Below are 144,179 nucleotides of genomic sequence, written 5' to 3'. Positions count from 1 at the left end.
TGCGTGTCATTGATTTGAGTGTCACTGACCTGTGTCCCACCATTGAAAGACTCTGTAAACCTTATAAAGCAAACAGCTACCTTAAAATGTTGATGTGAAGGAGAACTTCAAATCTGATTCCCCCCACCATGCCTATTTCAGTCAATCAGTGGGTTCCCAACCCTGCATGCATAACACAGCACTCGCCCAAATCTTTCCAAATGATTCTCCAAAGCAGACACAAACATTTGGAGAGAAAATTGAAAAGAGGAATTTGCCATTAGATTATCACAGTACATCTGTTTTTTAAAGTCATTGCCACAGTGTTCCTATCAGGAAACTGGTGTGCTTCTCCTAAAATGCAATCAGCAAATCACGCCAAACGAGTTAACAGACACCCCTACTGGAAACTGGAGAGAATTTTGTTAAGTGAATCCTTTCTGCCCATGACTGTCACCCGTAAATCACTGACGAGTGCTCCGAAGTCCCCTGCAAGTGCATTTGAGTGTTGTCCCTGCAGGATGTCCGTTCCACAGGCGTTTGTGATTTGCTCTTTGCAAAACTTGCTTCTTACCATCTGTTCTGAATTCGTCACCCTTAGTTTACATTACCTAAAACTGTAAACTAGATTGACATTAAGCATGCAATTTAAGATTTTACTTCCATCAATAAATTCCCTTGTAACCACCAATCTAAACGTTATATAGCTTCTGTCTGCCCTCCATCACTGGCTTCCTTAAATAACGTTCTGGCCTCCCCTCACTTCTGTTTCCTAAGTGTTTAGGAAAGTCCTAATGAATGAAATCCCCTTCGTGTTCTGTTCCTGCCCTCTGTTCACCTGCTTTTACTTCCAGTTCATTTTCTGACCTTTTCCTTTACTGCTGCCATCTTGCTGCTTCTTCCTTCCGTGTTTAGGAGAATGAAATGCACGTCTCATTGTTTGATTTCCTCACTAAAATAACTCCCCAAATGCATGTATCTGGGCCCCTCACACCCTAGTAGTTCTCTAAAAATGGAAGATTATATCTTAAGAACAGAAGGAGTGTGAATGTTAGAATCCTGGCCCTATCATTTATCAGCTGAATACTCTTGGCCAAGTCACTAACTCTCTAAGCCTCAGTTTCCTCATCTATAAAATGGGAATAAGAAAAGCTACCTATGGTGTAGGATAAATTAAAGAATTAATTGAGATGCAAAGCAACTAGCATAATGTCAGATGCATAACTGGTGTCCAGTGGTATTTATTTTAAGTATGTAAAATCTAATCCATGTTCTAATTTAAATTATGACTTATTTACCACTTACAGAAAGGATTCTTGGTACTGCTATTCTCCCTACAGAATTATTCTGCTACTATTATCATATTATTTTATATCCACATGTGTGTTTTGAATATATGTTGAAAATCATAATAATTATAAGGCCAAGGGCAAAAAGAGAAGCAAGATCTTTACTGCGAAGAGGCAGCCCACAAGCTGGACCACAAACTGGGATCTTTTAGTAACCAACACTTGAAAGCTGATTTGGAAATATTGATGAATTATATCACATTTTGACTCTTCTTGGGGAACTTCAGCCAGAGTACAGAAGCTTCTGATTCAGCTGTAGATAAAGTGTGAATTTACACTCAGTTTGGAGAGTAGAAAGCATCACCATCCTTGGATTATTTGTGTAGTACGAAGCAAGGTGGAATCACTAGTATTTAATCTGGATTAGTTTATTCCTTTTGCCCTTTCCTTATAGGACAATGTCAGGTACTGCCCTAGGTAAAGACAAGTTATCTAAGGACCCACAGGTTCCCTTCACCGAAGGCAGCCTGCGCACAGCCTGTGAACACATGATCCATGAGTCCTCTTCTTCAGACTCAAAAGAGAAAATTTCTTTCTTTCTGTCCCAACGTCTACTGACTACCTAGATCCACTCAGGACTGAAACTTGGATTTTAAAGAAAATCACAGTCATTTGTTTTCTTTAAAAACTATGTTACAACACCAAGATTGAACCATAAGCCCCAGTGTAAATTATGGATTTTGAGAAAGAAATTAACCTCCAATTAAAATAAATAAATTAAAAAATAAATAAAATGCCAGAAAAAAAAGAGAGAGAATGATGTCCTGATAAATTTTATCAATTTTAACAAATGAGCCACTCTAGTGGGAGATATCAATAAGGAAGACTATAAATGAGCGAGCTCGGGGACATATAGGGAAGCTCTGTACCTTCCACTCAGTTTTCCTGTGAACCTAAAATGACTCAAAATCAACATATACATTTATATATATTTATTATATATTTGTATGGGCTTCCCTAACAGGTCAGCTGGTAAACAATCCACCTGTGATGTAGGAGACCCCAGTTCAATTCCTGGGTCCGGAAGATCCCTGGTGAAGGGATAGACCACCCAAGTCAGTATTCTTGGGCTTCCCTGGTGGCTGAGATGGTAAAGAATCATCTACAATGTGAGAAACCGGGATTCAATCCCTGGGTTGGGAAGATCCCCTGGAGGAGGGCATGGCAACCCACTCCAGGATTCTTGCCTGGAGAATCCCCATGGACAGAGGAGCCTGGTGGGCTATAGACCATGGGGTTACCAAGAGTCGGACATGACTGAGCAACTAAGCACAGCACAACACACACACACATATATACATACATATACACTTATATGAGCATCAGTCCATAGCAGAGTCCTAATGCAATCATTGATTCAATGGCCTATGATTCAATCAAAGACCATCAACAATGATCAATTCAAAAAAGAAATTAAGAAAACAACCCCATTACAATAGCATCAAAAAGAATAAAGTACTTAGAATAAACTTAACCAAGGTGAAACACTTGTACACTGAAAATGATAAAACATTGCTGAAAGAAATTAAAGAAGACACACATATAGGGAGATACCCCATATTTATGAATCAAAAGATTTAATATTGTTAAAATGTCCGTAATACCCTAAACAGTCTACAGACTCAAAGTAATTCCTGTCAAAAACCACAATGGCATCTTTTACAGTAATAGAAAAAACAATCCCAAAATTTATATAAATTCATACGGACTCACAAAGGACTTCTAATAGCCAAAACAATTTTGAGAAAGAACAAAGCTGGAAGCCTCACATTTCCTGACTTCAATACATATCACAAAGCTACAGTAATAAAAAGAGGATGGTACTGACATAAAGGTAGACATATAAGCCAGAGGTGGAGAAGGAAATGGCAACCCACTCCAGTGTTCTTGCCTGGAGAATCCCAGGGACGGGGGAGCCTGGTGGACTGACGTCTATGGGGTCACACAGAGTCAGACACGACTGAAGCAACTTAGCAGCAGCAGCAGCATAAGCCAGAGGAATAGAATGGAGAGCCAGAAATAAACCTAAACATATACAGTCAAATTATCTTCAACAACGGTGCCAGGACTGCACAGTGGGGATAGGGAAATCTCTTTAAAAAGACTGGACATTCACATGCAAAATCATTAAATTGGATCCTATCTTTAAAAAAAAATCCACTTAAAATAAATTAAAGCCTTAAGCATAAGACCTGAAACTATAAAACTCCTAGAAGGAAACAATGTTAGGTGAAACGCTTCCTAACATTGGTCTTGGCAATGGTTTCTGGGCTCTAACACTACAAGCCCAGGCAACAAACACAAAAGTAGACAAGCGACACTGCACGAAACCAAACAGCACAGCAAAGGACACGATCAATAGAGTGAAAAGGCAGCTGATGGAGCCGAGCATGTGCAAAGCGTACATGTGACAAGGAGTTAATATGCATAAAGGACTCCTACAGTTCAGTAGCAAAAAAACAAACAGCATGTTTTAAAAATGGGCAAAGGATGTGAATAGACATTTCTCTGAGGAAGAGTTACAAATAGCCAACAGGTATATGAAAAGACATTCGACAACTCTGATCACTAGAGAAATGCAAATCAAAACCACAATAATGAGATATCACCTCATACCTGTTAGGATGACCATTACCAAAAACAAAACAAAACAAAAACAGAAAATAACAAGGGTCTGTGAGACTATGAAGAAATTGGAACCTTTGTGCACTCTTGGTAGAAGTCTAAAGTGATGCAACTGCTGTGAAAAATGTACAGAAGCTCTTCAAAAAATCTTTTTAAAAAAGTACCTTATGATCCAGCAATTCCACTTGTGGGTATGTATCCAAAAGAATTGGAAATAATATCGAAGAGGTATTTGCACTACCGTGTTTATTGTAGCATTATTAAGAACAGCCATGATGTAGAAAGAAACCAACGTCAATCAGTAGGAAGTGAAAGTGAAAGTCAGTCAGTCATGCCCAACTCTTTACAACCCCATGGACTGTAGTCCATGGAATTCTCCAGGCAAGGACACTGGAATGGGTAGCCTTTCCCTTCTCAGGGGATTTTCCCAATCCAGGGATTGAACACAGGTCTCCCCCACTGCAAGCAAATTCTTTTACCAGCTGAGCCACAAGGGAAGCCCATGTTAATCAATAGATGAACAGATAAAGATAACATGGCATATACTTACAGTGGAATATTATTCAATCTTAAGTAAAGGAAATCCTTTTATATGCTACAACATGGGTAAACTTTGAGAAAATCATTTTAAGTGAAATAGGCTAAGCTTCAAAGACAGATACTGTGTGATTCCACTTATATGAAATACCTGAAGTAGTCTGACTCATAGAAGCAGAAAGTAGAAAGAATGGTGGTTGACAGGAGCTAGGGGAAGGGAGAAATGAGTTGCTGTTCAATGGGGACAGAGTTTCAGTTATGCAAGACCAAAAACTTCTAGAGATCTATTCAGCAATGTGAATGGTTAACAATACTGTTCAGTTCAGTTCAGTCACTCAGTCATGTCCGACTCTTTGCGACCCCGTGGACTGCAGAACGCCAGGCCTCCCTGTCCATCACCAACTCCCAGAGTTTACTCAAACTCATGATCATTGAGTCAGTGATGCCATCCAGCCATCTCATCCTCTGTCGTCCCCTTCTCCTCCTGCCCTCAATCTTTCCCAGCATCAGGGTCTTTTCAAATTAGTCAGCTCTTTGCATCAGGTGGCCAAAGTATTGGAGTTTCAGCTTCAACATCAGTCCTTCCAATGAATATGCAGAACTGATTTCCTTTAGGATGGACTGATTGGATCTCCTTGCAGTCTGTACTCTACACTTAAAAGTCTAAAGGGGTAAATCTCATGTCATGTGTCTTTTATCACATAGAAAAAAAAAAGGTAGGCACAATTGCTGTCTCACGTAATTCTTTTGTGTAACACTTAATCATAAAATCTCAGTGACAGGCAACAAATACACCTGTTGCTCACACATCTGTGATTGGCTGTGTTTCTGCTGATCTAGGCAACGCTTGGTCAGGTGATGGTTTCAATTCAGGTTAGATCTCTATGTCACTCAGTTTTCTGAGACCCCAAAAAGAGTCTTCTCATGCTAATGTCAGAAGCACCAGAGGAAAAGCCCAATTGCTCATATTTACTTACACCCCATTTCCTCAACAAATTACGGGGCTAAACTTTAGGACTGGGGTAGGAAATATACTTCATTAGCTAAGATATACTGGTAAGGGGGAGGAGAGGAGTAGTGAAACTTTTCTGGTTAATAAATTAATTTTCCACACTCATCTTTTTTTGCAATATTTCTGCCAAACAAAGATCTAAATTTATTCTAATTCATCAGTAAACAATCAGACGAATCCATAGTAAACAATCTTCTACAAGACATCTAGCTTGGGGTCTCAAAAAAAGAATCTTTGACATAGAAAACAAACAACATTTTAAAATGAGGGAAAGTTTTCCAAATTAAAAAAGGCAAAATGAAAAACGTGAAACTTAATTGGATCTTGGAATTAAGTTTCTTAAAAAACTATGAGTGGGGGGTCTTCTCTGGTGATCCAGTGGTTGAGATTCTGCTTGCCAATGCAGGTGTCACGGGTTCTATCCCTGGTCCAGGATGTTCACACATGGTGCCAATTGACTAAGCCCATGGACCACAAGTACTGAGCCGGTGCTCTAGACCCTGTGAGCCACAGTTCCTGAGCCCTCTCTCTGTAACTCCTGAAGCCCATGGACCTGAGCCTGTGTACCACCCCAAGAGAAGCCACTGCAATCAGAAGCCCTTGAACCGCAATGAAGAGTAGCCCGCATTCGCCACAGCTCGAGAAAGCCCCCAGGCAGCAGCGAAGACCCAGCACAACCAAAAATAAACAAAGCTTAAAAAAAAACAACTATGAATGCAATGTTTAGGATAACTCAGGAAATTTGAAACTGAACTAGATAGTAAATAATTGCACGCGATTCTTATTAACTTCTTTGAGTGTGATAATGATATGGTGGTTAATAGCAAAATATCTTTATCCTTAGGAGATTAATGGTAAATATTTATGAGTGAAATGTCATACCTGCAATTTATTTTAAAGAGTTCATCAAAAAATATATGTATTTATAGATAGAGAAAGGTAAACAAAGGTATGTTAACAACTGATTAATATTAGCAATTGATTAATCAAGAAAACATGCATATAATATTTGTCCTTTATTGTAGTTTACTAATATATATTTATATATTTTTCAATGTTAAAAACAAAGAAGTGGTGAACTACCTACTTCGATAACTCACAGAAAATTTAAGTCACATTGAGAAAAAACCAGGGCCATTGCACTGAATCAAACAGACTGGGGCAGTCCAGTGGTTAGGACTCAATGTTTCCAGTGCCAGGGGCCCAAGTTCAATCCCTGGTAAGGGAACCAAGATCCCACAAGCTGCATGACACAGCAAAAATAAAAAAAGATTAAACAGATTGGAGGCTGTAACAGTTCTATCTGCCAGAGGACTGCTTAGTGGAGAATTCACTTTGTCCCATGCTGGTTGTAAGGTGCTTGATAAACCTGAAAGCAGTGAAGCCTGACACAGAGCTGAGTCAATTAGAACACTTGCTTAGTGATGGGATTCGTTTGATTTTGAGAAATAATTACTAATGATGGAGATATCTGAATATTAGAGAAATAATCCTGGTTGGTAATATTTGAGAATTCCGACAAGGGAGAAAAAAAAACTTCTAGGCCTCAGGGTACCACAGTGATCTCACTCCTTCTGGTAATTCTGACACCTGGGAACCCCAGAGGAGTCACCTGTATATGGACACACCTCTGCCGTGTGTTGGCTTCCCAGGTGGTTCAGTGGTAAAGAATCCATCTGCCAGTGCAGGAGCCACAGGAGATGCAGGTTTGACCCCTGAGTCAGAAAGATCCCCTGGAGGAGGGCATGGCAACCCGCTCCAGTAGTCTTGCCTGGAGAATCCCGTGGACAGAGGAGCCTGGGGGCTACAGTCCGTGGGCTTGAAAACAGACATGACTGAGCGACTGAGCACACAGCACACCACCCTATATTACACTGTCTGGAAACAAAATCTGCTGATTTCTAGGAGTTAACTTCTCTTAGCAAAGGCACCCTTGAGTCAACTCGAGTTCATCACCAAGTCCCCAAGAACCACAGCACATGTTTCTTGCAAATAAGCTGGATAAGGTTCATTAAGAATTTGATCCTTTTCAAGCATCAAATTCACATTTTGCTTCTGATCCCAGAAGATCCATCTCATGGCCCTGGGTGCCTGTTCAGGGAGGAGCAGGTGAAAAACAAGAGAGAATCACAGCAAATGCAAGCTTGGCTGTTTGCACATGCACCACCCCCCACCCCGACTATTTTCTCATCTACATCCCAGAAATTCAGCCAGCGTTTTCTGTCCTGCATGCTCTTTGGGAACCTGCCGTCTGTCCTGATGAGACATCTGCTCATGAATAGAAAGGAGAGTTTAAAGATGTTGTATTGTTTCATTCTCATCTTTCTAAAAAAAAAAAGAGAGAGAACGCCAGGACTCTAAAGAAGGACAAGCAGAGAATACACATTACCTTAAGCCTGTTGGTTTGAAAACTCAGAGCTTCTAGGGTGAAACCTGAAACTGGTCTCCATACACTGAGAGCAAGCCGAGACAAAAAGGCAGGTCAGATTGGTAGGTGGCACTTTCCAAAAACAAGGGAGCTTACATACCTAGTTTGCTTTGGCTGCTGCAAGACAAGTTGATCTCTGCAACCACCTTCCAGCATCTCCCAAGTTTACACAGGGTCCTGAGTTCAGCCTTGTATGCCACCCAAGTATACAGTCTCAACAGCACTTAGCTATCTCAAGGCTGAGGTCTTCCTGGTGGCTCAGATGGTGAAGAATCCGCCTGCAATGCAGGAGACCTGGGTAGGATCCCTGAGTTGGGAAGATCCCCTGGAGGAGGGCATGGCAACCCACTCCAGTATTCTAGCCTGGAGAATTCCATGGACAGAGGAGCCTGGCGGGTTACAGTCCATGGGGTCACAAAGAGTTGGACACAACTTAGCGACTAATACACATCTCAAGGCTGTGTCCTTGAAACAGCTTCTACTGTGTGTATTGTGAGCAAAACATATATTCTAAGGACAGAGGAGGGGTGGGGAGCCCCCAAATGGCCAGTCCAGCTCTCAGGTCCATAGGTCATGTCCTGTGGATGACCTCCTGCAACACCCTCTCACCCTGCGGCCAGCTCTGACAATTTCACACGCCCCCTTCTTCTGAGTGCTCAGCAGGGTGTTCATTAGTGTGAAGGCGGCTGGTTTGGAGGCTCTTTGACTGCCCTGGAGGCAGACATCACAGCAACAATGTAAGCAAGTGCAAGAGAAAACACAGACTAAGATAGCCATTCCCAAAATAAATAGCAACCTTGTCCACCAAGAGCCCTGTGTTCCAAATGCCTGATTTATGAAGTTCTCCCGGGCTGCGGGTGAGACCCTCAGGGCATTGACTTGTGTCCTGTTCGCTCGTGCACAGACTGATCAGGTATGAACGCACAACATTGCCTGTGGATCATGGTCAGGTACCTTCTTGCGAGGCAGAAATAGCATACAAGGACCTCCTGTTTTGGAGGACACTTTTTCTCAATAGAGGTTTCCATGTTCGATAAGACAGGCTTTGGCGGTTATGGTTTTAGTCTTGCTGAGTGAGTGCTGTAAGGACTGCCAAAACGCCCTCCAGTCCAGTGGAGGGGACAGAGGCTGCAGCCCAGCAATCCTACCCACGGAAAAGAGGATGTGGCCATCTGACTGCTCGTGAAGGGAGGGAGGTTGGCAGCTTTCATTACGGTGGGGTGGAGTCTCTGCTCTGCCCAGGGTGCAGGGGCCCACCCACACAGATGGAAGCCATAGCCAAGGGCTGGTGCCACACAATCATGGTGTTCCACTTAGAGCCCCCCAGTAATACAGGTGGTGGGAACAGTCAGTGTCACCCCAGTCATTACCCTTTCATAGGACAGGATGATGGCACCCGGATCTGGGGACATCCATCCCACATCCTTGGTGCAATTGGTTTGGTTCTGTTAGAGTCATTTTCCTATTCCCAACACAGGCATGCCCAGGTTCTCAAATATTGATAAGCCAGAGTGAGCCACGTGAACCCATCCCAAATCCAAGCATAACCGCCCATGGTTCTGATGGTGTTTTTAGGACCCTCCTTGTCAGCAGTTTGATAGCTGCCCATGTAACTCAATTGACAGGAAAAGAATAACCATATCTAGTGTGATTGATAGTGTTTACTACAGGCCAGGCTTCCGGATCAGTGTTGGTAATGTCAGATGAATTAAGAGTGCTAGTCCTAGTTTGCTCTTCCCTAATTTGCTGTTTCAGAACCTTTGAATCCCCTCCTTGGAGCATACACACCCAGCGTGGCAGTTCTAATAAGCTAGAGAGGGATGGCTGCTAACATACCCAACAGCTGGACTGATTTCTTTGCTGGGAATCCAAGTGGACACCCCCACGTAGAAAGTATTCCTATCAGGTGCTTATCTCTGATAGATATACAAGAGCGGCAAAAATATAAGGTCAGAAGACAGATATTTGGTAGGAACATAGAGGAATGTCTCCCCCTTTTATAAGAATTACAATTGTGGTCTGCTCCTTAGATGTTAATGTGGCTACAGCTTTACGAACTTGATCTGGTTGCATATACTGCACATGTTGGCGGGGGAAGCTGCACTCAGACATGACGAGATGCTCTGGGGATGGGAGGTGCTCTGGGGTGATAGACGCCAGAACAGGACCCCCATCTCCTCCCCTCTGTCGATGGCACCGGTTGCATTGCAGGCACAGTACATTTCCACAGGGCTGGCTTGCAGCAGGACAACAGGATTCCAAAGGAAATTGATTAGTTCCTTCTATCCAGGGGTGCAGTGAAATAATTCACTCTTCCCAGTGAGACGCCCCATCACAAATCCCAGGCATGATGGATGCTCTCAGCAGCATAGCACTAACCCCTGGGGAGAGTCAGGGCAATGGCTGTCTTTACAGTGTTGGGTGTCTCAGTAGGGGTCCCCAGTCTGCCATGTGGGGCAACAGAGCCTACTGGTTGATCATCCACATGTGTTAAAGCCTGGAAGAATACCACCCAGACAAGACAGTTTTGCCTGTTAGTAATTTAACCAACTATTCAAAAAAATTAAAAGGTTCCAAGCAGCTCCATGGTGATGACTGCAGTGGGGGGCAGCAAGCGAAGCCCCCTCCCTGCCCACTCGCCAGCCCTTTGCCCGCCTTGACGGTGGCAGGAGCAGCCCCACGAGCTGGTTCCTCTGTCATGAGCGCTTCTTCCCACCTGCTGCTTTGATGTTTCATTTCTCCTTTCTACCAACTGTGCTGTTTGTAGGATACAGAGAATGGAACCTCCATCCGGCGTCGTGTTATTCTGCCCAGGCTTTGCAGTCATGACCTTTGAAATGTGACCTCACCATTGTGTATCTGATGTGGGTACCTGTACATGGTACTCAGCCTCTTTGGTTCCCAAGTGGTGGTTTGGTTTGTGTGGCGATGGGGGAAAGCTGGGGGCAGGCCAGATGTAGTGTCCACACAAACCAAGGGGTGTTTATCTCCTTCACATGCACACAGGGGCCCCATGTGATCAAACTCCAGTTCAGGGCACCAGACTCTTTTGGCAGTTGCCTTGGATGTTTAGAATACACAGGACAACTATGATCTTGTACCAATTCACTGCATTTCAAGGGAAACCCAGCATCCTTGGCAATAGGCCGTCTCATTCAGAGAACACGTGTGCGCTCTTTCCATGCACCCAGCCGGCTGTATCTACTGAAGGGTAAGTTATGGAGCCTGTATCTGAGTCAGGACATCAGCTTCCTGTTGCCAGAGAACATCAGTGCCTCATGCCCGGGGACATGGAAGAATATGCCTCAGGCTCCTGCAGATCAGCCCAAGGTCTGTCCACATATTCTGAACCCACAAGGGCTTCTTCATGATCATCCGCCCCTTGTCTTCCTTTGCCCAAGTCTCAGGGTTCATCCCTTCGGAACAGCCCAACTGTCAGTGCAGAGTTAATGATCCGAGCTCGTGAGTGATCACCAGGCGAACCTCTTTGACCTCAATGCACTGGCCGCTGGGGTTCATCCCTGTTTCCACACAGACGGTGTCAGTGCTGGGCTCAGAAGTGATGCAGTTCCTGGAGACCTGACCCATCTGTACAGCAGCCATCAGCAGGCTGCCACAGCAGTGGGGGTAAGGGTGTTTCCCAGGAGGCTCAGTGGGTAAAGAGTCCATATCAGCAAAGCAGGTGATGCAGGAGACCTGGGTTCGATCCCTGGGTCAGGAAGATCCCCCGCAGAAGGAAATGGCAACCCACTCCAGTATTCTTGCCAGGAGAATCCCATGGACAGAGGGGCCTGGTGGGCTATGGGGTCACAGTCTATAGGGTCACAAAGAGTCGGACACGACTGAAGTGACTAAGCATGCACACACATATTCTATAAGGCCTATCAGCACCAGCATTTCTGTGGTCAGTGGGTTAGTGGACAGGGTTCTCCTCTGCTTAGGTAGAGAGTCATTTCTTCAAAATGAGGGGCTGAGCCCCAACAGAGAGGGAGTTGACCAAACGTATTCTCAATCCACCCCTTGATGAGAAGTGAAGCTCGTGTTGTGACATGTTAGTCCTTTGTGAGGGAGACATTCTGCTCAAGGAGGACGGCTGGGTGCACTGCGGGGAATGGTTGCTCTGTGAGGGTACACCTGCCCCTTCCAGCACGGCACCAGGATCCTAGGGGTACACTCTCGTTTCTTTGTCTTTGCCACAGTGCCCATCACAAACCTCCCAGAGTCAGAGACACATGTGGGTCAAACGGCAGCTCTGCCTGGGGGATTCCAGAGTTTTAAACTGCTTCATGAGTATTTTTGCTTCTCAAAGACTGCTTGCTGTTCCAATGTCCAGTCTTCAAATGTTCACATTAGGTCATCAGTGTAATGGGTCCATTTCACTCATGTGGGGATGGGACAGATCTCAGACTCCCACCGCACATGGGACTCACTTGAAAGGTACACAGCTGCTTCTCCCATGTGAAGGCAAATTGATCCTGTGAGGGGTAAAATAAAAGCATTTGCTAAATCCAGTTTTGTTGTTGTTTAGTTGTTAAGTTGTGCCTGGCTCTTTGTGACCCCATGGACTGTAACCTGCCAGGCTCCTCTATCCATGGGATTTCCCAGGCAAGAATACTGGTGTGGGTTGCCAGGTCCTCCTCCAGGCGATCCTCCTGACCCAGGGATTGAAACTGCATCTTCTGCAATTTTCTGCATTAGCGAGTGGGTTCTTTACCACTGAGCCAACAGGGAAGCCTGGTAAGTCCAGTACATCTTGTCATATACCAAGGTGTCAAGTTGGGTAGAGTGTACGGGCAGAGGGCACCACCCTGTTCAGTTCTCCGTAGCCCATAGAACCATGAGCCATTTAGCTTTTTTTAAACCAGCCATACTGGGCTGTTGAAAGCACTTGAGCAGAGTGTACAATACCCACTCAGTGCAGTACTTAATAGTTTTTATTTCTTCACGCCTCCTAGGCAGTATTATTTGGTAGTTACCAGTCTTTGTGGGGGCTGTGGAGTTAATATTTCCCAGTTTGCATTGCCCCTCAACAGTGGTTTGAGTACCCTAACCCCAAGGTGGAACTCACCAACACAGGCTTGCAGAGCTTGACTTTGTAAGATATCAGGCCCAATAATGTTCTCTGATACTGGAGAAATAAAAACCTCAGTTTCTCATGGAGGAGAACGTTCAGTCTGCAGTCTCAAAGACAGCTTCAAGGCCATAACTGTTTGCCCTTCGTAACCATCAGTAATGCTTATGGCTACAGAGAACCTCTAAGGGTCACCATGTATTAAAGCTCCAATGTCAAGCAGAGGCATCACCTGTTGTTTATTGATGCGGGAAGTCAGCGACCAGTGGGCTCAACATGGGGCCCTCCATCACCCCTACGGCCCTCACCTGGAGGATTCTGGGCCTACATCTCATATCCAGAGGCTGGGAGGCACTCAGCCTGAATGGAACTGTATCCTTAAGGCCTCTGCTAGGGCAGAGGGCACTGGGAATGGTAGGTGCATGTGGGCCAGGTCCAAACTTCTGTTCGGGTTGTAAGGTTCTCCATGGGCTCACCAAGTGTTAGGTAGCAGGTCTGTCTTTGCAGGTGGAGTTCTGCCACAATGAGGTCAAACCATGTTTGCTTCCAGGTCACATCTACCAGACATCTTATAGCAGATTGGGATCACCTTTGGGCTCCTCGAGCTCCCTCTTTGTCTTGGGTCTTTCCCCATATCCATTCCCAGGATCCGTCAGTTTTCCCCAGACCAAAAATGGGTTGCCCAACATCACACATGTCTTGCCCACCACTGGGCTCAGCAAACCAGGTGAGTGTCCTGTATCAGCATCCCATAGCAGTGGCCGGCGCAGACTGGGGTGCCTTGGTTTTCATTCCTGCAGTGAATGGCTCGATCTCTTCAAAGACGAGGTTTAACATGGCCTGTCTCCTTCCCAGCTCCCTAAGATGTTGCTGCATCTCCTTGATGGATTTCCAAGGTCTCACATAACCCCTGAGCCCACGCAGGCGATGCTAGAGGGCAGGCTATGTGGTGATCTTGCTCTTTTTTGCTGCCTCCAGCCTGGTCAGCATCACTCTCAAATCCTGTATCCACACTAACCATGCCTGGCTACTTTCCCTGAACTTTTGCTAGAACCTGGCAGCTTTCTCAATAAGTTTGTGCGTGTGTGCTAAGTCACTTCAGTCCAACTCTTTGTGACCCTATGGGCCATAGCCCGCCAGGCTCCTTTGTCCATGGGGATTTTCCAGGCAAGAATACTGGAGTGGGAGGCTGGGCCCTCCTCCAGGGGATCTTCCTGACCCAGGGATCACACCCAAGTCTCTTACATCTCCTGCATTGGCAGGTGAGTCCTTTACCACTAGCACCACCTGGGAAGCCCCCACAATAAGGTCAGTGGGAGTATATTCTCTTATGAATGTTTCCTGAGCTGGGGCCCCCTCTGACTGGGCTTGCTGTTGCTGCCCTTTTGCTTTGCTTTGTGCAAGGTTTTGGCTAGACTGCACAAGACATTTTGTTTGTTTTGCTGCCAATCGCCACCGCGAGGTCCTCCTCATCCCTCTCCTCTGACAGCAGAGGCCTCAGGAAACTGTTTTATTTGCAAGGTGGGTGCCTAATCCAGGAATAGGATTCAAGCCAAGACTACCTCTAGGGGAGGGCTGTTGGAGGTGATGGGAGCCTCAGGTGGAGTTCACCATCTACTGGTCCCCCAGAAATAAGCAAAAGATGGTGTGACGGCTCTGATCAGCACTGGAGCCAAATGTGTCCTAGCGCACGGTGACCGTCAGAGGTTTTCTGATCCCCTCAGCTATCAGTGACATCCTCCAACAGTCACCATATTTTGGCTGATTTAAGTTCTGGTAGTAAAATCCCTTCAACTTATTCCTTAGCACTTACTTCACATAACCTTTGGTTTCAAAGGCACTTGAACTGTACATACAACATATGAGAAATACCCATACATAGGTCAGAGATGTCTTTATCTATAAAGTGAAATTGGACCACTTCTGGGCCTTTTCATTTCTTGATTCTTTTCATCCCTTATTCACCCCTCTGTCGCAAACGTTTTTATTACTTTCAAGTAGTCTCTAATGGTGATTCTAAAAACCATAGCTTTCAAAAAATCAAGTTTATCTCTCAAATGGGGCTAGAGGCAACAAAATCCTCCTTCCTCTCCCTCTTTTCTCCCAGCCCCCCGACCCCGATCCCACTTCTTCTTCGACTGGCAAGCCAGCCAAGTCTCACTATGCAATTCCCCCAGGGGCAAACACCATGTTTCTCCAGATCAGTGCCAGCACTTACCCCATACTGCATGGTTTTAGAGCCTTCGCCACTACTTCTGGTCGGTCCTAGGAGACAGGCCTAGAAAATCTTTCCTGGCATAAGAGACTCTTAACCTGGAAATATGTAACTTTAACAGAAAGATTTAAAGTCCTTTATGGAAGATCCAAGTGTCACTCCCCACCTTAGAGAAGTATATTGTGTCTGTTTTATGGACAGAATAAGTCTTACTTCTCAAGACCAGTAACAGACATAAAAGCTTGGTGGATCCAGAAGGGGCTTGGAAATAAAAATGAGCTTGCCTCCACCAAAGGCCCTCCCATGCTCCATCAAGAAGGGAGCGAAAGCCAGAGAGAACCTGATGAAGAAATCATGTATAAAACAACTGGAAGAAAGCTGTTCTGGGCTCAATCATTCTTAAGTTATAGAGAAGAAAGGCCAAAGGACTTAGGTTCATAAAACTGCCAGACCACAAAGTTAAGATTAGAATTGACAGCCCATGTTCCTAATCCACAGTTTTATACCCCCTGCTTTTCCTTGTTTCTATTCTTTACCCTCCATTTTAAGCTTATCTCTAGCAAAATCAAAAAGAAACCTAGCATCAATCAATATGTAAGGGTCTGACCTTCTGCCCACCATTCATCACTTTTGATTCTTTCACAACTGTTTCTTCAATTCTTGAACACTGTTCAATATCTATAGATAAAAGACTTGATCTGGATTACTCTGATTTCTATAATAAACCTCTATTGTCATCCCCTTCTAAATCAAATGTTCTTCAGACAAAATACTGATGGTTTTCCCCTTCTTTAATATTAAACACTGTTAATCATTTTTTTTATAAACAAAGGGCACAGTCAAAAAAGCTATTTTTCTTAAGTCTTCAATTTTAGAAATATCTAAGATTACACATGCTCGAACTGCCTTGTTACTATAATATTATTAAGAAATCTTCTTAATAAACATAATAAAAGAGAGAGAACTTTATATAGATGTCTGTGTTCATGTGGGAGGTGCATGTAGATACGTACTACATACGTATTACATACGTAGTCCGTGGGGTCGCTAAGAATCAGACACAACTGAACGACTTCCCTTTCACTTTTCACTTTCATGCATTGGAGAAGGAAATGGCAACCCACTCCAGTGTTCTTGCCTGGAGAATCCCAGGGACTGGGGAGCCTGGTGGGCTGCCATCTATGGGGTTGCACAGAGTCGGACATGACTGAAGCGACTTAGCAGCAGCAGCAGCAACATACAAAAAAGCATGCTGTGAAAAAAGCATACTTTACAAGATCTGTGGATAAAAATAAGCAATAATAAAAAGCAAAGAGGATATCATGGTATCATTATTTTCTTACAGTTTTTACCACTCAGGACACCAAAAATAAGGGGCTTCCCTGGTGCCTCAGTAGTAAAGAATCTCCCTACTAGTGCAGGAGATGCTGGTAGATGCAGTTTCAATCCCTGGGTCAGGAAGATCCCCTGGAGAAGGAAATGGCAATCCACTCCAGTATTCTTGCCTAGGAAATCCCATGCACAGAGGAGCCTGGCAGGTTACAGTCCATGGGGTCCCAAAAAGTTGGACATGACCTAGCAACTGAACAACAACAACAACTCCAAAAATAAATTGGATTAAATTATTAAGAGTCTTAAATTCTGCTAATTACTATTTAGTACCACATATTTTTAAAGTACCTGTGTATATAGGAAACTGTTTTTAATATACCAGATACACTTTAATTCATAAAGCTACAGCATAAACTCGACCTACCAAAGAAATATTATTCTGAGACTGAGATTTCTGATTAAAATTGCAGGTAGTTGAAGCTGTAGGTGCTTTGAGACTCCTGCAAAGTAACTATGTAAGTGGAAAGAGGACAAATGGGCGTTTCCAATGAAGAACCCCTGCAAAAATAACTCTTTAAAAATAAATGAAAAGCATTCCAAGCTTATGCATAGACAATGGAATGCTGATTTGGAAAATATAAGTGTGAGAAAGGACAATGGCAGATTAAAACTCATTAAAATTAAATTAGCTCACTGTGTATCCTTAGCTAAAAGGAAAATGATTCTTTTATAAATCCATGTATACTCCTTTTCCCACCCTTTACATGCAGTAGTCCAGCAAGACACTTCTATACTTCTCAGTTATATTAATGTCTACTTCTACATTGGTGCATTCTTTAGGGAAAAAAAAAAACCCCAAGGTATCCATCCAGTCATCCAGAACATACGAAAAACTTTGAGCCTTTGACCATCAGCCACTAGGCTGAAACAAAAGGCAGGCAATACTGCCATCATGGTCTCAGAGGGGGTTTTATGTGGAATTCTAATTAACCAACTCTCATTTTCTTTTCAGATATCAAAAAAAAAAAAATCTGACTAACGTTTCTAAGGAATGTGGAAGGAAAATATGAATTTATATGTGGCATACATGAGAAGGGCCTCCCTGCAGAATTTTCCGAAGACGATTTGAGCTTCTGTTTAAAACATTTCCGTAAGTCCTAAAATTGAAATGCCACTCATCAGAAATCAAACCCCCTGGAAGATATCGACTTACAAAACAGAAAAGGGTAGAATTTCAATGTCTTGGGGTGGATCAGAATAAATCCTAGATGATAATTTTTTGAAGCACAGATTTCCTTTGTAAATCTCTACTTCATGGCTTTCCCCTCATGAACTGCAAGCTCCAGGAAGGACCTGGTAATGTTGGTTTGGCTGTCGCTCTTTCCCACGAGTTACTGGGGTGGCTAGTACTCAGGAGGGAGCCAGTGTATATTTGTGAAGTTTCTCCTGGTAACTTCTTTCTAGACACAGCAAAAAATGGAGGAAATAAACAAGATAGGCAAATCTCAATGGAGGACTGGGAGGACTAAGAGAGCAGCAGTAAAGAAAAAGTAGAGAGGCAGATCTTCATTCCTCTGTTACTTCTCCTTAGGTTTGCTTTCTCCTCTTTCAGGAAAACAAAAGCAAAACCAAAAATTAAAAAAAAAAAAAAAAAGACCCTCATGATAATAAACGTAGTAAGAGTGTCCAGTTGAGAGAAAGCACAGAGCCATTTCCCAGGTTTCCTTTGATCTTTAATAAAGTATATTTGCATGATTTGGCTTAGGTGTCAACAATCTGCTGGGGTATCTGTGGATTTTGGAAAAATTCATAAGTGATCAAACACAATGATGAGTATCAGAATGCAGTGTTTATCACTGAGTTGTTTGTCAGGACCCATGCTTTAAAACTTATAACATCTGCTTAAAATTTGAAGCCTGTACAAATGTCCAGCCATAAGATAAGAAGGTAAATGTAAGTCCAACATAGCGTGTACGATGTTTCAATCTTAGGCACCTGTTCATTTGGAAAACATCTGTGGCAACCAACACGGGTAAAACACAGAAGCCCCAAAGCCTCCCAGAAAGGCTGGTGCCTGTTCCTGCCTGTGAATTATTCCGAGCCAGGATCTTGATGTTAACATGCTTTCTCTGGCTTTGGTAATTACTAGGCTGCGTAAAGCCTGTTTTCACACGGGAACACAATTACCATAGGTAATTGCATATAAGCAAATATCTACCCTTCCATTGGATAGTCACAGCATCATGTTCCCAAACACCAAATTCTCTTTGCTGGGATACACTTGACATGTCATCATTGATGTAATTAGCATGCTTAGGGCTTTTTAAAAAATGTGTAAATGCATCAAATTTTCACTAGAGACTTTTGTTCTTGTCAAAGTCTCCACCATAACAACCTGTGAGTTACAATGGAAGGTAATTGGAACACAGCGTTCAATAGGAAAATGTTGAAATGGAGCTATGTCTCTACAGCTTTAACTGGGGAGATGGATGCAGATTTCCAAGCTCTCGTGCATTTCCTGAGTTTCTGTTCTCACTGTAACTAAAGAAGTTCAAGTGCATGAGCCTGAACTCGTCACAGTGCAATGATGGCACAAGCACATAAAAAGCGAGGCGCGTTCCACATAATTCAGACAAAGCAATTCAAAGCACAATACAGGATTCAGAGGCTTTCAATGCTCACTTGTCTGCAATGAAAGCAGAAAGAGCAGTGTCGATGTTATTTATTTATTTGCATCAGGACCCAAACACTGCAAATGCACCTCCCCAAATACAATGATACAATAGTATCTTTTAAAAGCAACTTCAGAACTCCAGGACAAAAACAAGAAAAATCAAATGAGGTCAGATGTGAAATCAACACACAGAAGGCACACCATGGAATCTAACTAAGGCCTGAGCTTGGCCATAACACAAAGGCAGTGCAGAACACCCTTGTCCAGAAGCACAGCAGTTTCTGGGAAGCAGGTGGATGGCTACCAAATTGATTCTATCTGCTTTAGAAAGGCACCCTGTGATTTATGTTCTCCACTGGATTTACCTTCCCAGTAAAAGGAGACTAGTGTTATTCAAATTTTGGATTACCTAATATGTTATCAAATCGAGTTTGGGGTTGTGATCAACAACTGTTTTTAGAACAGAAATTATTAAAATGGATTACACATTGGATAATTATTGTTTCATGACATTTTTGTTTTAATTTATACATATATATGTACAGACAGGGTTGTAAAAGTTTTTAATTTCTTCCTTATTATGGGTTACTGTCAAAAAAATGTTGAAAGCCCCTGAGCTGCTCTGATGAAGTCTCTTCTCCTTTCACTGAGCAACAACAGGAAAACAGCAATGAAAAATGTGCAGAACTGAGATGAGGGCATGAGGTCTGTGCTTCTGAGTCTTACTCAGTGAGGGAGGCAGCTCTACGTAGAGGAGGCAGATTCTCTGGAGGGTTCTGAAGGAGGCTTCATAGCTGCAGTGAGTCCCAAAAGACAATTACCTTCAACTACTCTCTTGCTATTACTTTTGGTGAATTTTAATTAGTAGTATTGAGAAGATAATAGATATTAAAGTTATTTTTAAATCACAAGTCAGTGATAATACTGATACCTCAGAAGCCAGGTCAGGAGAACCTGGAACTGGTTAACTGCTCACCTCCAACCCTCCCAGCTCCCTCAACCATTCCCCACACTTCCACTGGGACCCTGAAAACATCCTTTTATGCACATCCATCTCCCTCACTAGACTGAGAACCTTCAAAGACAGGCACTGTGCTTTTCCAGTAGCAGTCATACTGCCTGGCACCTTGTCAACACTCAAAGCATATTTGTGGAGGGTATGAAGGCTTGAATGAGTCATTGGATAGAAGCAACAGTTAGAACAGGACATGGAACAACAGAATAGTTCCAAATAGGAAAAGGAATATGTCAAGGCTGTATATAGACACCCTGCTTATTTAACTTATATGCAGAGTACATCATGCGAAATGCAGGGCTGGATGACACACAAGCTGGAATCAAGATGGTCAGGAGAAATATCAATAACCTCAGATACACAGATGACACCACCCTTATGGCAGAAAGTGAAGAGGAACTAAAGAGCCTCTTGATGAAAGTGAAAGAGGAGAGTGAAAAAGCTGGCTTAAAACTCAACATTCAGAAAACTAAGATCATGGCATCTGGTCCTATCACTTCACGGCAAATAGATGGGGAAACAGTGAGAGACTTTATTTTTGGGCTCCAAAATCACTGCAGATGGTGACTGCAGCCATGAAATTAAAAGACACTTGCTCCTTGGAAGAAAAGTTATGACCAGCCTAGACAGCATATTAAAAAGCAGGAACATTACTTTGCCAACAAAGGTCCGTCTAGTCAAAGCTATGGTTTTTCCAGTAGTCATATATGGATGTGAGAGTTGGAATATAAAGAAAGCTGAGAGCCAAAGAATCAACTGTGGTGTTGGGGAAGATTTTTGAGAGTCCTTTGGACTGCAAGGAGATCCAGCCAGTCCATCCTAAAGGAGATCAGTCCTGAATATTCATTGGAAGGACTGATGCTGAAGCTGAAACTCCAATACTTTGGCCACCTGATGGGAAGAACCAACTCATTTGAAAAGACCCTGATGCTAGGAAAGATTGAAGGCAGGAGGAGAAGGGGACGACAGAGGATGAGATGGTTGGATGGCATCACCGACTCAATGGACATGAGTTTGAGCAAGCTCTGGGAGCTGGTGATGGACAGGGAAGCCTGGCGTGCTGCAGTTCATGGGGTTGCAGAGAGTCGGACATGACAAAGCAACTGATCAGTACCTGTTACAGATGAAGACTTGGGTCTTCTGAGTGTGTATTTGGAAATGGCAAATATGTGACACGTGGGCAGTTGTCCTCACTTCACTTCCTCCAGCTTGGTCCTGGGCCAACCAACCTTGGAATCCTTTCTCTCTTGGCACTCCAGGGAGCTGCTGCAAGTCGCCAAATGTTAGCAAGGATGTACTATAAAGCACAGGGAACTCTGATCAATATTGTGTAACAACCTAAGTGGGAGACAAATTTGAAAAAGAACAGTTACATGTATAAGAATAACTGAATCACTTTGCTGTACACCTGAACCTAACACAATGTTGGTCATTAACCATCACCTCCAAGGTAAAATAAAAAAACTGTTAAAAAGATGAGAAATCCCTGATATTCTAAGATTCTGTAATACTCTCAGAATTGAATGAGAAAGGGAGCTTTCATATTAATTTTGTCTCTCCTAATTTTTAAAATTTATTATTTACACTAATCAAGGATGGCAAATGAGTTTCAAGTCACATGCTAACATTTGGGGACTTGCAGCAGCTCCCTGGAGTGCCAAGAGAGAAAGGATTCCAAAGTTGGTTGGCCCAGGACCAAGCTGGAGGAAGTGAAGTGGTGACAACTGCCCACATGCCACATATTTGCCATTTCCAAATACCCACTCAGAAGACCCAAGTATTCATCTGTAACAGCTACTGAAAACTGGTTTTGTTTAAAGTAGCACTCCTAATATTCCAAGTTCCTCCCAGGAAACAGTTGATTAAAAGGAGTTTGGGAATAAGCAGATGGCACAGTGGTAAAGAATCCGCCCGCCAATGAAGGAGACACAGGAGACTCAAATTCGATCCACAGGTCAAGAAGATTCCCCTCGAGGAGGACATGGCAACCCACTCCAATGTTCTTGCCTGGAGAATCCCATAGACAGAAGCGCCTGGCAGGCCACAGTCCAGGGGGTCACAAAGAGTTGGACACAACTGAGCATGCGCACGCGTGCAACGGTAAAGTCGTTACTGTTTCATTCCAGTTTCAGTATTGACGCTAATAGATGGGACAAGCCCAAGGCGGGAGAGACGAGTGTGGAATCTGTTAAATACGCAACCTCTTCTCCTTGGCGTGGGACAGAGGAACAGAAAGAGCAGCTATATGTAACCCCTGAAACAGGAATTTCATAATTGCTACTTAACAGCACTTTTTAAAAATGAAATGAGCAGCTGGGATAGTTTCTAAGAGACTTGGCAAACTTTTCAGTGTTTGTTATTTCTTGATGGGCAGCCACCCCTCTGTCTCCTCCAGCATCTACAGGGTTGAAACAGGGTAACAGGCGGTCTTAAATGCTCCACGAGATATACATTTCAAAGAGGGTCTTTTGTTTTGCTCCATTTTCCTTAGATCCATGTTTATATCCAAGATCTCTGTGAAGTAGAAAGCAATGCACTCTAGAGGAAATTGTTTGCAAACCAAAGAGAGAATTCAGAATTACGGGTCAGAGGCATTTGCTTGCAGTTATAATGAAAATTCATGGTTAGATTTCAGAACACTGCTTGATCATTAAAGCACCGTTTGTGGTGTGTTAGCTGAGCATGGACTCTTCATCTCATGCGTACCTCCAAGAAGTTTTGAACAAAGGTAAGTTGGCAACATTCGAAGGAGTCCTGCTAGTGTCCTCCAGGGTGCAGAGAAGCTTCCAGATAGAAAACAGGCAACAGAAGAAACCCCACCACCCAACTAGGGGACCGAGCTACGTTATGGAGAAACCACTTCAGAGCATCATCGTTTCCAAGAAACACATTGAAGCCCACACAATGGGAAGAGTCCTGCTCTGCAGAGAGGGGACTCTGTGCAGAAAATTTAATGCAATCTTAAAAAAAAGAGTTAAAAGCCCATTTGGGGTTTCACTTAGTCCTACAAGAACTCTCTACCTGTCTGCATCCTCAGACGGCAAAGCCTGTGTAGAGTGGCTTGCCATTGCCTTCTCCGAAAAGCAACACACAGGCAGCAAACTGGAGCTGATGGAAGGTAACTGGTTCTGGGAAGGAGATGATGGATAAATCAAAGATCTGGGTAAAGCCCATCAGGTAAACGCAGGTAGGGTGGACAGGAAGAGCTGGTAACAATGCAAGCATACTAGAGTCAAAAGGACAGAAAGAAGAAGAGATTATAAAGTCAAAGGCAAAATCAGAAGTGAGACTGGCAATCCCGAAGGAAAAAAATTGCACTAAAAACAGGAGCTGCTGGAAAAAGGCATTATTTTAAAAGTATTAAAACATTTGTAAAATGAGAGCCCAAACTAAAGTGATAAACAGCAACCACAAAATGAAATTAAAAGGACCACAGTAAATAAATTTAAAACAGGGAGAAAAAGAAGTGTTGATAATTAAAAATCAAATAAATCGCTCAGAGTTGGGGTCTTCAGACTTTTCTGTTAAAGGTCTGGTAGTAAGTATGTTAAGCTTTGCAGGCCAGTTTCTGTCACAGCTATTCATCTCTGTTGTAAAAGATTATATATGTAATATATTAACACTCACAAAGTGTATAGAATACGGCCTGGACACACTAATTGGCAGTTATCAGCAATATCAAGACACACCCCAATTAAGTCATGGAACTTCAAAGATAAAGAGAAAAAAACATCATTCAGGTATGAAGCAGAAAAAGCTACCCAGAGTGGGGGAAATCGGGCTGTCTTCATTCTTTTTCACAGTAATATTTAATTCTAGAAGTCGACAAAACAGTGCCTGTACCACAGGAAGAAGGAGCGTGTATAACCAAGAGCAGTACACCCGGCCAGCTACTCAGGCATGAAAGCAGTAGGCAGCATGCTCGAACATGAAAGAACTCCGAGAAGGAGGAATTTATAATCCCTTTGCTAAAAAATAAAGTAAATAAAAATTTTAAAACTAAATGACAATAAAATCCAACCAACCAAGTGATAAATTAAAAAGCAAACTCAGTAATGGAAAAGTCATGGTAAAAGTACTAGTCCGGAGCCTTGCTTCCATTTAAATAGAGAACTCAGAATGATTAACAGAGGGAATCATATTTGCAGAACAAAATGCAATGCTACAACGCTGACAAAGAAAAGTAATTTGAAACAAAAATCAGGAGGTAGAGGGAACGATGGAAAAGTGAAAACAAGAAGAATCCTTATTACTTCATTTTTCCCCTATCAAATACTATTTAAAGTTGAAATACATAATTTAAGATTATGATTCCAATATTACAAAAGCTTTCCTACCATTAGTGGTTGACATCAGACTTATTATTTCTTATTGATTAGGAGCATTGGCAATTCCTTAAGTTTCACTTTAGCTTCTCTTTCTTCTAAAATGAAAATACATTTAAATAAAATTATATGTAGCATTTTATACACAGGAAGATTGCATTATTTAAATTTTTTTTTGTTTATCCATTCACCTATTTGTCTGACTACATTGTACATGTCCAGAAAAAGATGTACAGAATGATATTCACCAAATTAGTTTTAGGTGGTTCAATTTAGGGTGATTCTTGATTTCCTCTTTGTATTTTATTCAGTCATATTTTTTAACAAGCAATACGTAGAACTCCTAGGTGCCCATCAAAATGTTTTCATATTTCCTGTCCGTAGCCACAGCTAAACCACATTTGCCAAACTCTCTTGCAACTACGTGTAAACATGTACCTAAGTTCTCTTCATGGGAAATAGATGGAAAAACAGTGGAAACAGTGTCAGACTTTATTTTTTTGGGCTCCAAAATCACTGCAGATGCTGATTGCAGCCATGAAATTAAAAGACGCTTATTCCTTGGAAGGAAAGTTATGACCAACCTTGATAGTATTTTAAAAAGCAGAGACATTACTTTGCCAACCAAGGTCCGTCTAGTCAGTTCAGTTCAGTTCAGTTCAGTCGCTCAGTCGTGTCCGACTCTCCGCGACCCCATGAATCACAGCACACCAGGCCTCCCTGTCCAACACCAACTCCCGGAGTACACTCAAACTCATGTCCACAGAATCGGTGACGCCAGCCAGCCATCTCATTCTCCGTCGTCCCCTTCTCCTCCCGCCCCCAACCTTTCCCAGGCAATGGTTTTTCCCGTGGTCATGTATGGATGTGAGAGTTGGACTGTGAAGAAAGCTGATCGCCGAAGAATCGATGCTTTTGAACTGTGGTGCTGGAGAAGACTCTTGAGAGTCCCTTATACTGCAAGGAGATCCAACCAGTCCATTCTAGAGGAGATCAATCCTGGATGTTCATTGGAGGGACTGATGCTAAAGCTGAAGCTGCAATACTTTGGCCACCTCATGCGACGAGTTGACTCACTGGAAAAGACTCTGATGCTGGGAAAGGTTGGGGGCGGGAGGAGAAGGGGACGACAGAGAATGAGATGGCTGGATGGCATCACCGACTCTGTGGACATGAGTTTGAGTGTACTCCGGGAGTTGGTGATGGACAGGGAGGCCTGGCATGCTGTGATTCATGGGGTCGCGGAGAGTCGGACACGACTGAGCGACTGAACTGAACTGAAGTTCTCTTAGGTAGAATGTGAGCAGAAGTAACATTCAACTTCCACCCGGTATGACCTTAGATTTCTTTCTTCTCTCTCCTGCCTGGTGATCACAGCCAACTTAGAAAGCATGTAATGTAGATGGCAGACACGTCAGGCCATATCTCTGAAAAAGTATGTGGAACAGAGGCACTGAACAGCCAGAAACAGTCACCACAGTTGTGTTACATGAGAGAACAAAAAAGTTGTATTCTTTCAGCCATGCTATTATACATCCCATTACAGACCATTTGACTTTTTTGCCTATAGTCAACATAAGCATGCACTATTTTATTCGAAAAATAAATAATAAGCTCATAATCTAAAAATGCAATAAAACTGATCTAATAATAAATAAAATCCAGATGAAACTCCCAGCACAGAGTCACAGATTCCAGTTAGCCTGGCAGCAGTGTGAGAAACGTGGGAGCTGCCATCATGAGGGACGTTTGGGGGCAGACATTTTCCCAGCTGGGAGACCTGTGGTCATGGCACTCAGTAGTCTCATGGATCTTCTGAACTGAATTCATCTTTGAGACTTGTTTTGTTTCATTTTTTAAAATAAGTAGTCTGGGTTTATGGTGTTTCAGATTATGTGAGACTGTGTTTCCTCTAAATTCAGAAGGATACTGGTTTCTAATATGATGTTGCTTGCTACTCAATCAGATATTTCACTTGGTTCTATGTGAGCAGTTGGATCCAGACAAACCTATATTCTTTAACAATGTTTCGCAATATTTTGAAAATTAATTTTGATGTAGACCCTTTTTGCCTCGATTAACTAAACACTTATGTCCAATTTGCAGGGCAGCCGTGGAGATGCAGACATAGATAACAGGCCTGTGGACGAGAACAGGGGCACGGGGTGAAGAGAGGCTGAGACGAACGGAGAGTGGCGGGCAGCATGGAAGCATATATACCACGTGTGTGCTAAGTCACCGCAGGACTGTCTGACTCTGCGACTCCGCACACTGCAGTCCACCAGGCTCCTCTGTCCATGGGTTTCTCCAGGCAAGAATACTGGAGTGAATTGCCATGCCCTCCTCCAAGGATCTTCCCTACCCAGGGAGTGAACCCAGGTCTCTTATGTCTCCTGCACTGCCAGGCAGGTTCTTCACCACTGGTGCCACCTGGGAAGCCCAAGCATCTATACCACCATATGTAAACCACGCAGCCGATGGAAATTTGCTGTATGACTCAGGGCTCTGGAACAACCCAGAGAGGTGGGAAAGCATGGCAGGTGGGAGGGAGGTTTAAGAGGTAGGAGACATCTGTACAACTATGGCAAATTCATGTTGATGTACAGCAGAAATCAAACCAATATTGTAAAGCAATTATTCTTCAATTAAAAAAAAAACAAACTCCTATGTCCAGGACATAATCTGAGAAACATCACCAATATACCATCCATTGTGTTTTTGACATGTAATAAAAAACGACAACTCCATGTCAGTGTTCATGGCTGTTGAAAGCCAGTGAAATTGTTTAAATCATTTGGATATTAGTCCTGGAATCAAAGTATTTATAGAAAAACAACCGAAAATTGGAAGGGGCCTCAAGAGGCCATTTGGTCTAGACTCTTCCAAGTAAGGTATCAAATATTTTTTGTAAACTTTTTAATTAAGCTGCAAGATGACAGCTTTCCAGCTTTTATTTATCACCAGACATAAATGGGTTTCAAAGAATCACTGAGGAGTAAAACGTGGGAGGTTAAAATAAAAACTCTCATTTAGTTTTCTTCACACATCTGCCCCTGAAAAATCTTTTTTGAACTCCAAAAAAAATTTTTTTTAATTTTATGAAAGAACAACTTGGAATATGAAAAGCATGAAAATCCTGAATGTCTGGCTCATTTCCTCTCAAGAAATAAAAATCTTTCAACTACATGTTTATAAGTTACAAGCCAGACACAAATACTAATTTCTCAGTCCAGAGATATCCAATTTCCATTACAATGCATTTAAATCTCTGCAAACTAGATCGTTTTTGGAAACCATGCCAATTTAAGATGTCTGAAACAATGTCGCCTGATTCTTTTCCGAAGTTAGCTTTCTACCAATTAGCTATTATTTCTAGGGAGTACTTAGCCCCTGCAAAGATAACCATTCCACTCCCTTTATTCCTGACTATCTTATTAATTTTGACATTTTTCCTTTTATACATTAAGGTAGCAATAGCAGCATAATCAAATTCATCAAGTAGGGAGAGATATTTCCAACTTGAAATCTAATTAATTTTTCATGTTCATTATCTTTTAAGAATGTTTCTTGCAAAAGGACATTATCTGCTCCTCTTTCCATGATAATTGATGCAGTTCTTCCATCACCTTTTTATTTTTTCTAGTAGGTGAGGAAAGACCTTTAATACTTATACTTACAATCTTGCCAATAACTTTTTAAAGGATAGGTATTAAATATGTCATTCAAGATGCATAATGTTTTACAAAAATCAGATTCATTAGAATAAGAAACTCATTAAGGTGTGAGTCTAAAGACTTTACAGAAGCACACCATCACTTTCTGAAGCACTGAACTGTTAGCATGAAACATGTTGACATCTATTACCCTTGCACTTTTAAGAACTCACATAAGCAAGAAAACTATTTTAGTGAAAATATAACAAACAATACACTGAATATTTCTAAACACTTGTTCCCACTTAAGAAGCTAATTTAAAGAAAAAATGAATGTTAGAAGAAAAAGTGTGAGTGCGTGTATCCATGTTTTAGCTAGGAAAAGGGATAGTCTGAACAGTCAAAGCTACTTCATGTACTTAAAGAACTAGCAGTACAGTAAACAGAAATAAACAGTAAACAAATACAAGTCTTCCTCGACCCACAATATGGTTCTTCTTTTTTTACACCGAGTCGTGTCCAACTCTTTCTGACCCCATGGACAGTAGCCCACCAGGCTCCCCCATCCATGAGATTCTCCAGGCAAGAATAGTGGAGTGGGTTGCCGTTTCCTTCTCCAGGGGATCTTCCTGACCCAGGGATCAAACCCAGGTCTCCTGCCTTTTTAGCATGTTCTTTACCATCTGAGCCACCAGGGAAGCCACATCTCAATAATCTGTACTAAACTGAAATAATCATAAACTGAAAATGCACTGAATACATCTAATCTCCCAGATATCATAGCCTTGCCTTCTAAACACGCTCAGAACACTTACATTAGCCTACAGTTGGCAAAAATATCTAACACCAAGTTCTTATAAGAAAGTGGTGAATGTCTCACATACTTTATTGAATGCTGCACTAAAAGTGGAAGACAGAATTGGCTGTATGGGTGCAGAATGGTGGTAATTGTGTCAGCTGTTCACCGTCAAGATCGTGTGGCTGACCAGGAGAGGTTACCGCTTCCCAGCACCATGAATAAGTCTCAGATCACTTACCACTGCACTGGGGAAGGATCGAAATTCAAAGTTTGGTTTCTACTGAACGCACATCATTTTCATACTGTCATAAGGTGGAAAAATCATAAGTTGGACGGGTCCTATCTGTATTTTATATAACATTTTAACAATTTTTAATGGCATAAAAAAGTAGAAGTGAGGGAAAGTTTGCCATATGTTGCTGGAAGACAATTCTTTATAATATACATACCTACTAGCGTGTCTGCTAAAGGTATGTCTGAGACTGTTAGAGAGGCCCACATTCCTCCTCAGGTGACTTATTCTGATGGGCCAGGAAGCTTCGGGTCACTAATAGTGAGAAGACTGTCATATGTTGTCAATGAAAAGGAAAAAGACCTTTGGGGATTTCCCTGGAGGTCCACTTGTTAAAACTTTGCCTTCTAATGCAGAAGATGCTGGTTTGATCCCTGGTCCGGGAGCTAAGATCCACGATGTTTTGGCCCCAAATCCAAAATATTAAACAGAAATAATATTGTAATAAATTCAATAATGACTTAAAAAATGGTCCACATCAAAATATATATATATATTTTTAAAGAAAGAAAAGAGACTTTTCTATATCCAGAGAGAAAGGAGTAAAGTAGGGGTAAGTCAGCTGAAATGCAGGGAATTCCGACTATGGGGTCAGCAGACCCCTTCAACACTGCCTGGGCTTAAAAAAGATGGGGATGGGGTGGGGGAAGCGAGAGCACCCACCAGAGGAATAATCTGCTTTCAAACCAACCTGAATTCATCACAGCGACTGTCCTTTTCAGGGTACTGGATACAGTGAGTCCCAGAGAAATGATTAGTCTAAGTCAATCCAGACTGCCTCCCAAGTCAGAAATGAAGAGAAGGTCCAGATGGAAGCTTGGTGAGATGGACTAAAGCCCAGACTCTGGTTTTCTTCACTTCTCATGCTCACTCTTCTCTAATTAACAGTGATATTGTCGACACTAATCCTTTCCTTCCTTCAGTAGAAGTCGTTGCTGTGAGTTGTCTCCTCAGTGATGGAAACACACTCACTCACTCTTGGGAATCAACAGAACATCCTAGCAAATTGAAACCACAACGCTCATCTAATGAGTGGAATTCTTCTCGGTGAAAATCCAGCTACTTCATTAACTAGGATCGAACCATACACTCAGCTTCATTAGGTTCATGTCTATTCAACTGAAATATCCAGCCCCAAAGACACTGAAATGCAAGTAATATGGGCAGAACATTCTGAGGATTCATGGAAACATATACCTTGGCTTCTCTGCTCAGGAATAGATGTTAAAATCGGTAAAAGGTTATCATAGGAGAAAAAAGATTACTGCTAACAAGAACAAGGAAAAAAAACGGCAAAGGAAATTAGAGGATTTGAAACTTTTACCTAAATTCATCCAAGTCTCACCACTGAAGAACAGGCTGTTGACAACTTTCTAGAGAGTTTACATGGCAAAGCCCCTGCTGGATAATCCACCATCCCACGCCTAAGCATTCATATCAAAAACAAAACAGACTCTCAGCAGGCATAACTACCTTTTGAAACTGATTTAGGACATAATTTAAATGCTTTCTGAAATTACAGGGTTTTTTTAATGCATTCATCCTATCTCTACCTCCTTACCTCTCATTTCTTTTTCTTATTGTAGAAAAAAAAAAAAAAGAAGGTTAGCAAAATTTGAAGAAGAAGGTTAAAAGGTGAGCTGTATTGCGGAGATAAATAAGTTCACATTCCGCTGGCCATGACTCCCTGGGCTGTACAATTTGAAGAGAGAATAAAATGAGTCTCATCTTTTGCAGATGAGTCTTCAATTGCGCTCTGAATAAACCCAATCATGACACCATCATCTTCTCCATTTAGTCTTCAATTAGATGCTCAGGGTTTAAATGATCACCTTTCTAAAGATGCATACTCTCTCCCTGAAAGGAATACTATTTCCTGTCTGTTTTGTTGTTACCTTCTTCAGGGGAGCTCATTTCTGTGTCCTACAAAAGTGGTTCTGCTTGCCTGATCGTTATCATCGTTAAGCATTTATGAAGCACTTTCGACTTATTTACTAGAGCTCATGATATCCCTATAAGTTAGCTTGGTATAATGGTTTTCTTATAAATGAGAAAATAGAAGTTAAGTAACTTAGCCAAGGTCACACAGATAATTTATATAAAAGACTCCAAGTCCCTGACTCACTGTTTAGTGCATAAGGGAAATCTTAAATGGTATAAAAGTTGTCTATCTCAAAACATAACACCTCAAATGATACTAAACATAAGTAACAAGAAAGATGGTGTTTTGTTTTTTCTCAAACCTGTTGGATGATGACATTATTTTGGTGGATCTCTGATGCCAGTGCCAGTAACTCTGTACTTCTCTTGGTCTTTCCTTCCTGGTGCCAAGATTACAGCTCCAGCTCCAGGCAGCATGTCTGAATTCAAGGTAGTAGGAAGAGGATAGTGTATTTTTCACCAGCCCTGTCTATCCACAGCAGGAAAGCAACAGCTTTCTCAGAAAATCCCTGGTGCAATTTCACTTATAAGACTTTGTCAGGGGGAAGTTGATATAAACATTTAGTGTTCTATTGTCTTTCACTGTTGTTTAATCTCTAAGTTGTGTCTGACTCTTGAACTGCAGCATGCCAGGCCTCCCTGTCCATCATCAACTCCCAGAGTTTGCTCAAACGCATGTCCATCGAGTTGGTGATGCCATGCAACCATCTCATCCTTTGTCATCCCCTTCTCCTTCTGCCTTCAATCTTTTCTAGCATCAGGGTCTTTTCCAATGAGTCAGTTCTTTGCATCAGGGGGCCAAAGTATTGGAGTTTCAGCATCAGTCCTTCAAATGAATATTCAGGACTGATTTCCTTTAGGATGGAGTAGTTTGGTCACCTTGCTGTCCAAGGGACTCTCAAGAGTATTCTCCAACACCACAGTTTGAAAGAATCAGTTCTTTGGTGCTCAGCCTTCTTTATGATCCAACTCTCACATCCATACATGACTACTGAAAAAACCATAGCTTTGTCTATATGGACTTTTGTTGGCAAAGTGATGCCTCTGCTTTTTAATATGCTGCCTAGGTTTGTCATAGCTTTTCTTCCAAGGAGCAATTGTCTTTTAATTTGTCTTTCATGAAAGACAATAAAAAAGCAGCACAATTTTGCCAGCCAAATAACAGGATCTGCTACAGTTTGCACAATTTTCTGTTGAAAATTCATTGGTTAAGCATCGTTTGGTTTCATTACATGCTAGGATTTGTTAACAGAGCCCTGGGGACCAGTCTTTATTTTAAAAAATTTAAAACTGGCATAAAAAAAACGTGTAAGCTGAGAAAATTTTAACCATGGACTTAATTTGGTCCATGGACATTTTAGCAAAAAATGGTTACTTTACAAAATAAGCAAAAGTTGATTTGGTGGCTTCAGTCTATGGTCCAGTTTATTATGTTCTAAGGAAATGGTCTGAAGATTGCTGTTGTGATGGGCATGCATCTTCTGGTAGAATCCATGCCTCTATGTCTGTGAGACAATCTCCAATGGAGCTGTCTCCTTCATTCTCCTGTTTATCTAAATCCTATCACTGAAAGCATTATCCAGTCACTTGTTTGGCATATTATGGAACTTAGCCTTACTGGGACATTCACCACGGGAGTATTTGCTGTCAATGGAGAGTCAGAATGTAATTTTTCTCTTATTTTTGTCTCGCATGCCCAAGGAGTGTGGCCTCTCTTCTGTGTTGCATCTATACAGCAAAATAGATAGAACAGCAGCCAACATTATTGAGCCCTCAATATGAATCAGTTAAATAATTTACATATATTATATGACTTAATTCTTACAACAATCCCACAGGGTCAGTACTAACATTATCCCCATTTCACAGATGAGATCATTGAGTTTAAAGAGGTTAAGAATGTTACTCAAAGACACACAGGTAGTAAATGGTGCAGCTGAGATGCAAATCCAGAAAAGCACGCTTCATCATCCTGTTTTTGTTTCATTCCCTCAGCTTTACGGAGATATTACTGACATATAAAATGTGTAAGTTTAAAGTGTACAATGTGATGATTAGATACACATTTATACTGCAAAATGATCACCACAATAAGGTTAGACAACACCTCCATCACCTCATATACTTACTATGTATGCGTGTGTGTGCATGCATTCATGCAAGCGGTGATAACATTTAAGATCTATTTTATTAACAACTTTTAAGTTTATAATATATAATGATTGAGTGGAAAAATTTATTCATGAAGTAGGACTCCTGGGTAAGCCAGACCCCAGGAGCTACCACTGACTTTCCAGTAGAAGGCAGGGCAGAAGGCAATGTCTGCTGAATTTTACTACATTGTCCAAATGATAAGAATATTAATTGCTTATGCTGACTGAGTGTGTGCCATGGGCCAGATGTTCAGCTAAGCACCTTACCAATATAATTGGATTTAATGTTCACAGAACGTTGAAGTAGGTATAAACAATATTTCCATTTTACAAGTTGAGAAAATTCAGGCCCAGAAAAGTTAAGAAATATGCCGAAGGTCATGGATATGGTTATTGGAAGAATTTTTAGGGTAGACTTTCTGGAAACAAAATACATTGTAGAACCAACTATTTAAAAAAAAATACTCAACTCTGACTCACATTAGAAGCAAATAATCTCCATTTGGAGTTTTGCTCACTTTCAGCTGCAGATAGAATGTCATTCCATCTCTTTGTTTCTCTGCCTTTTGCACTCATTCACGTACATCTGTGTTTGCAGGGAAAGCGTTTCACTGCCTTACTTCCTCAAGTAGAAAACATTGTAATAGTCTATTCTCATTCCTTTCTTTCTTTCAGGCTTATTGCTATAAAGGAACATCCAGATTGTGGTACCAATCTCCTAAATTAATGCTCCAGCCAAAATCTAGAGTCAGCTCTTGACCGTATTTTGTATCCCATCCTCAGAGGGCAAGGAGCTTGGGTTCCATCAACAAGCAGCTGGTGAGTCTCAGCATCCCCTAGAATTCCTGTATCAAGTAATTCATTGTAAACAATGCCTCTGGACACAGACTGCAGATAACTGAACCATTGTTTAAGTCTCAGCATCTTACCAGTTTGCACTTTTACAAAACGACGGCCAGAGTCCTAATGTCCATTAGGAGCTAGGCGAGCATAAAGTCGCTCAGTCCTGTCCTACTTTTTGCGACCCCATGAACTGTAGCCCACTAGGCTCCTCTGTCCATGGAATTTTTAAGGCAAGAGTACTGGAGTGGGTTGCCATTTCCTTCTCCAAGAGATCTTCCCGAACTAGGGATCGAACCTGGGCCTCCCGCATTGTAGGCAGATGTTTTACCATCTGAGCCACCATAATGGCCCACAACATTTCTTGTCTCGGCTTGAAACTGCTTGAGTTAGAAGCCACTAGATTTGTCTTTGCTCTTTTATAATTTAATTATACAATTATACAAAATTGACATTATATCATTTTTGCCATGTAATATGTGGATTATCTTCCAAGCAGAAAATAGGAACAAATTTTAACTTTAAAAGAATTTTAACAAACCTTGCCAAATGAAACACTCTTGAAGCGGAGAGTTCCCCAAGATTCTGGTGAATTCTAACCTAATTATTATGGCCATTTAGAATACATCTAAGTTTGTGTTAAATGATGAGTGTATTTCCTAATGGATGACTAACAAGTAGCGCCCCCGGGCTCCTGTGTTATTTCAAATATTCACACCATGTTAAAGGCATAATGTGCAGAGGTTCCAGATCTGAAAGGAAGCAAGTCAAAGCAGAGAATGTGTGTCCTGAGAGCCAAGCAGTGGTCCCCAGGCTGTGTTTGTCTTGCATCTTTGAGAAAGTGACTGGAACCATTTTTGGTCTGTCTACTTGGAACTGAATAGTTCTTACATTGACCTTGAGTGGAGTACTTAACTGCTGGGAATTTCAGTTCCTTATCTATAAAATGGAGGTCATAATGTCTGCTTGCACTGTCAGTTAAGCACTAAACATGCTGTGTTTAAAGCACAGAGCCATGGATTATCCCATAGGGCATCGTTTCCTTGAACGCTCCTCAGGCATTGAAGACCCAACACGTGTGCAAAGCGAGCCCATAGCCTCTTCCTCCTTCAACACTCCAGCCCTGTTCCACTTACTCAAATGGAAATCCCAGGTGCCATCCCTGACTCTCCCTTCTCCCTCAGTTTCCATATTTAACTGGACCTGGAAATGCTGTCAAAACGGTCTTTTTGACATATCTAGTCTCATACCAAGATGGAGTAGGTTTTTATATGATGCCAAAGACGCTTACTCCTTGGAAGGAAAGTTATGACCAACCTAGATAGTATATTAAAAAGCAGAGACATTACTTTGCTAACCAAGGTCCATCTAGTCAAGGCTATGGTTTTTCCCGTGGTCATGTATGGATGTGACAGTTGGACTGTGAAGAAAGCTGATCGCCGAAGAATTGATGCTTTTGAACTGTGGTGTTGGAGAAGACTCTTGAGAGTCCCTTATACCACAAGGAGATCCAACCAGTCCATTCTAAGGGAGATCGATCCTGGGTGTTCATTGGAAGGACTGATGCTAAGGCTGAAACTGCAATACTTTGGCCACCTCATGAGACGAGTTGACTCACTGGAAAAGACTCTGATGCTGGGAAGGGTTGGGGGCAGGAGGAGAAGGGGACGACCGAGAATGAGATGGCTGGATGGCATCACCGACTCGATGGACATGAGTTTGAGTGAACTCCGGGAGTTGGTGATGGACAGGGAGGCCTGGCATGCTGTGATTCACGGGGTCGCGGAGAGTCGGAGACGACTGAGCGACTGAACTGAACTGAACTGAACTGAAGGGCTTCCAAGGAAAAGTAAAATCTGCTTCTCTTTTATTCCCTTTTCCTTATCCTCTAAAAGCAGGAATCTCTACAGTCCAAGATCTGCCACTTCTGTTGATATCCCAGTACAAAATTTTACTGATTATTACTGTAAAATACACCTTGACAATGAAAGAAACTATAAAGCAACTTGCAAGTTCATTTAAAGCCATAAAAAAAGAGTCATCCACAGAGCACAGACAGCCTTCTCACTCCATCTAGTGCACTGATATAAAGTGGTGGGGGTAACAGGAATATTTTGAAAAGATTATCAATGTATTTTCCCTCCTTGGTAATTGTTTTGGGTTGAATTCATTTGTTGACACCTTAATCCCTAGAATCTCAGAATGTGAACTTATCTGGAGACTGGGTCTTTACAGAGGTAATCAAGTTGGAATGAGGTCATTTGGGTGGGCCTCAATCCAATAGGACAGGCATCCCAATAAGAAGAGGAAATTGGGACACAGACACACAGGCTGTATATTGTCACCTTGCTTATTTAACTTATATGCAGAGTACATCATGAGGAATGCTGGGCTGGAAGAAGCAGAAGCTGGAATCAAGATTGCTGGGAGAGATATCAATAATCTCAGATATGCAGATGACACTAACCTTATGGCAGAAAGTGAAGAGGAACTCAAAAGCCTCTTGATGAAAGTAAAAGAGGAGAGTGAAAAGGTTGGCTTGAAGCTCAACATTCAGAAAACAAAGATCATGGCATCTGGTCCCATCACTTCATGGGAAATAGATGGGAAAACAGTGGAAACAGTGTCAGACTTTATTTTTTGGGGCTCCAAAATCACTGCAGATGCTGATTGCAGCAATGAAATTAAAAGACGCTTATTCCTTGGAAGGAAAGTTATGATCAACCTTGATAATATATTAAAAAGCAGAGACATTACTTTGCCAACAAAGGTCCGTCTAGTCAAGGCTATGGTTTCTCCCGTGGTCATGTATGGATGTGAGAGTTGGACTGTGAAGAAAGCTGATCACCGAAGAATTGATGCTTTTGAACTGTGGTGTTGGAGAAGACTCTTGAGAGTCCCTTGTACCACAAGGAGATCCAACCAGTCCATTCTAAGGGAGATGATCCTGGGTGTTCATTGGAAGGACTGATGCTAAGGCTGAAACTGCAATACTTTGGCCACCTCATGCGACGAGTTGACTCACTGGAAAAGACTCTAATGCTGGGAAGGGTTGGGGGTGGGAGGAGAAGGGGACGATGGAGAATGAGATGGCTGGATGGCATCACCGACTCGATGGACATGAGTTTGAGTGAACTCCGGGAGTTGGTGATGGACAGGGAGGCCTGGCGTACTGTGATTCATGGGGTCGCGGAGAGTTGGACACGACTGAGCGACTGAACTGAACTGACACACACCAGAGGGAAGATGATATGAAGTTACAGGGAGAAAATGGCCATCTGTAAGCCAAGGAAAGAGGCCTGGGGTAGATTCTCCCTCTCATCCCTCAAAGGGTATCAGCCCAGCCAACACCTCAATTTCAGACTTCTGCCTCTAGAATTGTGTGACCACACATCTCTATTATTTAAGCCTCTTAGCCTGTGGTACTTCGCTCCAGCAGCCCTAGCAACCTACACAGTCATCCAGGTTCCTTCCGGACAGCCCTTTCCCCATGTCTCTTGCCAGGCTGAAAACAGGGGGAGAACCCCGCAAGAGTCTTGGGAACAAGCTGAGTTGCTGTAGAGAGACAGGGAGAAAGAAAGAAGAGAAGAGAAAACGAGAAAGGAGAAGAGAATCAGAATGGTCTTACATTCCACCATCCCAAACTCGAAACTGAACCTCAGCAGAAGGAACGCAGTGAAGACTCCCCTTTAAAAGTGCTGCTCGCCACATCTCTGGAAACTTGAAAGCTGCCGAGAGAAGTCCTGAGTTGCTTATGAGCCCAGGGGACTACGGTCCCAATGGCACAGGAGTAGAAGTGGAAATGACTAGGGCAGCTGTCTAGGTGGATGGATGGGGCTGGCACTCCTGATTCTGCACAGTCCAGCATTCGGAACACCCCATGTGCTCCCAGGGGCCATATGTGAGTGCGGGGCAAAGTCATGGATCAGGAGAGGCCTGGGTCAGGGCAGAAACTAGAGGCCAGGAGACTCATGACCAGTGGGGATTGCCCCTAACTTGAGCAGCAACTGCCAGCACAAAACACACACCCCATGAGATAATGAGTTAGGGGTGAGATGCAGGTAACTTAAATTTTAAAAAAATAAATAAATTTTAAAAAAGTTCACCTTAGAATGAGTGACTCCATTCATTCATTCCATGTAGTGCTACGAGGCAGCAAGGAGATGTCACACTGGGCTCTACAAGGGGTGAAAAGAAGCCTAAAGGAGCAGACCTGGAAGGCTGGCCAAGCCCCAAGGTCACTGCTGTTCAATGGGTCCCAGAGTGAAGGTTCCTGCTGCAGAGGGTGGCATTTTTCTTCATCCTCCACCCAGCAGATCCACCATCCACCACCATCCATCCACCACCCCTGAGGCAGAGCTCCTTTCAGAGTGCACAATCCCTCATCCATGCCTTCCATAATAGGCTGGAGAAAGAAGTCTCATGTCCTGGGGTGTGGGTGGAGGGCAGGAGGGTGGGATAAATCTTACATGGGATAATCTCTGCTTTCAGAATCGATGAAGCTTATGGTTTACAGAGCTGTCTGAGCTCTCTGTGCAGCAAGCCTGCATCTCCTAATCTATATTCAGCTAGTGATTTTGAGTATTATGTAGCTTGAAAACTTGAAGTGAATTTTCTGGGTGGTTAATAAGCTATCTGTACGAGTATTAATGAACAGTGACCTTGCACTGAAACAAATGCTCCCTAAGTGTTTGTCTCTTCATTACTCCTCTAATATCAGAGCGCTTTGCCTCCTTAGTTTCCTAGCTGATTCTTTTAGCCAATTTTTCTACCTTACAAACTGAGGCAGGCTCAGTGGGTATACCTACATATCCTTCAGAAGCCATCCCTGAAGGGTGGGAACAGACTTCTGTGAGGTTCTCTTTAACTTTCATCACTGCCCAACACTTGCGAGGTCTGAAATAATATTTGTGTAGATGTGGAGACTTTTCAGTAGATGGATCTGATTGCTTTGTGGAGCAGTCGGTATGTGCCATGATATCCTCAAGGTCACCATCATGAAAAATGATGGAGAATGATGTAACACCCACCCTTCAATGTTATTTACAGTACCATTTTTCTAGATTTCATATGTATGCGTGAATATACACCATGTATAAACTAGTAGATAGCTAGTGGAAGCTGCTGTGTAACACACAGAGCCCAGCCTGGGGCTCTGTGATGGCCTAGAGGGGTGGGATGCAGGCTGCGTGGGACGGAGGCTCAAGAGGAAGGGGACATATGTATACTTACGGCTGATTCACACTGTTGTACAGCAGAAGTTAACGCAACATTGTAAAGCAATTATCCTTCAGTTAGATTTCTTTAAAAGTAATTTACAGAAAATTTTGAATATGCTATGCTTGTAAGAGATTGACATTTAATAAAAAATTTTAGACTACACAATGCAAATATAGAACATGAACACAAACATTCGTTCGAACACTATTTATAATAACTTTTATTAAGTGTCCTATTCTTTGATGTGATGGGACTGCATTCGTTTTAACAACTGAGCTCCACAGCCATTCCATTCCTTACCTAGTAGTATTAACTCCATCTTAGAGATGAGGCTGTAAGAAATAGTCTAAAAGTCATGCTGCAGCTCAAATGTGGGGAAACTGCTATTCAAACCCAGAACTATCTAACCAGCATCATAAAGAACATGCTTATCCCTCATACATTTCCAGCTTTGGAAATACTGCACAAGAGATTCTGTAATAGAGTATAATACAGACTTTAAGCCAGTTAATTATGAGAACTATCTGAGAAGATTTGTAAAAACATACATACCTGAGCTTGACTCCTTAGAGAGATCCTTACTTGATAGACCTGGGCTGGGCTTGCAAATCTATATTTTTATAAAGTCACCCACCCAGTTATACTGGTCATTCAAGTTCAGAAGTCATTGCTTTAAGAACTGTAGAGACAGAGTCTCCACAGACCAATGAGAAGAAGTGCTAGAAAATATCCTCATTATTTAGGATCTTTTAAACACTTAATAGTAGAAGGAAATGACAACCCACTCCAGCATTCTTGTCTGGAGAATCCCATGGACTGAGAAGCCTGATGGGCTACAGTCCATGGGGTCACAAAAAAGTCAGACATGACTGAGTGACTAACACACAAACACTTAATTGAAAACACACACACACACACACACACACACACACAAAAGTCTAGAATCCTAAAATATCTCGACTAATCAAAGTATTTAAGATAGAAAATAAGTCCCCCTAGACAATATGGTAGTAAGAATATTATTGAAAATAATAGCTTTTCAGCTATGAAGATAGTTGACCTATTTTTTTTGTTGTTATAAAAATTAAAAGGTATAGGCTCATTGCATGGGACTTTTCCTAAATGGGTTTCCCCTGAGATTCTCCTGCTGGGTTTGGGTGTCCGAGACTGAAATTAACTTTAAGACAGTCACCGACTCTATGGACACGAGTTTGAGTGAACACTGGGAGTTGGTGATGGACAGGGAGGCCTGGTGTGCTATGATTCATGGGGTCGCAAAGAGTCGTACACGACTGAGTGACTGAACTGAACTGAACTGATAAGGGCAAGATTCTGCCTTGAGTTATACTCACACCGGTACCCACGCTAATGTGTCAGCCGACAAGAAGAGCAAGGTGCCTTTTACATCTTTTTACTTCCTTCCCAGTGTCACCAGTCTTGCCCTGACTATAACAAGCACTAAAAAAAATACCTCTGCATTTAGAACTTCACCTTCTCTTGCTTCCCTTGGAATTCATCCTCCTGAATCCACAATTTCTCCCATCAAAGACTAGAGTTACTGTCCATGAAGACGGATGATTGGATATACAAGATTAAGACAACATGATACTTTCTCGATCTCTGGTTTATTAACTATGTCCAGTCCCCACCCACACTCTCGCCCTTACATCCTAAGCATGAGTTCAAATCATTTCAGGAGTGGGAGGAAGCCTTCAGAAGCTTAATTATGTAAGTAGAAAAGATATCAAAAGTCCCTCAGGGTTGTCTATCATGTACATAGAAGTAAGAAAGTGAAATGAGTTTGTTGTCATAGGCACTGCCACAAGAAACAGATTTCTCTTTGCCTGTCTCGAGAAGACAAGAGAAAAACAAAAAGCTATAAAGGTATTTTGAGTCTTTGGTTGAACTTAACTTGAAAGCTATTGTTTCTCCACTCAAACATCTCATTAACGAAAGCACCATAAAATTCACATGCCAACTTTGAAGACTGTTACATAATCACCAGTCATCATTGTTTTAACTTTGCCTTGGCTTGTCAAACTCAGAAACTCTCACTTATGCACTTGCTATTTTCTCTCTGCTTCACTTGTAACGTCTCGGTTAGGAGAGATGATTGGCTATGTAAAAGGAAACTCCCAAGTGTCAGAAGGCGATGAGAAAGAAAGCTATCATGCACATTTGCATCATTTTTATGCAGTGTAACTTGTCACAGTAAAGTCCCTCTCCTCCTTTTATAGGAAGCCTCCATCCCTCTCTTCCCTCTGCTTACTTCCTTGACTTTCAGTGGATGCCCCTTCTCCTCTTCCCGTTGAATTGGTGATGCCATCCAAACATCTCATCCCCCGTCACCCTCTTCTCCTTCTTCCTTCAGTCTTTAGGACAAGGACATGAACTTGGGCAAACTCCGGAAGATGGTGGGGGACAGGGAAGCCTGGCAGGCTGCAGTCCATGGGTTCATGAACATGACTTGGCAACTGAACAGCAACGACGTCTCTTCCCAGTGAGACTGCAGAGGTCAAGAAGAGAGAACACGGTGCCTCAACTCTAACAGACAGTGAATTTCTGGGACTTCCCTGGTGGCTCAGTGGTTAAGACTCCACATGTCAACACAAGGGACACGAGTTTGATCCCTAGTCCAGGACGATCCACGTGCTGCAGAGTAGCTAAACCCGTGTGCCACAACTACTGAGCTCTATACACCATGAGCTTGTGCTCTGCAAAACAGAAGCCACCAGCGTGAGAAGCCTGGGCACCACAATGAAGAGTGGTCCCTGTTTGCCACAATGAGAGAAAGCCCACGTGCAGCAATAAAGACCCAGTGCAGTCAAAAATAGAATAAATAAATAATTTTTTTAAAAAAGAATTTCTGAGACTAGGCAGCACAGAAGATAGGTAAGAAGTTACCGAGTAACTGCCTCAAAGTCAGTCACTGGATCCATTCAGAAAGGGCTGGTAAAGGTCCAGGCAGCATCACCTGGTGTGAAGCCAGGGGTTGAAGTAACGTTATGGATAATGCAATTGCCCTTTGGAGGTAAAAAAAAAAAAAAAAAATTTATATTAGAGAAAAATATTACATTTGCGTTATATGGATTATTATCCCAATTGTCTATGTTACAAGGCAAGACTCTACTGAAAGCATTCCCTTTGGGTGACTCTATGCTGATTGCCCTTGCTCAGATATGTTGTGCATCCACGTAAAAATGGACCAATGCCCTCACCTGGCATTATGTGTCAGGGTGGGAAGAAGTCACCCGCCTCAACAGGTAGAATTGACTGCAAAAGGAAAGATCTAGAACTATCGTCTTGGGCCCTAAGAATCCTCTAAGACTCACACCAGAGTTTGTAATTCAACAAACGTTTACTGAGAGCCTAATATGGCTAGAAAGTGTGCTGGGTCCTTGGCTACAGCAGCTATTAATGTGGAATAAAGACCGTCTTCATCTTCCTGGGCACACAGTCTAGCAGTGGAGAAAGACAAGACGACCTCATAAATGACAAGACCAAGTGTGATGTGTGTTGTGACGGAGAGGCTTGCCAGGTGGTGCTAGTGCTAAAGAATAAGAGATGCGGGTTCAATCTCTGGGTCAGGAAGACTCCCCTGGAGGAGCACCGGCAACCTCCTCCAGTATTCTTGCCTGGAGAGTCCCAGGGGCAGAGGAGCCTGGCGGGCTGCCCATCGGGTCACACAGAGTCAGACACGACTGAAGCGACTTAGCAGGCACACACACGTGTGTTGCGATGGGGAGTGGAGGGGGTTCCAGGTGCAAATGGCAGGGAGTTAGCTAAGGCCTGAGGTGGGCGGAGTGTCCCAGCAGAAACGACTTGACAGAAGAGTGTGCTGGGCACAAGGGAAAGAGCTGTGAAGGTTCGCTCGGCCGGGCCTCCTCGTCTGCAAAGCGGGGAGGAGAGCCGGTGGCGCGCGCAGCAAGCCGTGCCCGCGTGTCCGCAGGGTCCCCGCCTGCCCGCGGAGCTGAGCGCGCGCGGCCCGGGAGAGCCGCCCGCCGGCAGCTCTGCGCCCGGGGCACCAGCGGCTCAGCCGGAGGCCCAGCAGCAAGGGGCGTGCGGGGAAGACGCGCCTGGAGCGCGCGGCGCCCTGGATCCCGGGCTGCGGGCCTCTTGGCCACACACACCCCACCCGTTTCACGCTTTCCCATCCCCTCTTCGCTCCCGTCCTGAAGCAGCAGCTGACCGGGGAGTGAGACAGAACACTAATGTGCAAACGGGGCTGGGTTTTCGGTCTGGAAACCGATAAGACAGAAAAACAGGAGTGAGGCCTGGGACAGGGTGCTGAAGGCCTAACCTCCTCTCGCGCGGCCGGCCGGCAGCGAGTGGACTCGGTGGTCCCTCCCGCCCATCACTGAAGTGGGGGAGTCCAGGGGCCGAAAACAGGGAGACAAGCCAGGTGGCTTGCTTGGCGCTTGCAGCCATTGTGACATAATAAGGGAAATGACTGGTCTGATCTCCTTGCTGTCCAAGGGACTCCCCAGAGTCTTCTCCAGCACCCCAGTTTGAAAGCATCAATTATTCACTTAAACTAATCCATCCTAAAGGAAATCGACCCTGAATATTCTTTGGAAGGACTGACGTTGACGCTGAAGCTACTTTGGCCACCTGATGTGAAGAGCCGACTCATTGGAAAAGACCCTGATGCTGGGAAAGATTGAGGGCAGGAGGAGAAGGGGACGACAGAGGATGAGATGGCTGGATGGCATCACCAACTAGATGGAAATGAGTTTGAGTGAGCTCCGGGAGACAGTGAAGGACAGGGAGGCCTGGCGCGCTGTGGTCCGTGGGGTCGCAAGAGTCAGACCTGAGTTAGCAACTGAACAACAAGCCATAACAGAGAAATGGCATAGACGCGGCATTGACCTGAAGCAAAGACGTAAGAGGCACTCCGGACTGAGCAGGGGCATTACCAGAAGGTGTGCTATGAATCTTTCACTACAGCCAACTGAGGCAGTGACTCAGATTTGCTGAAAATGATCAGAGCTATCGCTTAGTCAGTGTCTCTCCATCTGCCCCTCTCCTCAGGTGGCTTTATTCTCAGATTCCAAATGGCAGCAAGGTGGCCATCAACAGGTCCAAGGCTACAGCATCTTGGCTCCAATTTCAACAGGAAAGAGTGCTTCTCTTTCCTCACTAGATGATGACAACTGACAAAGTTACTCCAAGCCAGACACTGATCAAAGGCCTCTCCTTATGTTAACTCACTGATTATACCACCATTTCTCATTATTTCAAACACAGAGGAGTGAGGTAACTTGCCCAGGCCATTCATCTAGTTAGTGACAGAGGCAGCATTTGGATGCAGAAGTCAGGACCCAGAGTCTGGGCCCCTGATCACTACGCTGGGCTGACTTCAGCCTGACATCTGCAGATGGAAGTGGATCAGGTGTTCTATTCCTGCACCAGCCTTGAACTTGATGCCATGGCTAGCTAGACCCGAGTCACATCCCACACAGACTGGGAGCAGACTGAAGGGTGCTTGAACCGTGGGCTAACAGTGGATAGGGTGGTGGCCCAGGGTTAAATCACTAGACAATTTTTAACTTAAATGGGAGTTTTCAAGGAGCCATTAGGTCTCTCAGTTAAACCAGCTTCCCGAGTCTATCGGAAGGTAGACATTCCACTGAACTTTTTCCATAGCACTGAAGTGAAATAATTGCCCTGGTCACTCTCAATAACTTCTGGAACTACTCCCAAGAGGACAAGGAGTGTCTGGTGAAGCCTTATGTTGTGGTTTTAGCATGGGTAGGGACATCTGTTATCTTGATGTATATTTTGGGGGTCTATTAGGCAAGAGATTCTCAGAATGGGGAAACCCTTGGGCAACAGCCTAAGAGTGTGTAAAAGGTGCCATCTTTTGTCTTAGGCATCCACTGCTGAGACGACTGCCAGAAATTTGGACGGTTGTGCTGAGTCTTGGATCCCAGCCTGTATCAGGGACATCCTGGTTAAGAAGTGGAAAACAGTAATAATCCACTGACTTCCATCATATAGATGGTGTGATTTCATCTGTAAAGTCCATAAAATCCTATTGCTACTAACTCCATTAATCCCAAGGGGCCCTCAGGTAGGCAAGGAAGCTGGGAAATTGCTGTCTTCCTCCAGGACCCTGGAATAGGGCAAGGAATTGATGACAGGGGAGGCCACGTCCTCTTACAAGGGGCATGTGCTAGAGGGTCCACATTTGGCTTCGTCTTCCAGGAAGGCTGCCTCGGTAGCAGTGCTAAACTTGTGGGCTGCTGCTTTCATGACCCAAGCACAAGCAACTGGTATATGAGCCCAGAGGGTCCTGGGCTCAGGGTTTGATGGAGCTTCTATTTCCAAGACAGCCCAATGAGTGGAGAGTGAATTCCACCCTGATGGTGTACAGCACAGGGCCAAGGAAAGGCAGTTTCTCGCATGAGAGCCCATGGACAACTCATGGCCCACGATGACAGGCAGTCCAGAGACCCCCGGAAAGGAGCTTTCTAAAACCTCTGCAGTGAAAGACTTTCTGAGGGCACTGACAGGAATTCCTGCTGATTTTAACTTGAACAGATTCTCCAGCCTTTGGTTGGAGGGGGCACATTCAATGGGGACAGGTTTGCATGTAACAGCATAAATGGGTTAAGTAACATGTTTGAAAGTGAATTCTGTGACCTTCAAAGGCCCCAGATGACTACAGGATGTTGGGCTTCTGCTAACATTTGGCTGCTAAAAAGGTGAGTAGCTGTTTCTTGATCGTCTTAAGAATGGATCATTTCTTGATTTACTGAATTTTTTAAAAATTTCACCAAGGTGACAACATCTTACACTGTATGTATAAGGCAATTGCCCATCCCCTTTTTGTACATTATTTTGTGTGTATGCTCTTAATTAATGTGTCAAATGAGTGTCTTCAGAGGAGAATGTCATCAACATAATGTCAAATCCATGTTTCTACAGATGGTAGATGCAACTAAGACCTTCCTATACTCTTAAAAATCCTAATTCAAAAAGACACATACTCCTACCTTCACTGTTATACTATTTACAATAGCCAGCGCATGGAAGCAACCTGAATGTCCACTGACAGATGAGTGGATAAAGATGTAGTACATATACACAGCGGAATATTACTCAGTCATAAAAAAGAACAAGAATGTATCATTTGCAGAGATGTGGATGGGCCTAGAGACTGTCATATGGAGTGAAGTAAGTCAGAGGAAGAAAAACATATATACATTAATGAGTACATGTAGAACTAGAAAAACTGTACCGATGACCTTATCTGCAAAGCAGAAATAGAGACACAGACGGAGAGAACAAACGTATGGACACCAAGGGAAGAAGCAAGGAGAGTGCTGGGATGATTTGGGAGACTGGGACTGACATATGAACACCCAGTTCAGTTCAGTCGCTCAGTCGTGTTTGACTCTCCGCGACCCCATGAATCACAGCACGCCAGGCCTCCCTGTCCATCACCAACTCCCGGAGTTCACTCAAACTCATGTCCACAGAATCAGTGATGCCATCCAGCCATCTCATTCTCTGTCGTCCCCTTCTTCCTCCGCCCCCAAATGGGGGCTTCCCAGGTGGTGCTGGTGGTAAAGAACCCGCCTGCCAATGCAGGAGACGTAAGAGAGGTGGGTTCGATCCCTGGATCGGGAAGACCCCTGGAGGAGGGCATGGCAACCCACTGCAGTCTTCTTGCCTGGAGAATCCCATGGACAGAGGAGCCTGGCGGGCTATGGTCCACGGGATCACAGAGAGTCAGGCGTGACTGAAGCGGCTTAGCGCACACACATGCATGTATAAAATAGACAGCTGAAGGCAAACATATTGCAGAGCACAGGGAACTCAGTGCTCTGTGGTGACCGAAATGGGAAGGAGATCCAAAAAGGAGGAAATGTATGTGTATGCAGGGCTGATGCACTCTGCTGTACAGCAGAAACTGACACAGCAGTGTCAAGCAACTATATTAAGAAAAAGAACAAGAGGGCTTCCCTGCAAAGATGGCACAGTGAAGGCAGCTGAAGGGCTCCATGGGCAGCCTGGTAAAGGTGACCGTATTCCTTCAGAGGTGAAGACAAACTACCAGTCGGAGTTCACTGACAAAAGCACTGAACAGAACATGTTAACCAAATCCATAGTTGTAAAGATTTTGCTATTATATTATAATCTATAATACTTACCGGTGGCCGATGGGACAAAGTCAGTAATCTGAATGATATTGGGTGTTGGGTATGGAAACCTAAGTGCATGGAACCGCGGCTTTAAGGTTACAGTGATGTGTGTATAAATACAAACCCATTTAAATGTTTATATGTAATTGCAATTAGATATGTTTATTGGAAAAGGGGAAAAAAAATTAAAAACTGTTATAAAAACGTCTCAACTTCTCACCTTCCAGAAGTGGCTCCTGTTGCCATCTCAGCCTGAGAAGACCCAGGCAGAAGACGGGCCAGACAGCCGTCCCCCATTCCCCACCCCATGGCAGCCTGCTTCAAGGAGCTGGCAGGACTGGGGATAGCACATGAGCCTCCTCTCAGCCTCTTTCTTGGCCAGCATGAGGGCCCTCCTCCAGGATGAGGGCATTAAAGGCCCTCCCTTAATGCCCAAACCATTAAGGCAATGGTTTCCTTAACTGTGGCCTTTCCTGGTGGCTCAGCTGGTAAAGAATCCACCTGTGATGCAGGAGACCTGGGTTCGTTCCCTGGGTTGGGAAGATCCCCTGGAGAAGGGAAAGGCTACCCATTCCAGTATTCTGGCCTGGAGAAGTCCGTGGACTGTATGGTCCATGGGGTTGCAAAGTCGGAGACGACTGAGCGACTTTCACTTTCACTTTCCTTAACTGTACAGCCCTGAGTTTGAGTCAGGTTTGAAGGAAGCCCTCTGCCATGCCACAGGGTGTCACGGGTGTCTTTGTGTTTCTGTTTCCGTTGTATAACCCTGAGAATTAGGCCCTCTGCAGAGGCAGCCGAGTGGTGCAGCGGAAGATACCTGAGCCCACAACCCAGAAGCCGGTGGATGGCCACAATCTTCTGTTACAGCCCTGCCTTTCCCTGCAGCGCTTGCCTCCCTTTTATTTCTCTCTCTCTGTACAAATTCCCACAGAGCATTTGAGCTCTCTGGCTGCACAGAGTCACAGCTTTCAGGTTCCATCTCAATCCAATCACTCAAAACGCAGACCTTCTGGCCGCGTCAGGAGCCAGTCGGCTGGCAGAGAGCAGTTTTGCAAGTTGACGGAGGCCCTTGGCCGCGGTTGGGCAGTTCCGTTTCTGACATCAGTTGTTCCGATCATCTCCTCTTCACTCCATTGGCGAGGTTGGACCCTTTGCCTTAAACAGAAGAGACGGCCCAGCACAGGACACCCAAGTGGACAGAGGAAGTGAGCAGCAGGTTCTTAGCCACAGATACTTAACTACCCAGGGCAGGACAACGCCTGCCATGCAGGGCCACAGGGGGTCACGCTCAGGGATGGAATGAACAAGCAGCGGGGAGCGCAGGGGACAGGCTGGCAGTACCAAGGGAGTGCAGTGGCCCTTCCCCTAAGTGACTGGCTGTTTGAATAATCACAGGCTGGCAGGACAGTGAAACCTACTCGGTGGAGGACTGGATGGACTGGTCTGACTGCTACAGGAACTGGCCAGATGGGGAGCCTGTGCTGCTGGGTTGGGGTCATATCTGGAGAAGGAAATGGCAGCCCCATATTCTTGCCTGGAGAATCCTGTGGACAGAGGAGCCTGGTGGGCTGCTGACCATAGGGTCGCACAGAGTCAGACACGACTGAAGCAAGTTAGCATGCATGCATGCACTGGAGAAGAAAGCGACAACCCAGTCCAGTGTTCTTGCCTGGAGAATCCCAGGGATGGAGGAGCCTGGTGGGCTGCCTTCTGTGGGGTCGCACAGAGTCAGACGTGACTGAGCGACTTAGCAGCAGCAGCAGCAGCTGGGGGCGTATCTGGCAGCAGTGAGGGAACTCAGACATAGGCCTCCGGGGCTCTGTGAAGCTTAGAGATGGCAAGACAGCAACGGCAGCTTCATTCAGGCCCAAACCCGTCCCAAATACCATCCCCTTGTGACCTCCTGTCTCCCACCTGAGTAACCGCCAGCATCACCCCCACCTGTTCTGCTCTGCTGGCCGCACATGCAGTCTCCCTGCTGCACTCGCCCCGAGCCCCACTCCACCACAGCCCACGCTTCGCCCGGCACTGACAGTAAATGACTGCCTTCCCTACTCCAAACGCAGCAATGTATTCCCATCACACTTATAAAAGTCACATGACTTGACATTGCCCACAGGCCCTATAAGATGCAGGCTCTAATTCCCTTGCCTCCTTCATTTGCTTCCTTCTCTCCCCGCTGTTCCCTTTGCTGTGGCCACAAGGGTCTTCTTTATTTTCCCCCAGTGTGTCAAGATTATTCTCATCTAATGGCCCTTCCACTTGCTCCCTTAAAGTCATCTTCCCCAAGATATCTGCAAAAGCTGCCGCTCCTTATGATTCGGGTCTCAGGTTAAAGGTTCCCAGACGCCCCCGCAGCGTGCTTACTATGCTTCGTCTTTCTTCATAGAACTTACCCATACTCAATTGCATTATTAATATATATTTGTTTACTTATGTAGTATGTGTAGTTTTTACTAGAACATATATTACAAGGAGGGAGGGACCACTTGTATCTAATTTTTACTATATCCTTAGCATCTGGAATTCTGTCTATACTGATATCTAACCTTTGAGGAGGAAATGGCAGCTGGCTCCAGTATTCCTGCCTGGAGAATCTCATGGGCAGAGGAGCCTGGCGGGCTACGGTCCATGGGGTCACAAAGAGTTGGGCACAACTAGAGCACGCCCATCATCACGGCTGAACTGTGATAGGAGCCCAGTGAATGATTGTTAGATGAAATAACAAATGGATAAAGGAAAATGAAGAAAACAAAAGAAACTGTACCATCCTTAGCAGAAAACCAACGAAACTGTACCATCCTTAGCACACAGTAGATGAATACTGTCTACCTTCATTATTATTAGCATTATACGCCGACCTATCCCCAATCAGGACTGCGTGCTAGGGTTACACTCCGGCTAATTGTACTTATGATTCTGCCTTATCACCCTCTGAGGAATGGCATGCTTCTTAATCTCAGGCCTATCATCTTCCGTATTCTTATGTCTCCCCAGCGAGACCATAAGCAAACAGTAGGTGCTCAATAATTAAGAATCATGCTTAGCATGTGTCGGTCCCCAGTCGAAGGACCTTGCCTTTGTTCACTCACCTGGTCCTCTCCACAGGCACGTGAGATGGGCACTATTTGTATCCTTAGTTTAGAGATGAAGAAACTGAGACACAGGGTAAGGCAACTTTCCCAAGGTTGGCACAGATACTAGGTGAACCAGCCAGGGCTCTACTAGAGCACTGGAGCTAATAAACTTTGTATACAGATATACATACGTTCAAGTTTATATAGAAACCTACCAGTGTGTGTAGGGGCTTCCCAGGTGGTGCTAGTGGTAAAGAACCCGCCTGCCAATGCAGGAGATATAAGAGATGCGGGTTTAATCCCTGGGTCAGGAAGATCCCCTGGAAGAGGGCATAGCACCCCAGTCTAGTATTCTTGCTGGAGAATCCCATGGACAGAGGATCCTGGCGGGCTGCAATCCATGGGGTCACAAAGAGTCAGAGAAGACGGAGGTGACTTGGCACGCACACACCAGTGTGTGTATATAAAGACATATACACACATGTATATCTATGCGTGCATGCTAAGTCACCTCAGTTATGTCCAGTTTAACTCTGCAATCCCATGGACTGTAGCCCGCCAGGCTCCTCTGTCCATGGAATTCTCCAGGCAAGAATACTGGCGTGGGGAGCCTTTCCCTTCTCCAGGGAATCTTCTCAACCCAGGGATCAAAGGCAGGTCTCCTGAATTGCAGGTGGATTCTTTACCAACTGGGGCACCAGAGAAGCCCCATTTACATGTATATGTGTCTATATATACAGATATAGATATAGTTATGGGAGAGAGAGCTCTAGGAACTGGCTTATGAAATTATGGAGTCTGGCTGAGAAGTCTGTAATCTGTAAGGCAGGCTGGCACCAGGCCGGGAGCCCTTGGGCAGGAGGTTATGGTGAGGGATTCCACAGGTGGAATTCCTTTTTCCTTAGGGAAACCATAGTTTTGCTCTTAAGGCCTTCCACTGACTAGCTAGGCCCACCCAGGTTATCAAGGATAATCTCCTTTATGCAAAGTCGACTGACTGTAAAAATTATCCACATATATGAAATACCTTCACTGCAACACCTGGTTTCACGTGTGATTGCATAACCTGGCCTAGCCCACGGGACACAAAGAATGAACTATCCCAATAGACAAGATGGCCAGGATTTAAACTAAGCCTTCTGACTCCAAGCCTAAATCCTAAAGCATTGTGATCCACTGCCTTGCCACCAATATTTGTGAAATGAATATAAACGGAAGAACGACTCTGCTCTGAAAGCATGACTGATGTTCTTCCTGCAATCACCGCCTACCTTTCCTCTCACCTGTCCGCACCCTTGTTGAATACCTCAATTTGTAACTTGTTTCCAGGATCTTTTGAGCAGAGCTGTTTAAATATATTTGAAGAGATTTGATGTGTGAAGCTTACTCGTTTTCTAGCCAGAGGTCTCTTTAGATGTTAGGGATTTGTGGCAGAAAACCCCCAAATGGAATTTCAGCACATCTGAATTCAAATGTCCGAGTTGCCTGACAATAGGATTGGCAGCCTAACAACTTGCAAGCTGACATGCCTTGCTTTCCTGGGGAGAGTGACTAAAAGCAATTTACACATTCCAGAGGGTTGAGAGTGCCTTTTCTTTACCTGCTATGGAGAGCACAGTCACCAGTGCCACTGCAGATATTTAGGGAGTCTTTTCTATATCCTCCCTGTGCTGTGCTGCACTTAGCTGCTCAGTCATGTTTGACTGTTTGTGACCCCATGGATTACAGCCCGCCAGGCTCCTCTGTCCATGGGATTCTCCAGGCAAGAATACTGGACTGGGTTGCCATGCCCTCCTCCAGGGGATATTCCCAACCAGGGATCGGACCCAGGTCTCTCACATTGCAGGAGGATTCTTTACCATCTGAGCCACCAGGGAAGTCCAAGAATACTGGAGTGGGTAGTCTATCCCTTCTCCAGGGGATCTGCCCAACCCAGGAATCGAACTGGAGTCTCCCATATTGCAGGTGGATTCTTTACCAGCTGAGCTACCTGGGAAGCCCATATCCTCCCTGCTGCTGCTGCTAAGTCACTTCAGTCGTGTCCGACTCTGTGCAACCCCATAGACGGCAGCCAACCAGGCTCCACCGTCCCTGGGATTCTCCAGGCAAGAACACGGGAGTGGGTTGCCATTTCCTTCTCCAATGTGTGAAATTGAAAAGTGAAAGTGAAGTCGCTCAGTCGTGTCCGACTAGTAGCGACCCCACGGACTGCAGCCTACCAGGCTCCTCCATCCATGGGATTTTCTAGGCAAGAGTATTGGAGTGGCTTGCCATTGCCTTCTCCGATATCCTCTCTGCCGCTAGTCTGACTCAAAAGTTGAATGATATCCTCCCTAGTCTGACTCAAAAGTTGAATTCTGAACTGCAGTCTTCTTTTTATCATTCCTTTTTTCTGCTTGTTTCTCTTACCTCTGCTTATAGACAGTTATCTGTCTTCCATTCCAAGATTGTCTCCAATCCATGCCCCTGCCTACACACGGTCAGAAATTCAGGGCACACAGTAAGTACTGGTGAAACCTTTGAAAACACAAGCATTTCCCTTTGCTTATCTCTTTACCAGTCTTGCTTCCTCCCCTTTAGAACCAATCAACTGTTAGCAGGTTCTGTAGTGAGAGCTCTTGTATAGGAAAATCTGAAATAAGGCATCAGTTCAGTTCAGTTCAGTCGCTCAGTCGTGTCCGACTCTTTGCGACCCCATGAATCACAGCACACCAGGCCTCCCTGTCCATCACCAACTCCCAGAGTTCACTCAAACTCATGTCCATCAAGTCAGTGATGCCATCCAGCCATCTCATTCTCTGTCGTCCCCATCTCCTCCTGCCCCCAATCCCTCCCAGCATCTGAGTCTTTTCCAGTGAGTCAACTCGTCACATGAGGTGGCCAAAGTACTGGTGTTTCAGCTTTAGCATCAGTCCTTCCAATGAACACCCAGGATTGATCTTCTTTAGAAATAAGGCATACTGGAGAATTAATATCTGAAAATGAGCACACTGTGTAGCAACTGTTGGAGGCTGTTGCTAATTGTTTCCTATTTCCCTGAGACACTACAAAGTGCTACTTAAATTTTTAACTCAATTTCCTTTAACAACAAAAAGAGTATAATTGAATCCAGGGAATATATATTAAAGGTCTACCACACAAAAAGCACTCTGGAGGAGAAGAAGTCACCTCAGTTGTGTCTGACTCTTTGCAACCCCATGGACTCTAGCCTGCCTGGCTCCTCTGTCCATGGAATTTTCCAGGCAAGAATACTGGAGTGGGTTGCCACCCCTTCCTCCAGGGCATATTCCTGATCCAGGGATTGAACCTGTGGCTCTTACATCTCCTGCATTGGCAGGCAGGTTCTTTACCAGCTGAGCCAGCTGGAAAGCCTGAATAGAGCCCAGGCCTTTGAAAAGCTTCAACTGTAACAGGAAAAACAAGTACAGAAATGCAGGGCAGATGCTCGCAGAGGAGCAAAGACCCTGGGCACTCTTGAAGGAAGTAGCATTTCAGAAGTCTCTCAGACAGCCAATATTTATTGGCTGGCCTTGATCTGGGCACAAGGGATCCACTGAGTAGTCAATAGGAGTAATATCCCTCTTTGTGTGTAGGGGAGCTTGACAATAAGCAAATGATTATAGATAAGAATGTCAGTGAAAAGAAAACTCACTAATAGGATACAGAGAGACTAGGCAGGAGGGATTCTTTTCTGCATGGTGACTCAGGACATCCTCTCTGAGGTGGTGACATTTGAGCTTAGGCTTGAATTTTAAGAAGCAAAGATGTGGGGCTAAGATTCCAGGCAGATGGAACCACAAATGCCAAGTCCTGGAGGAGATGATGTTTTCGTTGTTACGGAACAGAAGGCCTGTGAAGCAGGAACATAATAAACCAGAGAAGCAGGTAGGGAGGTTGCTGCTGCTGCTGCTGCTAAGTCACTTCAGTCGTGTCCGACTCTGTGCGACCCCATGGACTGCAGCCTACCAGGCTCCTCCGTCCATGGGATTTTCTAGGCAAGAGTACTGGAGTGGCTTGCCATTGCCTTCTCCGGGTACGGAGGTTAGGAGGTACCTAAGACCAGCTAACCAGAGCCATTGGGAGCCACCAGGGAGGTTTCAGCAGGAGATGATAATAGCATGATCCGATTTATACTTTACAAAGATCATGTTGGCTGCTAACTGGAAAATGTTTCCTGTGAGTCATTCATGGAAATAGGGAGACCGCTTCAGGATCTTCTGCGGTCATTCAGGGCAGGTGGTAACTTGGAGAGAGTCATCGCTGGTAGACGGTAGGAGTCCTCAGAAGGTGGGGAATGTGTTTGGTAATAGACTTGACAGAGTTGCTGGCGGACAGGCGGTGGAAGGAGGGAAAAGAAGCAATAAGACTGTCCCCTCCTGTATTTTTGTCTCAGGCAACATGGCGGAGGTGATGCCATTCCCTGGGCTGGGAAGCCTCTCAGGATGTCCTGACGATCACAGGTGTAGAGGGAGCTGGAAGCACATTCCAGACCAGGGAGGAGCGCAGACAAGGCCCAACTCAAGGCTGGAAGCAAAAGCCTCAGGAAACGCTGGGCTGGAAGGCCATGAACACATCAGAGAGGCCCTGAGGCCATAAAAGTCAATCTTCTTTGAGGGCCTTAAAATAGCAAGTGACAGGAATGCTGTGTGGGAGGGAGAAAGGTGTATTAGATAAGGGAGGCAGGAATAATTCAAATATTAAGAAAAAAAGAAACACTGAAGGGACTTCCCTGGTGGCTCAGTGGTTAAGATTTTGCCTTCCAACACAGGGAGTACCAATTTGATTCCTGGTTGGGGATTTAAGATCCCAAATGCCTCACAGACAAAAAAATCATAAACATAAAACAGAAGCAATACTGTAACAAATTCAATCAAGACTTTAAAAAAAAAAGGTACATATCAAAAGAAAAATCCCTAAAAAAATAACAAAAAAACTGGAAAATGCTCATGCACAGACTTAGCTGTTACTTTAGTAAATCCAGAAACCAAAGGGACCAAGTGAGCAACTGGTAAACTGCACAGACCCAGCACACAGGGTATGGAGACCATCAGGAGCTGCCACAGCCTTATCAGAACCCTTGGAGGCCGCTTTTCTGTTGCCATTTCCTCAGAAGTTGCTCTGCACAGCAGGAGGATGGGGGCCCACTTATTTAAGATTGACAGAGTAAAGGGTCCCTTCCTGACGCTCATATTTGTGATCCAGAAGTTTTAGATGGCTATAAAAAATAAGTTATTTGAAATTCTCAATAACTTGACAAAATGCACCTAAAATATTTCAGTTTAAGGAGAACTTAGGGGTTTAGCTAATTTCCTCCTGCACACATGACATTTTCTCCATCAAAACCAGAACAAGGATATTCAAGGGGAGAAGACCCCCCCTGCCACATGCTTTTCATCAGGAGGCTATGTCAAAATGACCTCTGGAGCTGTTCAAACCACACATCTACCTCCTAGAATTGCTGACATGCTGGCTGGCCCCAACACACACTTCTGGGGTGGGACTCTCCAGCCTGAGATGGATGTATCCATAAAGGAAGAAAGAAAGCATAGAACCTCTGAACTCCCCTTTCCTGGAGACATTTGCTTTTTGTCCATTTCAGTCACCAATACTCAATTCTGTATCAGTTGGCAGAGTCTAAGGAAAAGAAAAAGGATCAGACAGCTTTCTGAAACCAAATTATTGCTTTTCTGACAGATACCACTGTGCTGCTTACAAGTATTTTTCCTATTAAGTTTTAGCGAGTGCAAGGGCTATAATAAATAACCTTTCATCTGCAGAAGCTTTTCAAGGAACAAATAAGGAGTAATGCAAAGTAATCCTGGGAGAAGTTTAAAGAGAGATTGTATCACCTGAATTTAAAGTAATAGAATGAAGGAAGGTAGGAAACTATACCCAATTGCTTTCTGGGGCATCTTTCATTCTGATATATAATTTATATGCAAATGTTTATGTCATTGTAGTAATAATTAAGCCTACTTGTGTTGGGAAAAAATAGATGAGATTATGTTTAAGGAAGAAAAAAAAATCTAAGATTAAACAAAAATACCTCGAGACATTTGGAAAGGTTTTGATATCAAATAGTTAATGCATAATTCAGTTTTCAGTTTCTAATTTTGCATGTTTTCTTTTTTCCTGGGCTAAATAAGAGACATAGATAATTTCTTGGGCATTCGGTGGTAGGTTTGTTGTGGGGTGGTATTTACATTCTTTGGGCTTCCCTGGTGGCTCAGAGGTTAAAGCGTCTGCCTCCAATGCGGGAGACCCGGGTTCGATCCCTGGGTCGGGAAGATCCCCTAGAGAAGGAAATGGTAACCCACTCCAGTATTCTTGCCTGGAGAATCCATGGACGGAGAAGCCTAGTAGGCTACAGTCCATGGGGTCGCAAAGAGTCGGATGCGACTGAGCAACGGAACGGAACGGAAAGGCTCTGTAACCATGCAGGATCCTATGGGGACAGATCCCTCCCCATACCCCTCCCCTGCTTTAGCACCTCTCTGAAGTACCTAGTGGTGCTTTAATCGATAAGTCGTGTCCAACTCTTGCAACTCCATGGACTATATCCTGCCAGCCTTCTCTGTTTATGGGATTTTCCAGGCAAGAATACTGGAGTAGGTTGCCATTTCCTTCTCCAAGGGATCATCCTGACCCAGGGATCAAACCCTGATAATAGTATCTGATGCACATTTTCTGAGGTGCTTTGCAGGTGCTAAAACCACCACCAAAGACAAGAAATTAACTACCTGATGACCATATGCAGGTAGTCCCCAAACCTCCTATTGCCTAAGGACGGGTAATGTTAACCCCTGCGATGCTGTCCTGTTATCATTAACCAATCAGAGAATTGTGCACAAGCTAATCACACACCCTAGGATGCCCTTCCTTCACTTGGCTTTTAAAAACTGCTTTCCTGAAACCCGTCAGGGATTTTGCGTGTTTTGAACACTAGCTTCCCTGGACTCCTTGCTGGCTGCCCTGCTATAGACACTGCACTCTCCTCCACCACAACCTGGTGTCAGAGATTGGCTTTACTGTTCGCCAGCAGGTAGACCCAAGTTTGGTTTTGGAACAGCTCAACTAGAGGTTTTTCAAACAATAGCCATCGCATTTCCAGAAGAAGTTAAGAAATCTCCCACTATCACACATAAAAAAGGCAAGAAGACCAGGAGAAGGTGGGAGTTTGCACTGGTTTGAAACAAACTGTGCATAGCTGATCAGGGAGAAAACCTTGGATTACCACCGAAGCATAACAGAAGAATATAAATGAACACAGGGCATGTGAGTGATTCTTGCTGGGGGGAGAAAAAGAAACTTGAATTATCAACTAGTTTTCTGAAAATTGAAAAATAGAAGACATTCAATTATTGGCATTCCACGTCCTTGATTAGGCAAATCTGTGTGTCAGTCAAGCAGCACATACAATAGAATGATTTAGGTTCATTCTCTCTCAATCTACAAACATAATCATTTTCCCATGGAAACGTGGCAATGTCACACCTCATTTCTCAGCAGACTTAAGAACAGTGTGCAGTCTGGAGGTGTTTTGGATCACCTTTCTCCAATGAATCCCAGAACATTTCCACTCCCCTCATGAACTGTTATCACTTACAATTAAAGCTAAACTGTACTTGTCAAAACAAGATAACAAATCGTTCTTTCTGGTACAGGAGCCCTGGATTTCTTTTTAATCATCCTCTGTCACCTGCTCACAAAATATACCAATTGAATCATCGGCAATGCAACCCCAAATCCTTATTAGTGTGTTAGTCATGGTTATTCTGATAATTATAACTTTAAAACTTTAACAAATAATTAGTACTTAACAGTTTTATATGGTGATATTTAATGAAGCAATGAAAATGTACCAGACATAAAAACTTGAAAATCTTACAATTTTTTTGTCTTTCTGTTTGGGGGAATCTTTGCGATGACAACATAAAACCAATACAATAATTTAGAATTTGCCGTGCTTGGGGAAAGAATATAGATTCATGTATACTTCTGCAGACTGAATGACTTTGCTGTTTTCTGGTATGCCAGTCAGGAAAGGGCAGGCTCACAGATCTCAGTGGTTTACACTGCAAAGTTTATTTTTCACTTGTGCTTGTGCCTGATGTAAGCCAGCAGTGAAGGTTCTGCCCAATGCCTCCAGTCAGGCACCCAAGGGAGCAGAGTCCCCACCTCACCAAAGCAGAAAGAAGGAAGCCACACATTTCACTTCTATCCACAGTCCATTGCAAAAGCAAGTCACAGGTCAAAGCCTGCTGTTGGAAAAAGAGTGGAAAAGTGCAATTCTGCCATGTGCCTGGAACGTGGGGGAGCAGAAAATTCAGGAGCACCCCATTCAAGTAGGTAGAAAGACAGCTAAGCAGCCACTGGAGGGCAGGTGCCTCTGAAGTTGGCTGTAGTCTAGTGTGGGTGATAGAACTGTACAGTCCACAGTTACAACCCATAACCATCACACTTCCAAAAGAAGGCAGCCCAGGTTGCAGTATGATGCTGATGGAATCGTCCATTATTCTGCATCTTACCTCCACACAGAGGCCACCTATTTTCACTACTGGGGTGACAGCTTTAGAAAAGTCCAGTATTCCCATACAGAGGAAAACTGCCAATCAGAGGGCAGGTTGCGGCCGCATGCTTGTAGAACAAACTGCCTTCTCAGTTCATGGACCTGGGGGAATGCTCGACTCTGCTAGGGAGACACCGGGTAGTTAATGCTTCACTTGCATTGCCAGGCATGTTCCTTTTTGCTGGGGTTCCCTTGTTTGTCACTGTCTGAAATATAAACTTGATCAGCATATGCTGCATAAAATACAGGTAAGTTATGGGAAGAAGGCCTGTCAAGAAGGTCCCATAAGCAGTTTTCTGCATACAGCTACAAAGATTCACTGCATAATTAAGAGCGTGTGTTCATCACCTGTTAAGAACTCAGTGTAATATTTAAGTGTGTTGAAGTCAACCATTTGAATCCTCGGAGTACCTCTTTCAATATGTGTGTCAATAAAGTTCTTCAAAACATCCTAATTCTAAGCAAAATTGTAAAGAAGTTCCATGTTTTATCTTTCTGCCCTAAATCCTCTTTCTCTATTAGTTTCTGAAGTTCTGGGTTCCTGCTCCAGAGGGATAACTGATCCTCCCTGAGGCTCCACCCCTCTGGTCACAGAAGAAAGCTGCTGTGATACATCCGAACCCTCCATGGAGCATATTTTAAATGTCTAGCCTGCCCTAAGCATGGGAACACAAAGGATTGTTCCTCTCAAGTTGCCTGCAGTCTAGCAAGGGTGATGGAAAGGTACCCCTGGCAGTTGTAACCCCTAGCCATCAGTCTTCCAGTAGAAGGAAGTCTGGGTTGCAGTACAAAGCACATGGGATGTCAGTTACCCAACTGTGTGGAAAGTTGCCTGAAGTTGGTGACAATCGGACTTAGTCTGGAAGGAAAAATCAGTGATCTCAAAACAAAAATGGCACAAGGGCACGTGCACATCGCAGAGATGAGAAAGTTGATGGCCATTGAGTGTATCACCCCCTCCCAAGGTAAGTGAGTTCTCCCAAAGCCTGGCAGGAAGGGCAATCCCAGGGCCTGGATTCTAGCCTGGGAGTCTGCGGTCCACACACCACAGACAGACCAGATGCCCAGGCCTGACTTCAGTCACCCGGACATCCCAGTGGGTCACCTGTCCTTCTGGAGATGCCCCAGTCTTTCCGTGCTGTACCCCCACAGAGTAAAGTACAGGGGAGCCCACTTTAGAGTCATTTGAGTTTTTTGAATGAGCCGCATACAAGAGACAGAAAACAGAATAATGAAAAATTAATAGCATCCCTGAATACTGTGTCAGACACTGCTAACAGAACATACATGTTTTATCTCTGAATCCTCACAGTTACTAGGTAGGTGGTGGTTCAGCGGTAGAGAATCCGCCAGCAATGCAGGAGAGGTGGGTTCGATCCCGGGGTCGGCAAGATCCCCTGGAGGAGGGCATGTCAACCCAGTCCACTATTCTTGCCTGGGGAATCCTACGACAGAGCAGCCTGGCGGGCTACAGTCCACAGGGTCGCAAAGTCGGGCACGGCTGAAGACTGAGAAGAAGCCTCAGCAGTGCTGGGGATGCCCATTCCGTGACTCACAGAGAGATGGCGCTAGTGAGAGGGGTAATTATTAGCACCGAGTTCCGGGTCAGCCTTCCACTCCAAGGGCACGCAGCCTTTTCCCTGTTTTGAGCTGAGATCGGATGCATCACGAATTCAATGGACACGAACTTGGACAAACTCCAGGAGATGGTGAGGGACAGGGAAGCCTGGCAGGCTACAGTCCTTGGGGTCTCGAAGAGTCAGGCACGACTTGGCGACTGAACAATTCCAGAATCATATGCTTGTGTCTGTTAGTCACTCAGTCATGTCCAACTCTTTGTGATGCCAAGGACTGTAGCCTGCCAGGCTCCTCTGTCCATGGAGTTCTCCAGGCAAGAATACTGGACTGGGTTGCCATTCCCTTCTCCAGGGGATCTTCCTGACACACTGATCAAACCCAGGTCTCCTGCACTGCAGGCAGACTCTCTACATTCTGAGCCATCAGGGACGCCCCATCACATGCTTAGACTACACTCACTGCCTGACTACAAGATCCCAGCTCCAGACTTCCTGATGGCAACAGAAGTAGGAGGTATGGACTTTAGGTGCAATTTTTTTTTTAATCTCTACTTTTTAGGAATTGGCTACACACTTCTTTCCCTAGTGGCTCAGAGTGTAAAGCGTCTGCCTGCAATTCAGGAGAACTGGGTTCAATCCCTGGGTCAGGAAGATCCTCTGGAGAAGGAAATGGCAACCCACTCTAGTACCTTTGCCCGGAAAATCCCATGGACGGAGGAGCCCGGTAGGCTACAGTCCATGGGGTCACAAAGAGTTGGACACAACTGAGCCACTTCACTTTCTTTCCCTTTCCACACACTTCTCACTATGTCCCTAGAGAAATATGCATTCTTTTCCCATTTTGGAAATGGAGCAGCTGATTCTGATGCACATTAAAGAACCCCTGAACTAGGGGAACTAGGAGTGGTAAAGGTGAGGGGAATAGATGTTAAGGGTGACAGAATGTGCAAAGGCACTGAGGCAGGGAGCCACGTGATCACATATTCAGGAAACGGGCAGAAGCGCTTGGGTGGCTGGAGTCCAGAAAGGCAGGAGGGAGGGCTCAGCTCTCCTTCCACAGGCAGCAGCTGGGGCCTGGCTGGCGCAGGCATCAGTCAGGGGAAGGTGTGTTCTTCTCCCCATGAGCATCAGGCAGCCGCCACAGGTGTCTAAGCTGGAGGGGAGCAACACCAAGTCTGTGCTGTGCGGGGATCGCTCTGACTGCAGCATGGAGAGTAGATTAAACACAGGAAGGCTGGACTGGAGAGGCTAGTCGAGAGGCTGTTGGGTTGGCGAGGTGAGAGGTGACCTTGGCCGTGGAGAGCAGAGAGCGCGTGTAAGAGCTCCTCAAGAGGCGGAAACCTTGGCCCATCCTCCGCGAAGCAGCAAGATGTGAAGACAGGGTCAGCTTGTGATAGCCCTCCACTTCGAGCTCTTCAGAGGCTTCCGCTGCCCTTGGGATGATCCCAGAATCCTTTGCAGCAAGCTGGCTGCTCTCAGATGCCCTACCCTCCAGCCCCAGGCCCTCTTTGTTCTGGCCTCAGGCTTTCTCACAGGCTCTTTCTCCTGCCTGAGTCACTTTTCCAGCAACTTCCACAGGGAGAATCCTCTCTGGTTTTTAAATGTCAGCTTAAATATCCCCCTCCTTGGAGCAGATATCCTAGGAAGAAGAGACGCACCATTATCTCCCTCAACACCTCATGGTCTCTTTCCCTGGCCTTAGGGTAGCCAGCCATTTTCTTTGTTTTTCATTTTACTGCATTTTGTTGGTCTCCTCATGAGGAATCTGAGACCTGTGAGAGTGAGGGTCCTGTCTATCTGTTTCTACAGTCCTGTGCCTGCCCTGGCAGGTGGTCACCCCTCCACGAGCACTCGCCACATCAGCAAATCAGTCCACCCAGATAGCTCGGGAAGTGCCAAGTTTCAGGCAAGCACTGGGGCTGGGTGGCAGTGACCTTCTCCAAGCACCAGATTTGGTCAAAAGAAAAAAAAAATCACTTTTTTTAGATCAAGAAGCTACATGTCAGCTTTCTCTTTATTTCTCCTTTCTCCCTTATTGTTGTTGTTGTTGAGTTGCTAGGTTGTGTCTGACTTTTTGTGACCTCATGGGCTGCAGCACACCAGGCTCCCCTGTCCCTCACTGTCTCCTGGAGTTTGCTCAGATTCAAGTCCATTGAGTCAGTGATGCCATCTAACCATCTCATCATCTGCTGCCCACTTCTCCTATTGGCTTCAATCTTTCCAAGCCTCAGGGTCTTTTCCAATGGGTTGGCTCTTCTAATCGGGTGGCCAAATTTATTTTCAGAAGGTAACAATTTAGGGCCATTGGCCTAAAAACTCCCAGACAAGGCAAAGAGTTTGCGAGATTTTCTTCTTCCAGCATCATTTGTTAGATCCATATTTTGTTTCATTTTCTTAAAAGTTGCCAGGACAGTGAAAAGTCGACCTCATTTAACCAGGTGACCAAAACAGCAAAAGGTCAAATTCAGCTGCATTTGTATTATCGAGGAGATTTGCAGATTACTAGAAAATAGACCCTCTTCTGTATATATGGTTTTAATTAGTGTTACTTTCTTTCGTGTTCTGGTTGCAAACTTTCTAATTGCAACCTCACTTCCAATGAGTAATTATTGTCATTCCCCATAGAAGCTAAACTTTAGAAAATTGTATAATCCCTATATTCTAACTTAGGATATTGAAACAGAGAGAGATTACCTTTGCCACGAAAGAGAGGGTTTGATGGCTGAGTTGGCTTCAATTTTGAGGCATATCCCAGGCTTTCAGCACTCTGCTAATGCTGTGCACTATTTTCACTTGTTTGCTTCCATGAGTATTTACCAAGCCACCAGCATCATATAAGATCAGTATCCGAGCTACAAAGGCTTTTCAAATTGCTAACTCCAGACATGGTTCAGGCTCTAAGTACCAGGACTGCACTGGGAACAGCTGCTTCTGAATTAGACATAAATCTAAGCAAGGCTCCAATATAGCAAACGGGGGGCGGGGGGGAGGAGAAGACCTTGTCTCATTAAAAAGCTAACAGGAGAGGGTATCTGATAGTAAAACCTTGGCAGAACATAAAATACCTGTTTACTGCCAATGCTAGTCACACAACATTAAGGTTACCTATTTAAGCACAGAGCCCTGGCTGCTCGTCATATATAATTCTATCAAGGAATCTCCCTCGTGAATCTTAGTTGCCTTTGGAGTGAGTAGAAACGCTATTGCCAAGATAACCAGGGCCCAACCTTACAGGGATTTGTAGATAAAAATTAATCCCTGAATTATGCCCAGAAGCAAATCAGTGACTAATGGAGACCAGCGAGCAGAGGCATAACTAACCTCTTGGCGCCTGTAACAGCCAAAGTTCTTGAATAATTTTCCAGGGTAGCTCTTTAGTGGAGCAGAGAGACTAAATCCCAGCTGAGTGTTAGAGACAGGAGCTAAGCAGGCAGGGTCTGTTTAATTTTCCCTTATCCTCTGTCCTGGCCCTCTTCCATGGCTATGTTCAAGGGTCTTGAGTTTGTTACAGGGTGACCAGCTCACACCACATAAAAAGGTAATTTTTTGAGTTTTATGCAGCCAGAAGGTAACTTCAAGAAAAATCCTGGGGAAAAAAATATCCCATGGGGATATTTTTAATCAAACAGCATGCATTTCCCATATAAATGTTGCATAGGAACTGTCAGGAAAATAAACCCATTAAGTAAAATATTCCAGAGTTGAATCTAATAAAGCTGGTTAGGAAAATCCATCCTTCTCCTTTGGAACAGAACATACAATAAAGCTAGGAAAATGTTCAGCATGGTGTTAAACTCTACAAAACAAATCCAGAGCCTTCTCAGAAAAGCAGAGTAAGAAACAGAAAAATAAAAGGGTGACAGCATTCTAGCATAGTCACAATTCATAGATCTAACTTCAAATGAAAGAAAAAGAAAATCAATTCAGATGTCAGGACGGAACAATTATTCATGGCTAATCACTTTTTAAAAGATGGTGACGATGGGTTAGTTTTCCCTGATATTGATGAAGGAAAACCTTTGGGGAAATCATTTGCAAAGGTTAGCAAAGATATGAATTATTCTCTGATATGTTGGAAGGCAAAGAAGAGGAAAGAATAAGTAAAATACTAGTACAGTCTAGAGAAGGTCATCAAGACAACGGAGCTGATCCTATAAATTACCATTTTCTAAAATCCAAACCTGTCATCAATATGTCTCCCAATGAATTATTTTCTAGAAAGGATGATTTGTTATGAAATGTTCAGTAATTTACCAGACAAATGACTTTAAATAATTTTGTTCAGGAGTACATTGTGCAAGGCAAGATTATATGCCATTGTTCTACCTATAAATTAAGAACCCTTGCAGAACAATTACTGGAGTACTATTTTAATATGTGCACTTGACTTTGGTCTTAGAAAAGTTGGTGATGTGTAGTGACACCTGCTCACAGAGTTCACCGGAAAAAAACAACAGAGGAGAAAAAAAAGAAAACAAACCTGGGTGGTTTTCACAGTCTCTGAATATAGGTTAATTATAGATTATAGCCTAGAGCTGTGATCAAAGACCATGCACGTTTGTAAGAAATGAACAGACTGCAGAATGGTTGGTCCGTTTATTTTCATCATCAAAGATGCCTGTAAATAACAGGAGTAGATGCAGATCAAAGCAAACCCTTCCCCTGGGTCTGGTTAAGCCAGGACTATTTACCATACACTGGCTGTTCAGCAATCCCTATGTAAACTCTCTCCAAAATCACATAGATACAGGGTAGAAGGGATCCATACAAAGGGATCTGCACATGTGTGGGTGTGCATGGAGGGGCTCGCATGTAAGGCCATGTGCTCCCGCTCCACTGAGGGGTCCCTCTGAGAACCTTGTCACTGGCTGATAGATAGACACACCTTGAAAAGAAAATATGCATTTCCATGTGTGTCAAAAGCATGGCGAACAAAATAAAGCCCATTAGCTGTGACTGTTTAGCCATCCAGTCTTGATACAGAAATTTGAAGCAATTACTGAGACAACAGGGTTAATTCTACTTGCACAGGAATTTATTTTTTCTGACTTGCTAAAGTCACAGCTGAAAATCCTCATTTGAATAACATTTAAATAAATTCATCGGGTGTTTTTTCGTGGTCTCCTGTCTGGTCTCTCTCTCCTCCAGGTTGACTGACCTGTTCACTACCCTTCCCACTCAACCCAGATACTCTTTGCAACATTCTGCATATGAAGTTTTTAATTGTGTGCTGCTCTCCGCCTGCAGCATGAACCCTCCCTTCTACCCTGTATGGATCTCTTACAGACCTGTACATACCTCTACTCAGAGATACCGTAGTTTATTTGTACCTCATTTATCAAGTGCAACCGAGGAAGCCTTCTCTGAACAAAGCTCCACCGTGAGCTCTCTGTCCTCTGGCAGTTCACACTGTCAGAACTGACATCTTCTTACTGCCTCTTGTAATCACTTGTCTTTAATAATTGCTACAAATTGCTTAAAAGCAGAACAGAGCCGAATGTATCTTCATGTCCCTAAAAAGGATAGCATCCTATCTTCTTTATTGTAGGTGCTTAAACAACATTTTGATTCATGGATTGAGTTTAAATGGCCCTAAATGTTTTTTCTAGATTTTATGCAGGTGAACTTGCCTATAAGCAGATGGCATTACTATAAGCAAACTTGATGAATTTATGTTGATGGTAGCATCTATGCCAAAATTCTACATCATGCCTTCACTAGGTGAAAGAATTCATCTTCATTGCATGAACCGTGTGAAAAACAAAATGTAGGAAACCATTTTCAACATGATAGTTAAGAATTACCTTAACTATCTCTTACCTATTAAGAAATGCCCTTATTAGGGTAATTATTTTAAATTTGGAAATTTCATGATCAAGAAAACAGTAAGTGCAGATGAACTTTCCCTTCATTGTTACAAATTTTCAGTCATTGCTTTCTAGAAAAGCTGTTGAGAAAGCGGAGAAGTTGAAGACGGAAGCTGAACAAAGTATTTCAATGAAATATAACTACAGAGAAACCATTCTTGCCTTTGTTTTAAAAACATATCTGGAAATGAGAAGGAAGAAATGAAGGAACAAGAGGATGATGTATCAGGCTTTAAGATTCCCAAACATGACCAAAGAGCTTAAAGAAACAAACGACTTCAGCTGCTCCGTGTCCGCAAGCATTTCTGGAAACAAACATTAGTGTCTTCCCTCCTTCAATCTGTGACTGGACTCCCAGAGTGTTGCTTCATGAAAGGACATCTCAAGTCAGCAAAGACAAAGAAAGCCTTCCTTTTACCACCCTAACAGAATCAAGGCATTTTGTTGCTGTTCAGTCACTAAGTCGTGTCCAAGTCTTTGCAACCCCATGGGCTGCAACACGCCAGGCTTCCCTGTCCTTCACTGTCTCCCAGAGTTTGCTCAAACTCCTGTCCATTGCGTCGGTGATGCCATCCAACCATTTCATCATCTGTCGTCCCCTTCTCTTACCTTCAACCTTTCCCAGCATCAAGATCTTTTCCAATGAGTCAGTTTTTCACATCAGGTGGCCAAAGTATTGGAGCTTCAGCTTCAGCATCAGTCCTTCCAATGAATATTCAGGGTTGATTTCCGTTAGGGTTGACTGGTTGGATCTCCTTGCAGTCCAAGGGACTCTCAATAGTCTTCTCCAGCACCACAGTTTGAAGGTATCAGTTCTTCAGCACTCAACCTTTTATACTGTCCAGCTCTCACATATGTACGTGACTACTAGAAAAACCATAGCTTTGACCATATGGACATTTGGAGGCAAAGTAATGTCTCTGCTTTATAATATACTGTCTAGGTTTGTCATGGCTTTTCTTCCAAGGAGCAAGCGTCTTTTAATTTCATGGCTCCAGTCAGCATTCACAGTGATTTTGGAGCCCAAGAAAATAAAGTCTGTCACTGTTTCCATTGTCTTCCAGTTTAAATTTCCCAGACTGATTTAAAAAACTGATGTTCTATTGTCAACATCATAGAAAATTCACCATGTCTATTTGTTAATGCATATTATAAACGCTTGCAATGACTTTTGTTGAAACACCATGTAACAAGCTAAGGGCATTTTCCCCCCAAACCTTTAGAGGTATTGAGAAGAGCCTGGGCTGCCTCTCTTCTGAACAAAGGAATGATTACTCCTATTATTCTTTGAAAAGAATATGTTAAGGTTATGAATGCATTGTAGCATGTGTATCTTAACTCGACTCTCTCTATGGGCATCTAGAGGGCTCTTAAAAATACAATAAAACTTGAACTAAAATTCCATGAAAACTCAGATAAGAGAAAATTACCTATCTCTGAATCCTCTTTGGAGAGTGTTTTAGAGAGTTTGAAAAAGGACATTGATGGATTCCTGCAGACAAAAGTTTAAAAAGTAATAATATCTGAGCTGGGTGGAAAAAAAGAAGATGCTGAAGTGTTCCCGCTGTATTCTGCTGATGCTTTAAGTTCTGCACGGTAGTAATTGGAATGGGATTTCACTACAAGAAGTTTTTACCCACTCACACCAACTGCATCCTTGTGAGAGCGACGAAGACTAAGCACACGTGTTCTGACCATTACCTCCGTGGTCGCCAGGGAAACAGCCCCAGGAAGCCATCAACGCTGGAAAAGCAGAGGCGGCGATCATAAGACACTGCCAACAAGCTCACCACTTCAAATGCTTGGAGCTGTAAAATAAATAACAAACTCATACAATTTGGCTTAAATAATCATGAGCAAAAAAGTCTTCATTTCCTTTTCTACTTATTTATTTTATTTAAAAGCAGCCCATTTCCCTTGAAAAGTATTATTCATATTCCTACTTTCTTCAGAGAATATAGTCTCCATAATATTGTCAAGAACGGTGCATTTTAAGGTGTAGGTAAAGTTAAAATGGTTGGCTGGCATCACCGACTCAATGGACATGGGTTTGGGTGGACTCTGGGAGTTGGAGATGGACAGGGAGGCCTGGCGTGCTGCGGTTCATGGGGTCGCAAAGAGTCAGACACTACTGAGTGACTGAACTGAACTGAAAGTTAAAATTAGCCATGAGCACAAATAATTCTTCTATCAGAAGTTCTTTAAATATAATAATTATTTGTGTCTCTTTCTTGGTTCTGGTTTAGCTTTCAAAAGTGTGTGGCTAAATCATACAGTGTCATTTTGTGGCTAAATCACATAGTGTCATGATATTTTATAGAAAACCTTTATGTATGATGCAAAACCTCCATTCCCAATCTCTACACCTGGAATGTACATTTTCCTTCTGGTCCAGAGCTGTCATATGCTCCAAAATCACTGTGGATGGTGACTGCTGCTGCTGCTGCTACTGCTGCTGCTAAGTTGCTTCAGTCATGTCTGACTCTGTGCGACCCCATAGACCATGAAATTAAATGACACTTGCTCCTTGAAAGAAAAGCTATGATCAACCTAGACAGTGTATTAAAAAGCAGAGACATTACTCTGCCCACAGGTCCATCCATATAGTCAAACCTATGGTTTTTCCAGTAGTCACATTGGATGTGAGAGTTGGACCATGAAAAGGCTGACTGCCAAAGAATCGATGCTTTCGAACTGTGGTGTTGGAGAAGACTCTTGAGAGTCTCCTCCAGCTCTCCTTGGACTGAAAAGAGATCAAACCAGTCAATTGTAAAGGAAATCAACCCTGAAAATTCATTGGAAAGACTGATGCTGAAGCTGAAGCTCCAAGACTTTGGCCACCTGATGTGAAAAACTGACTCTTTGGAAAAGACCCTGATGCTGGCAAAGACTGAAGGTAGGAGGAGAAGGGGACGACAGAGGATGAGATGGTTGGATGGCATCAATGACTCGATGGACATGAGTTTGAGCAAACTCCGGGAAAAGTGAAGGACAGGGAAGCCTGGTGTGCTGCACTCCATGGGGTCACAAAGAGTCGGACACGACTGAGCGACTGAACAACAGCAGCGTGATGAGTAGTTCCATCTGGGAGACGTTTCTCCAGACTTCCTGGTCCTCAGTCTAGCTTCATTTGCCAGAGTCAGTCTCCTGCTTTATAATCCCTGTTCAGTGAGGAGAGGGAGCACTCTCTAACTATTGATGTCTAGTGGTTGCCAGGGGAAGTGTAGCAGGCCCCAGCCTATGTTCTCCAGATCCAGCATTTCCCAATATGTGCTGTGTTGCCCTCTGTATTTCACAGAGTTGGCCAAGCCTGTGCAATTCCAGATCTAGTCACAGTTAACTAATTGCACCTGGTTTATACATCCTTACTTGGCTTTCTGAGTGAGGTAAGAAAACCAAGCTTAACAAACATTGTTCAGTCACTCAGTCTTGTCTGACTCTTTGCAACCCCATGGACTGCAGCATGCCAGGTTTCCCTGTCCTTCACTATCGCATAGTAAGAGACACAAGACTATGGAGTGAAACAAGATGGGGGCTGTTTGCAAAACTCTTTGTCGCATGTGGTTCTGAGTATCTATTCCCAAACCAGTACAAATTGAGACATGATTCATTTGACTCCCATTTTCTGCTCTTCCCCCATGAGATCCAGGCAGGTGAAGCTCTGATCTTTTGTGAGGGGAAGGGAAGGTGGAGACTCTCTTGCCTCCTAGGAGAGGAGAACTCTGCAGAGGGAAGAGCGACAGGGAGGATGAGAAGAAGTGTTGCATCCTTGGCGCTCTCTGAAGCCAAATTTCATTCCTTCGGTGTTTCACAGCGCCTTCTTCCTCTCTAAACATTCATGTTCTCAGATCCTATCTCAGTCTACTCTCTTCTCCCTCCAGCAACCCTCCTTGGTAACCCTCTTGGCTCAAACTTCCAGGGAAAACTCAAATATTGTGAGGGCAGAAATTTATGCAGTTAAGAAAAAGAATACAAAACTTCAGATACAAAATCAGATATGAAAGTGAATGCTTAAAAATAAGGGAAATTCCCAACGTATTAGGTGCTACCTTCTAACTGATCTTAGGTGCTATCCATCAGATCCCTTCTGCAGCTGTCACCTCAAACAAATGGCCACTCCTCTCCTTACTCCACTTCAGTTTCCATTTTCATGTAACAGTGCTTTGGAAAATTTCCTGTTTCACAAATAAGACCCTTTGTTGAGAGATGTCACTGATGCTTATGAATCTTTGTGCAATATTTTTGTTAAGCATTTGTATATTCCGGTTGATAACTAAAAGGGGAAATGAACCCAGTTATGTATTGCATTAAAATTGAAAATAATGATTAAAGAACAAAAATCTTTTAGCCAAATCTCATTTCTTTTTTCTAAGGGTTTTGTTTTATTTGTTTTATATGCATTTCTTAACCAAAACCATATGTAAAAAAAAAAAGAATTCTATTTTAATAACCCCAATACTGCTTTTTTAAATGCACAGAAATTTACAAGACAGACAAACCAGAGACGAGAAATCACCCTCGTAGTGAAAATTCAATAGCACTAATGAAGTTATGGGGAAAGGTTCATCCTCTGGTGCTATCTTTAGGTTTTTTTGGATTCCTGTTTGTTGGCTTTCTCACCAATTTGGCAATTTGCAATAGGTTTCCCAGTTATTAACTTAAATTAGTGAGCTTTAGCTCTAATGTGAGTATTAATATTTTCATTGAGAACCATTCCATGTACCCTCTCCTAGTTTCTCAGGAAAAGTTTAGTTTTTGAAACCTTGGAGAAAGGCTATATGAGATGCATGGATATGTTTATGAAAAAGCATTTGAAAACCAATGCATTATTTTTCATCTTCTATAAATAAAGTGTCAGCGACTTTGGTAATATTGGATTAAAAAAAACCCCAAACACTGGCAGACATGCACATTGTGCTATATTACAGGAATACTGGTCCTTGGCTAGAAAGGATTTTCTAGCCCAGTCTGAACAATAACCACTCGATCACGCATCTCGCCTGCGTCTAAGCTTCTCAACGGCAGAATGTGTGCCTCTCACTCGTTGGCTCCGAGCCCTCTGCTCAGCGTCCCACGCAGTCACTGGGGCTGTGTGCCTTCAGCTGCGTGACCTCTGGGCACACTGCGGAAATGGTGCCCTCTGCCCATGGCCCTTTTAAGACCCTTTCATGTCTTCCAAAGTTGTCACCATGGCACTCCCTTGCTTTCATAATTCTCCCTGACAACCACTCCTCCTCAACACCCGGCCTCACCACGGTGCTCTAATTTAAGTGTGGAGACGGCTTCTGTCAGCGCCCTTCTTCCTAACAGGAGGTACACTGCCATTTTTCCTGTGAATACATCGAAACTCCCAACTTCCTTGTTCCTTAAGGATAGCCCTCTAAGCCTGGCATCTAGTTTACTGCTTCTCCTGACTCAGGCCTTGGTGAATTCTGAAAATCCCTCTCCCTTTCTTTCCTAAATGTGGCATTATTTAAATGTAACTCTTGTCATCAATCAAGTTGGAGGCAAGAATAATCTCATGAACTGGTATTCCAATGGAAAAGAAAGATAAATTTACCAGCTGAGACTTCAAAACAAGACAGCAGACGGAATGGGGGGAAGGATGAGAAATCAGAATTCCTTATTTTTCTGAATTATATCATCTTTCACTGATGGTTCTAATGTTCCTGAAAGAATCTCGAACTTTGCTTTTAAATATGTGCTCTGACACATCTTAGGGACTCAGTTCCAATATTGATAAGGTGTGCATAATAATACTACCTCACAAAGCTGTAGTACACATTAAACAATAATTGGTTCAGTCGCTCTGTCGTGTCCGACTCTTTGTGACCCCATGGACTGCAGCACACCAGGCCTCCCTGTCCATCACCAATTCCCAGAGTTTACTCAAACTCACGTCCATAGAGTCACTGATGTCATCCAACCATCTCATCCTCTGTCGTCCCCTTCTCCTGCCTTCAATCTTTCCCACCATCAGGGTCTTTTCAAATGAGTTAGCTCTTCGCATCAGGTGGCCAAAGAACTGGAGTTTCAGCTTCAACATCAGTCCTTCCAATGAACACTCAGGACTGATTTCCTTTAGGATGGACTGGTTGGATCTCCTTGCAGTCCTAAGGACTCTCGAGAGTCTTCTCCAAAACCACAGTTCAAAAGGATCAGTTCTTCGGCACTCACCGTTCTTTACAGTCCAACTCTCACATCCATACGTGACTACTGGAAAAACCATAGCCTTGACTAGATAGACCTTTGTTGGCAAAGTAATGTCTCTGCTTTTTAATATGCTGTCTAGGTTGGTCATAACTTTTCTTCCAAGGAGTAAATGTCTTTTTATTTCATGACTGCCATCACCATCTGCAGTGATTTTGGAGCCCAAAATCTGCCTAGCTCAGAGTCTGGCCTAAATAAGCAGTGATGTTACTATAATTGAAATCATTATTAAAATAGCAAGTGTCTATCAGCACTGTGTTAGCCACATTGGAGGAAAAAAAGGAAATTGCGGTCCAAATTAATACATGCACAAAAACTGGATTCATTAAACATTGAAAATTGGAAAATCAAAAATTTTTTAATTTTAAAAGAAAATATATATCTTTATGATTTATGTCAGGAAGGAATTTTAAGCTAGTACCCTCCCAAAATTATTAACTATAAAAAATTATGTTTTGTTGTCATAAAAATAAATTTTAAAGCTTCATTTTTCATTTTTAGGAAAGCAAAATTTTACTTTCCTAAAAATACTGGCATGTGTCTGAACATCAACCCGGGTCCTTGCTGGGGCCCTGGGGTTGCTCACCAGTGAAGCAGCCACTGGTGCAGTCTGAGGCTGGAACTCCAGAGGGGCTCTGAGCAGAAGCAGCTCCATCTGTGAAGAAGCGAGGAGTAAGCCAACTCCGAGTTCCTTCAGAAAAGGCAGGGCAGAGCAGGGAATCATTCGGTACGGAGTCCCAGAGTCCAGGCTCAGGGAATTCTAGGTCCAGGATGCCCAAGTTGAGATGCGAAGTTGGTCAGATCAAGAATAGGTGGGCAGCAGATGGCCGCCAACCCGCACCTCAAACACAGGTGTGTTCAGTCAGAGGTCACGTGGTTCTTGGGAAGGGGTGTGTGTGTGTGTGTGTGTGTGTGTGTTAGTCGCTCAGTCGTATCCGACTCTTTGCAACCCCATGGACTGTAGCTCTCCAGGCTCCTCTGTCCGTGGAATTCTCAGGCAAGAATACTGGAGCGGGTTGCCGTTTCCTTCTCCAGCGGATCTTCTCAACCCTGGGATTGAACCCAGGTCTTCCACAATGCAGGCAGATTCTTTACCATCTGAGCCACCAGGGAAGCCCTCTTGGGAAGTTGAAGTGGGTGGAAAGGGTCTGAACCAGGACAGAGAGCCTAGGATGTAAGGGAAAGGAATGCTTTGGGCCCATCTGAGCTGTTGTGAAGATACTGCATAAACATTATTCAGGGAACACCACCTTTGGAAGACACCTGTGTTCAACGCCGGTCTATCTGAAAGACCACATTTTCCAAGCAGTGGTTATACTTCCTGAAAACCAGGCAACTGCTACTTGAAGTCACATGCCCTGCTGTGCAGGGACAGCCAGCAGATGCGACAGCTATGCCCACGTGACCTACGCGGTGAACTGGCCCTGTGGGTGCAGAGGGGCTCCGCAGAGCACCCCTCTGGGTGGGGTCGGTGGCCCTCTCCAGCTGAAGTCAGTCTGTCAGCAGCCTTTACTGGGCACCTGTCCCTCGGGATGCAGGCAGCGCCAGGCATGGATGCTCTGACACTCGACACTTCCCAGGAAGAAATGAGATATCTCCCCTCCAGAGTGTGCATCAGCCACTCCCCTCTCAGACTTAAAGGCCCTTCTCTCCACCCAGTGTCTTTTGATCACACTTCACAACTTCCCTGCAGCATCCTGGTGCGTCTGTGAATCTGTAATGTTACACGCCTTCTCTTTAGACTCCTCTTGCCTGTTCTTGTGATCCATTGAAACCTATCCCCTGAAGTTAACACACACTTTCAGGTGGTCAATGTGTACCCACTTCAAAACTTCCTTTCCAGGGGAGGGTTTGAGAGCTTAGTCTAAGGAAGGAAAAAAAGAATAGAAAAAGACAGAAGCAAAAGTGGGAACCTCGTGCAAAGGGGAAATCAGAACAGATTGCAATGAAGCTAAACTGTCTATTTGCTTGAATCAAATGCTATAAATTTCTAAGCATAATGTTTGACAGTAAACTGTCATCAAAGCAACAGACTCATTATAAAAATGCTAAGGGTATATAAATCTCATTGACTGCTTATCATTAACTGTGCGGGGTGCTGATAGGAAAAGCCTGCTTATAATTTATGTTTCACTAATAAGGTCCATTTTAGAGTACAGCTGTCAAATCTATTACTCACCTTTCCCCAGTCTTATAGTTGCTTTGGACAGTGCTGAAATTAAATGTTAAAAGTGTGGTTTCAGGCATTATCTTGTGCTCTAATATCTTGCCTCAGCATTTAAAGCATGCCTCACCTCTAATCAAAGCTCTACAGCCAGATTGTTTTTCAGAAAGTAAATCAAAATAAGTGAGAGAGATATTTTTTTTAAAAAAAAGGATGCAACAGAGTATTGTTTGCCTCCTTTCAAAATATAAATGGCAAAATGCAATTAAAATATTGGCAATTCCAATTATTCCAGTCTTCTAACATATTATCAGCATTAATGATGTTCTGTTCTGTTTTGTTTTGGATTATAATGAAGAAGCCTGCCCATAAGCTCCTATGACACAGTCAGGGAAAGACTAGGCTCTTCTACCTGCGTGAGTGCTCACTCATGTCCGGCTCTTTGTGACTTCATGGACTGTAGCCTGCCAGGCTCCTCTGTCCATGGGACTTCCCAGGCAAGAATACTGGAGGGGTTTGTTTGCCATTTCCTCCTCCAGAGGATCTTCCCAACCCAGGGATCAAACCTGTGTCTTCTGCGGCTCCTGCATTGCAGGTGGATTCTTGACCACTGAGCAACCTGGGAAGCCCAGGCTCTTCCACTTAGGTTGTCACATTTATCTTTAGGCAAAGATTTCAAGCACTCAGGGCAGTTTAGCCAAGCATTAGGCCATGTCTTCGTGATTTCAAAGGTCAAGTAAAAAGATGTTAGTTCTTCACAGATGCTGTCGAAGGCAGAGAACATGTCCAAGGAAAATACTAATATAAACACCAAACAAAGAAGTGCATGTTTTAACCTCCAGGGCACTTCAGGGCCCATATTCTTAATATGCCAAACACTAAAAAAACTCATTAAACTGTGTGAAAGAAAATGTTTTCCTCTTTTAGCAAGTGATAAATGGAGTGATATGCTGTATCTCCTAGTACCGGTTCTTGTGCATTGGAGGCTTCAAGAATATCAAGGAATAGAAAGGAGAAGTTTCTTGAGTGTGTCAGGCTGAAGTGTGGGGCAAGGATTAAAAGCTGAAGGCCACAGTAAGAGCCAGCTCTGTCAAAATATTAGAGCAATGAAGAGTAAGTTCATTGACGAAGGGGTTACGGGGTACCTATGGCTGATTCTTGTTGACGTTTGACAGAAAAACCACAAAATTCTGTAAAGCAATTATCCTTCAATTAAGCAAAGAAAGTGGCAAAAAAAGATCACAAATCTCCTGGGTCAGAGTCATTTCTGAATTAAGGAATCCATGTGAGAAAGGGCTAAGATAAAGCCCAGGAGACAAGAAGTTGCAGTCCTCCTCAGACAGGTTTGGTTTTTTTTAACTGTGAAATAGTTCTTCTTTTGTGGCCATATCCTCTATGTATTTTATTTATTTGTATTGCAATACAGTTTATTTACAGTGTTGTATTAGTTTAAGGTATAAAGTGATTCAGTTATACTTTAAAATATTGACAATCCCAACTACTCCATTCTTTTAACATGTTCAGTGTTAATGCTGTTCCATTTTGCTTGGTTTCAGTCATGAAGAAACTTGTTCATAAGCTCCTATGACATGAAAGGTCAAAGACTAGACATGCATATATAATTTTTTTCAGATTCTTTTCCATTACAGGTTTTTATAAGATGTGGAATATAGTTCCCTGTGCTATGCAGTAGGTCCTTACTGTTTATCTATTTCACAAATGGCAGTGTGCACCTTTCTCTGTATATTTTATAGCAGCATCACTTAGGAATTACGAAGGACTGTGCATCCAAGTGAGTGAGATGACTGAGTTGCGACCTGTCTACACAGCAGCACCCTGTACCCTTGAGACTTCTCAAGTTTCTAATAACTGATGCCATTGTTTGGAGAAAAAGCAAGAACTATGGTACACTGAATTCCCCCACAATAGGTCTGGGTTCCCAATCCCCCAACTAGATCACTCAGTTTAAAATCCACAGGTGCAGGAGAGGGTGGGGTGAATTGAGAGAGTACATTGAAACATATATGTTATCATACGTAAAACTGGATAACCAGAGGAAATTTACTGTATGACACAGGGAGCTCAAATCTGCTCTACGGTAGCCTAGAGGGGTGAGATCGTGTGGGAGGTGGGAGAGAGGTTCAAGAGGGAGAGGATGAATGTATACCTTTGGCCGATGCGTGGGCTTCCCTGGTGGCTCAGGTGGTAAAGAATCCACCTGCAATACGGGAGACCTGGGTTCGATCCCTGGGTTGGGAAGATCCCCTGGAGGAGGGCATGGCAACCACGGCAGTATTCTTGCCTGGAGAATCCCCATGAATGAAGGAGCCTAGCGGGCTGCAGTCCTCAGTGTTGCAAAGAGTCGGACACGACCGAGAGACTAAGAACAGCAAATGGCTGATTCACGTTGATATACAAAGGAGAAAAATCCACAGGCTAGGGTAGAGTCATTGCCGAGCTATGTTACAGCCCCATCACCACGACCTTCTGAACTTTGCAGTAAGTCGCTAGAAACTTCCTTGGGTTCTTTAACCAGGAATCTGAGGCCTCCTACCATCTTTTATTTTCTCTGGCCTTTTGGGAGTCCTTTGCCTTCCCTTCAAACTTGCCAGTTTCTCTCTTTCCAACCACCCAGCGCTCAGCTTCTCATTCTTGGGTCTGCACTCAACTCCTTCTCCACCCTGTCCCTCTTCTCTGTCTTCTGTTTTAGTGACAGAGAAAAAGCAACACCAGAGATTTAGTCAATCTGAATAGATCCTGCCTCCAACATCAATAGATCTTTACCCTGGGAGGAAGCCGCTTAACCTCTCTGAGCCTAGTTAGTAAAATGAGCATGTAAATCTGATCCAGGTCCCTGCTCAGTTAATGTTCAGTTCACAGCTGCTGACGTGCTCATGTCATCTAAGCACTCTTCCACTCCTATCTGATGTATTCTCAGGGGCACACTGGGCTTTGATAGTCACTCAGGGGAGGTGCGTGCATGCTAGGTCACTCAGTCATGTCCAACTCTGCAACCCCAGGGACTATAGCCCACCAGGCCCATCTGTCCACGGGATTCTCCAGGGAAGAATACTGAAGTGGGTTGCCATGCCCTTCTCCAGGGGATCTTGCCGACCCAGGGATCGAACCGGCGTCTCTTATATCTCCTGCATTGGCAAGTGGGTTCTTTACTTTCAGCACCACCTGGAAAGCCCACGCATTTAGACTGCCAGCTAGACTGCTGGAGATACACAGTTGCTACCCTCCCTACTCATGCTTGTTGCAACCTCTGCACTGATTTAGAAAAAGGCTCTTGTATAAGCTAAGTTCCATTGGTTAGTATTCAAGGCCCTTTGCGATCAGCCTGACTCTGACTCCCACTGTCCCACCTAGCCCACAGCCTCCCCCAACACAATCCTTCCATACACACACACACACACACTCTTTAATCCCCAGCAGTACAGAACTAACCAAGCTCTCTTTTGCCTGCAGATTTTGGTCCATTTTTCCCCAAACACACCCTTGCAGTATTTTTATTTTATTGTTTGTCTTAACTTTTCATCAACCTTCAAGTCTCAACTCAAATTCTATCCTCATTAAAAAACTCCCCCGACAACCCCAGGCAAACTACAGTTCTCCGGCAGCCATGGTGTCTCCACAGTTTAGACACTCAATTAGGGCAGTTGTCTCGGTGTTTAATTGCAAGTCTAGCACCCCTTAGATATTAAACTCCTTCAGGTACTGTGTCTCCTGATCTCATCTCCAGGATGTACATAGTACCCACCACACTGTAGATGCTCAATAAACGCTAGAAGAATAAATGGATATTAACAAACTCTTCTATAGAGCCTCTGCAAAAACTTCAAACAGAATCAGCAAGTGTTCAGTATTGTGGCTCTCTCAACATGGTGTTGTCTTCCCAGGTGTCTCAGACGGTAAAGAATCTGCCTGCAATGCAGGAGACATGCGTTCCATTCCTGGGTCAGGAAGATCCCGTGGAGATGGAAATGGCAACTCACTCCAGTATTCTTGCCTGGAGAATTCCATAAACAGAGGAGGGCACAAGGAAGTATGCTCAATATTTTGTAATAACCTATTAGGGAAAATAATCAGAAAATATATATGTATATATATTATATATATATATATATATATATATGATACCGAATCACTTTGCTATACCCTTGAAACTAACACAACTTTATAAATCAGCTACACTTCAATTTTTTAAAATGTACCATTGGTCTCATACACTCTTCAGGCACTATGTCTATTATGAGGGCTGAATAACAATTTGCTCAAATCGTCCTACACTAAATGCAACTTCATCTAGAAACTTATCAAAACTGACCACGCATGTGAGGTCCACATAACCTTGATAGAGTTGTAGAGGATCAAACTGTGCAGCCATCTAATTCACATTCACTGCAGTAACTAAACTCCACGAGCAGGGAATAGAAGTAAAAGGATGAAGATAGCAGCTCAGAGGCCTTCGGAATTAATGCGCTTTAGACAGGGAAAACCTCTGCTGCTTAGTGTCTGGCCACATTCTGAATTTTAGCCAAGTATTTCACTAAGGTAAGAAAGCGCACACCATACATTCATCTCCATGGTTGGAAAAAGAATTAAACGCCTATATATCAGGGTGGAGGAAGGATGATATGATTTTGTTCATAGAAGTAAATACATAAATAAACATTACAACTGAATGCTCAGAGATGATCTAGTCTAGCCAATGCAATCAGAATCACCCTTCGATGTGACAAGTGGTGCAAGTAGAATAAGACAATCTTCCTCCTAGTTTAAGCTTGCCTCCATATTATCGTAAACTAGTAATAGTATGCAGTTCACCGACAAATGCTGAGACAACAATAACGCCACAAAGTACTCCTGAATCTCCAGACATGCTAAGCAAAGGAAGGCAATTTTTATTTTTTGCTGATAAATGGTTTAATCAAACCTAACAGATGAGGCAATATATTTTGAGAACATTTTGTTGTTTGGATCGTGGGGTCAGTAATTTTCTTTGGTGCAAACACATTACAGTGTAACCGAGTGTTTGCTGGGGGAGGAAGTAGTGGGAAGGCATGACATAGATTTTCTGCAAAAGGTAGTATATTATATTCTTTCCAAAAATTATTTTGTATTCTTAGATTTCAAAAGGCTATAAGAGTAGAAAGGTATCAGAACTGAGAGTTTTCCTGTGATTTTGCAGAAAGAGGACAAAATAGAAATGCAACATCATGCTCCTCAAACAAACAAAAACACCAAAAAAAAAAAAAAAAATTAAAGTGGCAAAAAGGTGGATGTTAAATTCCGGTACAGTTTTCAAAATTCAACTCATGCTGTCTGTGGTCTGAGGCTGACTTGGACAAATGTCACAAAAAATAATGATCAGGTTGCTCCTGTGTAATTCACACAACTCAGCTCTATACAAGAGATGGTCCCCGGCTGTATCACAGGAAGACATTGCTTGTAATGACCAGTCGGCTTTTCATCACATTCAGGAGTGTCTAAGAATTGCAGCCATGCACCATGCACTTGCAGATTTGCTTTGTTGTTTCTTCACAGGTCATTTTTATATGCTTGAGAGCAGCCACTTCTAGAACTTACCAACTATAACCATTATTGGAAAACTATTGCGGGTATTCACAGCACATTGCTACCGGATAATGGAAGTCAGTCACATTTGCAGACCATTCCTGGGTTTCAAATGAGTCTCACACACTGGCCTACTGAGTGTCCAACAACACTGACATGTGTATAGGAAAGGCACTGATTCGTTTTTACAGATAAAGACACTGCAGCTCAGAGAGGGTAAACAGCCAGCCCAAGTCATTTCTAGGGGGTAGTAGGTCTTCCAGCCACCCATCCCGTATTCCTGGACCCCGGCGCCAGGACTCCACGCCTAACAGTTGCCAGAAGAGGGAGCTCTGCAGATGCTCAGTCCTGCGTTTGCATTTCTGTTCCATCTGTTACCTCTCTGGGCTCCTGCGAAGATACTGCCAAGACTTCTACATCCTCAGGGCTCCCCAGATGGTGCTAGAGGTTAAGAACCCACCAGCCAATGTAGGAGACAAAAGAGATGCAAGTTTGATCCCTGGGTCAGGACGTTCCCCCGGAGGAGGGCAATGGCACCCCACTCCAGTATTCTTGCCTGGAGAATCCCATGGACGGAGGAGGCTGGCGGGCTACAGCCCATGGGTTGCAGAGTCGGACACGCCTGAAGCGACTTAGCAGGCTCACACTGCCTTCCCGTTTCACAGAAAGCTGCTGTGACCTCAGAGGCCCTCCCCACACTTCACCTTTTGTAATGCTCCACACACTTGCTGTACTGCTGGAGGTTCCATAACTAATAGGGCAGGAGTCCTAGAAAGACAGCTTCCAAGGCATGAGACTTCTTGTTCCAGTGGGCCCAGTTAGCACTGGGGCTGAGGGGGTTCCCCAGGCATGCAGCACTTTCTGGGCTGAGGCCAGGAACAGAAGTTCTCTGAAGAACTCGGTCTTTAAGTATAAAAACCAGGACACAGGTGCGTGCTAAGTCGCGTCAGTCATGTTCCACTCTGTGCGATCCCATGGACTGTAGCCGGCCAGGCTCCTCCGTCCATGGGATTCTCCAGGTAAGAATACTGGAGTGGGTTCCCATGCCCTCCTCTGATCTTCCCAACCCAGGGATCAAACCCAGGACAGTCCCAGGCAAACCAGGGCAACTGGTCATCCTAGTTTGCAAACTTTTGACGCAGTATCAGAAGCAAGGACTTAGTTCACCGAAGATGTTTGGAATGTTGTGTTGTTTATTTCCCATTTGCCCTTCAATGACAATGTACCAAAAATTCACAGGAAATGAAGCCGAATTATGAAAAACCTAGTTTGGGCAAAAATTGGAACTGAACGGATCCTTCATGGGAGAGCACATGAAGCCGCGGAAGAACGTTGGTCCGTGAGGGCTTCTGGAAGAGACGATGCCCACTGACCCTCTACAGACTTCTCTTAGAACATGCTCCGATTTTGAGTTCACACCATGTCCTTCTAATGAGGGAGACAGAGAAGGACTATGTCTTATTTATCACAAAACTTTGCATAATAGACATAGTAAAATGGATCCAGGAGCCTAAGGAAACATGACAACAAAATGTAATGCCTTCTGGATAGGATCCTGGAACAGAAAAATGAATGTAGGTTAAAAACTAAGGGACTTCTCTGGCCGTCCTGTGGTTAAGGCTCTGTGCTTCCAGTGCAGGGGACACCATTCTGATCCCTGGTTAGGAAACCAAGATCTCATATGCTCCCTGGTATGGCCAAAAAAAAAAAAAAACTAGGGAAACCTGAATACAATGTGGACTTTAGTTAATAGCAATGTATTGATATTTGATCATTAGTTGTGACAAATGTACCATGTAAGAGTACAGTGTTAATTATAGGGAAATTACTAGGTATGGAGTATATGGAAGTCCTGTACTATTTTCACATTTCTGTAAATCTAAATCTATTCTGAAATTAAAAGTCTCTCTTGAAAGCAAAACTAAATAAAGGAACCTTTTAAAAATAAAATTTAAAAAATGTGAGAGCAAAGAAAAAAGAGATGGCTAAATGGATGGGGGCTGGATGAATGGATTAATGGCGAACGAAATGAGTGAAGGGAATGAATGAATACTGACCAGCCTCAAAGGAGTGAGGAAGAATGGTCATCAGTTCATGGAAATTGCCAGCCAATAGCACTTTTATGTTGAAAAAAGATTTATTGAAAACGTGCTGGATTAAATGGGCCTCTAGTTCAATTTTGTTTTGTGGAGTTTGACCCTTATCAGTTGATTCTTGTTGTTTAGTATTTATTGAGAGAGATTTGTTCTGCACTTAAGCTACTCCCGGGGAGAAGGTTAGACACTTCTGGAAACTGCATTAACTCTTTCAAGCCACTTGGGTGCTATTCAGTGAATTACTTCTCAGTAATTAAAGATGCTGCAACCCAAAAACACAACATGCTGAGAAATGGGAGGTAATCTCTCTGCCCGCCTTCTCCAGCTGCCTCCTTCTGATTAGCGAAGAGATAGGGCGCGAATATGTAGGGATTACACAGTGACAGTCAATCCTGCTTTCATAGAAGAACCTAGGTAGTCTCTTCCTAAAGCCCGAGAATTTTTCACATTAGAGAACAAAGATTAGCAGGATCAAGTGACTAAAGCACTTAAAGGCTCTAATCCCCATTCCTGCACAAATTCACTCTGTGGTTTTGTACTTATCGCCCTCAAACTCTTTACCTTCTTTACCCCTCTCTGTGCATCTGGAGAATGATAAGGGCCATTGTGGGCTCTGGACAACCAACATCTCTCATCTTTCTCCCCCTAATATAAAAAGATAGTGCTAGGCTTGAATGACTGCCTGTCTTTGTTCGTACCCACACACATGCCTGAAATCTATTCATTAAACAGAAACTGTCTGCCCTTCCTATCCTCATCAGCTCGCCCCTTTAAAGCCAGTGATAGTCACTTTCCATTTTCAAACATCTTGAGCTGCTCTTTTGCATCTTTAATTATCCAGGGCACCGGTCTTGTTTTGTATGACTTACAACATGCAGTTTTGCCCTTAGTTCATTTAAGCAAAATCCTCTCGTTTGAGCCAAGACATATTCAATATACAATTACCTGGTAGGTCAGGGCTCTGTCGTTTTGTCATTTTTACTGGCATTTTCTCCATTATTGCTAAGCACTGAGCAGTTGAAGCTGTCAAAGCCACATGGCTGGTCTGAAACTTAATTTTCCTAAATTGCGCAATTCTTCAGGAACAGCTTCCCCCTCCCCCCAACCACCGCCAAGTGCAGTTCCCTTGAAAAGGGGCAAATAGGGTTAAACTTCAAACTGAGTTATACAGAACTTACTAAAAGCAGTGGCAGGAGGAAGCAATTAAGCAGAAGTTGGGTTTGCAAGACTGCATGAGATTTTTAGAGACAATACAGAACTGTCAAAAAGGCTGCTCAAAAACCTTTGAGTAGCAAGAGATCTCAGAACACGACATGCTGGGGTCAAAAGAAGCAAAGCGTCAAGGCAAAGATGCTTACTGAACACCCACCATTTAGAAACTGCGTGCTCGACATTTGATATGCATGGGTTCATTCATTCTAATAGTAACCAAGTAAGGCAGATAGGTTTATTCCCATTTTAGAGATGAGGGAAAGGAGTTAGAAAAGTTAGTGGATTGACTCAGGATACCCAGCTGGGAAGTGAGACAGTCTTCTGAATGGCTATTCTGAATCCATGCAAAGTGTTTATTGTGTTAAACTATCCCAGAGACGGTTTAAAAGCAGTTCCTTATTAACTGAAGACTGATCATCTAGTATTATAGTCTCTCTGGCTATAAGTCCTGAGAAGAAACAGGGGACATACAATGCCCAGAGCTTCCTGGCCTTACCCTACTACGCTCAGCACTACGCATCTGGGTCCTACCTTGCCTCCAGGTGATCTGAGGGAAGTGGCGCCTACTCGTTTTCCTATTCAGGGTGACTGTGAGCTCCCCACACTGACTTCTCATGAAGAAAAGCTCTTTGAAACCCCTAAATCACTCAGTCCCCATCACCAGGTAGGGTAATGAGGCTAAAGCAAGCTTAGCCTCTTGCTTTGCATTAGTCCCAAAGACAAACTGCCTGTTCCCACTTGTAAAGAAAAACAGAACAAAATTGCTAACCATTCCCTAAATCAGAGTGTCTCAGTGAGCAAATGCAAGCCTCAGAGCACATCAAAACACAAATGCTATTATTTGGAGATAACCTGACAAGTTTTCCAAACCCATCCTCTCTCAACCTTACTATAAAGCACTGAGAGTTTGAGAGTTAGTTTTGACAATGTTTCTTACTCAGACACCATTAGGTATTTCTGTTTTCATCTGCATGGGGATGAAAACTTGGATTATGGGTTCCCAGCCACTGGTGACCTACTTGATCATAAAAACTAGGAGAAGCCCACAGATTGGACCATTTTGACCAAATATGCTTAACACTTTCATTCCCACTCAAATGGCATCTCCACCAGGGTTCATGTTGAGCACAGCTCAGCACACGCAGGTCTGGGTCATGGCAGGTGAATAAAAGAATCCCTTGACAGTGATGTGGTCCCACCACCCACCCCTTCCCTCTGTGCCCTCCCCTTTCACAACCTGACAGGTTTACACATGTAGGAACCTTGGGTCAACCACCACTGCCAAGCTGCACTGTGAAGAATTAACTTTACTCAGGGAGAGGTCTGGCCTCGACTCAACTGTGGGGAGGCAGCCTCTAAACTCTTGGAATTTCCTGAGTGACAAGGGTGTCTTTGCTGTTGGTGATGGATCCCTTAGACATATAATCGTGCATGCTAACTAGGTGACCAGTGATGGGCACCCAATAGTTTATGCTAAAATGATGTCACGTGAGACCACAAATTGAGGGATAGGCTTGGAGTGGGGGCTGCTGCACCAGAGAGACCAGCCCTGTGATTAGAGTGGGAGGTTTGGGTCACATGAAATCAGCTGACCCCTGGGGAAGAACTCAGTTCAGTCACATGGACAATTGCTCAGTCAGTCACGCCTATGTAGTGAATTTCAGTAAAAAACTCTGGACACCAGAGCTAACTGACCTTGCTGGGTGGAAAATTCTCTGCATATTGCCACACACTGATATCAGGGAAATGCTGTATTGCTGAGGACCTTGGAGCTTCATATTTGGAACCCTACCAGTCTCAGATTTTACCCTAGGCATCTTTTCCTTTGGCTGGTTCTGATTTGTATCCCCCTACTCTAATAAAACTGCAACTGTGAGTACAGTTCTCCCTTGGTATCTCAGGGGAATTGGATATAGGACCTGCCATAAATATCAAAACCTATGGATGCTCAAGTCTCATAGTTGACCCTCCATATCCTTGGATTTCACATTTATGGATTCAACCAACCGCAGATCATAAACATAGTAGAAGATATGCTTGGTTAATTGATGCAGAACCCATAGACACAGAGGGCCAACCATATATTTATTGAAAAAATATCTGCGTATACACAAATCTGTGTAGTTCATGGGTAAAATGTACAGCACTTCCCTGAGTTCTGGGAGTTGTCCGAGTGAAGGATCAAACTTCAGTAATTCTCTAAGAACCCCAAATTTTGTAGCCAGCTGGTCTGAAGTGAGGGTATCCCAGGGGACTCCCAGACTCGAGGCATACCTGGAAGCAGACAGGACTGTGTCTTCATTTTGAGTCTGACTGACTCTGGGTACAAACCCAGTTTCTGAAAGTAGTTGCTTCAATCTAGTTTCCCTTGGTTCTTCTCCTGGCTCTGAATCACACCTCCTGTCTTTCTCACTTTCTAACAGCCTCCTTGTAACACTTTGTATAGTGTCCTGAGATGTGTCTTTCCCAGGCTCACCCTAAAAGTCAAAGACGAAAACCTTTAATTTAAGATCACTACTCCCTCTGTCAAAAGACATGACTCAAATAGAGATTAATGGCTTTTTTCATTCCATGCACATCAGGACACAGCCAAAGACCAGAGAATCGCTGAATGGAAGAAAAGCGGGATTGGAGTTTTACAAAGGGAGGAGGAGAAGAGAAGAGTGGTCTCACTCAGGTAGCTGTTTTCACCTTTAAATGACCTGAAACTCACACTTGGAATGTGGCTCAGGATCACCGGTACAATCCCACCCCAACAACTGTTAGAACAGAGCTTGTAAGTCTGTGGGGCACTTAGGGTTTGGAGGCGGGAAAGGTAGCAAAAAGGAGGAAAGAGAAAAGGGAAGGAGACAGGTTCAATGGCAAGAGAAGCGGTGTCCCCTTCTATCGAGCCTGGTTCAGTCTCAAACTCCCCACTTAGAGAGCCCAGCATCTGGACACTTAGAAGTGAGGTAGTCCCCCCAGGAAGCTGCACACCACCTGCCTCCTCCAAGCAGGCATACAGGCAGCAGCCTCACTGTGTGAACGAGACCTGCCACCATGAGACCCAGGACCAGAGCCCCACTCCCCGTGGGTCTGCATGCAACAAAAAGACGCATGGATTGTCTTCTGGAATCTTTGCTGAGACATGCAGGGTCTTGTTGACATTTTACTTGGAGACTTAGAAATAAGTCTTGTGGAGACAACCTTCTGAAAGGAAAAATTGTTTGCAAATGAAGCAGCTGACAAAGGATTAATCTCCAAAATATACAAGTGGTTCATGCAGCTCAATATCAAACAAACAAACAACATAAGCAAAAAATGGGTGGAAGATCTAAACAGACGTTTCTCCAAAGACATCTTGATAGCCAACATACACATGAAAAGATGCTCAATATTGCTCAAAGTCATTTCATTCTATGAGAGAAATGAAAATCCAAACTACCACGAGGTACTACCTCACACTGGTCAGAATGGCCATCAGAAAAAATCTACAAGCAATAAATTTTGGGCAGGGTATGGAGAAAAGGGAACCCCCTTCCATTGTTGATAGGAATGTAAATTGATGCAATCAGTATGAAGAATAATATAATAATAATATTCCTTAAGAATCTAGGAATAAAACTACCATATGACCTAGCAATCCTACTGGGCTATACCCTGAGAAAATGATAACTCAAAAAAGCACATGTGCCCCAATGCTACTGGGGTACATTTTACACTATTTACAATAGCCAGGACATGGAAGCAACCTAGATGTCCATCAACAGATGAATATCTAAAGAAAATGTAGTACATATATACAATGGAATATTACTTGGTCATAAAAGGAACAAAACTGGGTCATTTGTAGTGGTGTGGATGAACCTAGAGTCCGTCATATGGAGTGAAGTAAATCAGGAGAAAAACAAATATCATACATTAGCACACATATATGAGCTGATTCACACTGTTGTATGGCAGAAATTAACACAACACTGTAAGGCAAGTATCCTCCAATTAAAAAAAAAAAAAAACTGAAAAGTAAAAAGGAAGAGAGACGAGTCTTGCTGGCTGCCTGGCTCTCAGAGCGTCGGGGACGGTGATTCTGCGTTTTTCCACTCCAGGGAAATAAGCCTAGCGCAGCAGCAAGCCTCACTCGCGGGCTCTCTGCAACGTTGCTCCTCCTCCGGCCCCAGGTCCCGCCCCTTATCTCCCTCTCCCTCGGCAGCCGGGACAAGCGTGTTGAACGCTTGATACGCAAAGGGCCCTTGAATGTCCCCAAATACTTGAGCTGCTTGCTTTTACACTGCTTATTTTGTCGAAAATACTTTGTCAGTTTTCTGCACAAGGTATCGGGTTAGCCTTCCATGTATAAAAGTGGGAGAACTGGGAAAATTTAAACAAGCACCTTTTTAAAACGAGAGAAAAAAAAGGAACGTCTTGCTATTGTAAAATGCAACGTGGACTGTCCAATGCTTCTACTGCCCCTTCCTAAGCCGGGCAGAACAGAAAAGTCCCGGGTGTGAAAGTCAGAAGACCTGGTCCAGTTCAAGTCTTGTCCTGCCCCTAACTGGCTATGTGACCTCAGGCAGGTCGCGTGACCTCTCCAGGCCTTAGCTTCCTCATCCATCAGCTTACAAATGATCTTTTTTTCTTAATTTATTTATTTTTTAATGGAAGGATAATTGCTTTACTGAATTTTGCTGTTTTCTGTCAAGCCTCAGCATGAATCAGCCATCGGTATACATATGTCCCCTCCCTCTTGAACCTCCCTCCCACTTACAGATGATCTTTGAGGTCCCTTTCGGCTCCACATTTTTATAATAAAGAGCAGGCAGAGGAATACTTGCTCCTCCAAGGACTGCAAGTGGGTCAGAAGAAGAAGAGCAAGAGAAAGGGAGCCCTTGGCCACATGACTGGTGTGAGGAAGGGTCTGAGCCCCCTTTTTTAATACGGGGCTGCCTTGCCTGGAGGGGCACTGAACACCTCAATGCTGAGGGATGTATTAAATATCTGAGAACTGCTATTATCTAAGTGATGAGAGGAAGCCTCAAGATTGCAGTGGAGGTTCAACTGAGGCCAGTGAATTGTGTGACATCCTTAAGAGCCGACTGTCAGACAACTCCCTGAGAAGGCACGATGGGCCCTGAGAAAGAAGAAATGGTGTCTACCTAACAATGAAATAAACTACCATGAACCTACAGGGATCATTTTAACAGTGGGGTGGAAGGTAATTTGAGATGGTTCTCTGAAATATCCTTATTTACATTTCAGATGCAGTGGTCACTGATGGCCCAGTTGTACATGTTTTATTACTCAGACCTGAGAAGACAAGGTGATGCTTGCAAGTTTTGTCTGCAGTGTCCTGGTTGGAATTTAAACCTGCTGTAAGTTTCATAGCACTAACGCCCTTCTAGTTTCAATCCATGTTGTTGAGCTTCTGAAGAGCAAAAACATCAGCACTCTGAAATATAAAGAATAAAGCAAAATAAATGAATATGCCAAAGGTTCAAGGGTTATTGAGATCCATGTAGCTTCCTCATCGATAAAGCAAAAGTCATAGCAAGCAGGTGTTTATACTGTGGGAACAGAAAATAAACTTTTAATCAGTGATGAGTCTCTTTCTTATTAGGGATGGAAGTAAAGTTTGCTTCACTTTTTTTTTATTAAAATAAATACCATTTGTGAATTCCTTTCAATCTGAGCTTAGACAGACTCATCTGAGTTCTGTGTTCATATTAGCAGATATTCCATGTTTGAGATTTTATCAGATTTTGCCATATTTTAATCCTCAGCTCCAAGGTGCATGGGTTGAGAGGTATTTAACAAGCAAAACCACTTATTATGTGCCAAATTCTATGCTAGAAACTAGGAGGAAAACAAAGATGGCAGAGATTCCTGTTACAGTCAGGGAAACAAACATGCAAACAAATATCAGAGGATTGTTGAAAGGACAACAGGGAGACAGAGTCAGAAATGACTAAGTTTGCTTAAAGCCCCTGGAGAAGGCTTCTTTCCACAGAGCTCTGTTTTCACACAGCAGTCCACTCCTTCAGTTCCTAAACCCTGCAGACAGTGAAAGTCCTCTTAGAAGAGACACAAGGGCACACGACCCATTGGAGAGGGTGAAGATGGTGCGTTATCAATCACGACTGCGTGCGCTCAGTCGCTAAGTTCTGTCCAAGTCTTTTGCGACCACGTGGACTGTAGCCCACCAGGCTCCACTGTCCGTGGGATTCCCCAGGCAAGAACACTCGAGTGGGTTGCCATTCCCTTCTCCAGGGGGTCTTCCTGACCTAGAGATCTAACCACATCTCTTGCATCTCCTGCATTAGCAAGTGGATTCTTTAGCACTGGGCCACCTGGAAAGCCACTACCAATCACATCCTCCATCGTCTTTCTGCCAGGTAATCCTCACACAGAGCAAAATACACCAAGAACCTCCATTCAGGGAATGTATTTCTCCTCACCTCCCAGGGGCGCTAACTGCGGGGTCCCAAAGACCCTGCCTGCTCCTCTGACTGTCCTGCCAGTAACACTGGCACCTCAGAAAGAAAACAAGGCTATACATGAAACATGACTATCTCTTCATGAATCCACACAACCCCTGAGAAGTACCAGAGAAAGAAAAATCAAGCTGTACGTACATGCTCAGTCACTTCAGTCATGTTCCGACTCTTTGTGACACTAAGGACTGTAGCCCAACAGGCTCCTCTGTCCATGGGATTCACCAGGCAAGAATACTGGAGTGGATTGCCATGTCCTCCTCCAGGAGATCTTCCTGGCCTAGGGATTGAACCTGGATTTCCTGCATTGGCAGGTGGATTCTTCACTGCTGAGACACCAGGGAAGCCGTAAAAATTAAGCTGACACCTGCTATTTAGCTTTGCTGTAGAAAGTCTATTATGGTAGTTGTTAGCATTCCGAATAATACTTAAAAACGGTCATCTATTTATAATTTATCTTCTAACATAACACTATTACTTCTGGAAAGCTTGCAGCAAGAGGAAAATGGCCTTATTCCAACCACCAAAATCAATTCTTCTGTACAAATTTGATATAGGCAGCCTGTGTACCATTTGAAAAAGTTCACTGACCTGTGAAGCCTGGCATTTGCACCATAAAATTTATACCTGACTTGATGAAGTTATTGAACACTGTGCTTACTTCATCTAAGGCTTAAAAGCAATCATACATACTTTCACTTTTTCTCTTTAGGAAGAAGTTTGGGCTAAAGTGGCAAATCAAGTTGTTTGTGCTTTGGATTGGGGTAAAGACAGACAGTCTAGACTGCACTTAATGAAAACTATAAGTTAATTTTTAGTGTGATGCTGGAGGTTCATTGCCAAGTAAAAATGATGGAGATTATTTTTAAAAGGCAATAGAAGAGGGAGAAAAAAGACATAATGCAATATTTGAATATGAGTCTATTTTCTTCACTAGATTGCTAATTAAAAGTTTATTTTCATATAGTCTAATCTTAGGATTCAGGGGACATGAATGATGCACAAAATCTATCTGGCCTGCTAAATAGGGATAATTAAGAATAAAAATATTCACCCTCCTTAATATTTGGCTCTGCAGCAATCCAGACACAAATGAATCTCCTGAATTTTCACTGCCACATAGCAGCCAATCATGGATATTGACTTTTAATATTAAATAGCAAAACAATCCCAGGGACGGGGGAGCCTGGTGGGCTGCCGTCTATGGGGTCACACAGAGTCGGACACGACTGAAGTGACTTAGCAGCAGCAGCAGCAGCAAAACAAAAGCAATCCCAGCTTTTCCACTTTATTTATAAAAAGAGCAGCTTAGTTGTAGCTGCTGCTGCTGCTGCTGCTGCTAAGTCACTTCAGTCGTGTCCGACTCTGTGTGACCCCATAGACAGCAGCCCACCAGGCTGCCCTGTCCCTGGGATTCTCCAGGCAAGAACACTAGAGTGGGTTGCCATTTCCTTCCCCGATGTGTGAAAGCGAAAAGTGAAAGTGAAGTCGCTCAGTCGTGTCTGACCCTTAGCGACCCCAAGGACTGCAGCCTACCAGGCTCCTCCATCCATGGGATTTTCTAAGCAAGAGTACTGGAGTGGCTTGCCATAGCTCTTCCACATCATTTAATGAGATCATAAAACATCACTGTTTAACAGGCTGAACCATGAGTGAGAATCGTTGTGCACAGTTCTTATCTCACACAGGTTCACATCACTGACAAGGGCTCCTAGCATCCCATTCCAGGAGACTGACACTCGATAATTGGCTGGAGTGGGACAGAAGACCCAAACTATTCAGGACTGTTCTGAAAGTGCTTGTTTGGTGGGCATGAATTTGTTCTTTCTCAATCCATTTCTTTAGAAATGTAACCAAATTGAGAAAGCAGACACTTGATCATTTGGATAAATCCTAAGGTTTTGATTTAATAGGCAACAGCAGGAATTTAATGCACTCAATGAAATCTATAAATCTGTTCTGAAATTGTCACTTTATTTCTTCAAATTTCCAAGTGATCTGAGTGATTCTTTTAAGCACAGGCTGTTTTGCTAAAAAAAACAAAAACAAAAAAAACACACTTCTTAGTCTTTACTGTTCAATTCACAGACACAGGTTGAGTCTGGATACATGAGTATCTCATAGGTATGTGTGGGAGGGCAACCGTAAAATGATCTGTGTAAGCATGGAAATAAGGTTGTCCTCTGAGCTGTGCACTCTCAAATTAGCAAATAGGGGGTCAAAACATAAGTATATACAGGCACCATAAGGAACTTATCTCTCAGGACAGTGACTCTTGTCCATAACCTATCGGAAGTAAATAGCCAGCTGCGTTGTGAACTTGACAAGGACTGTCTCTGCTTCCTGAGTCTAAGGGCACTGAAATGGATGCATCATGTGGTCATCGGCTCTACAGTGCTACGTAGGCTATATAGTGCTATAAAGCACACAGACAGAAAGAACTCTTTCCAAGGCCATAATGACTAAGCAGTTGCTGATAATTTGGCTTCTTATGTAGTTTGTCTACAGGGTGAAATAAGCTAATCAAGCCAATTTAAATACATAATCCACTTGACATTGAATTTATCAATGCAAATCATAACAGCTAACCCTGATCCATGGCTTACTGGATGCCAAACAATGTTCTAAGCACTTTACATCTATCATGTTGTTCAGTCCTCTCAACAGGACTAAGAGCTATGTCACTTCACCAAGGCCACACAGCTTGTTAGTAGAGAAGCCAGGATGTGAGCCAAGGAAACCTGCATCTCGAGTGTGTAGCCTTCACCCTTGTTCTACCAATAATCTGAGTGTAGTCAACAGGGTTGCTGCAAGCTTTGACATCACTAATTAGTATCTTAACATCTGTCATTTGTGAAGCACCAATAATAAAACCATGTTTCCAATACCAAAGGGCTACAGCTAACCCAGGACCATAGACAATTCCCCAATGACACAGCACCCTATTGGGTGAGCTGCCAACCCATGGTTCCCAGAAAACATTTCCACACACCACTATCCAATGCACCTTGATTTTAAATTCCTCACTTGGAGAAATTAACTATGTTCTTGTTTTCCATGTTGCAGTTTTGATTTGACTGTGTTTGGATTATTTGTTGCTTTAGTAAAATAGTATCATCCGCTCTGTCACTGGGAAAGCGAGAAATTGGATTTCTTGTATGGGTTAGTTCAGAAGTCAGTAACCTAGCTTCCTGTCTGTGTAACCCAAACCTGCAGACTCTGCTTTGAGGTTTTCCAAATACCATCCAAACTGTAAAGAGTTAAAGACACGGACAGGAACATCCTGGGAATTCACAGTGTGATCACTGGCTCCAACCAGGAAACCAGGCATGGAAACTGCGTTCAGTGTCCCTCTGCTTTTGATACGAATAAACAGTCAAAATCTCCCTCCCCCATCACTTTCACTTCTTATTCCTAGTCGAAATAAAATTAGTTTATCCCTACATGGATTAACTCTCAAATATCCTGTAGGTACATGAGTAGGTGCTACCAGTTTTCATGTCCCAATTAAATCATTAAAACATACATTTGTGAATATGGAATATGTGGTCACATTAAAGTATGATATTTGCCTACTGATTCCATTTTAAATATGCTTTTGATAAGGTAATATATTATTGTCCTTTTTAAAATATAAAGTGCTTTACAAACACTGTTCATCATAATTCAACATTTTCCACAATGTGTTCTGTAGAACATTCATTACATAACATATTAATAGAAGTGACCCCAGAAGGGAAAAAATGCAGTTTCTAAGGCCTAGTAAATATTAGAAAAATTGAGTGCAGTGGGTCTCTCTCCTGCAGGGTTTCTTAGAGTTTTCAACTTATTATATATTACATACATTGTGAAGGAGCTTCCTAGGTGGCACACTTGTAAAAAACTTGCCTGCTAGTGCAGGAGAGGCAAGAGACATGGGTTCGATCCCTGGGTGGGAAAGATCCCCTGGAGTAGGAAATGGCAACCCACTCCAGTATTCTTGTCTGGAGAATTCCATGGACAGAGGAGTCTGGCGGGCTACACTACAGTCCATGGGGTCACAAAGAGTCAGACAGGACTGAGAACACACACACACACATATATTGTGAGTTTCTAAGGAAGGGCAACAGTATGTTGACATTTCTCTCCTTGTGGTGAAGGATCGGTTTTCAGGTTTTTCCCCAATTCACAGAGGAGTTCTACTTTACTAAAATATAATAAAAGTGATTTTTTAGAAAAACAGAAATAAAAAATAAACAATACAAGATACGACCTATTTTTATGAATAGATTTAACAGATGTAAAATCATGAAGTCAAATTTCTCCTCAAGTTTCTAAAAGTTTAGTCTTGGTTTTTGTATGTGTCCCACAATGGATGGACAGGAAACAAGTCGTAAACAGCCATCGTTTGACGGATCACAGTTTGAGCCACAGTGCCTACAGCATTTGCCACCTGTATTTGATCACCAGTATTTGATGCAGATAATCTAATGAGTCTAATGTTTAAGGAAATATGTGTTGAAAAATGTTGCTTTGTTTTCCAAATCCATTTGATCACGTATCCTAGTTTAACTATAAGAGGGAAATTAGCTGCATTCAATGTCAAAGAGGCAGGTTGCATTCTGCTCTCCGAACACAAAATGGTAAACATACTCCAGGTGAATGAATAATTGAGTTTGGTACATGAAAATGTGGAAAATGAGGAAGGTTAGGAAGGCATGATAAAAGAGCTGCCTGGTCATCGTCCTCTAGTGATACTTGCCAAGTCCAACCAAAGCAAAAGCTAGTAGAAGAAGAGAAGGAAAAAATGTGCAGTGCTTGCTTGCACTTGAGTTTCTTTACATAAATTTCCCTAGTGAGGAGGCCGAGTTTCCTATCCTGGAAGTAGCAGCATTCTGTACCATCCCACGTGGTCGTGTGGATTTCAACTAAGCTGATTCTACTCTCTCCTCCAATCATTTTGGATCAATCAATCACATTTTGAGTTGACTTCTTTGTACCTAGCAATGTGTCAGATTCTATATCTTTTCTGATTCTGAGCCTGTTTTGTAATATAAAAGTCAAATAAAAGGTTTCTTAAGAGCTGTTGGTGTTTCGCCTAAGGTTCTGTTCCTCATCAGAAATGTTAAATTATAAAATCATAAAGTGCAGTTTTAAGAAATGTGCCCCTGTCTAGGAGAAAAGATTGACTGCAAAATGTAACTCCATGTTTGAGCTGGTGGAAGAGTTCTAAAAAAAAAAAAACACAAAAGCAAATAAATTCTGTTGATGTTGTACCTTGACACTGTTGTGGAAACAGAAACCAAATTACTTGAATGTAGTTTCAGGTGATAAAAACGAACACTTCCTACAGCAAAATGTTTTAACCAGAACTTACACATATTGGAAAGTTCTTTCCACTTGTCAGTCTTCACAATGGTTTTGAAGAAAGGTGGAAACGTGTGCTATACACACACTCAAAAGACACTTGAGTAGTGATAATTGTAATTGAAATGTGAATAATCACAATAGATGCAACGGAATATTCAGCTTTAAAATCCTTTTAAAAAGAGAAAACGTTCTTGAAAACTAAATGAATGACTCTGAGACAGGGATAACACTGTCAATATTTGAGGTCAGATTTATCATTCATTACCCTTTTGCTGAAGACTGCCTCGGTAGACTGGAAATCCAAAGCCAATAGTAGAGTCAGAAAAAAAAGATACTATTATTGAGCCTATCTCCACTTGCCTGGAAACCTGAGGCACTCATAAGTAAAACGTTGTTGATTTCAGATGACCTTTTCTCTCCCTTACTCTTCTTACGTTTGCTAATACCCCATTTTAACACTTGAAAAGGTCATTGTCTTATGCAGTCAGACACGAGAGAATTGATAATGATGATGGAAATTCTGCCTTCCCCACAGAGTCAAACTATGACACAAGCTGCTTGACATTCTGGTGGAAGCAGGGTAAGTTCTGTGGAGGGGTATTACAGGTAATGCCACTTGAGAAGTAGCGACGTGCCCATTTTGTCCTCCAAATTTCTCTCCCCCTGAATGCCATTACCGGAAATTTTCAGCCTTGAAATCACTATTTAAATTGAGATAAAAAGTCCTCATGGTATCAATATCCTTCACAAACCTGCCAATGCAGGAGAGGCAAGAGATGCAGGTTCAATCCCCGGGTCAGGAAGATCCCCTGGAGGAGAAAATGGCAACCCATTCCAGGATGGCTGCCTGGAGAATCCCACGGACAAAGGAGCTTAGTGGGCTACACTACAGTCCATGGGGTCTCAAAGAGCCGGGCATGACTGAGTGACTGAGCACACACACACAGCACACACACAGGACACATATTTGTGCTGCTGCTGCTGCTGCTAAGTCACCTCAGTCGTGTCCGACTCTGTGTGACCCCATAGACGGCAGCCCACCAGGCTCCCCCGTCCCTGGGATTCTCCAGGCAAGAACACTGGAGTGGGTTGCCATTTCCTTCTCCAATGTGTGAAAGTGAAAAGTGAAAGTGAAGTCGCTCAGTCGTGTTCGACCCTTAGCGACCCCACGAACTGCAGCCCACCAGGCTCCTCGATCCATGAGGTCTTCCAGGCAAGAGTACTGGAGTGGCTTACCATTGCCTTCTCTGACACATTTGTGTTAGGTAGGTAGAATAGGGAAAGGAGTCCAAAATGGCTGTGGCCAAAAGACAAGGAAGGGAAAAGCCCTCGAAAATAGAACAAAGGAACGTCCAAGGACCAGAGTGAGGACCTCAGGGAAATCAAACAACACTCCTGGCTGGCCCAATTTACATAGGGCAGGCCCAGGAGAAAAAAAAGCATATAAAAAGCGGAGCCAAAGCTAGCTCTCTCTCTCTCTCCCACGCACTGGGCCGCTCTTCTCTTCGCATCTTTGGACTGACGTGCCCTCATGCCTTGAAGATGGATTTTCCTACTATCTTCTAAATAAAATTGAGCTGTAACACTGAGCTGTAACACCGATTTGTCTAAGAGCTATAACACGGTCCATTCAAAACCTGAGAGCTATAATACGGTCTTGCATCCACTGAGCACTGGGTGGTGAGAAAGAGCTGAAGAAAAAGAACCGCCTAGAGAGCAGGAGCGGGCGACAGAGGATGCAATGGCTGGAAGCGCCACCAGATCAATGGACGCGAGTCTCAGCAAACTCCAGCAGACAGTGAAGGAAGGGAAGCCTGGAATGCTGCAGCCATGGTCACACAGAGTTGAACATGACTGAGCAGCTGAACAACAGTAAGAGGCTCCATGGACATCACAGGTAGAAGGCAGGCACCAAGGACAAGATGCACCCATGCAGAGCTTCGCCTGGAGATCACTTGTGTGAAGGTACCTGGAACACACTTCACACTCATGCGCGGCAGATGCTCAGAAAGCAGTCTTTGTTCTCTTTTTTATTCTTCTAGGAAAGAGTCTAGCCCATGGGATTGGTTTCCATCACGGTAAACCTGAGCGGGACTTCCTTGTTTTGTAGTTGGAGATTGACACTTTATGACACCTTATTTCCTGTAAGTCTCAAAATTGGAGGGGGAAGAGTGAAGGTTTTAGATATGATAACACATTTCCATTTTTTAAAATTTCATCTGTTTATTTGTATTTTCAAAAAGAGTGCTTTGACAGTGCTACTTTTAACTTGGATTGGTTGTATTGCTTACATGGGCATTGCCTCCCTTTGCCCTCTCAGGATAGTGCTGAAGGAGGGAAAGGTAGGTGGCATAACTTCCATTTAAGATGGGAGGAAACCTAGGTATAGGATGGATAAGAAAGATCAAGGTTAGGAGTTAGATTAAGAGTCCCTAGTCTCCGTTATGCCACCCAATGTTCTATGAAACTAAAGTTCAAGCCCTAAGTCATGCTCTGAAGCCATTTTGGTAGCATTGGGTCAGGACCTGATGAAACTCAATAGAGGCCAAGAATGAGATCCAATCTCTGCTCTATCACAGGGACCATCAATAAAATCTCACATGTATTAGATGCTCAGTATTTGTTTGTTAAATCTTCATGTGTGTGGAAGAGAAGCTTCTGAGAAAGAGCTGAGAAAGAACATGAAAAGAATGGAACTTAGCAGGATACGTTTTAAATTTCATTAGAGAGAGCTCGGGTAAACTATTGTAACAGGTAGCTCTGGTGAATACCAGGTTTCTTCCTGCCACCTTGAATTTCAGCTGCAGCTAGAGTAGACCTTTCTGTGTGAGTGCAGATTCACACCTCACTGACACACACCCTGTACCTTTCTGCTTCTGCCCCAGCGCCCTTCCTTACGCTGACAAGTCTCCTTGGTTCACACACATGCGATCAGGAAGAGAGGGAGTTACTGCTTCTAGCAGTTGCCTTCCACCCAGGAGGATGTGAGGCTGGGGATAAATGTCCCAGCCTCCCCTCCTGGAGGAGACAGTGTTAAGAGAAATTCTGCTTGCCACCAAGGAGGTGAATTAAGCCCCATTACCTACGGCAGTGACTTAGAAAACATACCCCTAACATGGGCTTCTCCTCCTTCTCCTCTTACTGTCCTTAACACCTTCACTGCTGGTTACTGGGAGCAGTTTCCAAAGAAACTGGCCACACTGAGTCTTTGATTCAGGTGCTACTTTCAAGGGAAACCAACCTAAGATAATCATTTAAAGGATATATTGACTGACTCAAAGTTTGGCAGGAAATAGTCATAAAAAATAGACAATTAGAATAAGTATAGGAAACGTTTTGATAGAGGCAGTAAAATGGGTCATAGTCAAGACTGATCTTCAGCTCTTAAGAACGGCCATGGGTCCCAGCTGTTAACAGAGTTTACTACTTCTGCACCACCTGGAAGATCGCTGTTGCTCTGAGCCGCAGAGGGCCAACTCACCTCAGCCTGCTCCCCAAGCCTCTCTGTTACGATGCCCAAGAGTGCCTTGTGGTCCACCAACTAAAGGAACAATGCCAGGGGCTCTCAAGACCTTGCCCCAGTGCCATAGCCATTGTAAGGTTCATGCCCATTTGACACTGATTATTAAATATTCTTAAAGTCATCTTTGGCTATCACAATTCATAGGAAATACACTAATTTTAGGGATGGGGAAGTGATTATCATGAAAGATATTCCTGAAGAACTGACACTAAAGTTGGAAAGGGGTTACGCACAGAGGAAATAGCTTGTATGATGATCTAGAGATGAGAGAAATTATAGCACTTTAGAAGAAGCAAAGGGGCTTCCTAGGTAAAGAATCTACCTACCAATGCAGGAGATGAAGGAGACACAGGTTCGATCCCTGGAAGATCCACTAGAGTAGGAAATGGCAACCCACTCCAGTATTCTTGCCTGGAAAATTCCATGGACAGAGAAGCCTAGTGGGCTACAGTTCATGTGATCACAATGAATTGGACAAGACTGAGCGACTGTATAGGAAGGAAAGGATATTCAACATGGCAAGGCAGGAATATAAATAGAGGCCACACCACTTAGGTTATCCCAGACGAGGTTAAGAGTTGCTCCTCTCAAAAACCATTGAAGGAAAAAGGCTCTAATCAGAGAGATCATGATGGCCCCTCACATCTAATTCAGGGTATGAGGTCCCTGCCCAGGAATGGATGAGCTCCCTAAATGAGCTTCTGTCCAATGACTTTCCATGAATTATAGCCTCGAATGGATATGACATTGTCTGCTTGCTTCCAGCATGCCAGCTATAATTAATGCATTTATATAAAGGCATTTGATACTCACAACAAAACTGTGAATTAGACGTTATTGTCATCCCTACTTCACAGATGAGAACACAAACTCAGAAAAAGGTGAAATAATTTGGCCAAAGTTACAGTGCTAGCAGGTGGCTGAGCTGGCTCTTGAATTCTTATGTTTTATACTTTAGAAAGGCTGATGCAATCTCAAATTACAGACATGAAATTCAGAAGCTGTTCCACACAGTGTTTTTCTCAGAGCTGGAGCTGGTTTTCAGAAGAGTGTATCTATCCAGATTAATAATGAGTGAATAGAAACCCAAGGGCCAATTACAGGAGTTTGAGTCTAAAAACACAGCATGTTGGGTCAGCAAATCCCAATGCCAGTGATAAGCTTCACCACATCATAAATATATAATATACAGAAAATAGAAGAAAACTCAATGGCCAGTCAGTGATTGACATTATAAAGAACATATTCGGGATTTGGAGAGTAAGTGGAGATGAAAAGGGTGAAATATTTATACATCTCAACTTCTCATTTACCAGTGAATGCAAGTGTGAGTGATTCAAACATCCTTAGTGGTACCACAATTGTGGAAGACACAAAAAAGTAGGAATCATGATCCCCCAAAATGGGGACATGCTTCCAAGTCTCCAGCAGTGTACATCTGTAACAGAAAGCCAAGATTCACGTATTCAGTTCAGTTCAGCTCAGTCTTTCAGTCGTTCCAACTCATTGCAACCCCATGAACCGCAGCATGCCAGGCCTCCCTGTCCATCACCAACACCTGGAGTCCACCCAAACCCATGTCCATCGAGGCAGTAATGCCATCCAACCATCTCATCCTCTGTCGTCCCCTTCTCCTCCTGCCCTCAATCTTTCCCAGCATCAGGGTCCTTTCAAATGAGTCAGCTCTTCACATGAGGTGGCCAAAGTATTGGAGCTTCAGCTTCAGCATCAGTCCTTCCAATGAACACTCAGGACTGATCTCCTTTAGGATGGACTGGTTGGATCTCCTTGCAGTCCAAGGGACTCTCAAGAGTCTTCTCCAACACCACAGTTCAAAGGCATCAATTCTTCAGTGCTCAGCTATCTTTATAGTCCAGCTCTCACATCCATACATGACCACTGGAAAAACCATAGCCTTGACTAGACGGACCTTTGTTGGCACAGTAATGTCTCTGCTTTTTAATATGCTGTCTCGGTTGGTCATAACTTTCCTTCCAAGGAATAAGCGTCTTTTTATTTCAAGGCTGCAATCACCCTCTGCAGTGATTTTGGAGCCCAGAAAAATAAAGTCAGCCACTGTTTCCGCTGTTTCCCCATCTATTTGTCATGAAGTGATGGGACCAGATGCCATGATCTTTGTTTTCTGAATGTTGAGCTTCAGGCCAAGCTTTTCACTCTCCTCTTTCACTTTCATCAAGAGGCTTTTGAGTTCCTCTTCACTTTCTGCCATAAGGGTGGTGTCATCTGCATATCTGAGGTGATTGATATTTCTCCCGGCAATCTTGATTCCAGCTTGTGCTTCCACCAGCCCGGAATCACGTATGAACATTGACAAAATGAGAAAGGATTGGATAAATGCTCTGAGACTGCCTGAGTGAAGTATTAAGGAATCCTGGGAGGGTGGACCCCAGAAAGCGGTAGGCAGAAGACGTGGGTCTTGAGGTCAGAAATGTGAGCAAACAACAAGCAGTTCAGACTGCGTCACCTCAGCATTACAAAGTGGAGTGAAGAGCACTCATTCATTTATTCATTTATTTTAGTCTGAGGCCTCTTAGATCTCAAACACTGTGTTAGGCATTGCAGACGGATACATTAGTGGACAAAATAAGCCTCGTGAGGATTATTCACAAGGGATTAGCAGACAGGAAGGAAGAGAAACCAATAAAGTGATTAAGTTGAGATAAGTAGCCTGAAGACTGCAAAGGTACAATGGTTTTGCAGCCAAATGTGTTTCGACTTCTGAGAATTCCTGGTGAGAAGTAGGGGTGGGAGTGACAATCAGCGCATTTTTGAGACTCTTAATCTCAGGATGAAATGTAGGGGGAGAAATGGAGCAAGGGGACTAGTCAAGGCTACAGCATTAGTCTAGGCAGAAGTTGATGGGGCTGAAGTAAGATAACGGATGTGGAAATGCACGGAAATGTACACAGGCCTTGATGGGCAACTGGATGTAGCAGATGAGGGACAAGAAGGAGCCACAGTCAGCGTCTGCTCAACGAAGCGACCTTGGAGCCAGCAGAAGATGGCCTTGAGATGAAAACAGACATAAAATTCTGGTATATTATCCATTTGGAAATGTCTAATAGGCCATCACAATCACTATGTGAGTACTTATCTTGTACTAGTTACTTCCTTAGTCAGGGATGGGCTTCCCAGTGGTTCAGTGAGTAAAGAATCCACCTGCAATGCAGGAGATGCAGGAGACATGGGCTCAATCCCTGGGTCGGGAAGATCCCCTGAAGGAGGGCACAGCCACCCACTCCAGTATTCCTGCCTGGAGAATCCCATGGACAGAGGAGCCTGGCAGGCTATGGTCCCTGGGGTTGCAAAGAGTCAGACACCACTGAAGTGACAGAGCCCGCACGCACATGCACTATCAGGGGTGCTTCCAATAAGTAGATTGCTGCTGCTGCTGCTGCTGCTGCTAAGTCGCTTCAGTCATGTCCGACTCTGTGCGACCCCAGAGATGGAAGCCCACCAGGCTCCCCCGTCCCTGGGATTCTCCAGGCAAGAACACTGGAGTGGGTTGCCATTTCCTTCTCCAATGCATGAAAGAGAAAACTGAAAGTGAAGTCGCTCAGTCGTGTCTGACTCTTCGTGACCCCATGGACTGCAGCCTACCAGGCTCCTCCGTTCATGGGATTTTCCAGGCAAAAGTACTGGAGTGGGGTGCCATTGTCTTCTCTGAATAAGTAGATTAAAAGCCTGCAATTTGGGGTAGCAAATCTGAGCTGAAAATAGTGTTCTATGGGAATTATCCATGTAGACAATTATATTTTCTAAGCCCAAAACAAAATATAATGCTAGATAGATCCCTTCAGAAATATTTTCTATCAAGGCCGTGCTTGGCTTTTCATGTGAATCTCCACCACCTTTGCCTTGGGAGCCTTCAGCGAGCACAGGACTGGATACTCCTAAAGCCGCTTTTGTATTCCCTCCTGCATTCAGGACTGGAAACCCAGGGGAAAACAACAGTTCTGCTGCCAGAGTATGAGAAACTGTTTTATGTACCTCTTTAAAGCTACTAGATTCTACTTAACTGCTTTTGATATTTACAAATATTAATTGAATAACTTACCCTTTCACTAAAAAAGATATTAAAATTGAGAGGAAAAAAAAAATCCCTTCTCAGCTATCCATCCTGGCTGCATGTATCTATCTAGGTCAAGAGGAGGAGCCCAGACCTCAGCGGCCATAGGAAGTAGTTCACTTAATAACAGACAAGGCTCAGGAAGGACAAAAGTGGCCTCTGAAGCCTGGCTTGAAAATCTATTCCCGTATTGCTAGTTTTCATTCCAAGATGCTGCCTACATTTGCTTGAAAGTAATTTCAGGCAGGGACTAGAGTGGATAAAGGTGAAGAGGTAACAAGATTGCTTGTGAAATATTTGTTGAAACTGGGTAATGACCAAATGGGGGTTCATCATACTATTCTACTTTTGTATGTGTTCACATTCCCATAACAAGAGTACATTTCTCATTTTAAATGTATTTCTAGAAGTATCTGGGCTTTGATGCTGTTTGCCTCTGAAAGAAGCAAGAGGAAACTCAAAAAGCCAGTGTTGTCAGGGACGTCCTTGCCAGCAGTGAAGACTGTGTGTCAGCTGCAGGGGGTGGGGGTTCCATCCTGGTGGGAGAACTGAGATCCCACATGCTATGTGGTATGGTCAATTTTGTTTTTAATTGAAGAAAATCACATAAAAACAGTGTTCCCAACAGCTGCAGTCTGACATGGTCATAAATTGTGTCCACCTCACCGGTGACTTCGAAGGTAGACTGGGCCCCCACTTCACCCCCATGTACTAAATAAGAATCATCATGAAACAGCATGACTGCTGGATAAAAGGGAAATTGATCCAAAAGTACTTTGTGAAGAAGAGGTCGATCTTCATTAGTTGGGGGCCCTGCTGAATTTCTGAAAGACAGACATATACGATCCAATGGAAGTTTAATCTAAGCAGAGGAAGGCTTAGGAGAGGGCTGCAAGGAAAGTAGAAGCCACTTTTTTATCCCAGAAGCTGGAGCAGTCCGGACCCTGAAAGCATGAGGAGGGGAGCACCAATCAGGAAGACAAGTCTGCTCAACACTTGTCTCACCATCACCCTATGCAAAGATGTTAACAGGGGTGGTACTGGCCCCCACAGGGAAGTGGGAGATTAGCTCTCAAAAAAGCCTGAACAAGCCACTTGGGAAAGACTGAGCAGACATTCTTGGCCCACAGATGCTGAATTTGCGGCCCCTTCTTTGTAAGAAGAGTCTGCCTGGGGAAGCACACCCACGCAATGCCAGAGGAAGCCCTGGACAGCTGTCTAGCACTGAAGACAGTACTGTTAGCTAACCGGCAGGGCACTCCAGACAGCAGAGAAGATGATAAACACGCTGGAGAAGATATCCCAGAGGCAACGCAGACAAGTTAGGAAATAAAAGGTGTTTTAAAAATACAGCTAGTAAACTCAGCCATTCCAGTCCATTTTAGTTCGCTGATTCCTAAAATGTCGATGTTCACTCTTGTCATCTCCTGATTGACCACTTTCAATTTGCCTTGATTCATGGACCTAACATTCCAGGTTCCTATGCAATATTGCTCTTTACAGCATCGGACTTTACTTCCATCACCAGTCACATCCACAACAAGGCGTTGTGTTTGCTTTGGCTCCGTCTCTTCATTCTCTCTGGACTTACTTCTCCACTGATCTCCAGAGTACCATATTGGGCACCTACCAACCTGGGGAGTTCATCTTTCAGTGTTATACCCTTTGCCTTTTCATACTGATCATGGGTTTCTCAAGGCAAGAATACTGAAGTGGTTTGCCATTCCCTTCTCCAGTGGACCACGTTTTGTCAGAAGTCTCCAATAAAATGGACTGGAATGGGTGAATTTAACTCAGATGACCATTACATCTACTACTGTGGGCAGGAATCCCTTAGAAGAAATGGAGTAGCCATCATGGTCAACAAAAGAGTATGAAATGTAGTACTTGGATGCAATCTCAAAACAACAGAATGATCTCTGTTTGTTTCCAAGGCAAACCATTCAATATCACAGTAATCCAAGTCTATGCCCCGACCAGTAATGCTGAAGTTGAACAAAGATAATTCTGTTGTTAATTAGAAAAGGATACTATTAAACAATAGAAATGAGAGAACTCAAACTGAAAAATTTGATCAAGAGAATGAAAAATTCAGTGAAAGACATAGAAGATAAAGATGAGTTATTCTCCTTAAAGATAAAGAAGAGGTAGTCTCCTTATCGGGCTTCCCTCGTAGCTCAGATGGTAAAGCGTCTGCCTACAACACAGGAGACCCGCATTCGATCCCTGGGTCAGGAAGATCCCTGGAGAAGGCAGTGGCAACCCACTCCAGTATTTTTGCCCAGAAAATCCCATGGACCTAAGGGCCTGGTTGGCTACAGTCCATGGGGTCGCAAAGAGTAGGACATGACTTCACTTTTCATTCTTCTTAAACCAAAGCAATATTACAACAAAAAATGAAAATGTCACTCAAGATATCCAGTATTCATCTAATTAAAGTTCCAGAAAGAGAAACTAAAAAGATGGAAGATGGATAATAATTTCCAAAAGTAAAAATAAATTTCCCCAATGCTGAAAAAAAATCTAGTTTGAAAGAATATACTGAGCTTAAAAAAATATTACACCTGTATAGAACCTTATGAAGTTGAAATATTAAAAATATATAATGTAAAAATAATGGTCTAGCTGTAAGAAGTTGGGAAAAGAAAAATATAAATCTCATCTTGTGTAATAAGGAGTCAAGACACATAGTTTGTGTTTGATGCAAGAAATAGAGGTTTTCATTATCACTTGAAATCAAGGAGGTAGCCAGTAGAAGATCTAAAAACAATAAGTAACAAACTGATAGGAGTAAAAGGAGAGAGAGACAAGGACTTATGTAGGTATGTTGTATTCCACATTTCACAACAGCATGGCGATAGATCCTGTCTGAAGTCCAGGAATTGAGATATAAAAGCCCAGTATTCCAAGTGGTATTGATAACCACCTGAAAGTGAAAGTCATTCAGTCATGCCCAACTCTTTGCAACCCCATGGACTATACAATCCATGGAATTCTCCAGGCCAGAATACTGGAGTGGGGAGCCATTCCCTTCTCCAGTGGATCTTCCCAACCCAGGGATTGAACCCAGGTCACCCGCATTGCAGGCAGATTCTTTACCAGCTGAGCCACCAGGAAAGCCCTAGAAATAGCCAGAAGAATTAATAATAGAAACAGTGGGCCTGTCAGGCCTGGTCCTCCCCAATGGTTGATTCAGCTTCTTCAAGGAGCTGATCTCTTTAGCCTGAGGACAGCACCACAGCTGTTAGTACCTCTGCCCAGAGTTGTGGGGAAATGAGAGGAGGTGATTACCTCTGGGGGATAAACCAAGTGGATGGGGAGCCTGTGAAGGGGTGGGAGAGCAAAAGAAGGTTTTATTTTATAACCAGATTTTATGAACCTGAACTATAACACATATGCTTAATTTATATGGAAAAGCCCTCACCACTAGATAAAAACAAAACAAACAAACAAAAAAACCACTAAGCTTATAAATCTTTTTCAGATAGGTGAATGTATCACTGTTATAGGCTGTGCCAAGCATAGGCAGAATACTGCCATGATTAAAGCACCTATAATGACTTCATTGTAGTCTTTGCAAAAGCCCATGACAGCAATGGTTACAACCAAGTCATTATAGGTGATAATTCTCACAATGGATTGGTGCTGCAAAAGGTTGTGGGCAAGGTAGTTCAGTTATATATTTGCTAGTGTTTTTTGGTTGTTTGCTTCATGAATAATTTTTTATATATGAAATACATAAAAATAAATTATGTTTTGAAATAGAATGTGTACATTTTAACTAATAGCAAACATCACCATAAAATATATAAGTATATAAAAATATAATGGCAGCCTATTAGTGAGTAGAGAAAAAAAAAATGCAAACACGAACAGATTAATATATTAAAATATACTGACCCCCATTACTGAGAAGAAATTATGTATGTATATTCAAACAAACACAGACTCTAATGAAATTACATAACATACCTGGTAGACAACAGTTAGCAGCTTATAAAATACAAACGCTAAATGACTAAAACACATCTGAAATAGGATTGTTAACCTTAAACAATAAAAGCTTTAGGGGGACAATCTAAAATGTTAGTGGGAAGAGGGAAACTATATTAATATTAATGTCAACATATTTGATTTTCCAACACTGGAGTCTTGATTATTTCCCATGGCACATGGTTTGGAAACAACCATTTGTCTGATATAATTTTATTTCAGTTATTATTCCCAACAGCTACTTTTTCAAATAGTGAGTGCAAAATAAAACCAGATTTGAAAAGTTTGGAAGGTTTTTTTCCCCAGTGGGTTGGAGTTGACAAACCTTCTAAATGATTTGGAAACACATAAAGAAAGATCAATTTGGTCAAGCAAGGCTACTGATTTCATAAAATCGTTCTTTAAATTTGGGTTAGTATTTACTTAAACAGCTCTGAGTCCATCTCAAATTGGCAACCCAAAGTCCACAAAAACAGCTCCTGCCAACCATAAAAGGGCTGCACATGGAGAATTATGACAAGCTCCTGAGAAGGCATTCCATTTGTCTGGGTCCACTAAGTTTCACTGGAGTCCAGCAGTCTTTTGAAAGATAAATGCCTTTATGTGAGATAGGGAGGCTGACTGATGGAAGCTGATAGAGATGACAAATTTGGACCAGCTATCATTCTGGCATTAGGAAAGCTTCAAAGCCTCGCTAATCCCGACAGCTTTGAGCTACCTGGTATCCGCTTTCTCTCCCTCCCTCAGCAGAATGGAGTTTCTAGCAGCCAACAGCTTGCCACGTAATTTGCAAGATCAGTCTTCTCAGTAGCTCTCTCTCACGTTTTGAGAGTTGTGGAGCACAAGTTTCTATTTGCATATTCTTGAGAATGTGTTATTTTAGAGTTATCTAAAGGTTAATATTCTTTTACCTATTATAAAGAATGCTGGTCTCAGTAATATAGGCTTACAGCCAGGCAGCCCACACTGCTTATTTGCTGCCTATTTTAATAATAGAATCATGCCATAATGAAACCTTTTTAATGTATGGTAATTTAATTGTGGAAACCCTGTCTGTTTCAACAAAAAGCCTTCCATAAGTAGCTTTAAAGATTAAGTTATGGGAGGCGACTTTCATGCCATCTCCCAGTGGATGTGTATTACATTGCATTACATCCCTGCCATTCTGAACTGGCACAATGGCAGGCTTGGATCTCCTTAACTCAGCTCTGAAATTAAAACTTGGGTTTATAAACCATATGAACCAATGATTCATTCTGCACAGCTGAGGGAGTACGCTTTCAACCGACATCCGAACTTAATAGTCTATATTGAGAATCACAGAAGTGGGAATAGGCAGGATCCTCAAACAGAAATAATGATAGGCTTGCCCTTGCTCATATTTTGAGGTTTACTCTAGAAGCTCACTATTTCCTCCTTGTATTTTAGACCTACCAATGCCAATGAAGGAAGTCCTTGTCCCTCTGAGTGATCCATTCTAATTGATCAGGAAACTATGGTTTTCATGGAATAATCACAGCTGTCTATTCCCTTGAAACTGGTAGCAATATAGAACTGGTCAGAGATTCAGGAGTCCCAGCTCAGTTCTAGCAGATTTCAACTTTCTCAAGTTATCCCCAGCATGTGATATGATCTGGCATTCTAGATCATTCATGGGAGATCTAGTTAGGAACGGAGTATACCCTAGAGGGTTCCGTGTGATGAGAGCATGTCCTCAGAGTTCCTGAGGATCCAACATAAACTACAAAGTGTAGAACACAAGAGGAATCACAGAGATGAGACAGGATTAGAAAGCAAGTGTGCGTCAACAGAGGACATTAGAAAAAGAAAACGTGTAACCTGCAAGGAATGAGAATCACAACGTAATCACTGCCTCTTCCCCTTAGGGCGGGGCTTCCCAGGTGGCTCTGTGGGTAAAGAATCCATCTGCAATGCAGGAGACACAGGAGATGTGCGTTCAATCCCTGGGTTGGGAAGATCCCCAGGAAGAGGAAACGGCTACCCAGTCCAGTATTCTTGCCTGGAGAATTCCAAGGACAGAGGCGCCTGGTGGGTTACAGACTATGGGGTTTCAAAGAGTCGGACACGACTGAAGCAATTGAGCATGCGGGTATGCCCCTTAAGGTAATCACTTAACGACTGCATTAACCTTACAATGATGCTTCACATTTCCTTGATTTGCAGAAGTCTGAAATGAAATCAGCCCTCTGAATGAATGCATGTTTGGAGAGGTGCCTTCCAGGCCAAGCAGCCTCCAGAGTACATTTTGCAGTGTATTAATATCATTACTGAGTCTCAATGCAGAAATGATAGAATAAGACAATAATCTTCAGGGACTTTTTTTTCCTGGACTGAAGGACAGCTCCTAGGTGTTTTAAGAAAATGGAAAATTCTAGCTTTGCTCTGACCTGCAGTACACCAGCGGGAGGGCGTCACAACAAAACAATATTTGTACAGAGTTGCCTGGTGCTACTTTTCCAAATCATCAAGACTTGGTAAGGAAACTATCTTAAGGAGATAGCTTCATGTTCCCATAGTTATTGGTCACTGTTCTAAGTGTATGGTGTGTCATACAATTTCCCAAGCACCACCAAAAGGAAAATGATCACCATTTAATAGGACTATTTCAGAAATGGCGAAATAGAGTTTTTCTGACTTAACATGCCTAAGCAATTTGCTTCAGATCATCCAAAATACTGTGGTCCTTCGAAAGTCTGAGTCACTGATTCCCAGGCCACTGCTGGAAACGCATTCCATCACCCCTGTCAGAACTCTGCACGCCTGCCTTCAGTCCTGAGCTATGCCTCCCATTGTACTCACTGAGTTCAGTACATTCTTTAAGAATGAATTGTTTAAATGGTTCATACCTTATGATTATAATTCGGCAGGGCACTGTTACCTTATTAATTAGGTGAGCACTCTGTAATTTATTAGTGCAGGAGCTCTGGGTGTTTTCTTTACTTATAATTGCTCTGAGCACACTCAGGGAATCTAAAATTGGAGGGGCTGGGGAATTATTAACCCTGCCTGAAGGGAGACAGTGTAATAACTCTTTCTTGCTTATTCACAGCGATCCTCTGGGTAGACCAGGTGACTGAAGAAGGACAGGAGCTGGCAGAGTCCCACCTGCCTGCCCACCCCCTCCCCTGGCCCTGCTCAGGCAGATGGAGGGAATTCAAGGAAGCTGTGCTGTTTAAGAAGTAATTGCCTTTCGTGGCTCTAATTGACTTCAGAGCATCCCTGAGACGCTGAGGTAAAACAAGGTACCTTGCAACCTTCGCAATTTATCTTCCTTGGGAGGAAGGGCTAAGTGGATTCGGATCCTGAAAATCAAGCAAGTCCTATAAAAAACACTGACCTTCTTAACTGAAGGAGAGATAAGTGTGTGTATGCTAAATCGTTTCTATCGTGTCCAACTCTGCAACCCCATGGACTGTAGCCCACCAGGCTCCTCTGTCCATGGAATTCTCCAGGCGAGAATACTGCAGTGGGCTGCCATGCCCTCCTCCAGGGGATCTTCCAGACCCAGGATGGAACCCACATGTCTCACATCTCCTGCTTTGGCAGGTGAGTTCTTTGCCATGAGTGCCACCTGGGAAGCGAGGCAGAGATGGCTGATAGCAAAACTTCTTCTTTCCAAAGGATCTGAGTAGGAAACATCATGCTCGCCTTCCCCACCTGGCCTTAGACTTCTGGTCAAAGAGGATAGGAGATGGCTGGCCAGAAGGCAGGCTGAGAGGAGAGAGAAACCAGAGATTCTGAAGGACTGATGGGAGAGCAGACGTAGGCATTGAAGCAATGTGATGATTGATGCCTAGAGAACTCCCAGGGGGCTCAAAGCTTGCTTGCTTCCATAGAGGTTTTTTTTAATGTGACTGAATTCAAATTTATTTCCCACCTAGATAACTTTGTCAAGAACTCTGGTTTCTAGACTGCTTTGACTTTGTCAATATCTGTTTTACCTAAAACATTTCCCCAGCTTCCATATTGGTGGTTATTCTCTAGAAAGCTAGTGAAAATCTACTTGTGAAGCTCTAGGTATGTGAGCCAGTCTTAGCTCCATAATAAGAAATATCTGTCCTAATATTTTGAGTGCTTGCACTGAACCAAACTCTATGCAAATTGCTTTTTTATTGTTGAGTTGCTCAGTCGCGTCTGACTCTTTGCGACCCCATGGACTGCTCTTTTATATCAGATATAAAAGACATATCTGCTCTTTTATAAACAGATAAAAAAATCCATAGAAGACAGAGGCTAGATGCTTGGATTTTGCAATCAGAAAAAACAAAGGTCACATCCTAGATCTGCATTTTATGATCTGTGTGAACCTGAGCAGATCGAATTAGGATCAAACAATTTTGAGTTCCTGGGATGTGGGAAGTATTAAGTAAATTAGGAAAGCAGATAGCACAATGCTTGACACAAAGTAGCACATCTTTTAATAACACTTGGGGTGGCCTCTTCATCCTAAGCCAAAGAATAGGTGGACAAAGTACAGGATACGTTGTATGTACAGAAATGGGACCTGAGTGCCCAGAAAACTGAGCCTGTCTATAAACCCACTTCTCAGTTCAATCCATATTTCCCAGCACAAACCTGGAAATACTAAGAAGCCCCAGGAATAAAAACGAGGCAATAAATCTGCTCCCATCACTGGGTCTTTCTTTGGTAAGGGGTCAGAGAGAGGCTCCATGTCCTGTAACTCTTTCCTAGCTGGTTTCTGAAGATTTCTGCTCCTCTCTGTACGACCAAATGGCTCCCAGGTACAGCACTGAAATTTCCTGATCATTTCAGTGTTGGTTTTATTCTAATCACTCTCCCAGCATGCCTCATTGAAGTGTAACACCCAGTTACATCCACACTCATCCCATGCCCCTGGGAACTGCCTCACCATCTACTACGGTGCCCGAGGGCAGAGATAAATTCTATCCTTGGTTCTCAAAACTGACTCACTTCTGATTACTAGCTCTCTCCTTAGGAGCCTGGCATACATTTCTGAGGAGGCAGGATTGGAGACAATTTAAGGAATGATCTTATACTCAAAATCAACTGCTAAGTCTGCAGACTTATCTTTCTCTACTTAATGTAAATTCCTTTCTCCTCAGATCCTCTACTTGGGAGATCAGACAGCGGGACTTGATTGTCAAATGCTTAGAAATCAGGGCTATACTTCTTATAGTCCTGAGAAGCAAGGCATCAACCTTAATAAAAAGCCTACATGATCCCAAAAAAGACCTGAAGTCCGGCAACATGATTCTATACCTGTCTTAATGTTTTGTTGTCTGCTTTGTTGCTATTGTCAAGATTCTTTGTTTTCCTGAGTTCCTTAAGGATGCTTTTGGCTGTCTTTATTTAAAATCAAAAGAATTCAAGTTAGAGGATCATGGTGGTCCCTGAAGCCAGGTTCTGGGTGATGAATCTACCCCTGTTCCAAATTCAGCAACAACCAAAGGATGGAAAGAGATGGGGAAGAGAACCAGGAATCAAGGAACCTGGAAACAACAGAGGCTATGAATCTGTGCTCGCCAGGGTTTCTCGCCCAACCTTATCCTGATCTATATGTCAGAAAAGACTTATCTGAAGGGAGTACTACACTTCAAATCGTGTATAGTATTTTCTAGCCATTGTAGCGGAGAAGGCAATGGCAAGCCACTCCAGTACTCCTGCCTAGAAAATCGCATGGACAGAGGAGCCTGGTGGGCTGCAGTCCATGGGGTCACTACTAGTCTGAGCGACTTCACTTTCACTTTTCACTTGCACACATTGGAGAAGGACATGGCAACCCACTCCAGTGTTCTTGCCTGGAGAATCCCAGGGACGGCGGAGCCTGGTCGGCTCTCGTCTATGGGGTGGCACAGAGTCGGACATGACTGAAGCAACTTAGCAGCAGCAGTAGCAGCAGCCATTGTAAAAGGGTTCTCCAAAGCTGTTATGGAATTCATGAATTGGGGATGATTTGATAGTTTGTAAATTGATAACAGTTCACAAGATGCTGTGATTTCTTAAATCTTTTGCCCATTGTGTCGTTGTACCTCCAGAATGGCTCTGCTCTCCAAAGCACTGATAAACTCTCAGTGATAGAGTTACAGAGTAACTCTGTTACAGAGTTACAGAGAGTGAATGGAGATCAACAAGAGAGAAACAGTGAAATCCCAGAGCGGATTGGAAATCAGATGGAAAACTGGTGAGAGAAAGTTGATGAAAGGAAGCCAGGGGCCAGTGAAGGAGGTCCAGAAAGATGGCGGGCTAGTCGGGAAAGAAAAAAGGGACTTGCAGCAGCCGCAAGGGAAGAAATAGAGGAAGCAAAATCATTCAGCCTCACTTTTTAAATTGCCTTCCAACCTTGTGATTTTCAAAGCAAGTTAACATGCAAAGCCTTCTGTATTTTCATTTATTCAACAAATTTATACTGAATACCTGCCTGTGCCAGTCATATTTCTCAGTCCCGGGAGCACAGCAGTGAATAAAATAGACAAAATCTTATCCTCATGGTGCTTAGAATCTGAAGGGGAGACAAAGAACAGTAAATAAACATGAAAGATCGGTAATGACAAGCACTGTGATGAAAAACAAAGCAGGGTGAGGGGTTACAGAGTGATAAATGGTGACAGTTTAAATATGATGGTCAAGGGAGTCTTTTGGGAGAACTGACAACTAAGCAACAGCTAAGAGACTGAAAGAAAACACATTCGGGGGAAGAAGCTTCCAGGCGAAAGGAAGAACAAGGGCCAAAGCTCTGAGGCTGAAACTCGACCGTGGGTTGGAGTTGCACCGGAGGCACTGTGATAAGAACCCCGCAGGAGGGGCTGTTCACTCACTGAGTCCCCTCTGACTCTCTGTGACCCCGTGGACTGCAGCACGCCAGGCTTCCCTGTCCTTCACCGTCTCCCAGAGACTGCTCAAACTCACGTCCATCAGGTCGGTGATGCCGTCCAACCATCTCAGCCTCTGTCACCCCTTCTCCTCTTGCCTTCAGTCTTTCCCAGCATCAGGGTCTTTTCCAGTGAGTGGGCTCTTTGCATCAGGTGGCCAAAAACGGGAGCTTCAGTTTCAGCATCAGTCCTTCCAATGAGTATTCAGGGCTGATTTCCTTTACGATTGACTGGTTGGATCTCCTTGCTGTCCAAGGGACTCTCAAGAGTCTTCTCCAACACCACAGTTCAAAGGTATCAATTCTTCAGTGCTCAGTCTTCTTTATGGCCCAACTCTCACATCTGTACATGACAACCGGAAAAACCATAGCTTTGATTAGAATGACCTTTGTCGGCAAAGTGATGTCTGTGCTTTTTAATACACTGTCTAGATTTGTCATTGCTTTTCTTCCAAGGAGTAAGCATCTCTTAATTTCATATCCACAATCACTGTCCGCAATTTGGCAGGAGGGAGAGGTGTAGACAGAATCAGAGGTGTTATATAGAAGGACTTCAGAGTTCTGTTGTAGTTGATGTTACAAATGCTCCAATGAAATAAGCAGAAAGAAATGCTTTACCTTGTTTTATAGCTCAGGAAACAGAAGTGCAACATGGATTCAGGGCTCCTTTACTACAAATCTGAAGAGTTAGCAGCTAGGACAAACAGAAGAGATGGTGGTTAGGAATATTAAAATGAACTTAAAAGGAAATGTAAATTTTAGGAATGTATTATAATTTGGGAGAGAAAATGGGATCCTTTCTATCTTCATGGCCACTATTATTCATGAAATTCCACCATTAGTAATTCATTCCTTTGAATGTAACAAGTCTTTCCATAAACACAGTATATGACGTTGATTATTAGCAAACTGAGAAAGTCCCTACTAAAATGAGACACAAAGTGATAAATGTCAGTAAAGGGTATGACAGTGCAGAAAATAAAATGGATAAGAAGTAAACATCTCTTTACAGAATATTCTCAGCATTTACTGTTATAGGTCACAGCTTTGCTTAAGCAATAATTACTACGTTGGTTCTTATCCCTCTTCATAAAAGAGAGACTCTAACTATAATAAAGATAAACTATTAATAGTAATGGCTAAAACATATATGACACCAACTGTAATGTTGTAAGTGTTCACATTCATTAACTCATTTCATTCCTTTAAAGACCCAGTGATTTATCTCTGTTTTACAGATTAGGAAACTGAGGCACACAGAGGCTACTGATAAACTGAGTTGCCATCCAGTTGATGATGATGAAAGTCACTCAGTCATGTCCAACTCTTTGCAACCCCATGGCCTATACAGTCCATGGAATTCTCCAGGCCAGCATACTGGAGTGGGTAGCCTTTCCCATCCAGTTAGCAAATGGCAAAGCCAGGTTGAGTATCTGGTTCCATAACCCAGTTTAGTTCAGTTCAGTTGTTCAGTCGTGTCGGACTCTCCGCGACCCCATGAACCACAGCACGCCAGGCCTCCCTGTCTATCACCAACTCCCGGAGTCCACCCAAACCCATGTCCATTGAGTTGGTGATGCCATCTAACCATCTCATCCTCTGTCATCCCCTTCTCCCCCTGCCCTCAATCTTTCCCAGCATCAGGGTCTTTTCAAATGAGTCAGATCTTCCCATCAGGTGGCCATAGTATTGGAGTTTCAGCTTCAACATTAGCCCTTCCAAAGAAAATTCAGAACTGATCTCCTTTAGGATGGACTGGTTGGATCTCCTTGTAGTACAAGGAACTCTCAACAGTCTTCTCCAACACCACAGTTCAAAAGCATCAATTCTTTGGCGATCAGCTTTCTTTATAACTCTCACATCCATACATGACCACTGGAAAAACCATAGCCTTGACTAGACGGACCTTTGTTGACAAAGTAATGTCTCTGCTTTTTTACATGCTGTCTAGGTTGGTCATAACTTTCCTTCCAAGGAATAAGCTTCTTTTACTTTCATGACTGCAATCACCATCTGCAGTGATTTTGGAGCCCAGAAAAATAAGGTCTGTCACTGTTTCCACTGTTTCCCCATCTATTTGCCATGAAGTGATGGGACCAGATGCCATAATCTTAGTTTTCTGAATGTTGAGCTTTAAGCCAACTTTTACACTCTCCTCTTTCACTTTCATCAAGAGGCTCTTTAGTTCTTCACTTTCTGCCATAAGGGTGGTGTCATCTGCATATCTGAGGTTATTGTTATTTCTCAGGGCAACCTTGATTCCAGCTTGTGCTTCTTCCAGCCCAGTGTTCCTCATGATGTACTCTGCATATAAGTTAAATAAGCAGGGTGACAATATACAGCCTTGACGTACTCCTTTTCCTATTTGGAACCAGTCTGTTGTTCCATGTCCAATTCTAACTGTTCCTTCTAGACCTGCATACAGGTTTCTCAAGAAGGTCAGGTGGTCTGGCATTCATCTCTCAGAATTTTCCACAGTTTATTGTGATCCACACAGTCAAAGGCTTTGGCACGGTCAATAAAGCAGAAATAGATGTTTTTCTGGAATTCTCTTGCTTTTTCCATGATCCAGAGGATGTTGGCAATTTGATCTCTGGTTCCTCTGCCTTTTCTAAAACCAGCATGAACATCTGGAAGTTCATGGTTCACATAATGCTGAAGCCTGGCTTGAAGAATCTGAAGCATTACTTTACTAGCTTGTGAGATGAGTGCAATTGTGTGGTAGTTTGAGCATTCTTTGGCATTGCGTTTCTTTGGGATTGGAATGAAGACTGACCTTTTCCAGACCTGTGGCCACTGCTGAGTTTTCCAAATTTGCTGGCATATTGAGTGCAGCACTTTCACAGCATCATCTCTTAGGACTTGAAATAGCTCAACTGGAATTCCATCACCTCCACTAACTTTGTTCTTAGTGATGCTTCCTAAGGCCCACTTGACTTCACATTCCAGGATGTCTGGCTCTAGGTGAGTCATCACATCATCGTGATTATGTGGGTAGTGAAGATCTTTTTTGTACAGTTCTTCTGTGTATTCTTGCCACCTCTTCTTAATATCTTCTGCTTCTGTTATGCCGTGCTTCCCATAACCCATAGTATCAATATTAATAATCATGCTATGCTACTTTTGAATTGTGTTGATTGATAAGTCAGTAAATAAAGTTTTTCCCCCTTGGAAAGAGGACACTGTATTAGCACAGTTTGACTAACTGGTAATGCAAACCAAGGGTTGGCAGTATTTTTCTATAAAAGGTCACTAATAAATATTTTAAGTTTTGACGGCCATACCACTACTGCTGTAAGGACTCAACTCTACCACAGTAGCGTGAAAATAGCAATAGACAATACAAAAAATATGTGAGCTGGCTAAGAGCCATTAAAATTTTATTTACAAAAGAGGCAGCGGCTGAATTGGCCCATGTGTCTTGGTTTGCCCACTCCTTGACATAAACATTTTCAAAAGAAGATACACACCTCCCAAGCATATTACAGTTATGTGTGTATTGTCCCTAAATCAGGAAGTTCAGAAATGAAGTTTCAGAGATAACTGTAAATTGCACGTTCCAGATTATACCTGACTGTCCTGTGTCTTCTTGTTTGAATTTCCACTCAGAATCCTGAGGAAATCTCAGCAGATAATTCAGTAGGAGGACATCAGCATGCTGATCACAAACACATTAGTGAGAAAGATACATTTTAAATTAGACACTATGTAGTCCCCAACAAGATATCAAGAGTCCATAGTCTCTTGGTATCTTAAATGAGCTTTCCGAAATTTGCATGCGGCCCTCTGAAAGTATCTCAGGCTCTAAAGCCATTGTCCCACCCTGCTCCCCCTCCACTTCCACCCTGGTTATGCCTCACTCAGAATGTCCTCCTGGAATGAAAGACGCGTTTCACTGGACACGTGTTCAGAACAGCAAGAAGCTTTTCCTGGAGATTATTGCAATCGGGGTCAAACCTACTGAAATACGAGAGAGAACTGAACTCAACTCCACTGAAACAGAAGGCAGGAGGATTTTTTTAACCCTGGGGTGAGGTCGTGGAAAAGTGCTGGAGGATGCTGGTCGGGGTGGTGGTGGGGGGCAGGGGGAGCAGCTGCCGCCATTTATTGAAGTTGAGACTCCTGCCCTCCACTGGAGCCTGGGGGACAGGGGACCTCTCTTTCCTGATGACAGCATTCCAGAGGGATGGCTTCCAGGTCCTGAAGAAAGGCATTCCTGGACAACAGCATATTTGTACCTCAAAATGCAACAGAGACAAAATTTATAGTTGTAAGTTTTCTATAAAACAAAAGCTCTAAGAAAGGGAGATCAGGGACCTCGAGTCAGGAAAAAAACCCGTCTAGAGTTTAGTCAAACTGAGGGCAACACTGACTGGTCCCTGGACACCTAAGAAAGAGCAGGGAGGCCTCAGAGCCTCTCACCAGTCTTCCTGTCCCTAACGCAGACACACACTCAGGCACCCTTTCTTTAAGGCCTGAGCACCCCTTGTCTGCAGAATCCCATGGACAGAGGAGCCTGGCGGGCTACAGTCCATGGGGCTGCAAAGAGTCAGACACGACTGAGCAACTAAGCAGCAAGAACCTCTTCAGACGGCTGCACAAAGGCCCATCCAGAGACTCACTGAAGTGTGTGGCCAGGTCCCCAAGCCCTTAGAGGCACCCTCGGGACTACCTTCAACGCTTTCAGAGAGAAAGTTGAACTCAGACTCTTTTCCTCCATCTAAGGGAGTCTGGCATCACATTGCAAATCAGTAACTGGGCTAAACAGTGTGAAAGAAACCCTTGCATTCGCTTGTCTGACATGCAGCAACCAGCCCATGTCTTTCACTCTCTCCCTGCCCACCCCACTTCACTTCTCATTGAACCTGACTATCTGTGACTTTCACACTCTGGTGTCTCTATTTATGCAACTCAGATTTTTTAAAAAAAAATTATTTTAAAAATATTTTATTCATAGCAAGTTGATTTTTAATAGTTTTTAATTTTAGACTAGTTTTCAATTTATAGAAAAGTTGCAAAGACAGGTCAGAGAGAGTTCCCATATAAACCCCCCTTCCCACTCAGTTTCCCCCACTGTTAGCCCACATTAGAGTGAACCAGCTGCCTAACTGCAGAACCAATGCCGGTATCTTATTATTTCAGATTTCCTTAATTTTTCTCTTTCTTGTTTTAGGAACCCACCTAAGACATTACCTTTTCTCAACATTACTCCATTGCTTCTCCTCATGGTTTTGAAAATCTAAGGAATTTTTAAAAACAATCTTTTGTAAAACCCATGGGATGAGAAACTGAATATATGTTTGGGAACTTTCTATTTGTTCTACTTTCTAGTTACTGGCTGGACCCTGGTGTTGACATGTGAACAGCAAGAAATTGGGGCTAGAAATGGGAACTTAAGATCCACAGGTTGAAACTTTATTCTCTAGAATCATAAGCCATTAAAGAATTTTTTTAAGTAGAAGAATGAAATGACTCTGTAATAAAAGTAATCTGTCCATAATGTGCAAAATGGATTGAGAATGAAGAAAATTCTGGAAGCAGGACGATGGCTGGATCAGCCAGGGTCATAATGTGTGTGTAAAGTCATTACAGCCTAACCTTGGTTGCTGACCAGAGGAGCAGAAGAAACATACAAATCAAATTTTGAAAGGAAAAATTGCTAGAAATCGCCAAATGATTAGAGGTGAAAAGTATAGAAGAAAAGAGAAGATACTGAAGATCAACTTAATGTTTCATGCCTCAAAAATAGGGGTGGGGGGGGAAGTTGCCCTAGCTTCAGAAATAGTGAAATCAAGAGGGATAATTGAATTCTGGGAAACAGTAGGAGCTGTGTATTTAGAACTCAGTCCATATCTAGACTGAGATATGGGTAAGACGCATTTGGCTTGTTAATAATAGAGCCGTCTCTCTTCTCCCCAGTGGCAGGGCTACATATGCATCACTTAAGTGGAGAATTTTCATATAACTTAACTCTTCCATCCTATCTTTGATTTGATTGTCTTGCTCTAAAACTCTAAAAATTGCCACAACGAACAATCAACTGAAGGGCCAACCCTCTTTGAAGAGATCTGCATCTACCCACCAGATTGTTCCTGTTTAGATGGCACCGGATTTTCAGCACTGTCACCATGAGTTCACAGAAAAACCGAAGACCAGAAGCACCCACGTCACCTTTGGCCCTTTCACAGGAAGCTGAGCGCTGTTAATGTCTTCCGGGTTGGTGCTAAAGCAGTGTGCATTTCTCAGTGTCAGCCTTTATGAGACACAGTAACCCATATAGAAAAGGAATCCGAAAAAGGATGGATGTAGGCATAAACGGAATCACTTAGCAGTACCTCTGAAACTAACACAACATTGTAAATCATCACAGTCCAATATAAAGTAAAAATTTAATTAGAAAAAAAATCTCTAGGAGACATAGACCCACCGTCCACGAACCAGAATAAAATTCTTTGGTTAAAATCACAAAGATTCTACAGATCTGTCTTTTTTAAGAAAAGATAACTGCTTTTATATACAAAAAGGAAATTCCAAATCTAAGGCATATTAGCACTTCTGAGGTTAATAAACTTGGGAATCAAGGGCCAAAGGCCAAGTGATATGATTTAGCTGGTGGTGGTACACGATGTACAGGTAATGCTGAATTGCTTCTTTCTGGGCCATATTTGAGCATTCACTATAATCTCTAAAACAAGATGCTCTATCTAAAAATGCATTTGCTTGCAGCTACAGCCTGGTAAGATTTTGCCCAGTGCCTTGCCTATATTTCCTTTCCCATCACTGCTGATTACCTAGACACATATGTGTGCGGAGAGGAGAATTCTCATTTGTAATTATCCTGCTCCTTCTGCTTAATTCAGTTGGATACATCAATTCAAATTTTGTGACATCACAATTTTACCAGAATGAAAGGAAATGTCATATCTCAAGCTGTGGGCTGTAACATCAGTGAATGAATCAGACAGCAGGGGAAGGCTTAATTTTAAAAAGGAATTTTTATTTACACTGAAAAATCCTGTGTAATCAAATGGAAAAGAAAAGACACAAGCTGTTCTGAAAGGATTTTGGATGGGCACAAAGTCCAACCATTGTTGTTGACTCAAACCATATGGAAATTCATACAGTTTTTCCAGGAGTCATTTTATACTTTTATTTTGAGAACTGCCAACAAATGAAATCACAGAAGCAGAGCAGATCACAGGGGTCGTCCAACCCAACCCTCTGACCTTCTGCCTGAGGAAGTAGAGACCTACAGAAGTGACTGCCCCAAAGGCCCACAGTGAGCAGAGCCAGATCGAAGCCCGGGGCTTTCACACACCCATTCTGGGAGTGTTGGACACTTCCACTTCACCTAGACGAGCAATGGCTTTGAGCAAGAATTCAGAAGCCCTTTGTATCAGAGATTCTGGACTAGCTCGGTAGCTTCACAGAAGAACTAATAAAATCCATACCAAAAAACGCAAATTATTCTTGTTGTGTTTTTTAAGGTAAAGATGTTTTCATACATGTGTTCTCCGCATGTTCTATAATACACCTTGGTAGTCATGAATTTATATTTCTGTATGATAGCCACTCACATAAAACCTTAACATGTCTGGGAGTAATCTGGATTATTTTCTCAAAAAAATAGTTTGTCTAACTCAACCCACATTTCCCAGAATGACTGCTCCACCACTGAGCTGGATTTTGCTGAGCATATTCTAATGTCCAAGGCATTGCTTCTATTGTTTGTGATGGTATTCTCTGCAAAATACAGAGGTCTTCAAGTGCAAAAGGGGAGCTTCTGTGGTAGTTCCTTAATGATTAGTGTTTTCCGAAGGAAAGAGGAGAGGACTATGAATTGGATACACTCCCTACTCTGATAGATTCCTTTTCCCTCTTTCCAGATGAATCTCTTGGCAACCTTATCATTATGCTCCCAGTGTGGCAAGTGTCAGCAAACCTGATCTGAAGACAGAAGCCACAGATTAATCTTTAGCTCCTGTCTCTCCTGCACTTTCACAATGAGTTAGTAGCCGAATTCCGCTTTATCTCAAAGGAAAGCATTTCTCTCACGCGGCTCTTTCTATAGCCTCCTTCACCTATCAACAGAACAGGTAGTCTTCTAGGTGGACTATTCGGGATCCAGAAAGGACACTAAGCTCCCAAACATCTCACTTCTCTGTTCCCTAGAGCAGACACCACAGTCTACAGTCAACCCACACAGACACAGATGCTCCAGGGGCCAACAGCCTCTAAAGGTTAAGCAGCTTGTCCAAGCGTTTGGCTGTGACGGGACTTCCAAAGCAAGGCGTTTGCCATGCATACCTCTAACTTCAGTTGTCTTTTGTCAACACAGCTTTGAAAAGTCCCAAGATCAAGACTTTTAATTTTAGCTACAAACCTTTTGCCCAGGGGACTGCTCACCCCTCCACTCCTTCTATCTTGGCCCATTCTCCAAACCAGTGTGTGAGACAGCAGTTCATTTTTACCCCACAACCTGATAATCTGCTTTCCACATGACTAATAAAGCCTTGCCTCCTTTCTTATCCCTCACTGGTTCATCTAACATTTCAGTTCCTTGAGTGCAAGCCCTGCATACGTGGGGTTGATGTTATAACCTGACACTGTAAACTTTCAGAGAAGTTCTCAACAACTAGATCACGAAAGTTATCAGGAAGGTATAGAAGACTTAAGAGCAATACTTTTGAAAAATAAAGAGCAGTTTTGTTTTATATTCACGTTTAAAAAAATAGTTTCATTTACCTTTTTTTTTATTATTTATTTCTGGCTGTCTTGGGTCTCTGTCGCAGCACGGGCTTTTCTCTAGTTGCAGTGAGAAGGGGCTGTTCTCTGGAAGCACTGTGGGGGCTTCTCTTGTTGCTGAGCACAGGCTCTAGGATGAACAGGCTTCAGCAGTTATGGCACCGGGGCTCAACATTTGTGGCCCCCAGGCTCTAGAGCAGGGGTTCAACAACTGTGGTACCTGGACTCAGCTGCTCTGTGGCATGTGGCATCTTTCCAGATCAGGGATCAAACCTATGTCTTCTGCATTGGCAGGTGGGCAAGAAGGGCAATATTGAGAGTTGTTCATAAAGTTAGAGGCATCTGAAGGACTAAATTTTGGTCTGAAATTATATGCTTCCTACATTTTAAAATTACTTAATTACTTTATTTGGCTGTCCCAGGTCTTAGTTGCGGCGTGTGGGATCTTCAACCTTCGCCGTGGTATATGGGGTTCTTCAGTTCCAGCATGTGAACGTTTAGTTGAAGCATGTGGGCTCTAGTTCCCTGGCCAGGGATCGAATCCAGGTCCCTTGCATTGGGAGCATGGCGTCTTAGGCACTGGACCACCTGCAAAGTCTCTACGCTTCCTTCAATTTATTAATTCTCATAATTTTACAACTCCAGAATTTTCTTTTATCAAATGATGGTAAAAAGCAGATAGTTAACAAAACAAACAAACAAAAATAGGCATCCCCATGCCAGGTAACCCCTTCTCAAAAAATTGTCTAACTGTGAAGTTTAAAAGTTTGGAAATATTACATTGAAAGATGTAGAATAAATCTATAATTCTCTTTTGACTGTGACCAGAGTTATTGCAAATATTCAGAAATAAAATCAGATAATTTAAGGAAGGCTTTCTAGTCATTGCAGCTCAACAAGTGTCACCTGTTCTCCTCCTAGTTGTGTGGTAGAATCCCATCTCTTACCCTTTAAAACTATACCTGCCCATGCAATTTTCTTTCGCTAATAACTTGTTAGTGGTTCCACTCTTCTGAGTGGAAGTTCTGAGAGAGAAGCATAATTTCACCACTTCCTCTTTCTTTTTTCCACAGCACTGGTCATACTCCAGAGGATAACCAACAATGAGGATGACAAGACATCAGACATCCCAGGCAATCCATGCAGTGTCAGCAAGAAATAAACCTTGTTAGTTTATGTTATGCAGATTCTGACAAGTACAAAGGCACTTTGAAGGTGGTAGAAAAAGCATATGAAGGTAAGGTATTATTATTCCTTTCTCTGAAACTGAAGAGTAGGAAATAGACCCAAAAGAAAATTAGAAGGAAGTAAAGAGTTCATCTTATGTCAGAGCCTTAATTTCACACATTTCCCCAAGTAGGAAATCTGACCAACTATTGGCAGATCAATTAACACTACAACAGGGGAGGACACTGGAAGGACAGGAGGCATTTACACCATACCTATCAGGGCCATTTGATCTATTCAAAATGAGATGTTATCTGGAGCTTCCTCTTTCAGCAAGTCTAAGAAAACTAAATGGGGAGGAATATAGCTTTATTTGCTCCAGTGGCTAAGGCTGAAGAGGCATAAAACACAGGACTGTGGGCATGAAGGGCTTCCCTGGTGGCTCAGAGGTTAAAGCGTCTGCCTCCAATGCGGGAGACCCGGGTTCGATCCCTGGGTCGGGAAGATCCCCTGGAGAAGGAAACAGTAACCCACTCCAGTATTCTTGCCTGGAGAATCCCATGGACGGAGAAGCCTGGTAGGCTACAGTCCATGGGGTCGCATAGCGTCGGACACGACTGAGTGACGGAGCGGAACGTGGGCATGAAGATCTGCACAGCCCTCGGTTTCCATTTGAACAGAAAACCCTGCATCTGTACCCTCACCTACTGGCCTTGGTGCTGAAACCTGTCCTCCTAACTTGACAGCAGCATGACAATATTTTCATGGAATTTCAGATACCTTTCAGCTCAAGGTAGACCAGAGACCATCACTGAGGGGTAGGAGAGGGCAAAGAAGGTCAGAAATCTCTCCAACCCTTGTGGGTTTCAGGTGTCACATTCCCCACATTTGTGTGGTCAAAACTTCCAGTTCCAGGACTTTCCCTGGTGGTCAAGTGGTTAAGACTCCGAGACACCACTGCAGGCGGTGCGGGTTTGATCTCCGGTTGGGGAATTAAGATCCCACATAACATGCCAAAAAAAAAAAAAAACCAGCCCCATCCCACATTTCACCATACTAGGTTGCTGAGTGAGAGATGCTTATCTTTTGGATCCAGGGGCTTCAAAGTCTACACTTACCAGGTTGCTTACTGCCCAAAGCATCCTCCCAAAAGGTGAGCTGTAAATGCAAGAGGCTACTGGCCAGGGCCACTGTATTTGTTTCCATTGTGGTGTCTCAGACCCTGGCATTTTCAAGTATTCCTGAATACATGACACTGATTTTGTTGAAACTTTAACCACGATCTCCTCATTATGAACTGCTCAGAAATCCTTGTGCACTTCTCCCTAGCATGAGCTGAGCAAAGTGAAATGAGCGGCTCGCCGAAGCCCAGCCACACAGTTAATGAAATTGTCATCGGCATGAGCGGTGAATGGCAGCTCCGTCTTGTACTCCGTGGTTAGCGTGGGAAGAGTGAGAGCAAAGCGAGCCTCTGATATTTTAAGTGATGAGCAATGCACTGCCCAGCCTGAGCAAGTGTGTCCGTATAGGCTTCCAGGGAGATCAAAGGGAACTCAGGCAAGAGGAAATCACCACGAGAAAGCACGACCTGGTAATGTGAGTGGCATGGGAAGCCTGGTTTCGAGTGCAACTCTGTTACTAAGCAACTGTGACCTTAAGAAGGTCATAGGCTTTCTCTGAGTTGGTGTCCTTATCAGGAAAATAAGGAGACTGAACTAGATCATTCCTAAAGCCCCTTCCCCTTCAAACATTCTGCAGTTCTCTCTGAAAGACGTATTGAGGCAGGCCAAACGGAGAAGCATTCAAATGGCTGCTGCTCTGGATTCACTGGGAGCCCCATCCTGACGGAGTGAGCACACTCCAATAAACAGAGTCCTTTCCCTCCACAGCCTGTGAAGACAGGTCTGGGAGGACTATGGAGTTAGAATCAAAGGTGAGTGTGATAGCCCTAAAGTCATTTAGCTCGGCGGGGTCTCTTGACCTCAAGCATTACTCTTGATCTGAAAGAATCACCCACATCTCAGTCCTTCTCAGGTGCTTCACCGAAGCCTGGTTCTAAGATGATAGACAGTCGCTAGCAAGATCCTCGACAGTTTTTCAAGATCCTCTAGCTAGATGCTCTAACTTCCCTCTACCAGGGCCCTGTCACCACAGCCAATTCTACCTGTACCTCCCCCTGGTCCTAACCATTTTGACCCCAAGTTATAAGCTCTCCCCTGCAACAGGATAGTTTCCTTGTAGGCCCCAGAGACCACGGCTCAATGGTTCTTTCTGGCAGCCAGCAAAGACTTCCCTCTAGTCCCAGGAAGATTATGGACTAGAGCTAGGTCTAGAACCAGCTATTAGGATCTGGCCTGAAGGGAGCCAAGGAAGTAGTCCTCTGAACTGTGTTACTGTCTCTCTTCAATATGCCTTAGACCCTACCTAGGTCCTGAAGCAGAGTTTATGTCCTTAGCTCTCCGCTAGATTCACTTTCATCCAAGGCTCATTCTTGCCCATCCCAGAAAACCTTCACCAAGATTTGAGGGCAGCTTTGGACAGCCTTTCTCTTCCATCTTTCTTCAACCCGAAATCCAGATTCTGTCTTTTGTTCTCATTCAATTATAACTTCTGGTGGCCTGAAGTGGCACATCAGAGTTCCTGGGCTTGGTGAGCCAATTAGCATCACCAGAGCCTTCAGTTAGAAACAAGCAAACAGACAGACAACTACAATGCAGTTTAGGTGATACAAGAGCCAGGTGTGTGTCCTAGATGATAAATATCATTATCATTTTTAAAGATAAGAAATAACCTGAAAGCTGTGTTATCTTCCCAACTAGATTGTTGAGTAAGACAATAAGAAAATGTATTTACTGTCTTTCTAGACTGTTCCAGAAAATCTTCTAATATTTGTCCTACTTAATTCTTACAGTATTACCATGAGTTTGACATTGCTGTTGTAATTTTATAGATGAAGAAATAGAAGTTGGGAAAGGTAAATATCTCACGCTAAGTCACTAGCTTAATATATAGCAGGGTGGGTCTGTAAACAGCAGGTGTATCTGCTGAAGATGTTAAGTCCATCCTGGGGCTTCCCAGGTGGTACTAGTGGTAAAGAACCTACCTGCCAATGCAGGAGATGTAAGAGATGTGGGTTCGATCCCTAGGTCAAGAAGATCCCCTGGAGGAGGGCATGGCAACCCACTCCAGTATTCTTGCCTGGAGAATCCCATGAACAGAGGATCCCAAGTCCTTGGGATCACAAAGAGTCGGACATGACTAAAGTATCTTAGCACGCACGCAAGCCCACTCTGCTAGTGTCTTTCAAAGTCAGAACCATGGACTTCCTGAATCAGATGTACTTGGTTACCTCTTAAATGTAGGCTCAAGGGCCTCTTCCCGGACCTACAGAATTAGAATCTCCAGGCATGGTTTGACAATCTCTGCAGGAAACTTGGCTTCACTGAAGTTTATTTACCAGCATTCTATAGCATGCTGGCACCCTCAAAAGTCAAAGGCTGTGTCTCATAAATCTTCTATATCCTGGCAGCATCAAGCTCAGAACTGAGCACCTGGTAGGTTCCTAATTAAATCCATGTAGAAACAAATTTGTTCAGATACAGTCTTTTTCTTCAACTGAGCAACAGTGTCTGTGCAGAGGTTAAGGTGACAAGAGCCATCCTTACAGAAATACAGGGCTGCAAAACCAAATAAAAAAATGAGCTGCCGGGGAGGAAAATAGTCAAAGACGTTTCCAGGGCTTTCTCACTTTGATTCCTTCCACGGCGTCCATGCTGGTCCCTGGGGAGAGGGGTATAGGGCAGGCGCAGGGGCTTCCTGTGCCCCAGTTTGAGTCAAAGTGGCTCTCCTGTGTGCCTCTATACTCCTGAATCTCACTCAAAATTCAAGAAATCACTGGGCCAAATGCTACCGGGGAGTACAAAGAAAATATTTGCAGAAAGTACAAGTCAAATGAAAACAAGACTCCTCTCTAGGATACAAATGTGATACCCTCATCGGCCTTGAGATTTCGCGAAGCAGAATGACAGCGATGAGCTGATGGAGCCTAAACCCTCTTCTGAGAGGAAACCACATTTCTCCCCTCAGGGACTGGTTCAACATCAAAGCAGCCGGCCTTCTTCTCTCAGATCTTTGTTTCTACATGAATTTTGGGTTAACTGATTTTTTTTTCCAAAGTAAATACTTATTCCCTTATGCAGGAAAGAGAAAGGCAGGGAAGTGGCTGAACACAGGCCTTCTGTGCATATAAGGAAACCCAGAATGTTCAATCCGCCAAGGAAGGGATACAGATGCCAGCCTTTGAGCATCTCCTGAAACCCAGTTCACAAGAAAGGACTGATTTTCTCTAGTGAGTAGTTTTTAAAATTTACATGTCAGCAGGGCCTTAGTGATAAATTCAATTAAAATTCAGCCTGATTATTTATTGATTTTACATTTTCCTGCCCTGCTACTGTCCAGGCAATTTTCTAGCCACTCTCAAGCACCTCTCTTGCTTTCTGGGGAAAGGCTGATACAAACCAAGAATTCCCAAACAAGAGCTGAAATACAAAGCTAATTATTTCAGGCATGCTTCTGCTACTCCAGCAGGTCTTTATGGGTTCAAGAGAAGTCTTAGGTCTGCTACAAAGGCCAGATTTCAATTTGGGTAATTAGACTTTGCCCTACCCTTGAGAGTTCCTCTGACATAGTTTCCTTCCTTTGCTTCCTAAATCTCTACACATCGGTTTTTTTTTTTTAATAAGCTTTGTTCCTTCACATTCTTTTTCCAAGTAGATGGCTCTGACTGTATATTTCTGGGTATTTCTCGTCAGCAAGATCAGAAGCAACTGTTTCAAATCCTTCAGGACCTGGGTTAATGTTGCTTGCCCTAAAAATCTTCCCCAGCCCCCTCCCCAGCAGAATCAGTCATGGTTTTTTCTCCTATATCCTTCCATCTCTCTTATTAACACACTTACTTCATTCACCCGCCACCCCCATGATTGTCAGTTGTGTGTGTCTTTCTTCCCTATTGGAAGGTAAATGCTTTAAGATCATAAACACATCATCTGATTTCTGTCAATAACCCTCCAGAGCTCCTAAGTAGAGGACGGGAGAAAAGGCTAATGTTTCTTAAAGTTTTCATATACTAAGCACCTGGAATACTCCTAAATACTCATTAAATCCTCCAAACAATGGATCTTAATTTCACAGGTGAAAAAAAAAAAAAAAGATGCTAAACAAGGTGGCATATCTTATCCTACTTAAGGTGGAACTGCTAAAGAAAGAAAGTGAAAGTGAAAGTCATTCAGTTGTGTCCAACCCTTTGTGACCCCATGGACTATACAGTCCATGGAATTCTCCAGAGCAGAATACTGGAGTGGGTAGCCGTTTCCTTCTCCAGGGGATCTTCCCACACCAGGGATCGAACCCAGTGCTAGTAAGTGCTAAAGCAAGGCTGGGTTTCCAGGACCTGTGGACCCCACAGTCCACTTCCTGGCCCAACACCACTTCCCTAACCTCATCCGGGGCCTGACCTACCATGGGCACTCAAGGCTGTGGATGAGCTTTTATTGAATATCTTTCTGAATCTAATACCTCTCTGTACCTGTTTCTGTGCTGATGAGCTAGTCCATTAGCCATTAATGGGGCTCAAGGATCACTCTTTGCAGGCTCCTACCCCCTCTCCCATGGGTCTTAAGATATTGACAGAATCCTGTCTCACTCAACCCACAGCCACATGAAAGGTCTCTAAAGAATGATATCACATCCCTCTCTCTGCTGCCCCTGTACTGCTACACGACTGATTCTGATCTAACGTATCAGACCAATGCTCCCCACTCGTAGATCACACAGATGGATATTTTCCCTATTTTTAGAGTTTCCACAGCAAACATCACAATCTCAGGATAAACAATAAGGAATTAACTATGTGTAAAATAATGGATGTTATAACAGGAATGAGATACATCCTGCCCAGCCAGGAGTATAAATGAGCCACCCAAACACATGTTCATCCACCCCTGTTGTGCCTCAGGCCTCCAAAGGCCAGCCCAAGGGGCGAATCAGAGGCCAAGGCTCTACTGATAAGGAGCCTCACTCTCAGACCTGGCAACTCTGAAGATAGCCTCTGCTCCAGCAAAGCTTTCGGTCCCTCCCAGACTAGTAGATGTCAGCTAAAATGCCTCTCACTCCTCTCAGAGCCTCGAGCACGTGAGGAATGGACGGACTACACGCCACAGTAAAATGCATAAAATGCAAGTGATTTTTGCCATTTGCCTTGTCCACAAGAAACATACGAGAAATGGTGTAAGAAACATCAAAGACGCAGAAGCAAGCCCTCTGTTGGCTAGACTCTCCTCCAATGCCATTAAGTCATTCAGCTGATGGGAAGGTAATTTGAAGTTTTTGTTTCAAGTTGTACAAAGATCAGAGACATTAATAAACCTTTTCATTTCTTTTGGATTCAGACCATTTACTGACTGAATTCTATATTGAATATTATCTATATTGATAATATTTTCAATTATTATTCCTGGAGTCATTCCACTGCTAACCATGAACGCTACTCTCTTACTGGGTGAGAAACCAAGAAGTCTCTCTGTTGAGGACAAGCAACAGAAGGAGACATTCTCTCATTGTATCCCAGTGTTACCAAGTCCTAGCTCACTCTGCTCGCCACAAGACAGGCCAGTGAATTTTAGAGACTAGGTGTTGAGGCAAGGAATAACAACTTTATTTGGAGAGCTGGCTGACTGAGAAGATGGCAGACTAATGTCTCGAAATAACTGTCTTGTAGGGGTATAGATGCCAAGCTCCTTTATGGATCAGAGATGCGGGGAAGTGAGGAAATAAAGTAAAAAAGGCCACTAATCTTGCAAGTATTTCCTAGAATGGCAAACCTCAGGCAAGGGATATGTTAAATTCTTCCTTCCTGCCATCTACAGGTGGCCAGGATACTAAATAAAGGCACTTTCGCTTAACAGTCAGGCAGAGGGGCAGGATTCTCTGAGACAGGCCATTATGTATGACTATAACAAAAGCAATGGAAAGCAAGTCAGAGAAACAGTTTCAATGTGGAGTCAGAATTCATTTTTCCCTGCAATGCCAGGTGCTGGCGTTTATTAGAGTCTGCTCCAGCATCATGTGGGAGAGCTCCCCTGAGGTGGTCAAAAGATGAGACTGAAATTTCAACCCACATTTCAGAGAGGAAAGTTAAGATTTTTTAAAAAATCAAGAGAGTTATTCATAATGAAATATGCATGTGAGAGATTACAGCTGGAATCCTGGATGCGAACTGTCACATGGCTGGTTCTCTTCAGATGTCATTTTGGTTGAAAATACTGTTTGACTCTCAGGCTTCAGAATGTCTGCCTCCAGAAACATGGCCAATAGATGGTGCGGGGTCTGTATCATTTTGGAGATATTTAAACCAACAACCCAAACCTGGTAGTTCTAAAGTTTCTTTCCATAATTCTGTTTTTATCATTCTGGGAAGTATGAGAATTCAAAGTATTTTTGGGGACACCATCAGCAGCAGAAGAGAAATACATTAGAGGAGGGACGTGGAGGGAGGACTTACAGGACACCCACCTGTTGGCTGAGACAAAAGATGGGGGAAGTGGCAAGAAACAAGAGTACATCTCAGAAAGCAGGGAGCCAAGCCCCTCCTATCTGGAAGGGCCTACTCACTTCTGTCTTTGGTGTTGGTGACTGGACAGAATTCTCTGGTTAAAGGGACTTGGTATCTTCCTGGAAGAAAAAGTGTTTTGTATCCCATGGCAAACATTCGGAAGAGGGGAAGGAGCTACACTTTATCAAATACAGCTGCATCTATAAAAGTCAATTAACAGACATAGATTCTGCCCTTATTAGAAAAGATTGGCGTTGAAGATCAGCATATTAATAATGGCACAAATTCTCAGTTATAAATATATGACAGACATAAATAATAATGGTCTGGATAAAGTTTAAATTAATTGTTCTATAAATTGCATATATCTGTGTGTTTATTTCATAATAAGTTTCAAATCAGTTGACTGATCTTAACAAAATTTGGTTCATTTATCAAGGGAATAAATTTACATCACATGAAACCCATGAGTCAACGCATCAGATGACAGCCAATAAAAGCTTTCAAAGGGCTCTATTTTCTATAATTTGCAATTACTTTCAGAGCTTCATTCTCTTCCGTCTTAAACCACACTGCAAAACACCACAAGATAAATCTCCCTGTTTCAGTTTATTTCACCATTTTCTATATTATTCTTAGGCGTAAAAATTTAGCCCACAAAGTCTAAATTCCTCTACCTGACTTTTGATGACTAACTGACAGATAATTGTGAAGGATATCATCTACAATTCACAGAATGAAAAATATCCAGACATTTTTCACAGGGCACAGAGCAGGACAGTTTATGAAACTTACATTTGGAAGGTCAGAAAAGGGATCAGCTCTCTCAGGTTAGACAAGAAAACTTGATAGAAACTTACAGGACTCTGAAGTATGTAAGAAAAGATGAGAGTTAAATGTGTCCCTGGATGGCATCACCGACTCGATGGACATGAGTTTGAGTGAACTCCGGGAATTGGTGATGGACAGGGAGGCCTGGCGTGCTGTGATTCATGGGGTCGCAAAGAGTCGGACACGACTGAGTGACTGAACTGAACTGAACTGAACTGAAAGGTGTCCCTGGCATATGTTTCTATTTGGGACAAAAGTTCTGATGTGATCAGGAAAGAGATTTAGAGGAATCTAAATCCTTCCTCCTTGAAAAGGAGGAAGTTGACCAGCTCTGCGTGCTCCAGTCAGTAATCTGGAAACTTTAGTGTGCCTATGGACCACTGAAGGTCTTGGACCAATGAGGACTTTGGTCAGGAGACCTGAGGGGGGGTCAAGTTCCTATAAATTAAACAAGCTCCTGGTGAGGTCCATCATGCTGGTACATGGACCACACTTTCAGTAGCCATCTCTGAGGAGTAAGAAATAGTTTTATTTTAACAGAGCTGTAAAAAGATGGGAAGGGGGACTTCCCTGCTGGTCCAGTGGTTGAGAATCTACCTGTCAACGCAGGGGACATGAGTTTGATCCCTGGTTCAGAACAGTCCACATGTTGTGGGGCAACAAAGTCCCTGCACCTCAACTGCTGAGCCTGTGGACCCTAGAGTCCACGCTCTGCAAGAAGAGGAGTCACCAGAATAAGCCCACACACCACAACCAGAGAGCAGCCCTGGCTCACCACAGCCAGAGAAAGGCTGTGGGCAGGAGTGAAGACCCAGCACAGCCTGGGCCTGTGCTAGTAAATAAAATAAACTTTATTAATTTAAAATAAATAAATATTTAGGGTGGAATCTGTCAATGGTGACAATAAGTTTTCTTAAGAAATGCTGTTATGATACACGGACAAGAACAACCTTCGATTTTAATCCAGTTCTACAGTATAGAGACTCCATTTCTTCATTTGATTACCCCCTTCAGACTCAGCTCCCTCATCTTAAAAATGGGGATACTGAAAATCAACTTGCAGGGGTGATGATAAGAATTAAATGAGTTGAGGGTGTAAGGCACTTCTTATAGTCTCTGCACGAAGAGACAGTCATCTTGCAAAGGAGGATGATTGTTGAAAAGGAGGGAGATTGTTCAAAGTTATAGGTCTTCTTCCCTTCACCTCAATTACCAGCTTCCTCACCTGAGATGTTCAAGCCGAGTCTCAATCGACACCCATGAAGGAAGTTACAGTGAGCACGCTCACCTCAGGGTGGACGCACTGATCACCCTGAGACTGCAGGGCCGGGCGCAGATCCGCGGAACCAGAGGGCAGTGACTTCCGGGAGGGGAGCCCCTGGTTGCGCCCGGATCGCTCAGACCTGCCCTTGTTGTGAGCTCCTCTATTGTGCCCACAGGCTAGATCAACAGGCTGGAATCAGCAGTTAATGACAGCTAAAAAGTGAATAAACAGCTCAATACCGATGTGCACGCTGCATAAAGATGTTTCCATCAATACTCTTTAGAAAGAGCGTTTCATACAAACACTTTCCACTTACACTGTCTTTCAAGAGCTCGCAGTTCTGTTATTGCATTTGAGCCTTAGAAGAACCCCAGGAGTGAAGCTTATCATCCCACAGGGAAGCCATCTGTGACCTGCCCCAGCCCCCTCCCCCTACTCAGGAGGCCCAGGACCAACCCCACAACCCGGGGCTGAGTTCTCTCCTCTGCACTCGGACATCCCTCTGAATGAATCCTTAACTCTTCCAATTCCAACTATAGGTAAGCACCTTTCCTGAGCCAAGTCTTGCACAAGGGGAAGAAAAAACTTCAATTAAAGATTGGAACATTCAGAAGCATTTGCTGGCGGCTACTCCAACTCTGCCCTCTTATAGATCAGGTCACTAAAGTTCAAAGAAATGTAGCAACTTGCCTAAGTTCTCGCCTGAAAATGGAAAAACACATCTGTAAACATTCCTTTAATCTTGCATAGCAGCTTTTTATATCCCGCACTCCAGGACATCCGGGTTCTCATTTTTGTTTCAAATTCTTTCTGACCTGCTATAATTACCAATTAATCTGGGGCCATAACATACTTACTCTAACAAACATGTAGAATCTTGAGATTTCCATCAGGGGAGAAAGCAAGCCTCCAGTCATCTTGTCCTCTTTAAGTCCAGTATTCTTAGGTGATTCTGTGTTAATATTTAAGAGTAAGAGACATGGCTAATGCACCAAGGCCAACCAGGACTGGTGCTGAGAAAGTTCAGTTCTGCGCTGGTGGGAAGAGTCACATTTACCATCTTCTCAAAAATGAATTCGCCAAGGACTGGCCACTCTCCATTCCATTTCTGCTACTTCCTTAATCAAAGCTGAACAGAATAAATTGCAAATAAAAAGGGAGAAAAGAAAACATTAAATATGAAAGGCCAACTTGCTTGCCTATATTTTTAGTTCAAGTGACAGTTTTAAAATTACAAAGGTAAAACCCCTTTGCTAAATCGGGTTTTAAATGTGCCATTTGTCAAACTGGTACATTTTTACGATTTCTAAAACTACTGTTTTATCATGAGAGGTAAAAATACAAAGTGGTGGTATTATTCTTCATTTCCACCACCACCATCCTGTTCGCATTTGGTGGGGGGGCGTTGTTTTTCTAGGCGGGAGACTGGGCTGTTCTCAGCAAAACGCTTGGACACATTTTCATTCAGGGAACAAGGCTGTTAGATCATTTTCCAAACCTAGAGCTGTTATTGTTTCACAGAAATAGGGAAAATGATCCTTGTGCTATCACAGAATTTCATAGCTGAAAGTGACACAATAGGTCCACTCGAGCAGCGCCCTCTCTTCACAGATGAGAAAGCTGAGGCCAGAAGGGTGGCCAGGCTTGCCTGTGTCACCCCGGCCTGTCCGAGGCTGAGCCTGGCCTGGGTTCCAGTCCTCTCCACGGCTGACAAGTGTTTTGGCCTCACGAAACAATGCCCTTCCTGACACTACACGGCCCTAAACCATCAGTACTTTCTGGTTTGGGGCCGCCCCCACCCCACCCCCCCACCCCCGTCTCTTCTCCTCTTCCAGCCAGAGTTAGTAGCTTAACTTATATAATGACCCTAACCCGGAAACCTGTAGAGTCTTTGTAGAGATGGCCCAGAGCAAAATACCTTTTCTGCAAAGTCAAGGTCAGCACCAACTCGTTGTTTCATTATAAAAGGGACGAGGGTACCTGGGAATGAGAGGCGAGACAGGAACAGTGCCTCTGACAGAAGAGGAAGCTTATGAAGGGAACAGGAAAACCCTCCTCACCCCCTGACGAGTCTGCCTTTGCACCACGATTATCTTGAGCAACTTTGCTCGTCTTCCCTGAGATGGAAAGGGAGAACGGAGGAGAGACTGATCTGAGCCACTTGCAGGCACTCTGTACAGCTGTGGAATCTGTGCCTCTGAATACAAATAGGCATGGCTGATAGAAAGTGGGCTGAAACTGTCATCGAGCCGAGCAAACAGCACTGCAGTGGATTCTCTGACCAGGATCCGCCTTGGGTCCTATAAGAGTCTCTGACCAAAGCCTCAGGCTCTCTGCAGCCCTCCATGCTTACACCTTAAATGGAAGCTCCAGTAAGACATTTGTTGTTGTTGTTGTTTAGTAGCTAAGTCGTGTCTGACTCTTTTGTAACTCTATGGACTGTCGCCCACCAGGCTCCTGTGTCCATGAGATTTCCCAGGCAAGAATACTGCACTGGTGGATTGCCTTAAGACACTTGTTCCGTTCCGTTCCGTTCAGTCGCTCAGTCGTGTCCGACTCTTTGCGACCCCGTGGACTGTAGCCTACCAGGCTTCTCTGTCCATGGGATTTTCCAGGCAAGAATACTGGAGTGGGTTACCATTTCCTTCTCCAGGGGATCTTCCCGACCCAGGGATCGAACCTGGGTCTCCCGCATTGGAGGCAGACGCTTTAACCTCTGAGCCACCAGGGAAGACACTTGTAGATGGTCTTATTTAATGCCATCCTGGGAAGATCCCCCGGAGGAGGGCATGGCAACCCACCCCAGTATTCCTTCCTGGAGAATCCCATGGACAGTGGAGCCTGGCGGGCTGCAGTCCATGTGGTTGCACAGAATCAGATACAACTGAAGGGACTTAGCACACAAGAGCCAGGACCCACTAAAGTTACCCATTTCTGTCCTTGCCTGTGATGACAGCCATCATGACAGACCAGCCCTGGTCTGGGCACAAGGAGACACCAGCAGAGGAGAAAGCACTGGTTAAATATAAAGTGCCACCTAATGGAATTATAGCTCTCAGTCTGAAACAGAAATTTGAATTTTGCTAAAAAAAAATGGGTTCTTACCATGTGATTCATTATTAATAAAAGAAAAAGTGTGTATTCACATTTGCTAATTATTTTTCACTCATTTATGGCCAAAAAAAGTGTTTTAAACCCTATAATTTGGTCACCAATTAGTCTTTGATTTACTCTGATGTACTTGGAAGTTTTTTAATATTAAAAAAGGCTTGCAGCTGAAAATTTACATTTAAAAAGTAATTAATGCCAATTCAATGAAGAAATCCTCAGTTTCCTGCAGAATCACATTGAACTTCAAGCCTTTTTAAAGGATGGAAAGAATTGATCATCAACTAAGAGGTGCTTCCTTGGCTCCCTGTTGGACAAAATTCACACAGCGCCTTTCTCCAGGTGAATGGACATCAGACCCCTCCCACTTCTCTTAGCTTTGTCTCCCTGACTCTTCATACCTGCGTGTGTTGTTACTCAGAAGAGAGCATTTGATGAACGGTTACTGTCAAGTTCCATTCCCCCCTGTTCCAGCTGAGTGCTTCCCAGACACAGACGGTCACCAGGACAGTGATTCAAGCAGAGCCGCTTGCATCTTATGTCAGCTGAGGTTCCTCCCGCCCGTCTCTTTACTGCTCTCTTGGTTTCTGAGCCTTCATACACAGAGTTATCTCCCCAGCGCGAACTCACCGTCTCATTCTCCATCTCCCTCTGTCACCCCCCAAAACAAGAGCCCCTCTTTGGGGTGGGAGGGTGTGAGGACCTGAGGCAGCTGCAGCCACAGAGCAGTGGTCTAGCTTGCTATAATCATTCTGTCATTAGAAGAGCTGCAACTGTTAGAAAATTAACCTCTGCAAGGCTTTCTGATCCAGATAAAGGAGAGTGTTTGACAGTCTTTTTACTACTGGAACATGGAGACGGTCCACCTTCCTTTTGTTTCTTGGGTTTCTTTAATTGTTTTTAAACTTTTTACTTTGTACTGGGGTTCAGCTGATTAATGACGTTGTGATAATTTCAGGTGAACAGGGAAGGAACTCAGCCATACATACACATGTATCCATTTTCCCCCAAACTCCCCTCCCATCCAGACTGCCACATAACATTGAGCAGAATTCCATAAGCTATACAGCAGGTGCCTGTTTGGTTATCCATTTTAAATACATCAGGTCCACCTTCTCTTTTGAACCTTCTGGTTTTTGTATTGGCATACACTTTAACAAAATGCAGTTTACTGAACTTTTCCCTTTAGAAGAATGTTGCTGGGGACACAGTACCTCTGGGTGTTTCTGGCATGTGCAGTGTGTATCATTTTACTCTCACACTACACCATTCGGATGTAAACACTTGGCTCACAGGTCTCCTCACCCCCAGGACCCATCTGGAGGCGAGGAGGCAGGAAGCAGCGTAGGAATCACTAGCATGTGCAGTCTCTAATGTGTTCAAATCTAAATACCAGGTCTGCAATGGAGTTTCCATGTGGACTTTGATCAACAGCAAAAAGCCAAAAATAATAAAGTCATCTGATCACTGTTGCTGACGATCTGAGTTCACAGCACAGTATGGTCCGAGCTCCCAGACCTGCCTTCCTCAGCACACACTGATGCATGTACAACTCACCTGCAGCTACTAAGCAAGGACCCTGTGCATACGCCAACTCCACAACTCCACAAAGACGATGTCCCGATTCCCACTTTATTCTGATTATCTAAAGACATCAGCATCATAAAGGATTCGGATGTTGCTTGTGGCATCTTCATTTAGCAGCTGTTTGCTGGGCACCACCTTGGAGGTGAAGGGCCCGGCCAGTGGAAAGGTGGGCTCTGTGGGACGTGGAGGAACGGTTCTTAGGGACTCAGCAGAAGTCCTCTCTCTGCGCACCTCTGTCTTTCTCAGTTCACAGCGGCTTGCATTTCTGGAAAGGCCCACCTTCTGCTCTAAACCACCCTGCAGGATAGTGGCCTCTGTCTTCTCTCTGTGGTCTCAGGTCAAAGTGTGGGCTCCAGACCTGAAATGTGAGGAGTCTGTAAAATGTGGGGGTTCCTACATCCCCCCAACAAGTTTCTTTCAAAGCCAGCTGTGGGATTGCTGCCCACAGGGAGCCCTGGGTGGTCCCACAGACCTGTCACCCTTCCCATGCTGGTCCCATCCATGAGACAGATCTCCTGTATTCATTCCCTCTGTTGGGGATAGTTCCCATCAACTTCTCAGCCTAGGTGTGCAGACCTGCTCTGAATCCTGGCACAATCAGGGTCTCCAGAGCCCCCTGCTTCACCAGCCCTCTTCCTCAGAAGCCGGGGTTGTTTTCTTGTACGCAGAGTGGGTGGAGTCTGGACACGTGTGTAAACACCTCCAGGCCCCTGCTGCCTCCCACTTGGCTCTCACATAGTCCAACCCCTGCCTTTCAGGACCCCGGCACTATGAATGGACCAACTCAGACCCACTGAGTCCTGTAGGCATCAGACACCATCCTTGGATGCCAGCTGCTCCGTTAAATGGTTCCTGGCTCATCCCGCATTCCCAAATCTGATGAAAGGTCCTCTCCCAGGACCAGCTCACTCCCACCCCTCACGGTTTCAGCTGCTGCTTAAGACATTTCAAACATTTGGTTTCAGGACTTCACCAGTTTTCTTAAAAAACAAATGTTGATTCTTTTGAAAATGTATTTATTCTTACTTTTTGGCTGTGCTACAGGGCATTCGGGATCTTAGATCCCCAACCAGGGATCGAACCCATGCCCCCTGAAGTGGAAGCACCAAGTCTTAAACCCTGGACCACCAGGGAAGTCCCTGGATGCCCAGTTTTCACTGGTTTCCATCTGAACAGGCTTCAACGCCCCTCCTACCATGTGAGTTGTCCCTCCTCTCAGCGCCGTTACAAGGGCGAAGGGAAATGATGGTGTGCCCTCTCTTCTAGTAACCTGTCATCAATCAGATAATCCATTTTTAATTAGAGCCATTCAGGGTGACCCTGCAGTAACAGGTCAGTTTCATCTGGGCACTCTAATTAAACATCGCATGGGGCTCTAGTTCAGGTATTTGGAGACGTGTTTAGAAATATCTAAATAATGACCAATTTCTTCGTGGTTTAACTTCAGTGACTGCCTCCATGGAAACCCAGAGAAAGGCCCAGCCAAAACCACTCAGGTGTGGATATCCAACAATGGTCTCCTCAAGTCTCAGGACCCTGTGCCCCGGGGGGCAGTGTAGCGGGTGCTGGAGGGGCCATCCACTCAGCCAACACTGGGACGCATAAGAGAGAAGCCGCCCCACCAGCAGCTTAGCTTTGGAAGCTAAAGAAAACATGAACTCTAGAAATGACATTATTTCTCTAGCAATTTCATCCTCTGCTAGAATAAAAACCAGCACGGCCAAAAAGTAGATTTTTCAACCTCTGTAAGCCTCAAAGACAGGAACCTGATTGCTTACATGACTCACTGTGGCTGACTTGCAGATACAGATACGTGGTGGCACTCGATTCTAACAGCCTCCTTCCTGAGTCGGAGGCTGCCTCCCACGCAGCCAACCTAATGAGTGATACTAAGTGTACTGTTAACTATATCACTCTGTTAATTGCTCAATCTAAATTAATCAGATATTCGGAAATTTCTCTTGTTTTTCCAAAGGCTCTTGTTAGAGCAGACTTAAAAGAATCAGGGTCTCTCTTAATGAGGCAATAACAATATTCGGTTTTTATGTGCTGCCCTACCGCCTACTAACTCAAAAGCTTACTGTGTCCGCACAGGCAAAGGGAAGTACAGGGCCAAGCAATTGCCTGTAAATATAATTGCTGTAGCGATTTAACCTGGTTCAACTGGCTGAAGGAATATTTTCCACAAATAGCAATTTAAAATCGGAATTATATTCATAATGACCTTGGCTCTCAATGCTTTCCTTGTTTCATTAGATCTCAGCACCCCAGAATAATAATGCCAAAGGACCATATGCTTCCTTTTAAAAGTCCCTTTGCTGCCTCTGTACCAGCCAAAATATTATCTCCAGGAAAATTTCTCCCCCCAGAGGGGTGCCAAACGGAATCTGAATTTAGCGACAGTCTTCCAGATCTAGGCAATATCTGAGACTGGATTTTAGAAGTCAAACAGGTGACCCTTTACTTGTGTGATATGAAGGAGGCCAGATGAGAACCTCCAACCAAAATATCACCTCCCTTAATTTAATTTGATGCTGAAATTATAGAATTACTTGAAGGTGTTTTAGTCTCCAGAACCAAGAACAGAAAGGGAAAACCTGTGGTAAGGAATCAAAAAGCCTTAATTGAAGTTTCCCTGACACTTACTAGCTGTGTGACATTGCCAAGCTGCCTCACCAAGCTGAGCCTTAATTCTTTACATGTCAGTAGTGATGGTACCAACTCCATATTAACACTGTGGTGAGCATTAAAAGGGAACTGCACTTATTTAAAGCCCTAGGTAAGTTCATGGAACATCGAAGCAACTTATAAATGCTAACGTTTGCTTTTGATGGTGATGGCATCTATATCGTTGCTACAAGTTAATTGAAGCAAGGTAAGAAGAAGTTGATGTTGACTGCTAGCTCATAGCTGAGGAGAGGGGGAATGAGGAAGAGCAGGGTTTTGTAGGCCAGCACCCTGGACAGCTGCCTTGGAGGAAGACCTCTCAGGTCCAGAGAAAGAAGAGCTCTTGTCTCCAAATGTCTCCCATCCCCAAGGTCTTAACTCTTGGTACCGTTTCAGGGATGGAGGTGACCTTTTTTTACCCCAGGTCACTTGTATTAACTGCTCTGATCTTCCTGTGGCCTACACGAACACCACAACAATAAAAACAACACGATCGGCAGAAGGTCGGCTCTGGTGTCTGGAGGACCTGCGATTGGGATGCAGTGGGGCAGCAGTAATCCAGAAGGATGGGGGACCTTGCTGAGCTTCTGAGGAACTCAAGGTGGCCCCAGGGCAGAGCTTCAGGTGAAAAGTCAAAGGCTCAGCCCCATCTGAGTCTTGATCACCGGTGCCTATCTTGGTTGCTGGCCTTCTCCCAACAGTATGCTCTCGTTTCGGCCAACTTAGAGAAAATGAACACAAAGGCAGCAAAAGGCAGAACAGAAGTGAAAGAAATTCAGATTCCACATTATTAAATACTCGGTTCTATCAGCCACACTATTTTTTAAATAAGGAATTATTATTAGTTGCACACTGGAACCAAACAGTAAAGATACAAGAAAATGTCATATAGTGAGACATATCAGAAAAAGCAATTATAAAATGATGTTTAAATACTGATAAGATACCACGAGGTGCTTGGGAACATAAAGAAGAGGCAGTCAAAAAATCACGCAAGGTGTCCCTGTAACAGAGATGTCACAGCCGGCACCTAACGACGGCAGGAGACAGCAGGAGAAGCTGGAAGATCGGAAGGTGCCAGGGAGCTAGAATCTGTATGTAAAGGACCAATGAAGTGCTCCTTGTCAGAAGAACCAAAAGAATTTCACTATTCAGAGGCAGAGAGGGAAAGTCTTTAAAAAATAAGGAAGACCACACGATGCAGAACCTTGTAAAATGGAAGCAGTGACATGCTCTGACTCACCCTACGGGAAACAAATCAGAATGCAATTATCAGTTTGAAGAGTCCAGGTTTTGCAGTGATAACAAGCAATCCCCCAAGCTCAGGATCTTGGTTTATGTCTTGGTTTGGTCTCAGTACCAAACGCTTATGTCTTCCTTCTGCTAAATGCCCACTTTGGAGTTACAGCCACATTATTTTGGGGAGGTGACTCTCTCACTGTGATCACTTCAGGGACTCGGACTGATGAAAAGTTCCGTCTCCAAAAACTCCTCACAGTGACTTAGGTAAGGAGAACAAACTATAGCCATTCAGCTCAAGTTCTTAAAGCTCAGCCTAAAAGTGACATTCATGTTTCTTTGGCCAACACAAACCATATGGCCACAAGGGGGCAGCAAAGAGCACCCCACCACGGGTCAAGAGTGAAGAGAACCAGATATATAAGGTGAACTGCACTCATGACCTCTATGCCCCTTGGCTCCCTCCTCATGGGTATTTATACATTAATACTTCCTATACTTCCTCAACATTGGGCAGGGTAAATAGCCGTTGCCAAAATGCTCTCATAAACCTACTTGAACCACACCAACATGATTCCCTAAAGTAGCACTTAACTAGCAAATGCCATAAGCTAAGTCAACTTCCTGGAGGATTGGAATATTATCCAGGCAACTCAAGGAAACTCATAGCACATCAATTCCAATGGATCAGTTTGGCTGTTATGGGGCTTATGGGATTATCAGGACCAACACAGATAACAGACTTCATGCTTCACAAGTCAGTGCCCACCAACGCACTTTCTGAGGCCTTTTCTTTGATCACAGTCTCTGTGTGGGGAGGCAGCTCCAAACATCGTGAAGGAGGAGGTGAAGTGACTCAGCCTAGAACGCTGAGCACTGTAGAATGGTCTGCTTGCTACCGAGCACCAAAGCTCATTCTCATCACGCTACTGTGGTTACTCCAAACCATTGAAAGTCTGTTCTAGGGACGAAGAATCCGCCTGACAACACAGGAGACACAGGTCTGATCCCTGGCCCAAGAAGATACCCTGGAGAAGCAAATGGCAACTCACTCTAATATTCTTGCCTGGAGAACCTCGTGGACAGAGTCTGGTCAGCTACAGTCCAAGGGGTTGCAAAGAATTGGACATGACTTAGTGACAGAACAGCAACAAATAGTGATGACAAACTTAACAAAAGAAATACGTAACCCGAAAGAATGTGTTTGGTGGGTACATAAACTCATGCATACATGATTGGGCACTTGAAATGCGAGAAAAAAGAAATGAGTGTTCTAACATGGTTTTCCAGGGACAGATGCCATCACTTCCCCCATGCTTTGCTGCTTGCAAAGATTTCCGATGGCAAATCCAAGTTCAAGTCCAGCAAGTCTTCCTGAATGAAACTGGAATCCAGAATCTTAACCTAGACCCAAACACTTCACTGAGCTTTCAATGCACCAACTGGCCCTGACGTCAAGCGGTGAGTCAGAAAAAAAAAAAGAAAAAGAAGTGCACTCAGCAAGTGGCCTGCCCTCTGCTGTCTCCTGGGTGGCTGGGAGCAGTCTTCATTTCCTGCTTTCTTCTCAGGGTGATTTAGCCTTCGGTATTTCCAAAGGTTGGGGACAGAGATAAAGATTACCTCTCTTCCTGCCTGCTTCTCCATCAGCTCGCGGCTGTATATCTGGGCCCGAGACATGCGTGTCCTCATCTTAGATATTGAATTCTG

Source organism: Moschus berezovskii, chromosome 13, assembly GCF_049115385.1.
Source record: "Moschus berezovskii isolate FMDL1 chromosome 13, NW_MosBer_1.0, whole genome shotgun sequence".
NCBI classification, from domain to species: domain Eukaryota; kingdom Metazoa; phylum Chordata; class Mammalia; order Artiodactyla; family Moschidae; genus Moschus; species Moschus berezovskii.
Note: the sequence above shows the minus strand (reverse complement) of the source record.